Source organism: Aristolochia californica, unplaced genomic scaffold, assembly GCF_029961685.1.
Source record: "Aristolochia californica isolate CCGP_79_NKW_82.1479 unplaced genomic scaffold, dmAriCali1.0.hap1 SCAF_15, whole genome shotgun sequence".
In the NCBI taxonomy this organism is placed as follows: Eukaryota; Viridiplantae; Streptophyta; class Magnoliopsida; order Piperales; family Aristolochiaceae; genus Aristolochia; species Aristolochia californica.
In genome coordinates, this window is record NW_027181826.1 from 4,919,394 (window position 1) to 5,038,289 (window position 118,896).

The window sequence follows — 118,896 nt, forward strand, 5'->3', positions numbered from 1 at the left end:
GATTGTTAATTTGTGAGGCTTAATTAACACCTTAGCCTCTGGTGCAGATCGACCGAGTAGAGTTCCAACTCTTCAAACAACTCGGTTAATAGAGAAGCTTAGCATAGAAGCCAAGTAATAAGATTTCATGAATCCAATGGATAAAAAACCACTCATAATAGGCTCATAGAAGCTAAGTAATAAGATTTTTCTTCATCATAAAGTCTTGTTCCCTCGAAATAATAACTCTTCATGCAAAAAATCTCAACATAAATCGATTTTCAGCCACGAACTTGCAAACCGACAAAAACAACCTTGGCAAACTTCTTCCAATCCAAGATGCATAAATCTCAATACTTTCATGTAATGAAGAGAGTAGAAAAATCATCTCTGACCCATCTTCTAGAGGTAATAAAACCAAGATCAAGAAGTCATGATAACAAGAATGAAAAATAAACTTATCTCAACAAGTTTCAATCTTGCTTCACAAAGAGCCTTCTATAAGTAGCTTTGATTATAACATCTTAGAGAATCCTTTTGACATGGGGATCCAAAATTCAATACTATGATACCATGTTGAATTTAGGACCCATGCTTGAAACCTCGAGCAAGATGAGAGAGGAAGAAGAGAGGGGAGAGAGAAGAGAAGAAAAGAGAAAAGAGCAAAAAGAGAGAGAGAGAGAGAGAGAGAGAGAGAGAGAGAGAGAGAGAGCTCAGGTAGAGAGGAGAGAAGAGAAAAGGGAGAAGTTTATTGAAGGCTTCAACTAAGACACCTATTTATACTATTTTCCATTAAATATTTAGGAAAACTCCTCAATCAATTAGGATCCCTAATTACATCAATCATGATTAACTAAATTACATCAATCGAAGAAAAATCAATCAATTGCATTAATCAAGGAAGATTTCCAAATTTTCCACCTCATGTGATGAGGATTCCACCTTGTGTGATGAATCATCATGCCACCTCGTGTGGGAATGGTGGGTTTGGTCACAACTTCTAACAGTTTACACTGACAATAATGTTAATTTGTGGAGCCTAATTAACACCTTACCCTTTGGCAGATCTACGATATATTGATTGTTGTGTCATTAAGGATAGTTTGTGGATTTCACACTTGTAATTTTGTTGCCCTAATTCTCTCTTTATATTTGGGGGCATCATTATTAGGATTTTATCACCTGGAGAAAGATCATAATCTGAGGAGCATCAGTTGCGGCTGAAAGAGGTTAGAGAAAAATAACACATGTAAGTGTGTGCGATCACTCTTGTAAACTATTTCATTTTCAAAGTGGATTATTGCAGCGGTGGAAAACAAGACGTAGTCTCACCTTGGGGCGAACTTGTATAAATCTTGTTGTGCTATTCGAGTTTGTTTTTTTCCTTCTTCCACTATTAATTTTATTGCTCTCGTTAGTTTGGAATTCGGGCGTCTAACTCCCAACAAATAATTATCACTTAGATATAACAACCATGTGAAAGGAAATTAGAAAAATGAACTTAAGAAATTTGGCCTCTATTATGGTGAACCATCAATTGATGGGCTTGAATTTCATAATTAAGATTAATGGTGAAGCTTGTTGACCTAGGTTACCCCTCACTCGATATTTTGGTGATAATGAAACTTAACCTATTTGACCAATATTTGCAATTCAAGTATTTTAAATGCATTTAATTCAAGAGAAATAAAATCAAGGACTATGAAGAAGATTCAACAAAATCAATACAAGTCCGCATGTGAAAATGAAGTGTAAAGTCATCTTGAAAAGCACCTACAAAGAAGCATAAAGAATTGAAGATCTAGAGTCAAATTACAGAGAAAAAATCTCAAGAACTCTAGCTTTATAAGAGAAAAATCAACAAAAAATTCAATTCTTAAGTATCTATGAGTATTGGAGCTTTAGGGCATGAAATGTTTTAAAAACCATGTTTTATTTGCACAGAAATGACTCAAAGTGGCACACTGGTCGTAGGCATGATTGATCAACTAGAATGTAGTATCATAGAATCTATAAAGCATGCTCGACATCCTACATATGCATGATCAATCATACAAAATATTGCAAGGAAGAATTTGTAAAGTATGACTGATGGTCTAATGTAGCATGATCGAACATACAGAACACTGCTAAGCCAGTACAATGAAGCATGATCGATCAATCAATGAAATATGATTGATCAATGAGTTTTATAAAGGGTTGAAAAATCATTGATTGATTCTTAGATTGATGAAGGCTTAGGGAACTCAAAAAAATATAGCAATTATACATGGTTGATCGATCATACATTTTCATTGATCGATTAACACTTTTTTTAGTTTTTTTTTGTAAATGGTCAAAAAATGGCTATATATTGGCATATCAAAGTATTTTACAAAAGGTTTTCACACTTGAAATTCCAAAGCTATCCTTTTAGAGAGAAAAAGGCTGAATCTGCCCAAATCCTTTCTTTTCTCTCAAATTTATTGATATTCTTAATTGAATCAAAGCTCCATATACTACTCTACTCTTCTGCTGTAAGGATTGAAAGCTTGGATCTCTCTAGGTGAAGGCTCTCTCTTATAAGAAGTGTAAGTTTTTGTTGTTGTTTTTTATTCTTTCTTCTTACTTTGTTGTGAAAGAGGCTTTCTAAAACCATAATCTACAAAGAGACTGTCCACTAGAGTCAGAATCAAGTTGTTGAAGATATCTTGGGAGAGATTCGTTTTATGTACTTAGTATTTCACTAGGATTAAAGAGAGCCAAAATCTATTTGTATGTAAATTTCAGCTAATAAAGTATATTAGTGGAATTTTGCCGACTAAGGATTTTGAGTGGTGATTACCATGAGGGAAACATAAAATAAAATATTAATCTCCTTGTGGTGTGTGTTTTTGTCTTAAATATTTTACATTGACTTTGCACTTTAAACACTTAATTTTTATTCCATATTCTTAGTTCACCCCCTCTTAATAAGCTACCTAGGCCTACAATTGGTATCAAATCATTCCTAAATCCATTGAAATCCAAATTCTATTTGGTTTATTTAAGTTGATATTGATGGCATATCAAGATAAGATGCTCTTTCCCAAAGGGCAATTCACCAACCGTCTCCCAATGTTTCATGGAGTTAAGTATGCATATTAGAAGGTAAGGATGGGATTCTCCCTTCAATCCTCCCAATGTTTCATGGAGTTAAGTATGCATATTAGAAGGTAAGGATGGGATTCTCCCTTCAATCCATGGATACGGATTTGAACCATTAGATAGTTGAAGGGAACTTGGTCTCCAAGGAATATAGAGAAATCACTAGGAAAGATAAGGAGCCACTCTAGACAAACTCTAAGGCCCATTAACCTTCTCCTATGTGCCTTAGGACCAAATGAGTTACATAGGATTGCAACTTTCAAAATGGCAAAAGAAATTTGGGGCAAGTTGGAAATGAGCCATGAAGGAACACAAGGTTAATGACTCTAGGATCAACTTATTGGTTGCCCAATACAATAAATTCAAAAATAAAAAGAGTGAATCTTTAACTCTCAGTTCACACATATCATAAATGAGTTGAACATACTTGGGGAAATTTTTTTCCCTATATAGATGCAATGACAAACTTCTAATGGCACATCCAAAGTCATGTTATATGAGGAAGACTGTCATTCATGAGAATGCTAACTTTAGGTCTATGAGCTTGAAATAACTGTTAGGTATCCTCCTACCATATGAGATAGAATCGAAAGAAAAAAGATGAATAATCTAGAAATAAAAACTTTTCTCTTAAGGAAAAATCAAATGTGAGTAATGGTTCTAGTGACGTGAGCTTCATTAATATACATTTTAAAATAATGCATAGGAAGAACAACAACTTTAGAAAATGACAATACATAGGTATCAAAGAAAATTCTTTTAAAAAGACTGATTTTTGTTTTATGTGTGGAAAGGCAAGACATAAATAAAATAAGTGCCCAAATCTTGAAGAAAGGTCTCCATCCACAAGCAAGGATCGTTAGAAACAAGAAGAAGAAAATGTTGATGTGAGCTTGGGTTGTCGTAGAAGAGAAATCCAATCAATTCGAAAAAAAAAAAAAAGATTGATGTGGGATTCATGGCTATTGAGAATGATGATTCCCACAACTTTGGAAGAGGTAAGTGATTCAGATAACGAAAGTGAACTTCAACAATTGCTTGAGAAATCAGGTTGTAGGTTGAATAAATACAAATAAAAATGCAATGCAAAAAAGAATGAGCTATGCCAACTTAAAATTGAATTGGTAGCTTTAAAAGAAGCAAATGAAAGCCATAGAGTCAATGCATCGAGGCAACAAAGTGTGGTATATCAATTGTCTTGTCATAGATTAGACTTTGAACATAAATGTATAGAATTAGAACAAAAGCACAAAGTCTCATCCTCTTACAAGAACATACCTAGAAGGTACAATAGGAGAAACAAAAAAAAAAACAAAACTTATGCAAATTTTCTCCTATACCTCACATTTTATGCTACTATTGTAACAAATTAGACCACTATGCTTAGAAAAAACTGACTATAGTATAAAACAAAAGTGGGTACCCAAATCAACTAAAAAAGTTGTGGTAACCCAAAAATTTATGGGCAAACATATCAGAAAGCACAAAGAAATTAGTGGAGCTAATGGTTTCCCAAAGGGATACAACTTACTTGGGACATTGACGGGATGATCTTTGTTTTGTAGGTATGTCTCCAAGTCAAGGCACCAAAGAATGTATGGATCTTGCAAAGTGGGTGCTCAAGGCACATTACTAATGCCAAAAAGAGTTTGTAAAATGTACACCAAAAGACAGTGGTCATCTCACTTTTGGAGAATATGAAAAAATAGGTATTGTATAGGAAATTGGTAAAATAAGTACCTCTAACTAATTTACATCCAATGTATAATTTGATGAAAGGTTGATGCATGATTAATTAAGTATTAGTCAATTTGTTGACAAAGGTAGCATTTTTCCTTATGAAAAATAAACCTACATTGTAAAAAATGAAAGTGATGAAATTTTGATAGAGGAGCAAAGTAACATAAATTTATATGTTGTAAATATTATTGATTTACCGACTACTAGTGCTACTTGCTTGGGTTCTAGCATCGATGAATTTTAGTTATGACACAAACAATTAAGACATATAGGAATGAACGCATTGAACAAACTAGCAAAGAAAATTTTAGTGAGGGAACTACCAAACATAAATTCTTAAGGAAAAAACCTCGCAATGCTTGGCAACTTGGAAATCAACGCAAAATATCATTTAAAGAAAAAAAATAAATGTAAAAATTGAAAGTTATGAAATCTTGTTAGAGACCCAAAGGAACATAAGTTTATATGTGGTAAATATTATTGATTTACCGTCTTCTAGTGCTACTTGCTTGGGTTCTAGCATCTTTGAATCTTGGTTGTGACACAAACAATTAAGACTTATAGGAATGAACGCAATGAATAAACTAGCAAAAACAAATAAAATTAGTGAGGGAACTACCAAGCATAAATTCTTAAGGAAAAAGCCTCGCAATGCTTGCTTACTTGGAAATCAACACAAAATATCAATTAAAGAAAAAAATCATTGTAAAGATTGAAAGTGGTGAAATCTTGTTAAAGGGCCAAAGGAACATAAGTTTATTCGTGGTAAATATTATTGATTTACCGTTTACTAGTGCTACTTGCTTGGGTTCTAACATCGTTGAATCTAGGTTATGACACAAACAATTAAGACTTATAGGAATGAACGCATTGAATAAACTAGCAAAAAAAAAAATTAGTGAGGGAACTACCAAACATATATTCTTAAGGAAAAAACCTCACAATGCTTGCCAACTTGGAAATCAACACAAAATATCATTTAAAGAAAAAAATCAACGTAAAAATTGAAAGTTATGAAATCTCGTTAAAGGGCCAAAGGAACATAAGTTTATATGTGGTAAATATTATTGATTTACCGTCTTCTAGTGCTACCTGCTTGGGTTCTAGCATCGTTGAATCTTGGTGGTGACACAAACAATTAAGACTTATATGAACGCAATGAATAAACTAGCAAAAACAAATAAAATTAGTGAGGGAACTACCAAGCATAAATTCTTAAGGAAAAAGCCTCGCAATGCTTGCCATCTTGGAAATCAACACAAAATATCATTTAAAGAAAAAAATCATTGTAAAAAATGAAAATGATGAAATCTTGTTAAAGGGCCAAAGGAACATAAGTTTATACGTGGTAAATATTATTGATTTATCGTTTACTAGTGCTACTTGCTTGGGTTCTAGCATCGTTGAATCTTGGTTATGACACAAACAATTAAGACTTATAGGAATGAACGCATTGAATAAACTAGCAAAAAAAAAAAAATAGCGAAGGAACTACCAAACATAAATTCTTAAGGAAAAAACCTCGCAATGCTTGCCAACTTGGAAATCAACGCAAAATATCATTTAAAGAAAAAAAATCAATGTAAAAATTGAAAGTTATGAAATCTTGTTAATGGGCCAAAAGAACATAAGTTTATATGTGGTAAATATTATTGATTTACCGTCTTCTAGTGCTACTTGCTTGGGTTCTAGCATTGTTGAATCTTGGTTGTGACACAAACAATTAAGACTTATAGGAATGAACGCAATGAATAAACTAGCAAAAACAAATAAAATTAGTGAGGAAACTACCAAGCATAAATTCTTAAGGAAAAAGCCTCGCAATGCTTGCCAACTTGGAAATCAACACAAAATATCATTTAAAGAAAAAAATCATTGTAAAAAATGAAATGATGAAATCTTGTTAAAGGGCCAAAGGAACATAAGTTTATATGTGGTAAATATTAATGATTTACCCTCTACTCGTGCTACTTGCTTGGGTTCTAGCATCTATGAATCTTGGTTATGACACAAACAATTAAGACATAGGAATGAACACATTGAACAAACTAGCAATGAAAATTTTAGTGAGGTGACTATTAAACCAGAAATTCTTGGAAATCAACACAAAATATCGTTTAAAGAAAAAAAATTCATTGCAAAAAGATGAAAGTGATGAAATTTTGTTAGAGGGCCAAAGGAACATAAATTTATATGTTGTTAATATTATTGATTTACCCTCTACTAGTGCTACTTGCTTGGGTTCTAGCATCGATGAATCTTGGTTATGACACAAATAAGTAAAACATATAGGAATGAACACATTGAACAAAATAGCAAAGAAAATTTTAGTGGGGTGACTACCAAGCCAGAAATTCATATGGAAAAAGGCTCGCAATACTTGCCAACTTGGAAATCAACACAAAATATCATTTAAAGAAAAAAATATAGTGTCAACCACAAGAGCACTTCAGCTAATCCACATAGATTGAGTTGAAACTACCCGTACCTTAAGCCTAAATGGTAAGCCCCACATCTTAGTGGTTGTAGATGATTACTCTAGGTTCACATGGGTTGATTTCCTAGTTAACAAAGATGATACATTTCCATCCTTTACTAAAGTATGTGAAAAAATACGAAAAGAACAAGATTGTGGCTTTATCAAAATTCGGAGTGACCATGAAGGGAGAATTTGAATACTCACATTTTGAGGAATATTTCTCTCAATGTGCAATAGACTAGATATTTTTTCAGCTCCTCGAATTTCTCAACAAAATGGTGTTGTTGAGATAAAAAAATAGAACCTAAATTGAAATGGCAAAGGCTACGCTACATACATATGATTTTCCTTACAAATTTTGGACTGAGACTACAAATACATCTTGCTACATTATTAATCGAGTAAGTATTAGACACCTTCTCAGTAGAACTCCTTATGAGTTGTATATAGGTACCTTTCCCAACATAACTTACTTTTTAACATTTTGATGCAAGGTATTCATACTCAAAGAACCAAATGAAAGGTTTGGGAAGTTTGACTCAGGGCTGATGTAAGAATCCTCCTCAGTTAATATCTCATAGCAAAACTTATATTTTACAACAAAACTTCTTTGAGAGTCCAGGAGTTGATTCATGTTGAATTTGATGAGTTGGATTCTTTAAGTGCAACACCAACTCCAATCTCTGATGATGTAGAGAAAACCCCTCTTGAATCATTAAAGGGTTCCCAACATCAAGACTAAAATCGTGATGAAAGCCCATAAAACACATAACTAAGAGGAACCTCCTAAAGAGCCAAAGAACCTTATGTTCATAGCAGATCATCCCTAAGAACAAATAATAAGTGACCCAATGGCTAAAATTGGAACAAGAACAACAACTCAAGAATACATGGCAAATATTGCCTTCATTTCTTAATTAGAGCCCAAAAGCATTTCCAAAGCAGAAAAAACAGTTTTTGGATAATAACAATGCAAAAAGAGCTAATTAAATTTGAAAGAAATCGAGTTTGGATTCTAGTAACTAGACCCAAAATCAACAAGTTATTGGAACAAAATGGGTCTTTAGAAATAAAGTCAATGAAGTAAATAAAATTGTGAGAAAAAAAGCTAGGTTAGTTGTCAAAGGATACAGCCAAGAAGAAGGAATCAACTTTGAGGAAACTTATGAACTCGTAACATGGCTATAGGCAATTAGAATACTATTAGCATATGCCTATCAACAAAACTTTAAGTTATATCAAATTGATGTTAAAAGTCTATTTTAAAAGGGTACATACCAGAGGAAGTTTATGTAGAACAACCTAAAGGATTTGATGATACTAGCAAGGCAAACCACGTATATAAATTGCATAAAGCTTTATATGGTGAAAGAAAGCTTCTAGAGCTTGGTATGAGAAATGTTGATTTCTAGGGACAAGACATAAACTCAAGAGATCTCAAGAGAAGGAGAGAAGAGAGGAATTCTAATTCTTGGGAGAGAGGAGAGAAGAAACCAAGGGAGAGAAGGAAGAGGAAAAGCGAGAGACTTGTATGGATGAATTTGAGCCAAGAGGAAGAAATTTTAATGCTCTACCGCATGCCATGAGGTTATATTTATAGTTGTGTGGAGGTGTTTACAATAACTACAATGCCCTTAGTCCTACATGTTTCAAAAGGAAAAAGACATAAGAGGAAATGCACTAGTTTGCATAATTACAATTCTATGTCATCTCTATGAAAGTTATTATTTACTTACCATGCCACCCCTACACACGTGGGTGTCTTTTAACACTCCCCCACAAGCGAGTGTTTGTAACTCTAATCTTGTGTGGCTTGAAAATAAATTTCACTTGCCTTGCTTTGATTCATCTTCTTCTTGGTCACATCTTGCTTGTAGTCTTCATCTTGTCCACATCTTGTCTTCCCCTTACTTTGATAGTCTAGTCACATAAAATTTGATAACCACAACACTTGGAACTTTCCATCATTGGCTACCTCTTTCTTGTACTTCTTCTTCCACTTCTCCCCCTCAAGTTGGGGAGATCCCTTTATTCTTTACCAAGAGACCCAACTTGCACAACATAATGGTGAGAGGTAAAAAAACACTCCTAGCTATACGACAAAGTTCCATGCACCAGTTAAAACAATCGTAGTCTGAAACATACTCTACTCAATTTCAAAGGCAGAAAAATAGCCCAACTTTAGGGCACAACAAACAACTGGCACTCTCAGACATATAGCTTGATCTGTGAAGTGCAATACAATTATAGACTGGTGAACTTCTATATATCCCAACAAAGCCAATTGCGACAAGTGTTATTTCAATAGACTTTCAGAATTCACCCTTGGGGGGAATTTGCAATTGCCACAAGTGTTATTTCTGTGAGCACATAAAACAATTTGAGATCATTTGCCACATTGTGTAGGAAAAGCTACAAGAAAGCATCATTATGCTCAACTAATATACCATCCAAGAGCAAACTTATTGACATCGTTACAAAGCAATTGCAGCAGGTCCCTTTTGTAGTTCTTGCTTCAAACTAGGTATCTTTGAGGTTTATGCACAAACTTGAAAGGGACTTTGAAGAAGAAAAAAAATATATGTTTATGTAACAATTTCCTTTAATTTCCCTTCTACTTTCATTTTAGTCTTATGTAATTTGTTTGCTCGGATGCAATTTTTGGTAGAGTTAAAAGGACGTTAAGAGTGGCAACAGAGTTGGACAATTTTGCATGCTTTTTTTCACAATTTTTCTGTTGTGTTTCAAATAATTAAATACTGCCTTTCTTGCTTGGTTTTTTCTCCATGATCTTGTGCTCAATGGTTTCGGTGGATTTTTTTTTTTCAATTTTGGTGTTGGCTGGTTTGGAACTTCCAATTTTTCTTCTGTCGTGCAAGAAGTTCAGTCAAGGAAACTCATGCATGTCTACTAAGTTCGCGGGTTTGAGTTATTCTCGTATTTCTTTTTTTTGTCCTTATCACGGCGAATGAAAGTATGCCTAGTGTTATTGGAAAGTCTGACTTTCTAAAATCAAAATGTTTCTCTTAAAGGTTTATCTAATTATTCGTTTTTGCTCCAATCTGTCAATGATCCTCATGAAAAAGAAATTTTTATTTCGGAATTAGCTGGAGGTTAGTGAAGTGAATCCCAAGACCTCTCACCTAATAAAGTTGAATGATTTAGAGGTTTTAATGGCAATTTCAATTGCATGTGGTACTATATATTACAAAAATTATTATTTGTTAAATCCCCATAAGAGGAGGAATTTGATTGTTGGTTAGATAAGGAGGTTATTTCTTGTCAGATTGTCAAAAAAGAGGGGTTTAATTACTAGTTAGATAAGAGTTAGTGATGTCAATCTTGTACCTTCCATCTTCTATGGCCGAATGATGTTAAATTTATGTTAGGAATCTAACTACAGGATATATAATTAATTCTTTGTAAAAAGTCTCTAGGTTTGATCCCTGTAAAAGAAGTTTGACTGAAATTGATAGAGATGGAGGTGTAGGAGTAAATTGTATGTATAATTTCTGATTTCTGAGGAATGAAATTCCTTCAATTTCAATATGGATGTGATGTGCTTTCCATGGGAAGAAGTTTGACTTAATTTGTTAGAGATTGAGGTGTTTGTCTATAATTGAAGTTCAGATGGAAAACTATCGATTTTTTTTAGATTGAAATTCTTTTTATTACAGGCTTGTTTTATGTAGTTTTATGTGGTTTTTTTGCAAAGAAGAAATCTCATTTTTGATTTGATTGAAGTCTCTATAATAATTTGATTTATTCAAATATACTATAAAGATGGAGAAAGAGCATACCGAGACAGGATCAACCGCGGAAGAGTCCTACCCTATCCGTCACCTCCAACTCTCTGACAAGGGCAAGGGTAGTCGACTTACTAAAGCAACTCACCTTATGCGATTCTATTTCTGACGCTGACTTCGGTGCCACGTTTGAAGACATCAGCACTCACGGTGATGATCACATTATCTGTGTCATCGAAGAAAATCACTCTCAAAGGATCATTGCAACTAGGGGTGGCTTCGAACTGAGTCGGCTCGTGCTCGTCTCGGTTCTATTCGTTATACCTGGATCTCAAACCAAGTTCAAGATCTAGATAAAGTTCGTTTGTGTTAACGAGCCGAGTTCGACCAAGTCATGATTCGATTCGAAAGCTCATGATCAAGGGGGGGGGGGGGGGGGGGGGGGGGGGGGGGGGGAGATTCTTCCTCCCCTCCTCACCGTCGAGCCCCTCTGTCCGCTACTATCGCCACCGACAAGTACTCGTCAGCTGCCTTCACCGCTTGGTTCTATTTTTTCCTTCGATTTCTTCCTCCCCTCATCTGCTTTCGCCTCTGTTTTTGTCGCCACTGTCATCCCCAACGATAGGTCTTGCACCGCTAGACCCCTTCCCTCGGCGTCGTCTCGGCGAAGAAAATGAAAAATACCAAAAACCAAAGCCAACCCCTCCCTGTTATTCTTAAAAGGGTAGTAAAATAATATATATATATATATATATATATATATATATATATATATTAAATATATATATATATATTAAATATTTAAATATTTAGAAAATTTAGGCATTTTCGAATATGCAAACACTTAAGGGCATTTTCATTTGAATTATAAATTATTATTAATCAATTTTATAATGTCATTAAAAAGCCTTAAATATTTTTAATAATTTTTACAAATTTTATAAAAATAAGAAATTTTATTCTTAAAAGGGTAGTAAATAATATAATTTATATATTTATTTATAAATTATATTATTTAAATATTTAGAAAATGTAACAAATTTTTGAATATGCTGACACTTAAGGGCATTTTCATTTAAATTACAGATTATTATTTTTAAGATTGTTGAATTTATGAAAAAGAGAAATACTTCATTGACTTCGTTAACTTATTATAATCAGAGTACATGAACCTCTATTTATAATAGAGGGAGGTAGAATCCAATTATAATAAAACTACCTTTGTCCCAATTACACCCAAACTCTAACACTTAAAGATAAGTTCTAACATAACTAAATAATTCAATATAGATGAAAGACAAACATAACTCAAACTATAACTCTTCTAGGTCTTTTTGCTGAATTGATATAGTTTGATCCTCATAAAGAGGGGTTTTTGTTTCGGATTAGATGGAGTTAAGAGTGTTTTAAATTGAGGCTTTTCATCTAATTTAATAGGCTGATTTTCAGCTTTTGTTGGGAATTTCAATATATATGAGTTACAATTCTTCCATATTTTTGAATTCTTCTTGTTTGATCCTCATAAAAAGGGGTTTCCATTTCTAGGTTAGGAAAGCTTAGAAATATTTAAACTCGAGGCCTATCACCTAATAAAGTTGAATGATTTGGGTATGTGATAGAAATTTTATAAGCGTATGCTGTAATATATTTTCAATACTCCTGGTTTGTTAAATCCTCATAAAAGAGGTGTCTGAATTTGGTGATTTGATGGAGGTTAGAGTGGTTTAAAAGTGAGGCTTTTCATCTAATTCAGTAGTATGATTTTCAGCGTATGTTGGGAATATCAATTTGAATGGATTAAAGTTAGTCTTTTTTGTTGAATTGATATAGTTTGATCCTCAGAAAGAGGGTTTTTTTTTCGGATTAGATGGAGTTAAGAGTGTTTTAAATTGAGGCATTTCATCTAATTTAGTAGGCTGATTTTCAGCTTTTAATGGGATTTTCAATTTATATGGGTTATAATTCTTCCTTATTTCTGAATTCTTCTTGTTTGATCCTCGTAAAAAGGGGTTTCCAATTCTGGGTTAGGAAAGCTTACAAATATTTAAACTCGAGGCCTCTCACCTAATAAAGTTGAATGATTGGAGTATATGATAGAAATTTTATAAGCGTATGCTGTATTATATTTTCAATACTCCTGATTTGTTAAATCCTCATAAAAGAGGTGTCTGAATTTGGTTAGATAAGAAATTATTTTGATTAGATCCTCTTAAAAGAAGAACTTTTGATTTCTCCAAGCCTCTCACCTAATCAAGTGGAATGATTTGAAATTATTATAGAAAGTTCATTTGCATGTGTTGTACTATATTCTCAATACTTTTGACTTGTTAAATACTCATAAAAGAGTGGTCTGATTTCTGGTTAGATAAGGAAATTCTTGGATCCTCATGAAAAATAAATTTTGATTTCGTAATTAGGTGGAGGTTATGTGAATCCCAAGACCTCTCAATTGCATGTGGAACTATGTATTACAGAATTTTTTATTTGTTAAATCCCAATAAAAGGAGGAGTTTGATCGTTGGTTAGATTAGGAGGTTATTCCTTGTCAGATTCTCATAAAAGAAGGGTTTAATTGCTAGTTAGATAAGAGTTAGTGATGTCAATCTTGTAGGAATCTAACTGCAGGATATGTAATTAATTCTTTGTAAAAAGTCTTTAGGTTTGATCCCTGTAAAAGAAGTTTGACTGAAATTGATGGAGATGGAGGTGTGGGAGTAAATTGAAGCTTGTATGGATTATTTCTGATTTCTGAGGAGTGAAATTCCTTTAATTTCATTATGGATGTGATGTGCTTTCCATGGGAAGAAGTCTGACTTAATTTGATAGAGATTGAGGTGTTTGTCTATAATTGAAGTTCAGATGGAAAATTTCTGATTATTTTACAAATGAAGTTCTTTTTATTACAGGCTGGTTTTATGTGGTTTTTTTTTTTTTGTAAAGAAGAAATCTCATTTTTGATTAGATAGAGTTTGGGTTGACTTCAAACCCAGACTTGAGAAAGAATGGGGTATTTGTTTTCTGATAGGCTGCTGTTAGGTTGAACTATTCATGCACTACGAACAGAGACTAAATTGTTATGTTCCAGGCTGGATACTATTGCTGAATCACTTGATTTCTTGGTTATGTATATGGCAAGTTGGTTTTACAATTTGGTTTGAATTTGAGAAGATATCTAGAAAATGGCTAGGCCTGGTCTTGGACATATGGGGTTGATCACTTAATATTAATGTCTCAACCATAATGATAGTCTAACCAGGCCCTGTTGTGGTCTTTCTTATTGACAACCAGAAAGTGGGCCATCCTAATCATATTGACTGGGCAAAGGCCAAGCAAATGCTGAAAAATCTTAGGTTGAAGATTTTTCATACAAATACTGAGTGCAGGAGTGTGGGATTGAGTGAACAGCTATGCAGCGAGCAATTATTCACCTTAAAAGTGAGAAGTGAGAATGGGGATGGTGAGTCTATGACTCGTGAGGTGACTGACTGACTGTATATGATTAATTTGTGAGAATAGGGATGATGAGTGTGTAAGTCTTGACATGAGTATTTTGGGAAGAGTGGCAATGGTGAGTCTGTAACTCATGAGGTGGTGGTATATGATTATTTTGTAAGAATGGGGATGGTGAGTCTGTAACTCAAGAGGTGGCAGTATATTATAATTTTAAATTAGCAAGGATATGCAATCACAATAATTATGTTAATTTTCCTTGTACTAGTGTGGAGAAACTTGAGGAGCCAACTTACATTGTAATGGAGCTCTGCTCCCTGATTTTTGTATTATCATACAAGGGTGTTGACAAAACCTCATGATTTTCTTTAACTTACATTGTAATGAAGCTCTGCTCCCTGATTTTTGTATTATCATACAAGGGTGTTGACGAAACCTCACGATTTTCTTTTGTTGAGAAATCTTGGCAAAAACTTCAAGAAAGAATGTATGTTTTGAAAAATTATGAATGAAGTCCAGGAGAATTAGCTTTTATGTTTTCTAAAGTAAATGAGACTTTACCTCGTAGAATAATACTCAGCCTAAAGGGAGAATTATGGTTGTGTGGATGTCAACATGATTATAGCTAAAACCTAAATTTATTAGCTTGTTATGATAGATCATTGAAAATATTGCATATCAGCCTATTGGTTGTTTGTATTAGATTATTGTTCATGTGAGACAACAAAAAGATGGAGCAAGTAATGTTGGTGGATGGAGAAATCTTTGGAGATAGTCTATGCCATACACTATTAGAAGGTCTTGCAATGGAGATGGAAAATAGGTCTAATGCACACTGGTTGTTTGTCACGTAATATATGTGTTTTCAGAGTTGTCATTAGTTTCAAATGCCAGCTATAAAAATGGATAAGATTTAGATGTAGGACTTGTGAATGGTGTTGTTCTACTTTACTTTGTTGAGTTAGAGATTACTTTGAAAATTGATACAATGATTTATTTTTCGTTGTTGAAATTCTCTTATGTACATGCCTTATGGTAGACCACTCCTTCAAAGGGGTTGAATGTGAGATAGTAAAGCTAGTAATCTTACTCTTAAGATTCTTGTATTTATGATAGCCATATAAATGAGTTGGTGCCGTCGATGTGAAAATGTATATGCAATTACATGGCCAGATTGATGAGTTGACGTCATTGAGGTCATTACATGTGTTATAATTACTATTGTGGGTTCCTTCTTTAGTAGGTTTGTTTAAGAATGATTGGATTTTTAATTAAGGTGAGAATGAGTGATTAGACAAAGGCTGATATCTTTCTAATTGGTTGTTGCCGAATCAGTTATTATATATTGCAGTTGTGAATTAAATTAGTAGGTTTATATGCTAAATCTTATTGCAGAAATAAATAAATTACCGATCAGGATATATTGTGTGATTTTAATATTTGGACAGCGTGATGAATATCTTTCGATTTGGTTTCAGTGGCATGGATCATGAATTGTTTTTATGAGTTTCTTTACTATACCTTTATCATGGAAGACTATCGTGCCTTGGTTCTACCGGTTTTATAATCTCCATGTTAAAGTTAGGTTTTTACTCTAATGCTAGATGAGACCTTTGACTATTGTTTTATGAAAAAAAATAAGAGTTATGGATTAGTAGTAAATATTATGTCTTGAAATATATGTCTCAAGTAATTATTATCTAAAATATTGAAAACTATGTGTATATACATAGTGTTCTTTTAGTGTATGTAATACTAGTGAATAAAACATTTGGGACTTGGTGGACTAAGAGTCTTGTAATAGACTCGAGTAGATGGTCATAATTGACCGACCTTAGTTGTAAGAGTGAAATTGTGGGTTTGTTTTTTTTTTTTTAAAAAAAAAAAAAGATCTGGACCCTTGACATATGGGGTTATGTATATGTTTACAAAAAATTGGTTCCCCAATTGCAGTTGGGAGTCTGGGCTTCAGCTAGAAACCAGGAGAGGAAAAATATTGTGCCCTACCTTCATTGAGGAGTTTGAGCCTCAATCGGATGACCAGGAGACAAAAAATAATTGTGCCTCATCTGTAGTGGAGAGTTTGGGCTTCAACTGGTTGTTTAGAGGAGGATTATATGGACCTTGTTAGGATATTGACAAGATAATGTGGACTTCACTAGGGACGCCAAGTGGGGAATCCGGACTTCTTTCTGCTGATTGGGGTTATGAAACTGGCTAGAACTATGAATGTGGACTCATTAAGTCCGACTCTAGAAATATTGTGCCCCATCTGTTGTAAGGGAAATAAGGAGCTTGTTTGGGTGACCAACAAGCGTATGTGTGTGTTTAAGGCTACTATTACATTAATCTGCATCTTATGAAATGAGAATGTGGATTTATTAAATCTAATCTAGAAATGTTATACATCATCTACAATGAGGAATAAGGACCTTGTTGGGTGACCGACTAGGGTATACGTATGTGTAAGGCAACTATAAGGACCTTGTTGGATGACCAACAGGGGTATGTGTGTATATAAGGCAACTATTATAGTGATTTTTGTCTTGTGAAATGAAAATGTGGTATAACAAGTAAATGTAAGTTTGGTTACAAATTGAAATTGAGTATCGAACCTGAGTTCCCTTAATTTTTTTTCGTGTGTTTATTTTGTTTTAATTTCTTAATGACCACGAGTAGGACTTACTGGGTAATAGTTCATCCCTCATGGACATTTTTTAGAGGACTAAGGGAGTTGGGTAGCTTGCTTCACACACAGGTGGCAACACATAAAGGAGTCATAAATAGGAGATTGGGTAGGTGTAAGAGTTTAAGTTTGTTGAGACAAATATATTTTTTCAATTTACAGTTTGACTAGTTGGTACCCCAAGATACTTGGAAACTCGTATAAGTATGTAAGTTACAAAGAAAGGCGTATGATGATAGCTCTTCAACATATGTATATTTTTTTGTAACTTAGGAGTGTTCTTTTGAGAGTATAATTTTATGCTAGGTGTCAAAATGTTGCAATGATGTGTGGTCAGACAAAAAAAAAAATTTCAACACTCAAAAGAGGTTTCGTCATGCTCGATATCCTGCAAGTTAGATATTAGGGTGTGATAGTACAATTATCAACTGATGAACTTTTTTACCTACCAACACTCCTGTTGTATTGGTTTAAATCAACTATTGGCCTCAAGACTTGGAGAACATATTAGCTTGGTCCATAGAGTACAAACTTGGAGAACATGTTAACTTGGTACACAGAGAACAAACATAGAGGTCACTCAAAATACAAACACTTGCTTAGTTTGGCTTTGATTCTATGTTAAATTTGGGCTGATTCTTCCATAATGAATAGCTGAAGTTAGGAGGTCTTTTTCCAATTATTAAACATAAGATTTGAGTAGAAACTATCCTTTCACATACAACAGCTGTCGCTCTCAGACAAATAGGCTGAGTTGTGAAGTGCAATACATTTATAGATTGGTGAACTTCTATATTTTCCAGCAAAACCAATTGCCACAAGTGTTATTTCAATGAACTCTCAGAATTCACCCTTGGGGGGAATCTGCAATTGCGACAAGAGTTATTTTCATGAGCGCATAAAACAATTTGAGATCATTTGCTACATTGTCTAGGAAAAGCTACAAGCAAGCATCATTATGCAATATACTCCATCCAAGAGCCAATTTATTAACATCATTACAAAGCAATTGCAGCTGGTCCCTTTTGTAGTTCTTGCTCCAAACTATGCATCTTTGATGTTTATGCACCAACTTTAAGGGGTATTTGAAGAAGAAAAAATATATGTTTATGTAACATTTTCCTTTAATTTCCCTTCTATTTTTGCCTTTAATTATTCCTTGCTAAAGACAGAGGTGTTTTTTAGTCTTATGAATTTGTTTGCTCGGATGCATTTTTTGGTAGAGTTAAAAGGACGTTTATAGTGGCTACAGAGTTGGTCAGTTTTGCATGCTTTTTTTCTCTATTTTTCTCTCATGTTTCCTTTCTTGCTTGGTTTTTTCTCCATGATCGTGTGCTCAATGGTTTCAGTGTTTTTTTTTCTTCTTAATTTTGGTGTTGGCTGGTTTGGAACTTCCAATTTTTCTTTTGTTGTGCAAGAAATTCAGTCAAGGAAACTCATGCATGTCTACTGAGTTCACTGGTTTGAGTTATTCTCATGTTTCTTGTTTTTGTCCTAATCATGGCGAATGAATGTATGGCTGGTGTTATTGGAAAGTCTGACTTTCTGAAATCAAAATGTTCCTCTTAAAGGTTTATCTAATTATTCGTTTTTGCTTCAATATGTCAATGATCCTCATGAAAAAGAAATTTTGATTTTAGAATTAGGTGGAGGTTAGTGATGTGAATCCCAAGACCTCTCACCTAATAAAGTTGAATGATTTTGAGATTTTAATGTGTACTATGTATTACAGAAATTCTTATTTGTTAAATCCCCATAAAAGGTTATTCCTCATCAGATTCTCATAAAAGAGTCGTTTAATTACTAGTTAGATAAGTGTTAGTGATGTCAATCTTGTACCTTCTATCTTCTATGGCTTAATGATGTTAAATTTATGTTAGGAATCTAACTGCAGAATATATAATTATTTCTTTGTAAAAAGTCTCTAGGTTTGATCCCGGTAAAAGAAGTTTGACTGAAATTGGTGGAGACGGAGGTGTGGGAGGAAATTGAAGCTTGTATGGATAATTTCTGATTTATGAGGAGTGAAATTTCTTTAATTTCATTATGGATGTGATGTGTTTTCCATGGGAAAAAAGTTTTGACTTAATTTGATAGAGATTGAGGTGTTTGTCTATAATTGAAGTTCAAATGGAAAATTTCTGAATTTTTTTAAATGAAATTCTTTTTATTATAGGCTGCTTTTATGTGTTTTTTTTTTTTTTTTTTGCAAAGAAGAAATTTCATTTTTTTATTAGATTGAAGTCTCTATAATAATCTGATTTAATGAGATATTCTGTAGAGATGGAGAAAGAGTATACCGAGACAGGATCAACCACTGAAGAGTCCTACCTTATCTGTCTCCTCCAACTCTCTAACAAGGACAAGGGTTTTGTCGACTTACGAAGCAACTCACCCTCTGCGATTCCATTTTTGACGTTGACTTCGCTGCCAGGTTTGAAGACATTATCTCCCATGGTGATGATTACGTTATCTGTGTCATCGAAGAAAACCACTCTCAGAAGATCATTGCAATTGGTATCCTCTTTATCGAAATGAAATTCATCCGAAACTGTGGAAAGGTGGGCGTCATTGAGGATATCGTTGTAGATTCCAATGTCCGGGGGAAACATCTAGGGCAAAAGATCATACAGTTCTATAAAATCATTTCTGATTGGGATGAGAATAATAGGGGATTTTATGACAAGTGTGGATTCAAGGAGAAAGGTGTTGAAATGGAATTGTATTTTGATTGATAGCTAGGACTTTTTCATTTTTCATTGAAGTTTCTTTGCCATCCCAATCTGAATTTGAACTCATCAAGTTGTGTTGGAGAAGTGGATTTGAGATTTACTAATAAAAATGAATGAATTAATTAATAATAAGAAATAGAAGTTTCACAAAATAGATGCACATTTATTGTTTTGGCAAATTCCAACCCTACCCTTCTCGAATGTGATTGAATTAGATGTTCTAAATTATTAAACAAGCTCATTGAAACAAAGTAAAAAATCTCAAAATTTTCATTTATAAAAATCCAACAATTTTATAATGTCACTAAAAAGCCTTAAATATTTTTATTAATGCTTATAAATGATATAAATATAAGAAATTTTATTCTTAAAAAGGTAGTAAAATAATATAATATATATTTATAAATTAAATATTAAAATATTTAGAAAATTTAAGGCATTTTCGAATATGCACACACTTAAAGGCATTTTAATTTAAATTATATATTATTATTAATCAATTTTATAATGTCGTTAAAAAGCCTTAAATATTTCTAATAATGCTTAAATTATATAAAAATAAGAACTTTTATTCTTAAAAGGCTAGAAAAATAATATAATTTATATATTTATTTATAAATTAAATATTTAAATACTTATAAAATTTAACGATTTTTTGAATATGCAAACACTTAAGGGCATTTTCATTTAAATTGCAGATTATTATTTTTAAGATTATAATTTATATGTATATTCAATGATAAATAAAAATATTTTAAAATATTTGAGTATTTTTAAAGGTGAAAAATTGAATAAAAATTATATTGATGGAGGTTCTTGATATTTTAAAGAATGTTTTAACGAATTCTTGATATTATATCGATTTTTATATGAAAATAAAATTTGGTTAAAAAACCCTTTGCTTTTATAAGGGCTTTTTAGGGATTTTGCCAGTTTACTGTTTTTGGCGGGAATGTCGATGGGTCAAATTATTAATTTCAACAGTTAGAGGGATTAACCCTTTTTAAATATTTCGGGAGCCGAGCAAATAGAGCACTTGCTGGGTACCGGCCACTGGGATTGTTCCGGTCCCTCGAGCCAGCCGTAGTTTTTCCCGACCAAAACTTTTAGACATCTTCAAGGCTCCGCTCGACATTTCGCTCTTCTCCTCCACCCGTTGCCGGTGCTCTTCGGTAGACCACCCTGCATTTCCTCCTTAGTGTCTTCTTGTACGATCTTCTGAACGATTATTTTGTTTTTCTTTGTGTTATTTATTTTATTTATTAGTTTCTTTTTTGTTCGTCTGAGATAGGGTGTTAAAATTCGAAATTATGTTACGGATGAACGAGGCGCCTTATTTGTATGGTTTCTTGTTATAATTTCTTTCACGACCTTGTCATGGGTTTGCTTATAATGCGTATCTGTTGTGTTTTTTTGTTGATCGCGTCTTAATCGTTGATTTTCTGTTTTAGGTCGAATATCTTGCCATGGATCATGTAATCAATAAGATGTTATTGCTCAAATATTTGTTGGCTGAACTCTAGTTTCCTATGACTGATCCTATGCAACTTCATTTTGACAACTAGATTACTTTACATATTGCAAAAAACTCAGATTTCCGTGAGCACATCAAACAATTTGATATCATTTGCCACATTGTGTAGGAAAATCTACAAGCAAGCATCATTATGCAATATATACCATCCAAGAGCCAACTTATTCACATCGTTACAAAGCAATTGCAGCTGGTCCCTTTTGTAGTTCTTGCTCCAAACTAGGTATCTTTGATGTTTATGCACCATCTTGAAGGGGTATTTGAAGAAGAAAAAAAATGTTTATGTAACATTTTCCTTTTATTTCCCTTCAATTTTAGCCTTTAATTATTCCTTGCTACAGACAAGGGTGCTTTAGTCTTATGTAATTTGTTTGCTTGGATGCATTTTTTGGTAGAGTTAAAAGGACGTTGCTACAGAGTTGGTAAATTTTGCATGCTTTTTTTCTCTATTTTTCTCTCACGTTTCAAAGAATTGAATACTGCCTTTCTTGCTTGGTTTTTTCTCCAAGATCGTGTGCTCATAGGTTTCAGTGTTTTTTTTTTTGTCATGCTAGAAATTCAGTGAAGGAAACTCATGCATGTCTACTGAGTTTGCTGGTTTGAGTTGTTCTCGTGTTTCTTTTTTTGTCCTTATCATGGCGAATGAAAGTATGGATGGTGTTATTGCAAAATCTGACTTTCTGAAATCAAAATGTTCCTCTTAAAGGTTTATCTAATTATTCGTTTTTGCTCCAATATGTCAATGATCCTCATGAAAAAGAAATTTTGATTTCGGAATTAGGTGGAGGTTAGTGATGTGAATCCCAAGACCTCTCACCTAATAAAGTGGAATGATTTTGAGATTTTAATGGAAATTTCAATTGCATGTGGAACTATGTATTACAGAAATTCTTATTTGTTAAATCCCCATAAAAGGAGGAGTTTGATTGTTGGTTAGATAAGGAGGTTATTCCTTGTCAGATTCTCATAAAAGAGGGGTTTAATTACTAGTTAGATAAGAGTTAGTGATGTCAATCTTGTACCTTCCATCTTCTATGGCTGAATGATGTTAAATTTATGGTAGGAATCTAACTGCAGGATGTATAATTAATTCTTTCTAAAAAGTCTCTAGGTTTGATCCCTGTAAAAGAAGTTTGACTGAAATTGATGGAGATGGAGGTGTGGGAGTAAATTGAAGCTTGTATGGATTATTTCTGATTTCTGAGGAGTGAAATTCCTTTAATTTCATTATGGATGTGATGTGCTTTCCATGGGAAGAAGTCTGACTTAATTTGATAGAGATTGAGGTGTTTGTCTATAATTGAAATTCAGATGGAAAATTTCTGATTATTTTTACAAATGAAATTCTTTTTATTACAGGTTGGTTTGATGTGGTTTTTTTTTGCAAAGAAGAAATCTCATTTTTTATTAGATAGAGTTTGGGTTGACTTCAAACCCAGACTTGAGTTCAATTCAATTAATGTTTTCAGTATCGATTGAAAATTTCTATTGGGTGGATTTTAGGATCACCCTCTTTGCAGATATTGTAGTTGTTTAACTTTCCACAGGAGGGGTTCTAACACCCAAATTGGTGGGAGTTAAACATATGTAAGATACTTGGGGCACATATTGACTTAATGGAATGAGTAATGACCTAAGAGAATGAATTATGATATGTATTAGGAATGCCATCGCATAGAATTCCAGTTGTAAATTTTCCTTTTGCATTCGGTTGGTAGGTTTTAAATTCAAATTAGATGGACATTAGTAGAGCTAAAAAGGAAACATTTCATCTAGACTTAATAGAATAAATATAATGATGTTGTTTTCTGATAGGCTGCTGTTAGGTTGAACTATTCATGCACAATGAACATAGACTAAATTGTTATGTTCCATGCTGATTATTATTGATGAATCACTTGATTTTTTGGTTATATATACCCTAAGTTGTGAATGATTTATCTTGGTATTTATATGGCTAGTCGGTTTTACAATTTGGTTTGAATTTGAGAAGATATCTAGAAAATGGCTAGGCCTGGTCTTGGACGTAGGGGGTTTATCACTTAATATTAATGTTTCAACCATAAAGATAGTCTAACCAGGCCCTGTTGTGGTCTTTCTTATTGACAACCAGAAATTTATGTGGTTCAACTCCAAAAGCTTAATCCATAGACACAAGAAGAGGGGGAAATTTCATTGAAAATGAGTTTTACATAAAATACGTGCTTATTTGTAGGCTTAGTGACATGTATCCATTTTCGAAACTAGCTTCGACCAGCCATTGTACCCGTTTCTACAAGCCACACTAGCTTGTCGTCTTCCTTCCCCACAAAGAGTGCCCTAACCCAAGAACTCAACAAGTGTGATGTTGTTTTTTGTATATTTTGGTGAAATAAGAGGCAAAATATTCGGAATAGATATATTTTTGTATAAAAAAATTTAATTTTGAATAAAGTGGATAATATTATAGAAACAAAAGATTACAAACTGTTTTCTTCCTATGTAAAAAAAAACTTGAATTAAAAGTAGTTTCTCTATACATTTTGGTAAAATTAAAGGCAAATATTTATTTTTTAATAATTATTAAATGATTAAAAATATTTTATTAAAAACTAAATAATACTATTTTTTCTCAAAGAAGTTCTCTCTCTCGTCATATGGTTCGTCCAACTCTCACTCACCAAATGCTTCGATATTGATCCATTACCTCCTCTGCGCTATGGTCTGTGATTGATATCTATCTCTATTTCAACACCTTGTGAAGAATTCCCGTCCCTCATCAGCCACTCTCACATCCGTGCTCAATCGCCCCTTCTCTACCCTTCCCGAAAACTTTTTTTTTCTACTTATATTCTATTTATTATCGTGCAACTTCATTGGAAATTTTGTATTCACGATGACAACATCGATGCTGCTATCCAGGTCTATATGCAGATGATGGAGAAGCATATGCTCATCCAAATGACAATGGACAAAAAAGAAGAGAAAAACATCGAATTAATGGTTAAGATTGAAGCTTCAGAGGTTCAAAACAAGTGAATGTGTATTTCGTTTACATTGGAGTGATAGAGAATCAAACACGGTCAACTTCCTCACTACCATTTTGTGTAGAATCGTTGATCACTCCAAACCAACATTCTATCCAATTGAACCTTTACTCCCCTTTCCTTCAAGTGCATATGTCTTGAAACAATCTGTTTTGTTAGGCTAAATGCAAAGTATTGAAGAAATGCTTTCAATTCCTCAAGAGTCCACTCCATCTCCATCACCAAATACTCCAACTTGGGCGTCAAATTGTTCTCCACACTGTAACCAAAAATGGCAGGCAGTCGTGCACAAACTGTGGTCGATTCCTGCTCCGTAAACCCCAGACTCTCCAAAAACCATATCTTCTCCTCAAGCTTCTCGACGTGGGTGTTGATGAGATGGGCATTGAGAGTGTTCGCGGAGTTGAGCTTCTTCACCCCCACTTCCTGAAGGAAGTGTCAATATTATTTTCCCTCAATCTTTCTGAGTCGAAGCTCTGATTTTGATAATACAAGAGAGAGGGAAACTCAAACTCCGCAAGAAGACCACGTAGCCATACAATCTCAGAACAAGCAGTAGACATGGCACGATACTAGGCCTCAATAGAGGATTTAGAAACACGATCTTGTTTCTTACATCTCTAAGAAATTAAAGCATCACCTAAAAACATACACCAACCTGTAGTAGATCGACGTGTATCCGGACACCCAGCCCAATCAACATCACTATAAGCAACAAGTTGAAGGGATGAGTCTGTAGGAAAGAATAACCCACGAGTAGGAGAACCTTGAAGATGCGGATGATGCGTCGAACTGCAGCAATATAGAGATGCCAAGGAGAGGACATAAATTGACTGATCTGATGAAGCACATATGAGATATCGGGGCGGGTAGTGGTCAAGTAGATGAGACTCCCAATCAGGCACTGATAGAGAGTAGGGTCATCTAGAAGGTCCCCTTCATCTTTCTTGTATTTAACATTTACCTCCATAGGAGTATAAACCGAAGAAGTGTCCTCCAAACCAACCAAGGTAATAATATCTTGAATATACTTATGCTGGTTTAAGAAAATACCATTGCCCCGATGATGTACTTCCAGTCCTAAGAAGTAGGTGAGTTGGCCAAGATCTTTCATATGAAAAGTGGCATGCAACAACTGCTGAACCTTAGTAATCAAACCACTATTCGTGCCAGTTATTATAATATCATCCGCATAAACCAAGAGAAGTACAATACCCGATACAGACTTGTGGAAGAAGAGAGAAAAATTATACTGACTTTGTGTAAACTTGAAGGTAAGAAGCGTATTGTGAAACTTCTCAAACCAAGCTCGGGGAGTTTGCTTGAGTCTATACAGAGAACACTATAGCTTACAAACATCATGGGGAGAAGAAGTAATCATACCAGAGGGAAGCATCTTGTAAATTTCTTCTTGAAGATCACTGTGAAGAAAGACGTTCTTCACATCCATCTGGTGCAGTTGCCACGACTGGGAAGCAGTAATAGTTAAGATGGTTTGAACCGTGGTCAATTTGGCAACAGGAGCAAAGGTATCCTCATAATCAATTCCATATTCCTGTTTGTTGCCCAAAGCTACTAGGCGAGCTTTATACCGATCCAAAGAGCCATCACAACGAAGTTTTACAGAGAAAACCCATTTACTCCCAAGACTCTTGATTGTAGGGGGACAAGGAACAATATCCTAAGTGTGATTCTCCCCAAGTGCTCGAAGTTCTGTTTGCATTGCATTTTGCCAAAACTCATGGTCCATGACTTGTTTGTAGCTTGAGGGAATGGAAATAGAGGATAAAGTAGTCACAGGAGAGATAATAGAGGAGATACCATACCAATGAGGGGGCAGAAAAAGGCGAGTAGACCGGCAAAGAGTGGTAGAAGCAGAGCAGGAGTAGGAGCAGGCGCCAGCTCAAGATCGTGAGGGGGCACAGAGGAAGTGGAACCAGACTCATGTTGACCACGTCTTCCATACACAAAACCAGGTTTGAACCTTTCCACAATTGTCGGGGAATTAGAAAAACTCGGTAGAAGAGATAAAGATACAGATGGCAGCTCAACATGAGATGGAAAGAAATATTGATTTTCAAAGAAAACCACATTCCTAGCAACACGTATATGATGAGCATGTGGGTCATAACAAACATAACCCTTTTGAGGTATAGCATAATTAAGAAAAGCACACTTAACAGATTGAGCTGTAAGTTTATGTCGTTCATGAGCAGGAAGATGTACAAAACAAACACAACCAAAGGTCCGAAGATCAGAATAAGAAGGAGAATGGCCAAACAACTTAAAAAAAGGAGAAACATGATGTAATGTAGGAGAGGGTAAGCGATTGATCAAATGAACGGAAGTAGAAAGCGATTCACACCAAAAACGAGGAGGAACAGATGATTCAAGTAAAAGAGTTCTTACCACGTCAAGAAGGTGACAATTTTTCCTCTTAGCAACACTGTTTTGTTGTGGTGTCGAAGGACAAGAATATTGAGAGACGATTCCTTTGCTTTGAAGAAAGTCCTGAAACTCATTACACATGTATTCCCCGTTAGAATCAGTGCGCAAGACCTTGATGCTTGCAGAGAATTGAGTCTCAAGAAGCACAAGAAAACACTTAAATACTAAAAAAAGTCAGCCTTAGCCCGTAGGAAGTAAACCCAAGTAAAGCGACTAAAGTCATTAATAAAAGTAACAAAGTACTTGTAATGCGCATGAGAAACAACAGGTGCAATCCCCCAAACTTCACTATGAATAATATCGAAACATTGTAAGGCATGAGATGCATGATGAAGAAAATGTAGAACTTTACTCTTGCCAGGTTTGCATGATGGACATTCATAAGAAGGATCAAGAGAAGAACATGCTTTATGTCCCAATAAACTAGAATTAATCAACTGAACGAGAGAAATGGACATTACATTCATTATCAACCAATTGACCAACAAAAATAAGATTTGTGGAGAGGTCAGGAGACACAAAAATATCAGTTAAGGAAGAGGAAAGATCACCGACAACACTGATAGGTAGAGAATTACCATCAGCGGTGTTGATTTGCAGATTGCTATCATAATTTCTGACATTGGAAAGAGAAACAACAGTATTGGTCATATGAATAGATGCTCCAGAGTCAAAATATCATTGCTTAAAAGAAACTTTATGATTACCTGAGAGCCCAAAAGAAGAAAAAACAGAGATGATCATCTGTTGTACCATTTAAGGAGTGAGTATGTTTTGGTTTGCTTGGGTTGTAGGGGCAGGAATAAAAACAACCGGCGAGGCAGCAGGCAATGCAACAGAACTAGAGGCACCAACGAAGGCATAATAAGTAGTACTCTGCTTCCTTTCAGGTCGAATGGAACTAGCAGAGATGATATAATTTTGTTTCTTGCAGTAGTTACAAAACTTCTTAGGGCAGTCCCTAGCAATATGACAAAAAACTTTACAATTACAACATTGGACAACACGCATGTCTCGACCCTTATTTCTCTCCTGTTCTGCATAAGCCACTGCAATAGGGGCACTAACATTAGCCTGATGTTCCAATGCAGTCGAGTTACTATATACTGCTCCTTACAAAGAAGTTCGCTGAAACAAGCATCTAGAGATGGTACAGGATGACGATTCATCAGATTAGAACGTGCAATTGCAAAATTGGAACAGAGCTTCATCAAGAATTGATCTCTGTTACTTATTTCATGCACTGCTTGAACAACAGAGAGAGCGGTAACAGGAACATTTGCATAAGCAATGTTTGAATAGTCAGCCCAAAGATTTTGAAAATCAAAAAAATATTCCTCAATGGAGAAACTTCCTTGGGTGAAATTAGCCATTTCATACTCCAATTGAAAATGTCGAGCCGTGTTGTCTTGATGGTAAACCTTGTGGAGGTAATTCCACATATCAACCGCATTTTTATAAGGCCTCAAATTGTGAACAAAGTGAGGTTCAATGGAGCCAAGGATCCAGGTCATGACCTTGGCATCCTTGACTTGGACAAAGCCTTGGCCTCTCGAGGTGCGGGATCACTCCCATTGAGATGATCCCATAATTCTTTGCCCATAAAAAATAAGCGAAACTGAAATTCCCAAGTAGTATAATTTTTACTCGTGAAACGAATAGGGAGCAATTCTAGCCTTTCAGATGACATGATAAAATCTAGATGGCAACGACAAAATAATTCTCCTCTGCAAACAAAATTCAACGGAATGGACAACGAGGTTTCAGGACACCACTCCAGTCCAAGAAACAATACACTGAACCTCCACCAATAGACCTACTACCAAACCCCACGATGACTGCCCAACCCGTAAGTCTGCTACACAAATCGTAAAACCTATTGCCAACTTGTAAATTTGCTACAGGAATCGTAAAATTCCGTGAGCCCTTATTGATCTCCACTAAGAGGAACCACACAAGCACAAGCCAAACGAAGTCCAGCCAAGAAAAATGAGGGAAAAAACCTCGTTGGAAAGAATCACCAAACGCTCACGAAAGCTGCTGCAAACTGGAACCTCAATGGAACAAAATCTACCGAAAGCCACAAAGAACTCAGACAAACCGAGAACTTACGAACTGAGAAAGAGGGGAAAGAGAACCTACCTCTGATGTCGAAGTAGTAGTCGTCGAGGATCTCCAAACGCTGATGGCGCCAAGAACTAAGCGAAAAAAATTCAAACCTCCGAACGAAGCTCATTTCCTCAATCTTTCTGAGTTTAAGCTCTGTTTTTTATTATCCGAGAGAGAGGGAGAGGTCCCAATTAGGTAACCCAACCCGTAAGGGTTATAGCCCTCAAAAATTACAATTATGCCCCCCTTATATATATATATATATATATACAGACACACACACGATAACAAGAAGTGGAGCGTAGGCCAAAGGCACAACTCCACATTGTTGAGAAGAATCTTCGGGCACCGGTAGATTAACCCGCATGACTCTTCCGGTGACGCGCCCAACTCCTGAGACGAGAAGGTGAAGACCGACTCTATGCCGTCGGTGTCCGAGTGGAATATACCGGGGCAGAGGAAGGAAAGATGGGGAAAATGGGTCTCAGATAATCCTTTTGTTTTGAGGAAATTCACGACATAGACGAGTCGATTAACAGATTCCGAGGGGGGGGGGGGACTTCTTGGCGGGGTTGGCGGATATAAAGCTCAGATTTATCAGGTAGCAGAGGTTTTGGCCACGAGAGATTTTGAAGCGGAGGAGACAAGGGTGGGAAGAGGAAAGCAAATTATAGTTTGTTTTAGGAATTTGGCTAGAGAAGGAAGAGACGATCAGGGAAGGAAGAGACCGGAGTGACATTTTCCTCTTCGATGAAGAAACCAGAATCGAAAGAATTGAATAATCAATACCTGGTGCAAGGTCTTAAAGTTACGTGTAATAAAAAAATATTATTTTTAAAATAAAATTTTTGTTAGATTTTTTTATTACCATAAAAATATAAAAAACCCAATAAGTACTTAAATATTTTTTAGTAAAATTTTTCCTTTAAATTATTTTATTTTTAATATAAACACAAATACATCGGTAACACCAAGCCAAACCGGCTCTCAAATCGTTAAAGCTTTACCTCTTTAGTTGGTTGATAATTGCTCTAATTTACCTCAAACTCCTTTTGGATCCCTCGTCATGTAATGTTATTGTTTGACAATGGAATAAACATTATTGATGGAAGTGTTTACTCTTTTTTTTAGGTTTACTAAACTAATTGTTATGTATTAATATACCCCATTGTAAAGTCTTTGACTCCTCTATGATAACTTGAAGTTCAATGATACTAAGTTCATCATAATATATATTTTTTATTTTTATTTTTATGATTTTTTTTTATTTTTATTGTTTTAAATGTAAATTGGAACTCGAACCCGACTTAAACTTGATTAAAATTTTTGGGTTCGGACTCGATTCCAATTTTAGGTTGGAGGCTCGAGTTTGAAGTATTGAGAACAATAACATTAAGCTTGGCTCGGATAAGCTGATGCCACCACAATGGATATAAACCCAAACAAAGCATGCATAGAAATCATTGAGCTGTGAGACACAAAATAGGGTTAATGGTAGCATTTATTAACCTGTCATTTCAAGGTATGATAGACAAGATAGAGCCGCAGTTGAGGTCCTCTCATCTTCTTATTTTACAAGTTCTTCAACAAAAATCAGTCCTCAGGATAGACTGATTAACAGTTTCCCAAAACCTGTCATATTTTGGGTAGGATGGTGGATGAATGGGAAGGCACTGGAGACTTTGCCTGCAAAAACATTACAAAAGAAAATAAAAGTAGCACTGATTCAGCAAGGTCGAGTGAAGGAATAATAACTGATTTATCCTCTGAACTCAGATCCTCCACAAAGATCAAATTTTGGGATACAAAACAAGTGCTCTCTCTTTGGCACTCTTCTCCATCTCTTCTCTCTTTTTTCTCTTTTCTTTTATCACATTTTACAAAACTTAAACAAAACGTTCCTGAAACAATGACTCCAATTTTACTTTCTCTAGTTGAAAGTTTTTTCGTTTGTCCCTTCCTCTCTGGGTACCAAGACTTTCAGCAAACTCTAGAAGTCTATAGGGATACTGACATCTATAGGGATATCAAAGGTTTCCCTGTCAGTGCCCTTCTTTAGAAAATTATATCCAAGAAAAAAACTATAAATGTTTTCCCTAGGATATACATTTACAAGTGACCTTCAATATGAAATCCTATTAGTGCCTATTGGGAATCATTTGGATTTTTTTCAAATTTCCTCATAGCCATTAGTGCATTTTCCAAGGAAATAAATGGAAATTATTGATAACTCTGGTACACTTTTTTTTGAAACGGACAACTCTGTTACACTACCATACCTTTATCATTAACTTTTAATAAATATGTCAAATATAAATGTCAAGCACAAAGTTCTAAAACTTTATGTAAAAGACAATTGTTCCTGTTAAATCAACTATTTCACTTGACAAGCTGCCCAACTTTGAGTTTCTATATTGTTACAGAAGTGGTTAGCTATTTCATTTGGTCATTTCTCTTTCTCCTAGATGTTGAGACCATAGGTTGGTTAATTTCTTCCTCCAAATCATTTTCACCTTCTTCTTGATCCTCTTCAAACTCCGCATCATCCCCAATATCTTCTATGGGTTCCTCTCTTTCAATCCCTTCATCACTATGATCTAATATTCTCATATAATTGTGTATAATACAATACACAATGACAGTTTTCTCTTGGACCTTGTATGGGTATAGAAGTGCTTGATCTAAAATTGTAAATTGTTGCTTCCAAATACCAATAATCCCCTCAATTGTGTTTCTTAATGATAAATACCGATGGTTGAATAATTCTTTTGGAGTCTAAAGGACATGATTTTTATCCTATTCATTTCAAATGATATCTAGTTGATAGACATACAGTAAATGGAAATAAAGAGGTTTTTCCACTAAAGTACTTCTTTTGTAACTTTTAAAACATATAAAAACAGATCTTAAATGTTCTGTTAGTGTGCTTTCCAAAAGAGCTCTTTGAATTACAATTATATAGCTCACAGGTTTTCTTATGGCAATCAGTTTTTGTCATTTTCTCCATGGAGAATATGAAGTTTCATGTTGACATAGTTGTGTTATTGATGCTTGTCTAGGACAAATTGTTTACAAAAAAATTGAAGGATACATCAAACCAGTTTATTGCAGGAGCTCTGGCCAGAATAAATGATAGTAAAGAGAAGATTGGAGGGGCAGATGATATTTTTCTATGTGATATAAGGAACTCCGAAATCTTTGCTTCAGCAATCCAGGGCTTTGAATTAGAAGTGTTGTTCCTAAGATGAAACTTGAGTTTGTATCAAGCACACTTTGATGCATTCTTGGACAGGATGAAGGAAAGAACTGCCTGAGTAGTTTTTTTCATTGGTAGAACATGTTGTACAAGTCTGCCCATATCCTACTGCAGATGCCATTGTCATCATCTAATATTGCAGCTTCAATAGTTTATCTATCTATATAACAAATAAAATTAATTCATTTGACTTGCACCACTGAAAACAAAAACACTCTTACCAAGAATCACAAAACACTATTCAATGATTTGACGTCAAGATATTCCAATTCTCATAATTTGAGTCTACAAAATTCAATAATTTGTAATTCTGTTCAGCCTATACATGTATACTACTAGCACAGCTGTTACACCATTTCTTGCAGAATTTTTACTCATAAATTAATACTAGAATTGAAATTGAAGCCTTCCACTGTTCCACTGACTGCCTTCGGAAACTTCAAAAGAACTTTCCAACATATTTAAGATGATCTTTCTGTTTCTAGTAGGGTGCTTTATATCACACTTTTTAATTATTTTTACCATGTGAATACCCAGATAAAGAGTTGTTAAATTGGGTTCAAGGACGTATCTCAAAATGATTAGTCAACTTAGGAAACCTCTTTCCCAACTAATAAACTCAAGATCTTTGTACTCACTAATCCATGTGAGACTATTCTTTAACAAGAGTTAATGACAAAAGAAAGAAAAATTTAAAAGAGATAATAGAGCAAACTTGTCATTCACAATATGACAACAATGGGTTAACGAGGTGGGCTTTACCCATAAATCAAATAATAGTCTACATTAATCGGAATAATTGTTTTGAAACCGTAGTCCATCGTGCTAACAACCTTTAATAGTATATACCAACAATTATCACGTGGATTAAATGGCTTATCCCAATTGGAAAGGCCTCGAGTTAGAAATAGTCTAAAACAACACAACATAGAGCAACAAAAATTCCTTTCAGGATTTGCTGAATTACTCAATCTAAGTAGCAAGAGCAAACATCATTTAAAAATGTCCCCAAAGACAATTGTATACAATGAAAGTAGACTCAATTCAACATAAAAAATATTAAAAAAACTACAGAGAGACAAGAAAATTAAAAAGCAAATAAAACTTCCAGATTCAAAGGAGAATTGGCATACCTGGATTTTTGGGTAACCGAAAACCTAAATGGGATTACTTAAAGAACGCCCAAAGTCCTTCGAGAAATACGAAGGCACAAAAAGCAGAGAGAATTAGGAGATAAAAAATGAGCAGCACAACCGTAACAACAAAAATGAGAGAGTGTAAGTTAATGACTAGATAAGAGAAAAAAAAATAAGTAAATAATAAATGAAGGAAACCGGGAGAGCTCATAGAAAATGGACAACAATTGATCTTTTGGTTTATTTCTACACAGAGAGAACAGGGAGAGGATAGAGGAGAGGGAGGTGAGAGAAAATTATTACCTATTAGCAGCTGCACGAATCAAGGACGACAAGAAGATGAATTCGAGAGGAAGAAAAAGTATTGAGATAAGCAGGCTCGAGATGATGAAAATGACATCGAGAACACAATATTTTTCGGAGGGCGCAAGACTCGATGATTTTTGGTTTTCCCTAGAAAATCATCCAACTTTCCTAGTAAAAAAATTCAGATAGATAGTTTCTCGGAAACAAATTTCTATCTGAAAAATACTTTCCTGGTAAAAAAATCTAATTTGGCATGTTAGGTTTATTTTTTCACATATTAGCAAATTTAAAATTTATTATGTTTTTCTTTTAATTAAAAATTATTTTTTAGTTGTGATATCCTGCTTAAGGGAATGTGTAGGATAAAGAGAGAAGAAGATTGAAGGGAAAGGAGGAAGTTCCATCGGTTTTGGAGAGAAAGGGGGAATAAGAGAGAGAGACGGAGTGGCAAAGGAAGGATATGCGAAGAAGAGGAGAGGAGAAGCTATGTTGGTACAGGAAGAAGAAGTGGAGGAAAAGAGGTAAGCCTAATCATGCGTCATTCCTCCCCTTTCCAAATCATATTTTTTTTCTTCTTTGGATCTCAAAAACGAAAACTCTTGATTTTCTTTTAGTTAGGTAGAACTAGTAACGCCTAGTCTTAGATTTTTCTCTTAAAACAAGAGAAAGACTCTAGCTTGTGTTGTTTATTTTAATCGTAAGGGTATTGTTTCTCCTTTGCATATTTTTCTTCTTGGTTAAGACCTCATTAAGAGTGTTTTATTTATTTATTTCTGGGTTAAATAAAGGTTAGAAGTGTTTAAATTCGAGGTCTTTCATCTAAGTTAGTTTGCATGAGTTATAATTCTTCCATTTTTTGCAGAATTCATTTTGTTTGATCCTTATAAAGAGGGGTTTCTACTTTTGGCACTAGGTAAGTTCTTCAGTCTTCCCGTCTTCCCGTCTTCCCTTCAGTGCCAAGGAACGCAGCACAGAGACGAGAATCAAGATCGATAGCACTTTCTACTCCTTTGCTCTCTTTCGGCCTTTCAAGTAACCTAATCTCATGCTTCTTTCTTTTCTTGTCAACAGTTTCTGATCGCCCGTCATGGACTCGTGTTACCGAAAATCGGCGATCGTGACCGACATCCCCATTAATTTTCTTCCCTCTCCGATTTAACGCCTTACGACTCTTTTTTTTTCAGAAGCTTTGGGTCGGTATTTGTTTTGCTTTTTAAGTTTCTCTATCATCAACTTCATCCTCTATTGGTTTTAGAGAGTTTTCTATTGCGTCCATTTTGTCCTCTTTCAATGCTTCTCTTGTTTGCCCTTTTGAACAAGAAATTTTCTTTTTTTCATTTCATTATTGCTCTTACTCGTTTAGCGCAGCTGTTTGAGGCCTAAAATCTGCCCCTTCGTGTTTTCCGTCGGTAAAGCACAAACTTTCTTTTTGTGTGGCTACGTTGCCATCTTTAGTTGATCTCGGTTGTGTAGCTGTGTTGCTCACTTCTGTTGATCTCAGGCTGTTTCGTCTGAGGCTCTGAGTCGGGCGAGCACCCTTGCCTGGTCCGGTGTTGTCTCCTCTGTTTTGGTGGGAGAGGATCACGGAGAAACCCATCTAGGGTTTTAAGTAGCAATAATAGCATAGTCTAATAGATACTAATTCAAAAAATATTTTGATTGCCAAATCTATTTTTTTCTCTTCTAAATTATCGGCCGCATAAGTTAACTATTTAATTTTCTTTATGCTGATTATTCTTCAACTTTTTGTCTTAGATTGTTGGTGATGTGCTAAGGATTCGTCAAATACTGACCAATTTAATCAGGTAAATACTACTATTTTTTATTCTTATGGGATCTCCTAAGCAAAAACATACATATTTGTGCTTTTTGATTTGTTACATCATATGCTTCTCTTCCGTCAAAACATTCTGTACATTATTAAACCCAGATGAATAATCTTTTTTTTTTTTTTAGTTGAATGGAATTTTGAATGTCAATAATTGTCATGGAGACATATAGGAAATGCAAAACTGCTATTTTTTTAAAGATGAATTATTTTTTTGAATAAAATTTATGCATAATTATGCAGTTTTTATGAATAATTTTATGCATAGTATATAGATAATTTTATATACAATTTATTTGTAATGTATTTTATGCAAAGTTTTAAATATAGGGTGAAGTTCAAACTCGGCTCGAGCTCGAGTTTGAACTAGGTTAAAATTATTGGGTTCGAACTCGATAACAATTTTAGGCTCTAGCTCGAGTTCAAAATATTTAAATCAAGTTCAGCTCAAACATAGGTAGGTTCGTGCTTGGCTCGGCTTGATGCCACCCCTACTATCACCTAATAAAGTTGAATGATTTTGAGATTTTAATGGAAATTTCAATTGCATGTGGAACTATGTATTACATAAATCCCCTAAAAGGAGGAGTTTGATTGTTGGTTAGATAAGGAGGCTATTCCTTGTCAGATTCTCATAAAATAGGGGTTTAATTACTAGTTAGATAAGAGTTAGTGATGTCAATCTTGTACCTTCCATCTTCTATGGCTGAATGATGTTAAATTTATGTTAGGAATCTAACTTCAGGATATATAATTAATTCTTTCTAGAAACTCTCTAGGTTTGATCCATGTAAAAGAAGTTTGACTGAAATTGATGGAGATGGAGGTGTGGGAATAAATTGAAGCTTGTATGGATAATTTCTAATTTCTGAGGAGTGAAATTCATTTAATTTCATTATAGATGTGATGTGCTTTCCATGGGAAGAAGTCTGACTTAATTTGATAGAGATTGAAGTGTTTGTCTATAATTGAAGTTCAGATGGAAATTTTCTGATTATTTTTACAAATGAAATTCTTTTTATTACAGGTTGCTTTTATGTGGTTTTTTTTTTTGCAAAGAAGAAATCTCATTTTTGATTAGATAGAGTTTGGGTTGACTTCAAACCCAGACTTGAGTTCAATTCAATTAATGTTTTCAGTATCGTTTGAAATTTTCTATTTTAGGATCACCCTCTTTGCAGATATTGTAGTTGTTTAACTTTCCACAAGAGGGGTTCTTACACCCAAATTGGTGGGAGTTAAACATATTTAAGATACTTGGGGCACATATTGACTTAATGGAATGAGTAATGACCTATGAATTATGATATGTATTAGGACTGCCATAGAATTCCAGTTGTAAATTTTCCTTTTGCATTCGGTTGGTAGGTTTTAAATTCAAATTAGATGGACATTAGTAGAGCTAAAAATGAAGCATTTCATCTAGACTTAGTAGAATAAATATAGTGATGATGTTTTCTGATAGGCTGCTATTAGGTTGAACTATTCATGTACAATGAACAGAGACTAAATTGTTATGTTCCATGCTGGATATTATTGATAAATCACTTGATTATGTATACCCTAAGTTGTGAATGATTTATCTTGGTATGTATATGGCAAGTTTGGTTTTAAAATTTGGTTTGAATTTGAGAAGATATCTAGAAAATGTCTAGGCCTGGTCTTGGACCTAGGGGGTTTATCACTTAATATTAACGTTTCAACCATAACGATAGTCTAACCAGGCCCTGTTGTGGTCTTTCTTATTGATAACCAGAAAGTGGGCATCCTAATCATATTGACTGGGCAAAGACCAAGCAAATGCCGAAAAATTTTAGGTTGTAGATTTTTCATACAAATACTATGCAACGAGCAATTATTCACCTTAAAAGTGAGAAGTGAGAATGGGGATGGTGAGTCTATGACTCATGAGGTGACTGACTGACTGTATATGATTATTTTGTGAGAATAGGAATGGCGAGCGTGTTAAGTCTTGACATGACTATTTTGGGAAGAGTGGCGATGGTGAGTCTGTAACCCATGAGGTGGCAGTATATGATTATTTTGTGAGAATGGGGATGGTGAGTCTGGAACTTGTGAGGTGGCTTTATATGATAATTTTACATTAGCAAGGATATGCAATCACAATAATTATGTTAATTTGCCTTGTACTAGTGTGGAGAAACTTGAGGAACCAACTTACATTGTGATGGAGCTTTGTTCCCTGATTTTTGTATTATCATACAAGGAAGTTGACGAAACGTCAGAGTTTTCTTTAGTTGATAAATCTCAGCATAAACTTCAAGAAAGAATGTATGTTTTGAAAGGAAATGAGAATTAGCTTTAGGAGAATTAGCTTTTATGCTTTCTAAAGGAAATGAGACTTTACCTCGCAGAATAATACTCAGCCTAAAGGGAGGATTTTTGTTGTGTGGATGTCAACATGATTATAGCTAAAACCTAAATTTATTAGCTTGTTATGATAGATCATTGAAAATGTTGCATATCAGCCTATTGGATGTTTGTATTCAATTATTGTTCATGTGAATCAACAAAAAGATGGAGCAAGTAATGTTGGTGGATGGATAAATTTTTGGAGATAGTCTAAGCCATACACTATTAGAAGGTCTCACAATGGAGATGGAAAAAAGGTCCAACCCACACTGGCTGTTTGTCATGTAATATATGTGTTTTCAGTGGTCATTAGTTTCAAATGCATGCTATAAAAATGGATAAGCATTTAGATGTAGGACTTGTGAATGATGTCGTTCTACTTTACTTTGATTTTTTTTTTTTTTACTTTGTTGAGTTAGAGTTGACTTTGAAAATTGATAAAATGATTTATTTTTTGCTGTTGAAATTCTCTTATGTACATGCCTTATGGTAGACCACTCCTTCAATGAGGTTAAATGTGAGATAGTAAAGCTAGTAATCTTACTCTAAGATTCTTGTATTTATGATAGCCCATATAAATGAGTTGGTGCCATCGATGTGAATATGTATATGCAATTACATGACCAGATTGATGGGTTGACGTCATTGAGGTCATTCCCGGTCTCTCTTTCTCTACTTGAGTCACCCATAACATGGCTTCATCTGTCATATGGAAAGAGGCTAGTTGCACCTTATCCCATTCAGTAGTCCCTTGGTTCAAAATTTTTTTTTCACATCTATGCAACCAAATTACGGGATCCACAGAACCATTGAAAGAGGGAAACTCTAACTTGGTGTACCTTGGGATTGTGCTTCCATGCTGAGGTGCTTGGACAGCAGTGCGCCCAGGCCACTGCTCCCCTCTTCTGTGATATGGTTGTGCAACCTCTCGCACCTCTGGACTCTGATGTCTCTCTGTCCTCAACTCCTGTAGCATGCTAATGATTCGACTCATCTCTTCTTCCAAACCACAAACCTTTCCCAACACTGGTTGTGTTGTTTCAAGGCTATCTTCTATTTTTTGTATCCTGATTTGGATTTTTTCATTGCTAATATGATCCCCCATGTTACCCTGCTTTGATACCAAGTTGTTACGGTCCCGAGTCATGGATCGAGTAACACGGCGTGGGATTTGTGAATCCAGCACTCAGAATTTACTCACTTCACGTCAAGGGTTTGTGTATGAGTATTTCTCCTTAACCAGTGCTTGGCCAAGAGGAAAGATCCTCTTTTGAGGGTCCTACCGAGTTGTTGTGCTAGGTAGAAGACCTCACACCAATGCTGACCTTGCTAGAGCAAGGTGCTCTCTTTTCTTGGTCACAGCAAAGAGGGTTTGGCCCTCTTTGTTGCTGCTCTAGCTAAGAATGCAATCCTTCTTTCTTAAATAACTTGAAACACGAGTTTGGAATAGATTAATACCTCTTCTTTGATGCTATGATCAGCTCCCACATTGCACCAGGATTTGCTCAAGATTTGAGGATAAAAATCTTCACTTTGCTGCTTGGTAAGGGAGGAATTGGGCCTCTCTTGCTGCTGCTGCCGAGAGGGAGGATAGACCTCCTCTTTGGGCTTGGAAAAGGGATAGGAAGCTCCTTTTCTTAGTAGGGATGAGTGTGGATGAATTTGGGTGAAGATGGATGGCAATGGAGGGTGAAGGATAGGTTGGATTTTTGGAGTAAACCCTAAACTCGAGATCAAGAAGTGATCTCAACCTATTTCGACTAGGTTATTCTAAAATCTCAAAGCTTACCTATTTCATTCATACCTATCCCTTAAATAGGGAGTTTTAGGGTTAGGGTTACAATAATCCCCATAATGCCCTTACATATAAAGTAATTAGAAATAACTCTTACTTAAAACAATATAAGAAATAAATCCTACTTAAAAACAATATAAGAAATAAATCCTACTCAAAGAAATATAAGAATTAAATCCTATTGAGTGAGTTGTTGTTGTCTTCTTCGTTGTGTGACTCGGTGTGCTATTGAGTCCACAACATCTGCCTCCCCATAGAGAAAGAGCTTGTCCTCAAGCTCAGAAGTTGGGTAGACTTGTTTGAAGATGTCCACACGTTCCCATGTTGTAGCGTCGGGGTCAGTGTCCGTCCACTGAACGAGAATCTCCCATTGATCATTGGTCAGCCGTGCACGTAACACAGCAGCTGGGTTAAGAATAACCTCGCCATGATCAACTGGTGGTAGGAATGGAGTGGATGTAGGCTGTGCTCCGGAATGCTGCTTCAAAAGAGAGACATGAAACACATCGTGAATTCTGGCTGTGTCCGGTAATTTGAGTTGATAGGCGACTGGTCCCACGTGTCGAAGAATGGGAAACGGCCCAAAAAATCTGGGTGAGAGCTTATGACGTGGAGGTCCCGCTAGAGACTGCTGACGGTAGGGCTGGAGTCGTAGCCACACATACTTTCCAACCTCAAAAGAGACCTCACGGTGGCCTCTATCGTATACATCCTTCATCCGAGATTGGGCACGTCGTAGCCGTTCTATGATATTCTGTAGCAGTAGATCCCTGTCTATGAGTGCCTGATCAATCGTGTCCATGCGGGTGGACCCTGGGTTTACGAGAGGAGGCGAGGTGAATCCCGGCCATATATAACCCGAAAAGGAGTGGACTGCAATGCAGAGTGGAGCGAAGTGTTGTAACAGTATTCGGCCCACGGAAGCCATTGAACCCATTGCCGCGGACGATCCCCCACCAAGCACCGTAGATACATCTCGATGGTGCGGTTCACCACCTCAGTCTGCCCGTCTATCTGTGGATGATAGGCGGAGGAGAACTTCAATTTCGTCCCACTCAAGAGAAACAGTTCCCACCAAAAGGTGCTCGTGAAAATTGCATCTCTGTCACTCACAATGGATTCTGGAATGCCATGTAAGCTGACTATCTGCTCCAGGAAAGTCTGAGCAACCCGTGTTGCTGTATACGAATGAGCCATTGGTATAAAATGCCCGTACTTGGAGAATCAATCAACCACTACGAAAAGTACGGATTTGCCGGCTGACAGGGGTAGGCCTTCCACAAAATCCATTCAAGTGTCGGCCCAAACCTGCGTAGGAAGGGCCAGAGGCTGGAGAAGACCGGCTGGACTCAAGTGCTCGGCTTTGTTGCGCTGGCATACCTGACAGTCGCCCACATAAGTCGCAATAGAGGGTTTCATGGCTTGCCAGTAAAAATCAGCTCGAATTCTATGCAAGGTCTTCTGGATCCCCTCGTGTGTACTGTCGTGGTAGGCCGAGAGAATAGCTGGAATCAACTCGGACTCAGGTGGAAGGAAAATCTGATGCTTGTAATAAATAAGTGAATACTGGATGAACCACTTCACATTCATTGTCCCTTCTGAGATCTGCTGATGCAGTTCCTGCAGTGCAGGGTTAGTAGCATGTGCTTCTCGCACCAAGTCCATAATGAGAAATCTCAGCTGGCTGATAGAATAGACCGACTGCAGATCTTCAAAACACCGTGACAAGGCATCTGCCACCTTATTTAATCTCCTCGCACGATACTCCACCGAGAAGTCAAACCCCAACAACTTACTGATCCAGTGCTGCTGTGGCGACGTTGTCAAACTCTATTCTAGTAAGAATTTAAGGCTGTAGTGATCTGTGCATATGAGAAAAGCCCGGCCCCAGAGATAAGGCCTCCAATGTTGGACCGCTTTGGCCAACCCAATCCATGCGCGCTCATAGGATGCCAGTTTGTGATGGCGAACTGCCAACTGTCTGCTAAAATAAGCAATAGGATAGCCCAGCTGCTGTAAAACGGCCCCCATGCCCACGCCCGAAGCGTCGCACTCTACCACGAACAATTCGTCGAAGTTGGGAAGTTGTAATACTGGCGCGGATGCGAGGGCAGCTTTGAGTGCCACGAATGACGTGGTGGCGCCCTTATTCCAAATAAAGGAATTTTTCTTGAGTAAACTCGTCAATGGTGCTGCCACTGGCCCATAGTTCTGAATAAATTTGCAGTAGTAGCCCGCAAGACCCAGAAAACCCCGTAATGCAGAACACGACTATGGTTGCGGCCACTCATGAATATCTCGGATCTTCTCGGGATCCACCGTAACCCCCTCATGTGAGATAATGTGACCCAGATATCCCACATGTGAAGCCGCAAAAGAACACTTGGAGTGTTTCAAATAGAGCTGATGTGCTCTTAACAAGTCGAAAACAATCCTCAAGTGTGCCAAGTGCTCCTCAACCGACTTGCTATATATCAAAATATCATCGAAAAATACAAGAACAAATTTTCGAAGATAGGGGCTAAATACTTCGTTCATCAAAGCTTGAAAAGTGGAGGGTGCATTGGATAACCCGAACGGCATGACGACGAACTCAAAGTGGCCATGGTGTGTGCGGAACGCCGTCTTCTCGATATCAGAGGGGTGCATCCGGACCTGATGGTATCCCGAACGGAGGTCGAGTTTAGTGAATAACCACAACCCATGTAACTCATCCAGAAGCTCATCCACTACCGGAATCGGGAACTTGTCTTTTACTATCTGCACGTTCAACTCCCGATAATCCACGCAGAACCTCCATGTCCCATCATGTTTCTTCACAAGTAAGACGGGTGAAGAGAACAGGGAGCGGCTAGGACGAATAAGACCCTGTTTCAACATCTCATGGTACTGACGCTCTATCTCGTCCTTCTGAAGGTGTGGGTAACGGTATGGTCGCACGACCACTACCTCAGAACCTGGTTTCAAACAAATCCTGTGGTCACAGTGCCTCATGGGAGGCAACCCTGAAGGCTCTTGGAAGAGGTCATAGAACTCCTCAACCAAACCATTACTAGTACTGTCAGGCTGATCCTGTGTCTGCAAAGTGTGTATGTGGTGGGCCCTGTCCACCTGACAGCCCTGTAAGAGCACCCGACTTCCGGCCAAATCAAAGCTCATGGTTAAAGCCGAAAAGTCCCACAAAATGGGCCCCAATGTTTGTAACCATTTAATGCCTAAAACCATATCAAATCCCGCTAGGGGAATAACAAAAAATTCCGCATTAAATGAAGTAAATCCAATGAAAAAGTTACCGCCTTACTAATCCCATTGCTAGGGACCTTCTCGCCATTGGCCACTGAGACGGTGGCTGTCGGATGAGTGTGTATCTGGAGCTGGAGATGCTGTGCGGCTGTCACAGTTCTCGGTCGATGACATGAGCTCGGACTTGCATTGTAGTAGGCGATTTCTGCCCAGTAATAGCATGCAAGGATATCTCTGGTGGTTCCTCCTCGATAATATCCTCTGGTTCCTCTGGATCCTCTGAATCCTCCATCTCGAGTCAAAATAATCGTTTACATTGGTGTCCGACCCGATATTGCTCATCGCAGTTATAATAGAGATTTTTGGACCGCCTTTCTGCCATCTCCGCACTCGTCAATTTTTTTATAAAGCTCAGTAGGGAATTACCAGGGTGGGGATCGGCTACCCGAGTCGTAGTCGGAGTGTGTCTGGATGGTGCTGTTGTAGATGCTCCCTGAGATGAATTATAGCGACGCCCTTGCCACGTGGAGGAAGTGTTCCTCTCACTCGACCAACCCGGCTTACGTTGCTGCAACTGTTGTCGTTGTTCCATTGCTCGGGCCATATTCATGGCATGAGCTAGATCCGTGGGCATAAGGAGTTCTACCTCTAGCCGTAAATACTCATTGAGACCTGCTGTGAATAAGGAGACCTGTTGGTCAACCAATACCCTCTCTCCAGCACGAGCCAACTTTTCTTGGAAGAGTTTTTTATAGTGTTCCACCGAACCCGTTTGTCTCAATAGGACTAACTCTCCCAAGGGGTTGATGTTGGCGGGAGGCCCAAATCTAACTGTACATAGATTTTTAAATTCGCCCCAAGTCATTCCTCGTCTCTCGTTCTCTACTTGAGTCACCCATAACATGGCTTCATCTGTCATATGGAAAGAGGCTAGTTGCACCTTATCCCATTCAGTAGTCCCTTGGTTCAAATTTTTTTTTTCACATCTATGCAACCAAATTACGGGATCCACAGAACCATTGAAAGAGGGAAACTCTAACTTGGTGTACCTTGGGATTGTGCTTCCATGCTGAGGTGCTTGGACAGCAGTGCGCCCAGGCCACTGCTCCCCTCTTCTGTGATATGGTTGAGCAACCTCTCGCACCTCTGGACTCTGATGTCTCTCTGTCCTCAATTCCTGTAGCATGCTAATGATTCGGCTCATCTCTTCTTCCAAACCACAAACCTTTCCCAACACTGGTTGTGCTGTTTCAATGCTATCTTCTATTTTTTGTATCCTGATTTGGATTTTTTCATTGCTGATATGATCCCCCATGTTACCCTGCTTTGATACCAAGTTGTTACGGTCCCGGGTCATGGATCGAGTAACACGGCGTGGGATTTGTGAATCCAGCACTCAGAATTTACTCACTTCACGTCAAGGGTTTGTGTATGTGTATTTCTCCTTAACCAGTGCTTGGCCAAGAGGAAAGATCCTCTTTTGAGGGTCCTACCGAGTTGTTGTGCTAGGTAGAAGACCTCACACCAATGCTGACCTTGCTAGAGCAAGGTGCTCTCTTTTCTTGGTCACAGCAAAGAGGGTTTGGCCCTCTTTGTTGTTGCTCTAGCTAAGAATGCAATCCTTCTTTCTTAAATAACTTGAAACACGAGTTTGGGATAGATTAATACCTCTTCTTTGATGTTATGATCAGCTCCCACGTTGCACCAGGATTTGCTCAAGATTTGAGGATAAAAATCTTCACTTTGCTGCTTGGTAAGGGAGGAATTGGGCCTCTCTTGCTGCTGCTGCCGAGAGGGAGGATAGACCTCCTCTTTGGGCTTGGAAAAGGGACAGGAAGCTCCTTTTCTTAGTAGGGATGAGGGTGGATGAATTTGGGTGAAGATGGATGGCAATGGAGGGTGAAGGATAGGTTGGATTTTTGGAGTAAACCCTAAACTCGAGATCAAGAGGTGATCTCAACCTATTTAGACTAGGTTATTCTAAAATCTCAAAGCTTACCTATTTCATTCATACCTATCCCTTAAATAGGGAGTTTTAGGGTTAGGGTTACAATAATTCCCCATAATGCCCTTACATATAAAGTAATTAGAAATAACTCCTGCTTAAAACAATATAAGAAATAAATCCTACTTAAAAACAATATAAGAAATAAATCCTACTCAAAGAAATATAAGAATTAAATCCTATTGAGTGAGTTGTTGTTGTCTTCTTCGTTGTGTGACTCGGTGTGCTATTGAGTCCACAACATATTATACCTTTATCAAGAAAGATTATCGCGCTTTGGTTCTACCGGTTTTATAATCTCCATGTTAAGTGCTAATGATAATGTATAAAGGAAATTGGAAATGTGGAATGGTTTGGTTGTTATTCTTGAGTTGGATGAGACCTTTGACCAATATTTTATGAAAAAAATTGAGAGTTATGGATTAGTAGCAACTCTTATGTCTTGAAATATATGTCCAAGGTAATTATTAGCTGAAATATTGAAAACTACGTGTATATACGTAGTGTCTTCTTTTAGTGTATGTAATAATAGTGAATAAAACATTTGGGACTTGGTGGACTAAGAGTCTTGTAATAGACTAGAGTAGATGGTCATAATTGACCGACCTTAGTTGTAAGAGTGTGAAATAGTGGTTTGTTTTTATTTATTTTTTATTTTTTTAAAATAAATTTGGACCCTTGACTTATGGGGTTATGTATATGCTTACAAAAATTGGTTCCCCAACTGTAGTTGGGAGTCTGGGGCTCAGCTAGATAACCAGGAGAGGAAAAATTATTGTGCCTCATCTGTAGTGGAGAGTTTGGGCCTCAACTGGTTGTTTAGAGGAGGATTATATGGACCTTGTTAGGATATTGACTAAATGATGTGAACTTCACTTGGGACGCCAAGTGGGGAATCTGGACTTCTTTCCGCTGATTGAGGGTTATGAAACCGGCTAGTACTATGAACGTGGATTCATTAAGTTCAACTCTAGAAATATTGTGCCCCATCTGCAATAAGGGAAATAAGGGCCTTGTTTGGGTGACCAACAAGGGTATGTGTGTATTTAAGGCTACTATTACATTAATCTTCGTCTTATGAAATGAGAATGTAGATTTATTAAATCTAACTCTAGAAATGGTATGCCTGATCTGCAGTGAGGAATAAGGACCTTGTTGGATGACCGACTAGGGTATATGTATGTTTAAGGAAACTATAAGGACCTTGTTGGATGACCAACAAGGGTATGTGTGTATATAGGGCAACTATTATAGTGATCTTTGTCTTATCAAATTAAAATGTGGTATAATAAGTAAATGTAAGCCTTGATTACAAATTCAAATTGAGTATAGAATCTGAGTTCCCTTGATTGTTTTTCGTTTGTTTATTTTGTTTTAATTTCTTAATGACCACGAGTAGGACTTATTGGGTAATAGTTCATCCTTCGTGGACATTTTTCAGAGGACTAAGGGAGCTGGGTAGCTTGCTTCACACATAAGCGGAAACACATAAGGAGACATAAATAGGAGATTGGATACGAAGTAATCAAGGCGTCTGATAATAGCCCTTCAACATATGTATATTTTTTTGTTACTTAGGAGTGTTCTTTTGAGAGTATAATATTATGCTAGGTGTCAAAATGTTGCAATGAAGTGTGGTCAGACAAAAAAAAAAATTGCAACATTCAAAAGAGGTTTCATCGTTCCCGAGATATCCTGCAAGTTAGATATTAGGGTGTGATAGTACAATTATTTGTTGATGAACTTTTTTACCTACCAACACTCCTGTTGTATTGGTTTAAATCAACTATTGACCTTAGGACTTGGAGAACATATTAGTTTGGTCCATAGAGAACAAACTTGGTCCACATAGAACAAACATAGAGGTCACTCAAAATACAAACACTTGCTTAGTTTGGCTTTGATACTATGTTAAACTTGGGCTGACTCTTCCATAATGAATAGCTGAAGTTAGGAGGTCTTTTTTCAATTATTAAACATAAGATTTGTGTGGAAACTATGCTTCCACATACAACAGCTGGTGCTCTCAGACAAATAGGTTGAGCTGTGAAGTGCAATACAATTATAGACTGGTGAACTTCTATATTTCCCAGCAAAACCAATTGCGACAAGTGTTATTTCACTAGACTCTCAGAATTCACCCTTGGGGGGAATCTGCAATTGCCACAAGTGTTATTTTTGTGAGCACATAAAAAAATTTGAGATCATTTGCCACATTGAGTAGGAAAAGCTACAAGCAAGCATCATTATGCAATATATACCGTCCAAGAGCCGACTTATTGACATCATTACAAAGCAATCGCAGCTGGTCCCTTTTGTAGTTCTTGCTCCAAACTAGGTATCTTTGATGTTTATGCACCAACTTGAAGGGGTATTTGAAGAAGAAGAAAAAATGTTTATGTAACACTTTCCTTTAATTTCCCTTCTATTTTAGCCTTTAATTATTCCTTGCTACAGACAAGGGTGTTTTAGTCTTATGTAATTTGTTTGCTCGGATGCATTTTTTGGTTGGGTTAAAAGGACGTTTAGAGTGGCAACCGAGTTGATCATTTTTGCATGCTTTTTTTTCTCTATTTTTCTCTCAAGTTTCAACAAATTGAATACTGCCTTTCTTGCTTGGTTTTTTCTCCATGTTCGTGTGCTCTATGGTTTTGGTGTTTTTTTTTTTTTTTTCAATTTTGGTGTTGGCTGGTTTGGAACTTCCAGTGTTTCTTATTCAGTCAAGAAACTCATGCATGTCTACTGAGTTCGCTGGTTTGAGTTATTCTCGTACTTCTTTTTTTGTCCTTATCATGGCGAATGAAAGTATGGCTGGTGTTATTGGAAAGTCTGAATTTCTGAAATCAAAATGTTCCTCTTAAATCTTTATCTAATTATTCGTTTTTGCTCCAATCTGTCAATTATCCTCATGAAAAAGAAATTTTGATTTCGGAATTAGGTGGAGGTTAGTGATGTGAATCCCAAGACCTCTCACCTAATAAAGTTGAATGATTTTGAGATTTTAATGGAAATTTCAATTGCATGTGGTACTATGTATTACAGAAATTCTTATTTGTTAAATCCCCATAAAAGAAGAGTTTGATTGTTGGTTAGATAAGGAGGTTATTCCTTGTCAGATTCTCATAAAAGAGGGGTTTAATTTCTAGTTAGATAAGAGTTAGTGATGTCAATCTTGTACCTACCATCTTCTATGGCTGAATGATGTTAAATTTATGTTAGGAATCTAACTACAAGATATATAATTAATTCTTTGTAAAAAGTCTCTAGGTTTGATCCTTGTAAAAGAAGTTTGACTAAAATTGATAGAGATGGATTTGTAGGAGTAAATTGAAGCTTGTATGGATAATTTCTGATTTTCGAGGAGTGAAATTTCTTTAATTTCATTATGGATGTGATGTGCTTTCCATGGGAAGAAGTCTGACTTAATTTGATAGAGATTGAGGTGTTTGTCTATAATTGAAGTTCAGATGGAAAATTTCTGATTCTTTTTAGAAATGAAATTATATTTATTATAGGCTTGTTTGATGTAGTTTTATGTGGTTTTTTTTTCAAAGAAGAATTATCATTTTTTATTAGATGGAAGTCTCTATAGTAATCTGATTTAATGAGATATCCTATAGAGATGTGGATATCTCATTAAATCAAATAATTCTTATCGAACGAGATAATTTTATGTGCTCAAGGTACCTTGCATTCTCAGGTTCGACTATTCTTATCGAACGAGATGAACAATAAAATCTGTATCCCTTTGTCTCATGTGAATTGTAAAGTCGAACTTCAACTGGATAGCCCCAACCATGTTCATGCCTTAAACTAGGTTTCCAACCTTTCCATAACTCGAATGGCGTTTTATGAACCACCTTGGTTGGAACCCTATTGAGTACATAGTTTGCAGTTTTGTGAGCTTCACTCCACAAAGACAATGGGAGATCAAAGTTACTAATCATACTTCTCACCATGTTCATTAATGTTCAGTTTCTTCTTTAAGCCACACCATTTTGAAACGGTGAGCCAGGTATTGTGTATTGTGCCATAATACCTTGTTCCTCAAGAAACCTTACAAAAGGACTAGGCAATTGTCCTCTTTTAGTGTACCTTCCATAATATTCACCACCTCTATCTGACCTCCCGATTTTGATTTGTTTGCTTAATTGTTTCTCTGCTTCTGCTTTATAGACCTTGAAAGCATCTAGTGCTTCACTTCTATCATAAAGCAGATAGAGATACATATATCGTGTATGGTCATTAATAAAGGTAATGAAATATTTCTGACCGTTGAAACATGCATCATAAGAACCTGAAATATCAATGTATATAATTTCTAAGACATCAGAAGTCTTCCTGGCACCTTTCTTGTATTTGTTGGTTTGCTTTCCTTTAATGCAATCCACACATGTACCAAAATCAGTAAAATCAAGAACCTCAAGGACTCCATCATTAACTAATCTTTTAATTCTATCAATGGAGATATGACCTAATCTCCTATGCCACAACTTGGAGGATTTCTCATTTATAACTCTTCTCTTAATGCCAACATTAATACCATGTACTGTTGTAAGATTGCAATCAAATGTAGGGTTTAAAAGAAGTTTGAATAATCCTTCTGCCAAAATGCCATTTCCAATAAGAACATGGTCTTTATACAATAGAGAGGAATTTCCAAGGAAATTAAAACTGAATCCAAAGGGTAAAAGTTTGGAAATTGAGATAAGGTTTCTAGAAAAAAAATGGAACATAAAATGTCCTGTTAAGGTCTAAGACAAAAACAGTATTTAGGACAAGTTTGAAAGTTCCAACCGCCTCTACATGTGAACCCATTTTTTTTTATTATAAAGATGTATTAATAAAACGAGAGAACAAGCTTTTGCAAAATTTGTGGGAGCATATCCCTTACAACCAGTGATTGTAGGTTAGCTCCTTGCCTAGCATGCATCTGCTGCCGAATTAGCGGATCTCGGAATGTGAGTCCAAATACAAGAAATAATTGAGGTAATCTCTAAAATTTCCCGAAAGGTATCCCAATGCAGCCATGGGGGAGGAGAAACATTCTCACACCAATCGATAACCACTTTTGAGTCACCTTCAATATGAAGAGGCCCGCTGCAATTGTCCCTGAAGACGCGGAGACCGGAGAGGAGGCCATGTAACTCAACATATGTAGAGTCAGATATGCCCAAAGGGCCGGCATAAGAGAACAACTGATTGCCGGAATGGTCTGAAATGACTCCTCCGAAACCCGAAATCCCTGGATTACCAAGAGATGAGTCGTCAAAATTTAACTTAAGGTGACCAAGAGCAGGAGGAATCCATTCTTGCAAAACCGGGATCTTTGTCCCAGAATACATCATAGCCATATTTCTCCAATTTTCACGAATAGGGGTTCCCAAAAAGGAAGAGAAGGCTTTCTTAGTCGGAAGCCAAGTAGATATATGCCCCACCACCCGATCCGCTACCCAATCTGCAGATTCACATTTGCATCAAAACGTCTTCTATTGTGCTCATTCCAAATTCCCCACGGAATGAAACTAACACAAGTAGAGAGCATCATTTTACCAAGACCAGGTAGAGGGATACCAATGAGCGACTTACTAAAAGAGAGCAGATTAGCCACCATGCAGAATTGTAGCCCAAACTTACTAAGAATGAGAGTCCACACCCTCCAAGAGAATATGCATTGGAGAATAATGTCATTTGTGGTTTATCTTTAGAATTGCAGAGTGGGCAAATGGGGTCAATTGAGGGATGACCTCTTCTTCTAAGAACAATACCGATAGAATCTTGCCTTGAATGGTACTCCACATGAAGAACTTTATCTTTGGGGGGGGGGGGGGGGGGGGGCTCCATACGAAGTTAATTTCATTCTCCCTCCCAGACAAATTCCAGCCATTTAAAAAGCCATATGCAGATGAAGCAGTGAATTTGTCCCTTTTATCTGGCCACCAAATGAGCTTGTCAGCCTCCAAAGGCCGAATTTTAACTGATGCAATAGAATCCATCAGACGACTAGCCTCCAGGGCCTCGTTATCCGAGAGACCCTTCTAGGATAAAGGTTCATACCACCCTCCTCAAAAGCTTCTGCTATTGATATGTCTCTACGGGATGTGAGGACAAAAAGACTTCTGAAAGCATCCTGTAATGGCACCTGCCCTATCCACAAATCTTCCCAAAACTTGAACGATCTACAGTTGCCAACATAAAATCTACTTGTGGAATAAAATTTTGGAAGCAGGAGGTATAGTGCTCTCCATATTGAAGATAAACCTCTACGATTATCGCCTGACATCTATCAATGAGCATCTCGACCAAGTTTAGTAATAACCATTTCCTTCTAGAGATTTGAAGAATGGGTATTAAACTTCCATAACCATTTGAGAAGCAACGCTTGATTCATATTCTTGGATTTTCGAATTCCTAGGCCACCCATATTCTTTGGCAAGCAAACATCATCCCATCGAACCAAATGATACTTGAAGGCATCACTTGAACCCCTCCATAAGAATCTTCTTTTGAGTCTATCCATAGCCTTACAGATGGAGATAGGACAGGGCATAAAAGATAATGCATAATTAGGAATTCCTGCAATGCAAGACTTGAGAAGAATGAGCCTACCCGCTTTACTAAGCTGTCGTCCCTTCCTGGATGCAAGCCGGGCTTCAATTTTCTCCACCATTGGATTCCAAAGATTCTTACATGTACGCCCATTGAATAGGGGCAGACCAAGGTAGGTTGCTGGAAGGTGACTTGTTGAGCATCCAAAAATACTAGCCATCTCTGTAAGAATCTCAAGATTAACATTGAAACCCATGAGGGAAGTCTTTTCCCAATTAACTTTCTAGCCAGATGCTAATTCAAAGAGCCCCAACACCGTTTTATTCTTTCTTGCACTGTCAGTGTTGCCGATTCCAAATATGATGGTATCGTCTGCAAACAAAAGAATGAGGATATTGAAAGCCTGATTGGTATTAGTAGGCGGGAGCCATCCGAGATTGCCTGGTAAAACATAGCAAAATCTCCATTGATTTCCAAAGCCCATTTTTTCCATAATCTCATCTAGCATAATCCAATTCACTCTGTCAAAAGTTTTTTCAAGACCAAGCTTCAAGGCAATTCTTGGATCATTATTACGCTGGAAATGGTCAATAAGTTCATGAGCTACAATAGTGGAATCCAAATCTCTCTTCCTTTTAGAAAAGCGCCTTGCCATATGTGTATAACTATTGGAAGAATAACTTTGAGACGATGAGCTAAGATTCTGGCAATAATCTTGTAAGCACTTGTGACAAGATTGATAGACCTGAAATCCTCTGGTTCCTCGACATTAACTTTCTTCAGGACCAAGGCAATAAAGGACGCGCCAATACTGTGGAAAATGATATCATTATTGAAGAAGCCATTAATCATTGCGATGATATCCTCCTTGAGGCGAGGCCAGAATCTTTTCAGAAAATCTCCGTTAAAGCCATCAGGGCCTGACACCCTATCACTTTCTATGCCTAAGACAACATGTTCAACTTCTCTGACTAAAAACGACATCTCTAGGAACGAGGCAGCTGTTGGGGAGAGACAGGAGAGCCTAATATTCTGAAGCTTTGGCCTATTAAAGCATTCTTCCGAATATAGATCTGTAAAAAACTTGAGCAACACATTTGTAATCGAAGTCCTACACGATGTTACCTCATTATTTACACATAATGAGGTAATTCGATTGGACCTATGCTTTGTCGAAGTTACAACATGGAAAAACTTTGTGTTGCCATTTCCTTCCTTTTGTCATTTAAATGTGGCTTGTTGCTTCCAACGGACCTTCTCTTGGTGGAGTGTTGCATTAAATTGTCTCATCATGTCCGACAGGGCAACCACTACCAGTCGACTCAGTCGAATCAACTCGTTATTTAAATGAAACGTTCTTTCCTAAGTTTCAAAATTTATTTATTTATTTACATGTGTTAGAGGTCGTCTTCAACCTCCAGCCACACGTAGAGAGGGCGTTCAACGTCCACAAACGGCCCTCTGCCGGACGTTGCCTCCCGTCGGACTTCGGCCGCCGTTGTCCAACAAATACGCCGACCGACGCACAGCGCTGAGCAAGACACCAGATGTCTCCACAGCACCGGCGCTTGCAGCGTAGGCAGAGAGCTCCTCTCCACAAAAATGACTCCTTAACAGAGAGGGGAGCTTTGATACCACATGAAAGATCAGTTTAATGAATTTCGATACAATATATGAATTTCAAAAACAAAAAACGTACATCCTGACATGACGTCAACTTCCGGCGAACAGAGCTTCTCGGCAATCGTCTCCAAGGAACAGGATGTCTCGTCTATCGTAGAGGCTCATCGATGGTAATGTTCAGGCATACCTCTGCTAGATCACTTATAGCCTCCTCTCCATCAAAGGAGACCACCAAACGACGGGAAACCGAAAGGTTGTAACCGGCGTGACCACTCTTCATGGAAAACACCATTCACGAAGATGGGTTAGAGAAGACGACGGGTAACTTACGGTTAGAGAAACCGAACAGTCTAACATTGTCAACTTACTAAAGCAACATGCCCTTTGCGATTCCATTTTTGTCATTGACTTTGTTGCTAGGTTTGAAGACATCTGCTCCCATGGTGATGATCACATTGTCTGTGTCACCCAAAAAAACCACTCTCAGAAGATCATTGCAACTGGTAGCCTCTTTATCGTAAAGAAATTATTTCGAAACTGTAGAAAGGAGGGCCACATTGGGGATATCCTTGTAGATTCCGGTGTCCTGGGGGAAGCATCTGTTGCAGAAGATCATACGGTTCTTATGTGAACATGCCAAATCACTTGGTTGTGATAAAATCATTCCTAATTGGGACGAGAAGAACATGGGATTTTATGAGAAGTATGGATTCAAGAAGGAAGGATTTCGAATGGAATTGTATTTCGATTGATAGCCAAAACCTTTTCATTTTTCATTGAAGTTTCTTTGCCTTTCCAATCTGAATATGAACTCATCTGATTACTCTCTTCCTCTGTGGATCTCTATTACTCATTTATGGACCTATCCATCTAATCAGTTTTCTCGTATTACTGGTGAAATCGCTTCCTGGTTGTTGTTTTTCTTCTGTTAGATTTTGTTCTGTTGCGTTCGTACTGACTTTTTGCTTCATTTATATGGCCTGCATTTAAATTTAGTGTCCATTCTCTATCTAAAACAGAAACAGGAGCTCTGACTTGAAATTCATATTTTCATTAGAGTTTCATTCCTTAGTGATGAATTTGCAGTGGCATTAGTCTCCTTCTAATACAAGAGCAACAGTGGCCTTCATTGGTTTGTATTTATAGGAACTCTTTCTTCTAAAAACAAAATAAAAGAATTTTTTACTGCCACTTAGCTGTCGACAATGTCATGGTCTTAAAAACTTCAATAAACTCGAATGAAAATTGTATTTTTTTTGGCTAGGTGATGGAAACCCCATTGGTGGTTCCCTCGAATTTAACAGAGATTTCAATTTATTAGGTTGTTATGCATTTTTGATAGCTTGAAGTCTCTATAATAATCTGATTTAATGAGATAACCTGTAGAGATGGAGAAAGAGCATACCCAGACAGGATCAACCATGGAAGAGTCCTATCCTATCCGTCGTCTCCAACTCTCTGACAAGGACAAGGGTTTTGTCGACTTACTAAAGCAATTCAGCCTTTGCGATTCCATTTTTGACGCTGAATTCGCTATCAAGTTCGAAGACCTCAGCTCCCATGGTGATGATCACATTATTTGTGTCATTGATGAAAACCACTCTCAGAAGATAATTGCAATTGGTGGCCTCTTTATCGAAAAGAAATTCATCCGAAACTATGGAAATGTGAGTCACATTGAGGATATCGTTGTAGATTCCAGTGTTCGAGGGAAGCATCTAAGGCAAAAGATCATACGGTTCTTAACTGAACATGCCAAATCAGTTGGTTGTTATAAAATCATTCTTGATCGCGATGAGAAGAACATTGGATTTTATGAGAAGTGTGGATTCAAGGAGAAATGTGTTAATTTGGCTTTGTATTTTGATTGATAGCCAGGACCTTTTCATTTTTCATTGAAGTTTCTTTTCCACTTCTCCAACACAACTGGATGTGTTCAAATTCAGATTGGGAAGGAAAAGAAACTTCAATGAAAAATGAAAAGGTCCTGGCTATCAATCAAAATACAAAGCCATTTCAACACCTTTCTTCTTGAATCCACACTTCTCATAAAATCCCTTGTTCTTCTCGTCGCAATCAAGAATGATTTTGTAACAGCCAACTTATTTGGCATGTTCAGATAAGAACCGAATGATCTTCTGCCCTAGATGCTTCCACTGGACTACAACGATATCCTCATTGTGGCCCACTGTTTCGGATGAATTTATTTTCGATAAAGAGGCTACGAATTGCAATTATCTTCTGAGAGTGGTTTTCTTCAATGACACAGATAATGTGATCATCACCATGGGAGTTAAGGTCTTCGAACCTGTCAGCGTCAAAAATGGAATCACAAGGCTGAGTTGCTTTAGTAAGTCGACAAAACCCTTGTCCTTATCAGAGAGTTGGAGGTGACGGATAGGGTAGGACTCTTGCGCGGCTGATTCTGTCTCGGTATGCTCTTTCTGCATTTCTACAAGATATCTCATTAAATCAGATTATTATAGAGACTTCAAGCTATCAGAAATGCATAACAAACCTAATAAATTGAAATGTCTCTGTTAAATTCATGGGAACCACCAATGGGGTTTCCATCACCTAGCCAAAAAAATACAATTTTCATTCGAGTTTATTGAAGTTTTTAAGACCATAACATTGTCAAAAACTAAGTGGCAGAAAAAAATTCTTTTTTTTTTAAGAAGAAAGTGTTCCTATAGATACAAACCGATGAAGGCCATTGTTGCACTTGTATTAGGAGGAGACTAATGCCATTGGAAATTCATCATTAAGGAATGAAACTCTATTGAAAATGTGAATTTCAAGTCAGAACTCCTGTTTCTGTTTTAGAATAGAGAATGGACACTATAATCAAATGTTGGCCACACAAATGAAGCAAAAAGTCAATACGAACGCAACAGAAAAAAATCTAACAAAAGAATAACCACAACCAGGAAGCGGTTTCACCAGCAATACGAGAAAACTGATAAGTTGGACAAGTCCATAAAGAGTAATAGAGATCCACAGAGGAAGAGAGTAATCAGATGAGTTCAAATTCAGATTGGGAAGGCAATGAAAAATGAAAAGGTTTTGGCTACCAATCAAAATACAATTCTATTTGAACACCTTCCTTCTTGAATCCATACTTCTCATAAAATCCCATGTTCTTCTCGTCCCAATCAGGAATGATTTTATCACAACCAACTGATTTAGCATGTTCACATAAGAACCGTATGATTTTCTGCCACAATTGCTTCCCCCCGTACACTGGAATCTACAAGAATATCCCCAATGTGGCCTTCCTTTCCACAGTTTCGGAATAATTTCTTTACAATAAAGAGGCTACCAGTTGCAATGATCTTCTGAGAGTGGTTTTCTTCGATGACATAGACAATGTGATCATCACTATGGGAGTTGATGTCTTCAAACTTGGCAGCAAAGTCAGCGTCAGAAATGGAAATTCAAAGTGCATGTTGCTTTAGTAAGTCGCCCATGTTAGACGGTTCGATTTCTCTAACCCTAAGTGACCCGTCGTCTTCTCTGACCCGTCTTCGCCGAATGGTGTTTTCCATTAAGAGTGGTTGCCGGTTTCAACCTTTCGGTTTCCCATCGTTTGGTGGTCTCCTTTGACGGAGAGGAGGCAATACAAGAGGGTCTGGTCTAGCAGAGGTATGCCAGAACATTGCCATCGACGAGCCTCTGCAATAGACGAGACATTCTATTTGCTAGAAGTTGACGCCAAGTCAAGAGGTATGATTTTGGTTTTTGAATTTCATATATGGTTTCAAAATTCATTAAAGTGATCCTTCATGTGGTATCAAAGCTCCCCTCTCTAATATGGAGTCATTTTTGTGGAGAGGATCTCTATGCCTACGTTGCGAGTGCCGGCGCTGTGTAGCCAACCGGAGTCTCGCTCGGCGCTGTGCGTCAGACGACAGCGGCCGAAGTCTGATGGGAGGCGACGTCCGACAGAGGGCCGGTTGTGGACGTTGAACGTCCTCTCTACTGGAAGTTGAAGACGACCTCCAGCGCACTTAAATAAATATATAAAATTTTGAAACTTAAGAAACCACGTTTCATTTAAATAACAAGTTGACTCGTACCGATTGTGCAAGTTGGGCTAGATGAGATGAGTCGAACGGGTTAGCGCGACTCGGACATGTTGAGTTGACTCGTACGTTCGCTGACCCAACCCACCCATGATGCTGTCTGAGCCGACTTGGTCAACCAAATAAAATTATGTGCTAGTAGGGATTCGAACCCGCACGCAGAAAAGAAATCTTGCGCTGGTAACCAGAAAGTTCGATTGGCTTTATGTGTTATCTTTGGATACACATAAAATATATATTAAAATTTCAGTAATTTGTTTTTATGCAATCTCAATAATTATGCATACTTTAGTGTTTTAGGCATTTTTTATGTTGACCTAAATGTAAGGTTTATTAATGGATATTCATTTTAGACAATTATTTTTATGTCATATTTATGGTATGCATTTGAATAATTGAGTAATTGCCACAACATTCTTAATTATGCAAATGTCTAGTGACATTAAGTTTAGTCACATACAGTTAATGACATAAAAAAAATTGTGATTCATCATAGAGATATAATAATTTAACCCCACAAGGTAAATATTATATTTAAGTGATTAATCAGGAAGGAACAAAAATATTTTTTTAAACAAATTCTAGTTGCCCTCTGGCCAAGAATATTCCTTTACAAACAAATTTCTAGGTCCCATCATAAAGAGACATAAATCGCAAATGTGTTATAATTTAAGCCCACGGGAAAGATTATAATGACACGTTGATTTATTTGTTTGGATTATTTACATGGGTAAATATTTAAAAATTTCATTTTATTACATATTAAGTAAGCTTGTTATCTATTTTTTTGCAGCTCTTCAAACTTTATCTGTCCCAACCTTTGATTCCTCTATTGTTCCCCTAAATGGAGAAAATTATATTGAGTGGAAGGAGAAACTTCTTCTATTATTAGGGTGCATGAACCTCCGAAACCCACGACATCCTGTACTCAAATTGAGAAAACATCATTTGAAATTTGGGATAGATCCAATCGATTAAGTTTGATGTTTATTAAGTCTCATATTGGGGAGTATTCATGGATCTATTTATGAATGTGCCAAAGCCAAGGACTATCTTCAAGCTATTCAGGCACAGTTTGAAGCTTTGGATAATGCATTAGTTACCACCCTAATAACCAAATGTGTTCCATGAAATTTATTGGCTCCAAGGGTGTGCGTGAGCACATCATGCAAATGCGGGATATAGCCACAAGAATGAAATCGAAGGAGATTGAGATGTCCGAGTCATTTTTGGTCCACTTCATCCTTAACTTGCTTCCGTCTGCATATGTACCCTTCAAAATCTCTTTTTTTTTAGAGGATGTGTGAATATATTACTAAAGAAAAATTACATACCAAGAAGCTAAAAAGACATTTCCTCCACAATAAGATGTTGGAGGGTAACGCCTTTTTTCGCTTGAGCATCGGCTAAGTGATTAGCAGATCTAGGAATATGTTTCCAAGTGCATTGTAAATCAGAAATTAAATTACAAATTTCATCAAAAAGCTCCCAATGACGCCAAGGAGGTTTTGATGGCTTCGAGCACCAGTTAATAATGACTTGAGAATCCCCTTCAACCAAGAGAGCACCCTCCTTTTTTTGCTTGAAAAGTTTCAATCTGTTGAAAAACCCATGCAATTCCACACAAGTAGAGTCAGATACTCCTATTGGACCCGCATAAGCGAAGAGAAGATTCGCTTGATCATCGTGAATTACTCCGCCAAACCCATCTGGCCCCGGACACCCGAGAGCACTTCCATCAAAATTGAGTTTAAAATGTCCAGGAAGAGGTTTGGTCCATTCAACCATTATAGGAACCTTCGATGAAAAAGACATTCCCGCAACATTTCGCCAATTTTCCCGCATGTTTGTCGCTCTTAAATTACAGAATTCTCTGCGAAGGAGAACCCAAGAGCTAACTTGACCGATGATTTGTTCACAAAGAATATTCCGAGGGAGAGCTTTCTGATTGAATTTTCGATTGTTTCTTTCATTCCATAAATTCCACGCAATGTGCCCAACACAACAAGAGATCAAAATTTTCCCCAACTTTGAAAGATGAGAGCTAACCAAAGTTAAGATAGTTTTATGCAAATATGGTGAAGGGCAATATAATAAACCGATTTTGTCCATTAATTCGGTCCAAATCTTATGAGCATATTCGCAATGTAGAAGCGTGTGATCTGTTGTTTCAGGGGAAGTGTTGCAAAATGGGCATTCAGGATTAGGAATATTAATGCTTCATCTTTGCAAGGCATCAGAAGTTAAGATTTTCTTACGACATACTGTCCGGATGAAAAACTTAACTCGAGGAGGAATCGGGAGCGACCATGCAAAGGCAGCAGGATGTTCTGCGTGGAGAGGTGGGTATGAAATCATATGATGGTACGTTGAAGCTGTAGAGAACATACCTTGTTTGTTGGGCGTCCAGATGAGTGTATCGGTAGAGCTTTTTGAAGTCACACCAGAAAGCAAATTGACCAGGCAGGTGGCTTCAACAGCTTCAGAGTCATTCAACGCTCGCTTGTGATGAAAATTCCAGCCGCCCGAAGACTGCCAATGGTCAAAAATCATTGAGCTACGAGATCTTGACAGTTGATATAAGCGAGGATGACTTTCTTTTAAACAACTAGACCTTATCCACCAATCCGTCCAGAATAGAGTATCTGTACCGCTCCCAATGTAGCATTTGGTGGCAGATTTGAATGTAGGTAAGAGTTTGGCAATTTTCTTCTAAATAGGGGATAACTTGTAAAATCTTCCCCCGTCCGTCCACCAGCCCTTATCTTTTTCGGATTTAATTGCAACCATTCGGCGCCACAGCAGATTGGGTTGTATGTTGAACTTTCAAATCCATTTTAAGAGCAGAGCCTTGTTTGCGGTAGCAATGTCCCGAATCCCGAGGCCCCCCATTACAAGTGGTTTACAAACATCTACCCATTTTACAAGATTAAACTTTTTCTCCCCATTTGGCCCATCCCATAGGAATCTTCTTTTCAAAAATTCAATTCTATCCCGAATAGATGCTGGACAATGGTACAAAGATAAAAAAATAGGATGGGATACCATGAAGGCAAGATTTGATAAGAACCAACTTTCCAGCTTTGGATAAAAAATTTCCTTTCCAAGAAGCTAGACGCTTCTCAAGCCGCTCAACAATCGGAAGCCAGGAGTTTTTCGTAGGCAGGAGCGGAGTCATAGGTAAGCCCAGATATGTGCTCGGAACGGACGCTACCTTACAACCCATATATCTTTTGACCAGACGTCAATTCAAAGATGTTCAAAATTGCTTTCATGTGTTTGATTTGTCTCATGGACCCTTCTCCAAAAAAGATAGAATCATCAGCAAACTGTGGAATGGGAACGTCTTGGTTTGGATAAAAAAAAACAGGACTTAGCCAACCCGAACGTTTAGCAAACCGGATCATAGAGGTAAGGTATTCACCAATGAGAGTAAAATTAAATGGAGAATGGGGGTCGCCTTGTCATATCCCCCTAGAAGCTTTGAAATAACCTCAAGGTTTCCCATTTACCAAGACAAAATAAGAAGGAGAGGAAATATAACTCCTCATCCAGAATTTCCATCTTGTGCCAAAACCCATACGGTCAAAAAGGTAGTCCACCAGTTTCCAATCAACCCGATCAAAAGCTTTCTCAAAATCAATTTTCAGAACAAACCTTGGAAGGGAAGATTTTTTGAAAGAATCAAGGAGTTCATGAGCTGTTAGAGAAGAGTTCAGGATGTTTCTGTCTCGGATAAAAGCACTTTGACAAGGATTAATCTTTCAGCCGATTAGCCAACAGACGCCCAATAATTTTATATGAACTGGAAGTGAGACTAATAGGGTGAAAATCTTTAGGAACCTCCGAATTAGTTTTTTTAGGAATAAGTGCAATAAAAGATGCGCTGATTCCAAAGTGAGTTATTCCCACTTGGTGAAAATTGTGAACGAGGGCACAAACATCATTTTTTAACAGGTCCCAAAAATAGTGATAAAACTCACCACTAAAGCCATCTGGTCCGGGGGCTTTATCTTTAGGAAGGCCAAGGACAGCCTGTTCAATTTCTTCTGAGGAAAACGGTTGACAACAGCGTCTTTAGCTGAGATGCTCTCGAAATCGAGCTGATAGATTTTTGGTCTTTTGAAGCAGACTTCTGAATATAGCTCTGCAAAGTACTTCACCAAAAAGGTTAGAAATGGAGGCACCCATTACCACTTGGTCTCTGTTACAGAGAGCAGTGATACGGTTAGTCCTCCTCCTGGTCGAGGCGATTGAATGGAAAAACTTTGTATTCCCATCACCCTCAGTCATCCAACGATATCTTGAACGTTGTTTCCAATGGACAGATTCAGAACAAAGAAATGTAAGATATTCAGAATTTAAATTATTTCTAACCAGCAAATCAAAAAGAGAGATTAACCTTTGTTCCTCTAGTAGATCCAACTTAGAAATGCGGCGGCGAATCGACACTTTCTGGGAAGCAGCAGAAACTCGATGATTTTTATCCCACTGTCTGATCTTTGTCTTAAGGGCTTTGAGTTTCTGAGGGAAGGCCCAGCCCGGGTTCGGATGATTTTCCAACTCGAGCCACCATGTCTTCATAGAAGGGATGAAAGCCTCGGTTAATAACCAGGTGTTCTCAAACCGAAAAGGAGATCTTTCCCACGTAACTGGCCGAGAGTTGAGTTGGATAGGCCAATGGTCAGATCCTATTTTGTTTAGGACTTGCCAGAGGCGTTGGGGAAGAGGAGGTTCCATTCTGTATTGACAAAAAATTTGTCCAATTTTGTCAGATTTTGGGTTTGGGGACAGATGTATTGCAGATGTATTGCAGATGCTTTGGGAAAACTGGGGATTGGCACTGTGAGCAAGGGCAATTTCAGAGATGGGATTTTTTCGGCGAAGGCATTTATGTGGATTGAAACTTTTTCGGTGGAGGCATTAAGAGGCTTACTGTGAACTGGTAGTGATTGGACTGTTTCAGGATATGGGGTTTGATTTTGTGTGGTTGGATTTTTTTTTTTTTGGAACCCATGTCCGATTGAGCTCCGAGTGATGTTTCTGAGTCAGCAACTGGTGGGTCGGCTCAGCCTGGGTTATGTTTCATGAGGTTTCTTCCGAGTTGGCTGCCGAAAGGACTTCAAGATCTCCAAATTCCATGGAGACCCAGATCGTGGTTTTTCCGCAGGAGATATGAAAAAATTATAAACCACTTACTGGTGATTTTGGCAGGATGAAATTTTTTTCTTTGTGAAGTTGTGTTGGCTGTCTTTCGGCCCAAATAAGCTCTCTGAAGTCCCTAGTGAGGCATTCCAGAGTATGCCGGCATTGGATTTCCATCGGAAGACCTTTGACGATCACCCATTGCCCCAAGATGGGGGCTGTGAGTTCTGGGCTCCAATTGGTCATGTGGAGGATCATTGAATTAGTCTCTGTCTTCAGTGAATGTAGTCTCCTGCGGTCCTCCTTCGAATGATAATTGATTAGCCAGCTCCTCTCATGAGTTTTGATGATGGCTATGGATATGATATTTCGCTTTTGCATCCATTCTTGGATTTGTTTGCTGGTGAAAAAAAATTCCGGATCTTCAATGAGCGCTGCCAGGGACATTTTGCGCTTGCCCTCAAATTCGATGTGGGCCGGCAGGGATATAGAGAACTGGTTTTTTTGGGGTGAAGCTTGAGGGAGTGATATTGGTGGTGGTGTTGGACAATTGGTTTTAAAGACCTGAGTCTTCTCTGGTGGAGGATCCAATGGAGGCGACAAAATTGACTGGTGTGAAGTGCTGGGTTGTGAGTGGATTTTTTGGGATGTGGCTAGCTGCTGGAGTATTTGATCAAAGCGTTTCCATCCCATTCCATAATTGGAGAGTTGTGGAAGAAAAATCATACCCATTATCATTTGGCCACATCTTTGGTGGATGACGCATTCAAGAAGTCCTCCATGATACTGGTTGTGTACTTGGAATTCCAGATCCCCGGTGAGGAGTGATCTGCTGTATTTTCTTTCCCGTGTTCCCTAATTGGACTTTCCTGAAGATATCTAGGAAATAGCTGACTGCGGAGATCGGGAGGGAGATGTATGATTTTTCCCCCCTCTTGTGCATGAATCTGGATGGCCTCCCCACTCTTCTCCTTCCTCTTTCGAAAAGTCAGCTTTGCTTTTCCATTCCGGAATTCGTATCTGACCGGATCCTCCACTAGGATCCTTCGGCGTGAGGATCTCGAGATTACAGTTTGCCATCTCTCGCCTGAACTATCTTCAGAGTCAATACTTTCTTTTTCCTTCTTGTCTTCTTCTTCCAGTTGTTTGCCTTTTTGTTCCTGCTGCTATCGGTGCTGCTTCCCCAGACTGGTTCGAACTTCACCCCATCCTAGGCGATGTCCTACTAGAGGTGCTGGATCAGAGGGAATGGTCGTTGGGTGAGAGTTACTTCGTTCCCCAGATGGTTGGTGGGAGGAAGTTACTCCTTGATAGACCCCTCCTCCAGCCATCGCCTCTTTGATCTAGAGGACCGAACGATGCTTATCCCCTTCAAAATCTCTTATAACATGCATAAGGATAAATGGTTAAACCCACGGAATCCTGTACCCAAATTGAGAAAACATCATTTGAAATTTGGGATAGATCCAATCGATTATGTTTGATGTTTATTAAGTCTCATAGTGGGGAGTATTCGTGGATCTATTTCTGAATGTGCCAAAGCCAAGGACTATCTTCAAGCTATTCAGGCACAGTTTGAAACTTCGGATAATGCATTAGTTACCACCCTAATAACCGAAATGTGTTCCATGAAATTTACTGGCACCAAGGGTGTGTGTGAGCATATCATGCAAATGCTGGATATAGCCGCAAGACTGAAATCGAAGGAGATTGAGATGTCCGAGTCATTTTTGGTCCACTTCATCCTTAACTTGCTTCCGTCTACATATGCACCCTTCATAATCTCTTATAACTTACATAAGGATAAATGGTTAATTAATGAACTTTTGACCATATGTGTACAAGAAGAAGGGAGGCTTAATCAGGAGAGGATCGAAAGTGTGCATTTGACGACTCGAGACAAGAGACCTTTTCAGAAAGGGAAGGGAAAAACGCCTCTTAATAAAGAATCTAAGGGCGGTGTCAAATGTTCCTTCTGTAAGAAGAAAGGACATATCAAGAAAAACTGTCCCAAGTTCAAGCATTGGCTTGAAAACAAAGGTAATCTCATATCCTTAGTGTGTTTTGAATTTAATATGACTCATGCTTCTTATACCACTTGGTAGCCATATTTCTCTAGTTTTTACAAATAGGGGTTCCCAAAAAGGAAGAGAAGGCTTTCGTAGTCAAAAGCCAAGTAGATATATGCCCCACCACTTGATCCGCTACCCGATCTGTAGATTCACATTTTGCATGAAAACGTCTTCTATTGTGCTCATTCCAAAGTCCCCACAGAATGAAACTAACGCAAGTAGAGAGCATCTTTTTACCAAGACCAGGTAGAGGATACTAATGAGCGACTTACGAAAAAGAGAGCAGATCAGCCACCATGCAGAATTGTAGCCCAAACTTACTAAGAATGGAAGTCCACACCCTCCAAGAGAATATGCATTGGAAAAGAATGTGACTTGTGGTTTCATCTTCAAAATTGCATAGTGAGCAAATGGGGTCAATGGAGGGATGACCTCTTCTTCTAAGAACGTCTGCTGATAGAATCTTGCCTTGACAGGCACTCCACATGAAGAACTTTATCTTAGTGGAGGGGCACATATGCGCTATACGAAGTTTATTTCATTCTCTCTCCCAAACGAATTCCAGCCATTTAAAAAGCCATATCCAAATGAAACAGTGAATTTGTCCCTTTTATCTGGCTACCAAATGAGCTTGTCAGCCTCCAAAGGTCGAATTTTAATCGATGCAACAAAATCCATCAGACGACTAGCCTCTAGGGCCTCGTTACCCGAGAGACCCCTTCTAGGTAAAGGCTCATACCGCCCTCCTCAAAAGCTTCTACTACTGATATGTCGCTACGGGATGTGAGGAGGAAAAGACTTCTGAAAGCATCCTGTAATGGTACCTGCCCACTCTTTAATTTTCTTTTTTAAAACTTTAAGCTTCAGAGGGAAAGCCCTCTCCCGCCTCCTCAGATATGGACCCACCGTCCACCATTCATCAACAAGAGCCTCAAATTTTTTTGGAAATAACCAGGAATTTTCGAACCGAAAATTAGAGAGACCCCATTTCTCAAAAGAGGTGCTCAACATGATAGGCCAATGGTCTGACCCTACCCTGTTCAGAACCCGACCAGAAACATTCCTGAAGAGCTGCAACCAATCTAGACAAGCCAAAAAACAATCCAACTTTGACAAAATTGGTTGTTGTTGGTTATTCGACCATGTGTAATTTTTCCCAGAGAGAGGGATCTCATCCAGCCCACATCTGTCGATAAAGTCAAAGAAACCCCGCATAGAAGCAGAGATGCGGTTGGCCAGTGGCTTCTGCTCGTTGCAATATCGAATAACATTGAAATCCCCGGCAATAAGCCAAGGGAGCCTCCAAGATTGGAAAAGGTTACTCAGCTCTTCCCAAAACAGGCTATGCTCACGATATCTGATCGGCCCATAAACTCCCCCTATGCACCAGATTCTACCAGTAGAGAGATCCTTGAATTGCAAACCCATTGAGAAGCTGCCTTCAGACACTAGAAGGGATTCTAGATATGTCGAGTCCCAAGCAACAAGGATGCCTCCTGAATGACTAGTAGCATTAACAACTACCCACTTTAATGAAGAGTTTGCCCAGAGCTCTCTGACAATATCATCGGACATCGCTTGACATTTTGTTTCTTGGAAGATGATTATAGAGGGCTTGAATTGAGAAAGGAAGCACGAAATCACACCTCGCTTTTGGACGGTACCAATTTCCCTAACGTTCCAAGAGAGCACAATCATTTGTAACTGTACTTTTGGACTTCCGATGCAGATTTGTCTCCTGGTAGTGGACCTCTGAAAGTTGCACCCATAAGACAAGCCAAATTCATCATTTGTTGCTATGTTTCATCGTCGTATTTAAGGCGTTCCACTTGGAGTTCCTCGACTAGACGATCAGGTCTACCTGGGGAGAGGGGGAGTTTGGGTGTTTACTGGTCTTTCAGGAGATGAAACTTCCACTTGGCGTCGGTTTTTGTTGGTTCAAGAAACCCTGCATGGTGTTGGCAACATGGATTGTAGTACCGAATCAATTTACCACATGGTATAAGAACCATGAGTCATATTAAATTTAAAACACACTAAAGATACGAGATTACCTTTGTTTTCAAGCCAATGCTTGAACTTGGGACAGGTTTTCTTGAAATGTCCTTTCTTCTTACAGAAGGAACATTTGACACAACCCTTAGATTCTTTATTAAGAGGCGTTTTCCCCTTCCCTTTCTGAAAAGGTCTCTTGTCTCGAGTCGTCAAATGCGCACTTTCGATCCTCTCCTGATTAAGCCTCCCTACACACATGGTCAAAAGTTCATTAATTGACCATTTATCCTTATGTATGTTATAAGAGATTTTGATGGGTACATATGCAGACGGAAGCAAGTTAAGGATGAAGTGGACCAAAAATGACTCGGACATCTCAATCTCTTTCAATTTCAGTCATGCGGCCATATCCCGCATTTGCATGATGTGCTCACGCACACCCTTGGTGCCAGTAAATTTCATGGAACACATTTGGGTTATTAAGGTGCTAGCTAATGCCTTATTTGAAATTTCAAACTGTGCCTGAATAGCTTAAAGATAATCTTTGGCTTTGGCACATTCAGAAATAGATCCACGAATACTCCCCACTATGAGATTTAATAAACATCAAACTTAATCGATCGGATCTCTCCCAAAGTTCAAATGATGTTTTTTCAATTTGGGTACTGGATTCTGTGGGTTTCGGAGGTTCATCCACTCTAAGTGCTAAGTCAAGATCCATGCACCCTAATAATAGGAGAAGTTTCTCCTTCCACTCAATATAATTTTCTCCATTTAGGGGAACAATAGAGGAATCAAAGGTTGGGACGGATAAAGTTTGAATAACTGCAAAAAAATAGATAACAAGCTTACGTAATATGTAATGAAGCCAAATTTCTTAATATTTACCCATGTAAATAACCCAAACAAATAAATTAGCGTGTCATAATAATCTTTTATGTGGGCTTAGATTATAACACATATGCGATTTATGTCTCTTATTATGGGACCTAGAAATTTGTTTGTAAAGGAATATTTTTGGCCAGTGGGCAAATAGAATTTTTTTTTTTAAATATTTCTGTTCCATCCTGATTAATCACTTAAATATAATATTTACCCTATGGGGTTAAAATATTATATCTCCATGATGAATCACAATTTTGTTTATGTCATTAACTTTATGTGACTAAACTTAATGTCACTAGACATTTGAATAATTAAGAATGATGTGGCAATTACTCAATTATTCAAATGCATACTATAAATATGACATAAAAATAATTGACAAACATGAATGTTAATTAATAATCCTTACATTTAGGTCAATATAAAATATGCATAAAAAACTGAAGTATGCATAAACCTAAATAAATTTTGCACAATTATTGAAATTGCATAAAAACAAATTACTGAAATTTTAATATATATTTTATGTGTATCCAAAGATAACACATAAAACCAGTCGGACTTACTTGTTGCCTGCTCCAGATTTCATTTTTGCGCACGGTTTCAAATCCCCGCTAGCGTAGAATTTTATTTAGTCGACTCGATCAGCATCACAGGCGGGTTTGGTCAACGAGTTGGAACGTATGAGCTGACTCATCATGTCCTAGTGGATCCGAACCTGCCTGATTCGATCATTAAATTCCGAGTCGTGCCAACCCGTTTGACTCGTCAAATCTAGCCCGACATGCACAACCAATACGAGTCGACTCAGCCGAGTCAACTTGTTATTTAAATGAAACGTTCTTTTCTAAGTTTCAATTTTATTTACATGTGTTAGAGGTCGTCTTCAACCTCCAACCACACGTAGAGAGGACGTTCAACATCCACAGGCGGCCCTCTGTCGGACGTAGCCTCCCGTCGGACTTCGGTCGTCGTTGTTAGACAGCGACGCCAGCCGACGCACAACGTCGAGCGAGACACCAGTTGGCTCCACAACACCGACGCTCACAGCGTAGGCAGACAGCTCCTCTCCACGAAATGACTCCATATCAAAGAGGGGAGCTTTGATACCACATGAAGGATCACTTTAATGAATTTCGGAACAATATAAGAAATTAAAAAACCAAAATCGTACCTCCTGAAATGGCATCAACTTTCGGCGAACAGAGCTTCTCGGCTATCGTCTCCGGTGAACAGAATGTCTCGTCTATCACAGAGGCTCGTCGATGGCAACGTTCAGGCATACCTCTGCTAGACCAGACCCCCTTTTATAGCCTTCTCTCCATCAAAGGATACCACCAAACGACGGGAAACCGAAAGGTTGTAACCAGTGACCACTCTTTATGGAAAACACCATTCGACGAAGACGGGTCAGAAAAGACGACGGGTCACTTACGGTTAGAGAAACCTATTGAATTTATGGAAAAGTGAAATACTTCATTGACATCAATAACTTGTTGTAATCAGAGTACATGAACCTCTATTTATAGTAGAGGAGGATATAGAGTCTTTATACAACTTATCATTCAATCCTAATTACATTACAACTCTAACTCTTCAATTTAAGTAAGTCTATCTAAACAACTAGAAGACTAACTCGAGTAGAACTAGGAGTCCTTCTTGATCTTCCAACTGATGTGATAAAGATGTTAGCTCATGGTAATCATTGTGTGTCCTACTTCTTATGGTCTTGGGCCCATCTTGTGGGCCTTCCTTGGTCATGTGGCCTATCTTATAATACTCTTATATATGTGGGTCTTCCTTGGTCTTATGGGCTTCGAACTATCTTCTAATACACCAATATGTGAGTCTTCCTTGGTCGTGTGAGCTTGGACCCTGTCTTCTAACAAAACCGAACCGTCTAACATTGTCGACTTACTAAAGCAACATGCCCTCTACGATTCCATTTCTGACGCTGACTTTGTTGCTAGGTTTGAAGACATTTGCTCCCATGGTGATGATCACATTGTCTGTGTCATCGAAGAAAACCACTCTCAGAAGATCATTGCAACTGGTAGCCTCTTTATCGTAAAGAAATTATTTTGAAACTGTAGAAAGGAGGGCCACATTGGGGATATCCTTGTAGATTCCAGTGTCCAGGGGGAAGCATCTGGGGCAGAAGATCATACGGTTCTTATGTGAACATGCCAAATCAGTTGGTTGTGATATAATCATTCCTGATTGGGACGAGAAGAACATGGGATTTTATGAGAAGTATGGATTCAAGAAGGAAGGAGTTCGAATGGAATTGTATTTTGATTGATAGCCAAAACCTTTTCATTTTTCATTGAAGTTTCTTTGTCTTCCCAATCTGAATATGAACTCATTCGATTACTCTCTTCCTCTGTGGATCTCTATTACTCTTTTATGGCCCTATCCAACTAATCAGTTTGCTCGTATTGCTGGTGAAACCTCTTCCTGGTTGTGGTTATTCTTCTGTTAGATTTTGTTCTGTTGCGTTTGTACTGACTTTTTGCTTCATTTGTGTGGCATGCATTTGATTTTTGTGTCCATTCTCTATTCTAAACAGAAACGGGAGCTCTGACTTGAAATTCACAATTTCATTAGAGTTTCATTCCTTAGTGATGAATTTGCAATAGCATTAGTCTCCTCCTAATACAAGAGCAACAGTGGCTTTCATTGGTTTCTATTTATAGGAACTCTTTCTTCTAAAAATAAAAAATAAAAGATTTTTTTACTGCCACTTAGCTGTCGATAATGTCATGGTCTTATAAACTTCAATAAACTCCAAAACCCATTGGTGGTTCCCTTGAATTTAACAGAGACATTTCAATTGATTAGGTTTGTTATGCATTTCTGATAGCTTGAAGTTTCTATAATATTCTGATTTAATGAGATAACCATTGAGATGGAGAAAGCGCATACCGAGACAGGATCAACCGCGGAAGAGTCCTACCCTATCCGTCATCTCCAACTCTCTGACAAGGACAAGGGTTTTGTCGACTTACTAAAGCAACTCAGCCTTTGCGATTCCATTTTTTATGTTGTCTTCGCTATCAGGTTCAAAGACCTCAGCTCCCATGGCGATGATCACATTATCTGTGTCAATGAAAAAAACCACTCTCAAAAGATAATTGCAATTGGTACCCACTTTATTGAAATGAAATTCATCCGAAACTGTGGAAAGGTGGGCCACATTGAGGATATCGTTTTTGATTCTAGTGGTCGGGGGAAGCATCTATGGCAGAAGATCATACGGTTCTTATTTGAACATGCCAAATCAGTTGGTTGTTATAAAATCATTCTTGATTGCGACGAGAAGAACATGGGATTTTATGAGAAGTGTGAATTCAGGGAGAAAGGTGTTGAAATGACTTTGTATTTTGATTGATAGCCAAGACCTTTTCATTTTTCATTGAAGTTTCTTTTCCTTCCCAATCTGAATTTGAAAACATCCAATTGTGTTGGAGAAGTGGAAAAGAAACTTCAATGAAAACTGAAAAGGTCTTGGCTATCAATCAAAATACAAAGCCATTTCAACACCTTTCTCCTTGAATCCACACTTCTCATAAAATCCCTTGTTCTTCTCGTCGCAATCAAGAATGATTTTGTAACATCCAACTGATTTGGCATGTTCAGATAAGAACCGTATGATCTTCTGCCCAAGATGCTTCCACCGGACACTGGAATCTACAACGATATGCTCAATGTGGCCCACGTTCCCACAGTTTCGGATGAATTTATTTTCGATAAAGGGGCTGCGAATTGCAATTATCTTCTGAGAGTGGTTTTCTTCAATGACACAGATAATGTGATCATCACCATGCAAGTTGAGGTCTTCGAACCTATCAGCGTCAAAAATGGAATCGCAAAGGCTGAGTTGCTTTAGTTAGTCGACAAAACCTTTGTCCTTGTCAGAGAGTTGGAGGCGACGGATAGGGTAGGACTCTTCCGAGGTTAATCCTGTTTCGGTATGCTCTTTCTCCATCTCTACAGGATATATCATTAAATCAGATTATTATAGAGACTTCAAGCTATCGGAAATGCATAACAAACCTAATAAATTGAAATATCTCTGTTAAATTCAAAGAAACCACTAATGGGGTTTCCATCACCTAGCCAAAAAAATAAAATTTTCATTCGAGTTTATTGAAGTTTTTAAGACCAAGACATAGTCAACAGCTACGTGGCAGAAAAAAATTCTTTTTTTTTTTTTTTAGAAGAAAGAGTTCCTATAAATACAAGCCGATGAAGGCCACTGTTGCTCTTGTATTAGGAAGAGACTAATGCCACTACAAATTCATCACTAAGGAATGAAACTCTAATGAAAATGTGAATTTCAAGTCAGAGCTCCTGTTTCAGTTTTAGAATAGAGAATGGACACTAAAATCAAAAGCTGGCCACACAAATGAAGTAAAAAGTCAGTACGAACGCAATAGAACAAAATCTAACAGAAGAATAACCACAACCAGGAAGCGGTTTCACCAGCAATATGAGAAAACTGATTAGTTGGACAAGGCCATAAAAGAGTAATAGAGATCCATAGAGGAAGAGAGTAATCAGATGAGTTCTAATTCAGATTGGGAAGGCAAAGAAACTTCAATGAAAAATGAAAAGGTTTTGGCTATCAATCAAAATACAATACGATTCGAACACCTTCCTTCTTGAATCCATACTTCTCATAAAATCCCATGTTCTTCTCATCCCAATCAGGAATGATTTTATCACAACCAACTGATTTGACATGTTCACATAAGAACCGTATGATCTTCTGCCCCAGATGCTCCCCCCCCCCCCCCCCCCCGGACACTAAAATCTACAAGGATATCCCCAATGTGGCCCTCCTTTTTACAGTTTCGGAATAATTTCTTTCCATTAAAGAGGCTACCAGTTGCAATGATCTTCTGAGAGTGGTTTTCTTCGATGACATAGACAATGTGATCATCACTATGGGAGTTGATGTCTTCAAACCTAGTAGCAAAGTCAGCATAAAAAATGGAATTGCAGAGGGCATGTTGCTTTAGTAAGTCGCCAAAGTTAGAAGGTTCGGTTTCTCTAACCAAAAGTGACCCATCTGCGTTTAATGGTGTTTTCCATTCAGAGTGATCGTCGGTTACAACTTTTCGGTTTTTCGTCGTTTGGTGGTCTCCTTTGATGGAGAGGAGACTATAAAAGGGGGTCTGGTCTAGCAGAGGTATGCCTGAAGGTTGCCATCGACGAGTCTCAGCGACAGACGAGACATTTTGTTCACTAGAGACGATAGCCGAGAAGCTCTATTCGCCGGAAGTTAACGCCATGTTAGGAGGTACAATTTTGGTTTTTGAATTTCATATATGGTTTCAAAATTCATTAAAGTGGTCCTTCATGTGGTATCAGAGCTCCCCTCTCTGATATGGAGTCATTTTCCATTGATGGTGTTCCACTTCCCTTTGAAGCTGGTGAAATAGATTTTGGCGAACCAGGCACAAATGGTCAACATAGCTTTTACCAGATAATTCACCAGGTAAATTGGACTCAGTTACATACCCATATGTTAGTGAACTAATCTGTGTTTTCATTAAACGCTGAGGTGGGGGCTGGGTGGCAGCTGTCTGTTGCAAATTCAGTGGACTGGTGGAATAAAATAATATGGATCTCTGCTACTCAGTTCCCTCTCCAAATATTCCCGATTATTTAAGTATTTTGTGAAGGGGTTTCTTATTGATTCAGTTGTAAAAATGTTTTGATACATGTTCTTCACTTGACCTTGCTGAATCAGTGCTTCTTTTATTTTCTTTTGTAATGTTTTTACAGGCAAAGTCTCCAGTGCCTTCCCATCCATCCACCATCCTACCCAAAATATGACAGGTTTTGGGAAACTGTTAATCAGTCTATCCTGACTGATTTGTGTTGAAGAACTTGTGAAATAAGAAGATGAGAGGACCTCAACTGCGGCTCTATCTTGTCTATCATACCTTGAAATGATAAGTTGATAAATGCTACCATTAACCCTATTGTGTGTCTCACAGCTCAATGATTTCTATGCATGCTTTGTTTGGGTCTATGTCCGTGTTGTGGTGGCAACAGCTTATCCGAGCCAAGCTTGAAGTTATTGTTCTCAATACTTTGAACTCGAGCCTGGAGCCTAAAATTGGAATTGAGTTCGAAACCAAAAATTTTAATCAAGTTTAAGTTTGGTTCGTAAATTTTAATAAAAAATTTGAGCAAGTATTTGCATGATTATGTTTTTGCATCAAGGAAAGAAAAACTTGACTGGTCAGTTTCCGGACTGAGAAATCTCAAAATTGTTGAGAGTCTAAGAAGCTAATATATACTTTTACCCATAGAAACAGCTGACCTTAACTATCTGAATGGTGAGGAATGCTATCCAAACCAGTGCACAAAATATTCGCATAAGATATGCATAATTAAAAATTATAATATTACGCATAACTTTAATTTCATGCATTTAAACATATGCCAAAAAAATGCATAAAAACTGTAACAGGAAATAAATCTAAACATTCTTATATGCATAACAGTCGACGGCCAGTGGCCTAATGGTCACTGGCGCAATTGATTTTGCCCGTGCGCGGGTTCAAATCCCGCTGGTGCAAAATCAATTACAAGTACCGAGTCGGCTCGGTCTAGGAACGGCGAGCCAACTCAACTCGTCCAAGTCGACCTGGTTTTTTTTTTTTTTTTCTTCACCAAGTCACGCCGACTTGAGTCACGGTTGCCGAGTTGGAATGACGAGTCGCAGAAGACTCATCCCGAGCCAAATCGATGGTATTTACAAAAATACCTTATGAATTTAATTTCATATTTGCACGCTGGAGGTCGTCTTCAACCTCCAGTCATCTGCAGAGACAAAGGTTTGTCGGTGTTCCATCGGCTTTCCTTAAAGTCGTCGACGCCGGCAAACCTATCGGAAATATCGTCGGCACCGGATACGACGTGTTACGGCGACGCCAGAGAGTCGCGAACTGTCGCCGCGGTGAGCTCATAGAGAGCATACAGTGACAGGCTCCGTCGGCATTCTATAAGTTGTCGACGCCAGCAAACCGTACAAAATGGTCGTCGGCACCGTCATCATGCTCGACGCTGGTTGTCGCCAATGCCAAAGCCCCGTCTCCCGAAAGCAGTGAGCGCATAATTTGTTTTAAAAAAAAAAATAGAGACCGAAAACAGAGTTTTTAAACTTAAACTCAAATGGAACCGAAATGCTGGATCAGAGGTCTGCTCTGATACCAACTGTAAGCTTAAACATGAATTTCTAACAACATGAAATTCATCATATAATTTAAACGGAAGCAAATCATACCTCATTCCATACGTTTCAGATTCCTTCTCTCTATTCTTATTCGGAGCTTCCGATCTCTGAACACTCACAACAATGGCTCAACTAAAGGGCTTGAGTGACGAGACAGGGGACCGAAACTACAATGTGAAGTCAACCTCCCATCAAGGTTGTTCATGGTTTCGTGTTACCGAGGGAGTTGCAAGTAGTTGCAACTACCAGAAGTTGAGGCCACGATTATGAGAAAACCGTTTCTCATAATAAACGGTTAACAGTTTGAAGAGCAGTGTGTACAAAGAGAGGACCCAAAAAGCCGCCACCAATCCCAACTGCCACGTCCTTCAATGCTTTTTCGGTTGCCCCAACCTGAAAAGATTGCCTATTGCTTGACACTGAGGTCCAACAGGTAAAAAAATAGATGTACAACCATTATGGATCATACTTACCCAAGAACCACGGCGGGCCCTTTTTGAAAACTCGTTGATTTTATCTAAAACCTTCCAAACTTCTGGTATAACATTTTTCCCATCACTGTTGATAACCTCTATCCTCGGTGCTTTTTATCTGCAAACGCATCCATTCAATTGGAAATATCATCTAAAGAGAGAAAGAGCGAGCAGAGAGAGAGAGAGAGAGGAAAAGAAGAAGACAATAAAAATGATGATGATAATGACGGTGCTGGAGGTGGCTTAATAAGTATTTATTCGCCCACATCATTATGTTCTTCTCCAGAACCTTTTCCACACAAACAATGTAGGGTGACTACCTGAATTTCTTTGCATATTTTTTCTATCATTAACAATCTATTGCTAGTTTGGTCCACTTCAATGAAGAAAATCAACACATTCATCAATTCTAAATCATGTTTTACCTGTTGTCGAAAATAAATGAAATGCATCTTAAAAACAAAAATGCAACAGAAAATTAAAAGAGTGAAAACATACATGCTCTCCATTGTACATGCGGTTAATCTTCTCTTTAAGATGTGCAGCCTGCATTGAACCGCTGAATCATTATTAGAGATATTAAATGAATATACAATTTTAGGAACAAATAGTTTCTTGAGTAAAACACTGTCTCGAATAGTCCAATAGTAAACCATCAAATTCACTGTTATAAACATAAAAAACCAACATATATAAATAAAAGTCCAAAATGGAATTGGAAATTTAATTCGATAATCTGTTCATCGTCTGTATTATGATAGTTATAATGTCCTATCCAAAGAAGAGCTTCTAAAACATTGCAGAGTTTTTGCTTACATCACCATCCTCTTGCAGCGGTCTACATCATTCATCAAATCACGCAAATAAGTCTTTTTTATATCCTCCACATGATTCTGCACAAGTTTCATGGACAAAAATATCTTTTCAGAATGTAAATAACATATAAAATGTTATGCTTGATTATACCTTCAAATCCTTCCATGCCTCTTTGTCACTGATGAGAGTTAAAGAAGCCATCTTGATTCTGACAAAAGAACAAAACAGTAAATAGGTCTCATGCACTAATTGGAGTGTATCAAAACAAGAATTGCCAAGAAAAAGCAAGAGATGCAGAAGCAATTATCAGCTGAAGAGGCTATTACTTCGATATAAAAATGACAAAAAAAAAAGAAAAAAGTAAAAGAACAAACTAGATATTATAAATGAATGTGCTTATAAACCCCGACGGTCCTTAGATGAAATGCAAGCAAAGACACTGAGATTTGAGAAGAGGGAAACAAATTGGTCAATAGATGAAATTTGATAAAGAGATGTCAATACTCTCACCAAGTTAGTTTGGCCGTGGTGCGCCCGGTTTTGCTCGTTTAGATTTCATAGTCCAGACTAAATCTATGTATTGATCGATACTTCAGGAATTCAGCCGCTTAAAATTGCTGAGACAGCACCATGTGTTCACTAGACTCGGCACTTTCACTTCAAAGGTTAAAATTTTTTAGCTTCGAGTAGAGATTATTACCTATGACGTGGTAGCCCATGTGGAAGCCTTTTTCACCATATTACATAAGACTTTGTTTTGAAATGGAAAAAAAATTATTTCTTACATAACATGGTGTGAAATAATAAAACAAGTTTTTTTTCTTCTATTTTCTCTCTTCTTTTATTTTCAGATAGTCTAGTATGTATGTATTAGCATTGATCTAGTCTCCTTCACTCATATTGAAAGGTTAAATAGGACCCATTATAAGGAAAAATAGGTCTTTATCATATTTTCCATGCAATTGGAAAGGGACTAGTCCCATTACTAATACCCGGACTAGCAAATGTGAACTCTATCTTCCCTCTAAATGCCTCTTTTCAACATAATGTTTGTCTTTGTTTCCCGGTCTGCTCCCAGAGTTGTCAAGGACTCAAAATGCAGAAATTTAACATTCCCCTTTTCTTTGTATTATAATGGCTTAAATTACATTATAAAAAGAACGAAAAAACATTTGTTGAAGCCTAGAATATTGCTAATCAACATTAGTTAATCAAACATGTATATACCATAGAATATATAGTGTAGATACATCTTTCAGGGAATATTAAGACTTGGTTAGTGCCCTTCCTTAGAAACTTATATCCAAGAAAAAAACTATAAATGTTTTCCCTAGGATATACATTTACAAGAAACCTTCAATATGAAATCCTATTAGTGCCTATTGGGAATCATTTGAATTTTTTTTCAAATTTCCTCATAGCTATTAGTGCATTTTCCGAGGAAATAAATGGAAATTATTGATAACTCTGGTACATTTTTTTAAAAAAAATGGATAACTTTGGTACACTACCATACCTTTATCATTAACTTTTAATAAATATGTCAAATATAAATGTCAAACACAAAGTTTAAAACTTTTTTTATGTAAAAGACAATTGTTCCTATTAAATCAACTATTTCACTTGACAAGCTACCCACCAGAGTTTCTATATTGTTACAAAAGTGGTTAGCTATTTCCATTTGGTCATTTCTCTTTCTCCTAAATGTTGAGACCATAGGTTGGTTAATTTCTTCCTCCACATCAGTTTCACCTTCTTCTTCTTCAAACTCCGCATCATCCCCAATAACTTCTATCGGTTCCTCTCTTTCAATCCCTTCATCACTATGATCTAATATTCTCATATAGTTGTGTATAATACAATACACTGACAATTTTCTATTGGGCCTCGTATGGGTACAGAAGTACTTGATCTAAAATTGTAAATTGTTGCTTCCAAATACCAAAAATCCCCTCAATTGTGTTTCTTAATGATAAATACCGACGGTTGAATAACTTTTTTGGAGTCTAAAGGACATGATTTTTATCCTATTAATTTAAAATGATATCTAGTTGATTGACATACAGTGAATGGAAATAAAGAGGTTTTTCCACTGAAGTACTTCTTTTGTAACTTTTAAAACATAAAAAAATAGTTCTTAAATGTCCTGTTAGTGTGCTTTCCGAAAGAGCTCTTTGAACTACAATTATATAGCTCACAGGTTTTCTTATGGCAATCAGCTTTTGTCATTTTCTCCATGGAGAACATGAAGTTTCATGTTGACATAGTTTTGTTATTGATGCTTGTATATGACAAATTGTTTACAAAAAAATTGAAGGATACGTCAAACCAGTTTATTGCAGGAGCTCTGGCCAGAATAAATGATATTAAAGAGGAGATTGGAGGGGCAAATGATATTTTTTTATGTGATATAAGGAACTCCGAAATCTTTGCTTCAGCAATCCAGGGCTTTGAATTAGAAGTATTGTTCCTAAGATGAAACTTGAGTTTGTATCCAGCATACTTTGACGCATTCTTGGACAGGATGGAGGAAAGACCTGGCTGAGTTGTTTTTTTCATTGGCAGAACATGTTGTACCAGTCTGCCCATATCCTACTGCATATGCCATTGTCATCATCTAATATTGCAGCTTCAATAGCTTATCTATCTATATAACAAAAAAAATTAATTCATTTCACTTGGACCACTGAAAACAAAAATACTCTTACCAAGAATCACAAAATACTATTCAATGATATGAAGTCAAGATATTCCAATTCTCATAATTTGAGGCTACAAAATTCAATAATTTGTAATTCTGTTCAGCCTATACATGTATTCTACTAGCACAGTTGTTACACCATTTCTTTCATAATTTTTACTCATAACTCACATTTGAAATAGAAGCCTTCCACTATTCCACTTACTACCTTTGGAAACTTCAAAAGCCCTTTCCAACTTATTTAAGATGATCTTTCTGTTCTACTAGGGTACTTCATATAACACTTTTTATTAACTTTTACCATGTGAATACCCAGATAAAGAGATAATGACAAAAGAAAGAAAATTTTAAAAGAGATAATAGAGCAAACTTCTCATTCACAATATGACAACAATGGGTTAACGAGGTAGACACTACCCATAAAATCAAATAACAGTCTACATTAGTCGGAATAATTGTTCTGAAACCGTAGTCCATCGTGCTAACAACCTTCAATAGTATATACCAACAATAATCACGTGGATTAAATGGCTTATCCCAATTGGAAAGGCCTCGAGTCTAAAATAGTCTAAAATAGCACAACATAGAGCAACAAAAATTCCTTTCAGAATTTGCAGAATTACTCGATCTAAGTAGCAAGTGCAAACATGATTTAAAAATGTCCCCAAAGACAACTGTATACAATGAAAGTAGAATCAACTCAACATAAAAAATATTACAAAAACTACAGAGAGAGAAAAGAAAATTAAAAAGCAAACAGAACTTCCAAATTCAAAGGAGAATTGGCATACCTGGATTTTTGGGTAATAATAAACCTGGATGGGATTACTCAAAAGAATGCCCAAAGTCCTTCGAGACATACGAAGGCACAAAAAGCAGAGAGAATTAGAAGGAGATAAAAAAAAAAGAGCAACACAACCGTAACAACTAGGGGTGGCATCGAGTCGAGCCTCGTCTTGAGCCTAAAATTGTTATCGAGCTCAAGCCCAACAAGTTCGAGCCGAGCTCGAGCCTCAACATACATTTAAAAATTTTTAAAAAATATATATCGAATAAAATGTATATAAAATTATGCATGCATTTTACATAAAATTGGGCATGACCCCTACTTAAAATTGGGCATAACTTATATAAATATAATATGTGTATAAGATTGGGCATAACTTCTACTTAAAATTGAGCATAATCTATATATATAATACTTGTATAAAATTCGGCATGACCTCTACTTAAAATTGGGCATAATCAATATACATAATACCTGCATAAACACTCCATAAACACTCCATAAAATTGTCTATACATTCCATAAACACTTCATGAAATTATTTATACACTCCATAAAATAATCTAAACACTCCATACATTGCATAACATTATAAATAAACTCCATACAATAATCAAACACAACAAAATTAAATAAAATATCACTATCAATTTACAATCAGCCAAATAAAAACTATAAATCCTTTAAATAAAATCCTATTACTATTACAAACTTACTAGAAAATTACAAGAAATATTTTAAATTTTTCTTAGGAAAGTTAAATGGACCTCTTGTTGCCTTTTCTAAGGAAATAAATAAAAATTAATAATTAATCTAATATATATACTTATCGATAAATTTTTAATCACATAAAATGTCAAACACAAAATTACTATGAAAATTGTCTCATGCTCAAAGTATTATATCATCAACTGTCAAATACTTATTCAAAAATTTTCTATATGGTTTTCTAACCCTTCTTGGCAAGAAAATCTTACTTGGAAAATTATATGATTTTTTTAAAAAGAATTTATAATTAAAAAAATATTTTGAAAAAATATGAGGCATTAATGGTCCCTATATTTCTATTAAAAATGTCTTTTCAACATTTATTGAAAAAACCACTAATAGTCTCTAGAAACGTATTTCTACTAAAATATCTTTTTAATTTATTTAAGAGCCATGAGGAAGGGACAAAGAGTTTTTTTTCCCTTGTTTATGATCTCGCACGTAGGGGTGGCTTTGAATAAATTATATATAAAATTATGCATACATTTTTTAAAAATATAATGATAGGGGAGGTTCAGGATTGAATTTCAATAATAGATTAAAATGCACCAATATTAATATTTTTTACACCAATTATTGTCTAGCTTGTTTTGTAATTTTTGAATTTGGCCATAATTTATTATGGCCTCCTTAGTGCCCCTAGATAAAAATTTATATTATAGGAAAAACTAAAAATATTTTTCCTATGATACATATTCCCCAAAAAACCTTTAAATAAAATCTTATTACTATTAGTGACTTAGTAGAAAATTACAGGAAATATTTTAAAATTTTCTTAGGAAAGTTAAATGGACCTTTTATTGTCTCTTCTAGGGAAATAAATAAAAATTAATAATCAATCTAATATATTATTATACTTATCGATAAATTTTTAATTAAATAAAATATCAAACACAAAATTGCAATGAGAATTGCTTTATGCTAAAAGTATTACAACATCAACTGTTAAATACTTATTCAAAAATTTTCTATACAGTTTTCTACCCCATCTTGGTATGAAAAGTCTTACTTAGAAAACTATATGATTTTTAATAAAAAATTTCAATTAGAAAAATATTTAAAAAAATGAGACACTAATAGTTTATAGAAAATTATTTTTATAAAATTTATTTTTAATTTTTTCCATAGGAAAAAGTTTTTTTATTTTATAATCTCGGACGTGCGTGATCATTTTCTTGCGAGGAAGGGGAGATTATTTCTCCCCTATTATGGTTTTCCGCCGAGACGACGCAGAGGGAAGGGGGTTACGGCGCTGGGGAGGATCTATCGTCGGGGATGACGGCCACAACAAAGTCGGCGGCGATGGAAACAGAGGTGACGGCGAGGAGAGGAAGAAATTGAACAGATGGCCATAGAGGCGGCCGACGAGCAGCTGCGACGACGGTGTAGACGTTGACGAACAGCTACGACGGTAGTAGAGGCGGCTACAACAACCGATGGGAGGGGTCGGCGGTGACGAGGGGGGAGGAAAAATTTTTCCCCCCCTCGCTCTCGCTCCCGCTCCCCTGCTCGCTCGCCATCCCGTTACCGATTTATACCGATCCGACTCATTTCGAGCTGGCTCGTGAGCCGATGAACCGAACCTAGCTTCAGTCGAGCTCGGCTCGTTAAGGTAAACAAGTCGATTTCGGTACTCGAGCTCGATAAATAACGAATCGAACCGAGCCAGCTCGCGAACCGGCTCGGTTTAAAGCCACCCCTAGTAACAACAAAAACGAGACAGAGTAAGTTAATAACCAGATAAAGAAATATAAAAAAATAAGTAAAAAATAAATGAAGGAAACTGGGAGCGCTCACAGAAAACGGACAACAGTTGATCTTACAGTTGATCTTTTGGTTTATTTCTACACCGAGAGAGAACAGGGAGAGGATAGAGGAGAGGGAGGTGAGAGAAAATTATTAGCAGCTGCACGAATCAAGGACGACAGGAAGATGAATTCGAGAGGAAGAAAAAAGCGTTGAGCTAAGCAGGCTTGAGATGACGAAAATGGCGTCAAGAACACATCTTTTCTGGAGGGCTCAAGACCCGATGATTTTTTGTTTTCCCTCGAAAATCATCCAACTTTCTCGGTAAAAAATTTCAGATAGATAGTTTCAGGAAACAAATCTAATTTGGCCTGTTAGGTTTATTTTTCACATATTAGCAAATTTAAAATTTATTATGTTATTATTTAACTAAAAAATATTTTTTAGTCGTGATATCCTGCTTAGGGGAACTTTTAGAATAAAGAGAGAAGAAGATCGATGGGAAAGGAGGAAGTTCCATCGGTTTTGGAGAGAAAGGGGGAATAAGAGAGAGAAACGGAGCGGCAACAGGAAGGAAATACGAAGAAGAGGAGAGGAGAAGCTCTGAAGGGTAGAGGAAGAAGAAGTGGAGGAAAAGAGGTAAGCCTAATCATGCGTCATTCCTCCCCTTTCAAAATCATATTTTTTTTGTTCTTTGGTTCTCAGAAACGAAAACTCTTGATTTTCATTCAGTTAGGTAGAGTTAGTAACGCCTACTCTTAGATTTTTCTACAATAGAAAGACCCTAGCTTGTGTTGTTTATTTTAGTCGTAAGGGTATTGTTTCTCTTCTGCGTATTTTTCTTCTTGGTTAAGACCTCATAAAGAGGGTTTTTTTTTTCTGGGTTAAATAAAGGTTAGATGTGTTTATATACGAGGTCTTTCATCTAAGTTAACAGTATGGTTTTAGATTATGTTGGGAATTTCAGTTTGCATGAGTTATAATTCTTCCATTTTTGCGGAATTCATTTTGTTTGTTCCTCGAAAAGGGGGGATTCTACTTTTGATTTGACGGATGTTAGAGTGGTTTAAAAGTGAGGCTTTTCATCCAATTCAGTAGTATGATTTTCAGCGTATGTTGGGAATATCAATTTGCATGGATTAAAATTAGTCCTTTTTGATGAATTGATGTAGTTTGATCCTCAGAAAGAGGGGTCTTTGTTTCGGATTAGATGGAGTTAAGAGTGTTTTAAATTGAGGCCTTTCATCTAATTTAGAAGGATGATTTTCAGCTTTTGCTGGGAATTTCAATTTATATGAGTTATAATTCTTCCTTATTTCTGAATTCTTCTTCTTGTTTGATCCTCGTAAAAAGGGGTTTCCATTTCTGGGTTAGGAAAGCTTAGAAATATTTAAACTCGAGGCCTATCACCTAATTAAGTTGAATGATTGGGTATATGATAGAAATTTTATAAGCGTATGCTGTATTATATTTTCAATACTCCTGATTTGTTAAATCCTCATAAAAGAGGTGTCTGAATTTGGTGATTTGATGGAGGTTAGAGTGGTTTAAAAGTGAGGCTTTTCATCTAATTCAGTAGTATGATTTTCAGCGTATGTTGGGAATATCAATTTCCATGGATAAAAATTAGTCCTTTTTGCTGAATTGATATAGTTTGATCCTCAGAAAGAGGGTTTTTTGTTTCGGATTAGATGGATTTAAGAGTGTTTTAAATTGTGGCCTTTCATCTAATTTAGTAGGCTGATTTTCAGCTGTTGCTGGGAATTTCAATTTATATGAGTTATAATTCTTCCTTATTTCTGAATTCTTCTTGTTTGATCCTCGTAAAAAGGGGTTTCCATTTCTGGGTTAGGAAAGCTTAGAAATATTTAAACTCGAGGCCTATCACCTAATAAAGTTGAATGATTGGAGTATATGATAGAAATTTTATAAATGTATGCTGTATTATATTTTCAATACTCCTGATTTGTTAAATCCTCATAAAAGAGGTGTCTGAATTTGGTTAGATAAGAAATTATTTTGATTAGATCCTCTTAAAAGAGGAACTTTTGATTTCTGAACTGGGGGAGGCTTGTGATGTGAGTCTCCAAGCCTCTCACCCAATCAAGTGGAATGATTTGAAATTATGATAGAAATTTCATTTGCATGCGTTGTACTATATTCTCAATACTTTTGACTTGTTAAATACTCATAAAAGAGTGGTCTGATTTCTGGTTAGATAAGGAAATTCTTGGATCCTCATGAAAAATAAATTTTGATTTCGGAATTAGGTGGAGGTTATGTGAATCCCAAGACCTCTCACCTAATAAAGTTGAATGATTTTGAGATTTTAATGGAAATTTCAATTGCATGTGGAACTATGTATTACAGAAATTTTTATTTGTTAAATCTCAATAAAAGGAGGAGTTTGATTGTTGGTTAGATTAGGAGGTTATTCCTTGTCAGATTCTCATAAAAGAAGGGTTTAATTGCTAGTTAGATAAGAGTTAGTGATGTCAATCTTGTAGGAATCTAACTGCAGGATATGTAATTAATTCTTTGTAAAAAGTCTTTAGGTTTGATCCTTGTAAAAGAAGTTTGACTGAAATTGATGGAGATGGAGGTGTGGGAGTAAATTGAAGCTTGTATGGATTATTTCTGATTTCTGAGGAGTGAAATTCCTTTAATTTCATTATGGATGTGATGTGCTTTCCATGGGAAGAAGTCTGACTTAATTTGATAGAGATTGAGGTGTTTGTCTATAATTGAAGTTCAGATGGAAAATTTCTGATTATTTTTACAAATGAAGTTCTTTTTATTACAGGCTGGTTTTATGTGGTTTTTTTTTTTTGTAAAGAAGAAATCTCATTTTTGATTAGATAGAGTTTGGGTTGACTTCAAACCCAGACTTGAGAGTTCAATTAAATTAATGTTTTCAGTATCGATTGAAAATTTCTATTGGGTGGATTATAAGATTACCCTCTTTGCAGATATTGTACTTTTTAAACTTTCGACAAGAGGGGTTCTAACTCCCAAATTGGTGGGGGTTAAAGATATTTAAGATACTTGGGGCACATCTTGACTTAATGGAATGAGTAATGACCTAAGAGAATGAATCGTGACATGTATTAGGAATGCCATTGCATAGAATTCCAGTTGTAAATTTTCCTTTTGCATTTTGTTGGTAGGTTTTCAATTCAAATTAGATGGACATTAGTAGAGCTAAAAAGGTAGCATTTCATCTAGACTTAGTAAAATAAATATAGTGATGATGTTTTCTGATAGGCTGCTGTTAGGTTGAACTATTCATGCACTACGAACAGAGACTAAATTGTTATGTTCCAGGCTGGATACTATTGCTGAATCACTTGATTTCTTGGTTATGTATATGGCAAGTTGGTTTTACAATTTGGTTTGAATTTGAGAAGATATCTAGAAAATGGCTAGGCCTGGTCTTGGACATATGGGGTTGATCACTTAATATTAATGTCTCAACCATAACGATAGTCTCACCAGGCCCTGTTGTGGTCTTTCTTATTGACAACCAGAAAGTGGGCCATCCTAATCATATTGACTGGGCAAAGGCCAAGCAAATGCTGAAAAATCTTAGGTTGAAGATTTTTCATACAAATACTGAGTGCAGGAGTGTGGGATTGAGTGAACAGCTATGCAGCGAGCAATTATTCACCTTAAAAGTGAGAAGTGAGAATGTGGATGGTGAGTCTATGACTCGTGAGGTGACTGACTGACTGTATATGATTATTTTGTGAGAATAGGGATGATGAGTGTGTAAGTCTTGACATGACTATTTTGGGAAGAGTGGCGATGGTGAGTCTGTAACTCATGAGCTGGCGGTATATGATTATTTTTGTGAGAATGGGGATGGTGAGTCTATAACTCGTGACGTGGCAGTATATTATAATTTTACATTAGCAAGGATATGCAATCACAATAATTATGTTAATTTGCCTTGTACTAGTGTGGAGAAACTCGAGGAGCCAACTTACTTTGTAATGGAGCTCTGCTCCCCGATTTTTGTATTATCATACAAGGGTGTTGACGAAACCTCAGAGTTTTCTTTTGTTGAGAAATCTTGGCAAAAGCTTCAAGAAAGAATGTATGTTTTGAAAAATTATGAATGAAGTCCAGGATAATTAGCTTTTATGCTTTCTAAAGTAAATGAGACTTTACCTTGTAGTTATACTCAGCCTAAAGGGAGAATTATGGTTGTGTGGATGTCAACATGATTATAGCTAAAACCTAAATTTATTAGCTTGTTATGATAGATCATTGAAAATGTTGTATATCAGCCTATTGGATGTTTGTATTAGATTATTGTTCATGTGAGTCAACAAAAACATGGAGCAAGTAATGTTGGTGGATGGATAAATCTTTGGAGATAGTCTAAGCCATACACTATTAGAAGGTCTCACAATGGAGGTGGAAAATAGATCTAATGCACACTGGCTGTTTGTCACGTAATATATGTGTTTTCAGTGTTGTCATTAGTTTCAAATGTCTGCTATAAAAATGGATAAGATTTTGATGTAGGACTTGTGAATGATGTTGTTCTACTTTACTTTGTTGAGTTAGAGATTACTTTGAAAATTGATAAAATGATTTATTTTTCGCTTTTGAAATTCTCTTTTGTACATGCCTTATGGTAGACCACTCCTTCAAAGGGGTTAAATGTGAGATAGTAAAGCTAGTAATCTTACTCTAAGATTTTTGTATTTATGATAGCCATATAAATGAGTTGGTGCCATCGATGTGAAAATGTATATGCAATGACATGGCCAGATTGATGAGTTGACGTCATTGAGGTCATTACATGTGTTATAATTACTATTGTGGGTTCCTTCTTTAGTAGGTTTGTTTAAGAATGATTGGATTTTTAATTAAGGTGAGAATGAGTGATTAGACAAAGGCTGATACCTTTCTAATTGGTTGTTGCTGAATCAGTTATTATATATTGCAGTTGTGAGTTAAATTAGTAGGTTTATATGCTAAATCTTATTGCTGAAATAAATAAATTACCGATCAGGATATATTGTGTGATTTTAATATTTGGACAACGTGATGAATACCTTTCGATTTGGTTTCGGTGGCATGGATCATGAATTGTTTTTATGAGTTTCTTTATTATACCTTTATCAAGGAAGACTATCGTGCCTTGGTTCTATCGGTTTTATAATCTCCATGTTAAGTGTTAATGATAATGTATAAAGGAAATTGGAAATATGGAATGGTTAGGTTGTTATTCTTATACTGGATGAGACCCTTGACTATTGTTTTATGACAAAAACTGAGAGTTATGGATTAGTAGTAAATATTATGTCTTGAAATATATGTCTCAGGTAATTATTATCTAAAATATTGAAAACTACGTGTATATACATAGTGTCTTCTTTTAGTGTATGTAATACTAGTGAATAAAATATTTGGGACTTGGTGGACTAAGAGTCTTGTAATAGACTCGAGTAGATGGTCATAATTGACCGACCTTATTTGTAAGAGTGAAATTGTGGGTTTGTTTTTATTTAAAAAAAAAAAAGATCTGGACCCTTGACATATGGGGTTATGTATATGCTTACAAAAAGTTGGTTCCCCAATTGCAGTAGGGAGTTTGGGCCTCAGCTAGATAACCAGGAGAGGAAAATATATTGTGCCCTACCTTCATTGAAGAGTCCGGCCTCAATTGGGTGACCAGGAGAGGAAAAATAATTGTGCCTCATCTGTAGTGGAGAGTCTGGGCCTCGACTGGGTTTGTTTAGAGGGCTTCTTTCTGCTGATTGAGGGTTATGAAACTGGCTAGTACTATGAACGTGGACTCATTAAGTCTGACTCTGGAAATATTGTGCCGCATCTGTTGTAAGGGAAATAAGGAGCTTGTTTGGGTGACCAACAAGCGTATGTGTGTGTTTAAGGCTACTATTACATTAATCTTCGTCTTATGAAATGAGAATGTGGATTTATTAACTCTAATCTAGAAATGTTATGCATCATCTGCAATGAGGAATAAGGACCTTGTTGGGTGACCGACTAGGGTATATGTCTGTGTAAGGCAACTATAAGGACCTTGTTGGATGACCAACAAGGGTATGTGTGTATAGAAGGCAACTATTATAGTGATTTTTGTCTTCTGAAATGAAAATGTGGTATAACAAGTAAATGTAAGGTTTGGTTACAAATTGAAATTGAGTATTGAACCTGAGTTCCCTTGATTTTTTTTGTGTGTTTATTTTGTTTTAATTTCTTAATGACCACGAGTAGGACTTACTGGGTAATAGTTAATCCCTCATGGACATTTTTTAGAGGGCTAAGGGAGGTGGGTAGCTTGCTTCACACACAGGCGGAAACACATAAAGGAGTCATAAATAGGAGATTGGGTAGGTGTAAGAGTTTAAGTTTGTTGAGACAAGTATATGTTTTCAATTTACAGTTTGGAGGGTTGGTACCCCAAGATACTTGGAAACGCGTATAAGTATGTAAGTGACAAAGAAAGGCATATGATAATAGCCCTTCAACATATATATATATATATATATATATATATATATATATATATATATATTTTTTTTTTTTTTTTTTGTAACTTAGGAGTGTTCTTTTGAGAGTATAATATTATGCTAGGTGTCAAAATGTTGCAATGAAGTGTGGTTAGACAAAAAAAAAAAATTGCAACACTCAAAAGAGGTTTTGTCATGCTCAATATCCTGCAAGTTAGATATTAGGGTGTGATAGTACAATTATAGGCTGCTGAACTTTTTTTCCTACCAACACACCTGTTGTATTGGTTTAAATCAACTATTGGCCTCAAGACTTGGAGAACATATTAGCTTGGTCCATAGAGTACAAACATCGAGAACATACTAACTTGGTACACAGAGAACAAACATAGACGTCACTCAAAATACAAAGACTTGCTTAGTTTGGCTTTGATTCTATGTTAAATTTGGGCTGATTTTTCCATAATGAATAGCTGAAGTTAGGAGGTCTTTTTCCAATTATTAAACATAAGATTTGAGTGGAAACTATCCTTTCACATACAACAGCTGTCGCTCTCAGACAAATAGGCTGAGTTGTGAAGTGCAATACATTTATAGATTGGTGAACTAAAAAATTTCCCAGCAAAACCAATTGCCACATGTGTTATTTCAATGAACTCTCAGAATTCACCCTTGGGGGGAATCTGCAATTGCCACAAGTGTTATTTTCGTGAGCACATAAAACAATTTGAGATCATTTGCTACATTGTGTAGGAAAAGCTACAAGCAAGCATCATTATGCAATATACACCATCCAAGAGCCAACTTATTCACATCTTTACAAAGCAATTGCAGCTGGTCCCTTTGTAGTTCTTGCTCCAAACTAGGTATCTTTGATGTCTATGCACCAACTTGATGGAGTATTTGAAGAAGAAAAAATATATATGTTTATGTAACATTTTCCTTTAATTTCCCTTCTATTTTTGCCTTTAATTATTCCTTGCTGTAGACAACGGTGTTTTTTAGTCTTATGAATTTGTTTGCTCGGATGCATTTTTTTGGTAGAGTTAAAAGGACGTTTAGAGTGACTACAGAGTTGGTCAGTTTTGCATGTTTTTTTTTCTCAATTTTTCTCTCACGTTTCAAAGAATTGAATACGGCCTTTCTTGCTTGGTTTTTCTCCATGATCGTGTGCTCAATGGTTTCAGTGTGTTTTTTTTTTCTTAATTTTGGTGTTGGCTGGTTTGGAACTGCCAGTTTTTCTTTTGTCGTGCAAGAAATTCAGTCAAGGAAACTCATGCAAGTCTACTGAGTTCGCTGGTTTGTCCTTATCATGGCGAATGAATGTATGGCTGGTGTTATTGGAAAGTCTGACTTTCTGAAATCAAAATGTTCCTCTTAAAGGTTTATCTAATTATTCATTTTTGTTCCAATATGTCAATTATCCTGATGAAAAAGAAATTTTGATTTCTGAATTAGGTGGAGGTTAGTGATGTGAATCGCAAGACCTCTCACCTAATAAAGTTGAATGATTTCGAGATTTTAATGTGGTACTATGTATTACAAAAATTCTTATTTGTTAAATCCCCATAAAAGGAGTTTGGTTGTTGGTTAGATACGGAGGTTATTCCTTTCAGATTCTCATAAACGAGGGGTTTAATTACTAGTTAGATAAGAGTTAGTGATGTCAATCTTGTACCTTCCATCTTCTATGGCTGAATGATGTTAAATTTATGTTAGGAATCTAACTGCAGAATATATAATTAATTCTTTGTAAAAAGTCTCTAGGTTTGATCCCTCTAAAAGAAGTTTGACGTAAATTGATGGAGACGGAGGTGTGGGAGGAAATTGAAGCTTGTATGGATAGTTTCTGATTTCTGAGGAGTGAAATTCCTTTAATTTCATTATGGATGTGATGTGTTTTCCATGGGAAGAAGTTTGACTTAATTTGATAGAGATTGAGGTGTTTGTCTATAATTGAAGTTAAAATGGAAAATTTCTGATTTTTTTTAAATGAAATTCTTTTTATTATAGGTTGGTTTTATGTGTTTTTCTTGCAAAGAAGAAAATCTCATTTTTTATTAGATTGAAGTCTCTATAATAATCTGTTTTAATGAGATATCCTGTAGAGATGGAGAAAGAGCATACCGAGATAGGATCAACCGCAGAAGAGTCCTACCCTATCCGTTGCCTCCAACTCTCTGACAAGGACAAGGGTTTTGTCGACTTACGAAAGCAACTCACCCTCTGCGAATCCATTTCTGATGCTGACTTTGCTGCTAGGTTTGAAGACATCAGTTCCCATGGTGATGATTACATTATTTGTGTCATCGAAGAAAGCCACTCTCTGAAGATCATTGCAATTGGTATCCTCTTTATCGAAAAGAAATTCATCCGAAACTGTGGAAAAGTAGGTGTCATTGAGGATATCGTTGTAGGTTCCAGTGTCCGGGGAAAGCATCTAGGGCAAAAGATCATACGGTTCTTATCTGAACATGCCAAATCAGTTGGCTGTTATAAAATCATTCCTGGTTGGGACGAGAATAACATGGAATTTTATGACAAGTGTGGATTCAAGGATAAAGGTGTTGAAATGGAATTGTATTTTGATTGATAGCTAGGATTTTTTCATTTTTAATTGAAGTTTTTAGCCTTCCTAATCTGAATTTGAACTCATCGAGTTGTGTTGGAGATATGGATTCGAGATTTACTAATGAATGAATGAATTAATAATAATAAATAGAAGTTTCACAAAATAGTTGCACATTTATTTATTTGGGCAAATTCCAACCCTACCCTTTTCGAATGTGATTGAATTAGATGTTCTAAAATCTTAAACAAGCTCATTGAAACAAAGTTAAAAACCGCCAAATTTTCATTTATAAAAATCCATCAATTTTATAATGTCACTAAAAAGCCTTAAATATTTTTATTAATGCGTATAAATGATATAAATGTAAGAAGTTTTATTCTTAAAAGGGTAGTAAAATAATATAATAGATATATTTATAAATTAAATATTAAAATATTAGAAAATTTAAGGCATTTTCGAATATGCAAACACTTAAAGGCATTTTCATTTAAATTATTGATTATTATTAATCAATTTTATAATGTAGTTAAAAAGCTTTAAATATTTTTAATAATGCTGAAATTATATAAAATAAGAACTTTTATTTATTTATAAATTAAATATTTAAATACTTATAAAATTTAACGATTTTTTGAATATGCAAACACTTAAGGACATTTTTAAAGGTGAAAAATTGAATAAAAATTATATTGATGGAGGTTCTTGATATTTTAAAGAATGTTTTAACGAATTCTTGATATTATACCGATTTTTATATGAAAATAAAATTTGGTTAAAAAACCTTTGCTTTTATAAGGGCTTTTTAGGGATTTTGCCAGTTTACTTTTTTGGCGGGAATGTCGATGGGTCAAATTATTAATTTCAACAGTTAGAGGATTAACCCTTTTTAAATATTTCGGGAGCCGAGCAAATAGAGCAATTGCGCGCTTGCAGGGTACTGGCCTCTGGGATTGTTCCCGTCCCTCGAGCCAGCCGTAGTTTTTCCCGACCAAAACTTTTAGACATCGTCAAGGCTCCGCTCGACATTTCGCTCTTCTCCTCCACCCGTTGCCGGTGCTCTTCGGTAGACCACCCTGCATTTCCTCCTTAGTGTCTTCTTGTACGATCTACTGAACGATTATTTTGTTTTTCTTTGTGTTATTTATTTTATTTATTAGTTTCTTTTTTGTTCGTCTGAGATAGGGTGTTAGAATTCGAAATTATGTTACGGATGAACGAGGCGCCTTATTTGTATGGTTTCTTGTTATAATTTCTTTCACGACCTTGTCATGGGTTTGCTTATAATGCGTATCTGTTGTGTTTTTTTGTTGATCGCGTCTTAATCGTTGATTTTCTGTTTTAGGTCGAATATCTTGCCATGGATCATGTAATCAATAAGATGTTATTGCTCAAATATTTGTTGGCTGAACTCTAGTTTCCTATGACTGATCCTATGCAACTTCATTTTGATAACTAGATTACTTTACATATTGCAAAAAACTCAGATTCCCGTGAGCACATCAAACAATTTGATATCATTTGCCACATTGTGTAGGAAAATCTACAAGCAAGCATCATTATGCAATATATACCATCCAAGAGCCAACTTATTCACATCGTTACAAAGCAATTGCAGCTGGTCCCTTTTGTAGTTCTTGCTCCAAACTAGGTATCTTTGATGTTTATGCACCATCTTGAAGGGGTATTTGAAGAAGAAAAAAAATGTTTATGTAACATTTTCCTTTTATTTCCCTTCAATTTTAGCCTTTAATTATTCCTTGCTACAGACAAGGGTGCTTTAGTCTTATGTAATTTGTTTGCTTGGATGCATTTTTTGGTAGAGTTAAAAGGACGTTTAGTATGGCTACAGAGTTGGTAAATTTTGCATGCTTTTTTTCTCTATTTTTCTCTCACGTTTCAAAGAATTGAATACTGCCTTTCTTGCTTGGTTTTTTCTCCAAGATCGTGTGCTCATAGGTTTCAGTGTTTTTTTTTGTCATGCTAGAAATTCAGTCAAGGAAACTCATGCATGTCTACTGAGTTCGCTGGTTTGAGTTATTCTCGTGTTTCTTTTTTTGTCCTTATCATGGCGAATGAAAGTATGGCTGGTGTTATTGCAAAATCTGACTTTCTGAAATCAAAATGTTCCTCTTAAAGGTTTATCTAATTATTCGTTTTTGCTCCAATATGTCAATGATCCTCATGAAAAAGAAATTTTGATTTCGGAATTAGGTGGAGGTTAGTGATGTGAATCCCAAGACCTCTCACCTAATAAAGTGGAATGATTTTGAGATTTTAATGGAAATTTCAATTGCATGTGGAACTATGTATTACAGAAATTCTTATTTGTTAAATCCCCATAAAAGGAGGAGTTTGATTGTTGGTTAGATAAGGAGGTTATTCCTTGTCAGATTCTCATAAAAGAGGGGTTTAATTACTAGTTAGATAAGAGTTAGTGATGTCAATCTTGTACCTTCCATCTTCTATGGCTGAATGATGTTAAATTTATGGTAGGAATCTAACTGCAGGATGTATAATTAATTCTTTCTAAAAAGTCTCTAGGTTTGATCCCTGTAAAAGAAGTTTGACTGAAATTGATGGAGATGGAGGTGTGGGAGTAAATTGAAGCTTGTATGGATTATTTCTGATTTCTGAGGAGTGAAATTCCTTTAATTTCATTATGGATGTGATGTGCTTTCCATGGGAAGAAGTCTGACTTAATTTGATAGAGATTGAGGTGTTTGTCTATAATTGAAGTTCAGATGGAAAATTTCTGATTATTTTTACAAATAAAGTTCTTTTTATTACAGGCTGGTTTTATGTGGTTTTTTTTTTGCAAAGAAGAAATCTCATTTTTGATTAGATAGAGTTTGGGTTGACTTCAAACCCAGACTTGAGTTCAATTAAATTAATGTTTTCAGTATCGATTGAAAATTTCTATTGGGTGGATTTTAGGATTACCCTCTTTGCAGATATTGTACTTGTTTAACTTTCGACAAGAGGGGTTCTAACACCCAAATTGGTGGGAGTTAAACATATTTAAGATACTTGGGGCACATATTGACTTAATGGAATGAGTAATGACCTAAGACAATGAATTATGATATGTATTAGGAATGCCATTGCATAGAATTCCAGTTGTAAATTTTCCTTTTGCATTCGGTTGGTAGGTTTTAAATTCAAATTAGATGGACATTAGTAGAGCTAAAAAGGAAGCATTTCATCTAGACTTAGGAGAATAAAATATAGTGATGATGTTTTCTGATAGGCTGCTGTTAGGTTGAACTATTCATGCACAATGTACATAGACTAAATTGTTATGTTCCATGCTGGTTATTATTGACGAATCACTTGATTTCTTGGTTATGTATACCCTAAGTTGTGAATGATTTATCTTGGTATGTATATGGCCAGTTGGTTTTACAATTTGGTTTGAATTTGAGAAGATATCTAGAAAATCGCTAGGTCTGGTCTTGGACGTAGGGGGTTTATCACTTAATATTAATGTTTCAACCATAACGATAGTCTAACCAGGCCCTGTTGTGGCCTTTCTTATTGACAACCAGAAATTTATGTGGTTCAATTCCATAAGCTTAATCCATAGACACAAGAAGAGGGAGAAATTTCATTGAAAATGAGTTTTACATAAAATATGTGCTTATTTGTAGGCTTAGTGACATTTTCAAAACTAGCTTCGACCAGCCAATGTACCCGTCCCTCATCAGCCACTCTTGAATCCTTGCTCAATCGCCCCTCCTCTGCCCTTCTTGGAAACCTTTTTTTTCTGCTTATATTCTATTTATTATCGTGTAACTTCATTGGAAATTTTGTATTCATGATGACAACATCGATGCTGCTATCCAGGTCTATATGCAGATGATGGAGAAGCATATGCTCATCCAAATGACATTGGACAAAAAAGAAGAGAAAAAACATCAAATTAATGGTAAAGACTGAAGCTTTAGAGGATCAAAACAAGTGAATGTGTATTTCGTTTACATTGGAGTGATAAAGAATCAAACACGGTGAACTTCCTCACTACCATTTTGTGTAGAATCGTTGATCTCTCCAAACCAACATTCTATCCAATTGAACCTTTACTCCCCTTTCCTTCAAGTGCATATGTCTCGAAACAATCTGTTTCGTCAGGCTAAATGCAAAGTACTGAAGAAATACTTTCAATTCCTCAAGAGTCCGCTCCATCTCCATCACCAAATACTCCAACTTGGGCGTCAAATTGTTCTTCACACTGTAACCAAAAATGGTAGGCAGTCGTGCACAAACCGTGGCTGATTCCTGCTCCGTAAACCCTAGACTCTCCAAAAACCATATCTTCTCCACAAGCTTCTCGACACAGGTGTTGAGGAGATGGGCATTGAGAGTGTTCGCGGAGTTGAGCTTCTTCACCCCCACTTCCTGAAGGAAGTGTCAATATTATTTTCCCTCAATCTTTCTAAGTCGAAGCTCTGTTTTTGATAATCCAAGAGAGAGGGAGAGGTCCCGATTAGGTAACCCAACCCGTAAGGGTTATAACCCTCAAAAATTACAATTATGCCCCCACCCTTACATATATATACACACACAATAACATCCCTCCTCAAATGGATGCTGGTAAGTCAACCAGCAAAAATTTGCCAACCAAAAATTGATGTCGCTATCAAGTCATTGCTTTGGTGAAGATATCAGCCACTTGGAGATCCGAAGAGATGTAAGGAAGAGATATCTCAAATATAATGACAATTAACCTCAATGTGCTTGGTGCGTTCATGAAAAACAGGAATGGTGGCAATCTGAATAGCACTAGTGTTATCAACATGAAGAGGGGTAGAAGTAGTTTGAGGAAACTCAAGCTCCGCAAGAAGACCACGTAGCCATACAATCTCAGAACAAGCAATAGACATGGCATGATACTCGGCCTCAATAGAGGATTTAGAAACACGATCTTGTTTCTTACATCTCCAAGAAATTAAAGCATCACCTAAAAACATACACCAACCCGTAGTAGATCGACGTGTATCCGGACACCCAGCCCAATCAATATCACTATAAGCAACAAGTTGAAGGGATGAGCCCGTAGGAAAGAATAACCCACAAGTAGGAGAACCTCGAAGCTAACGGATGATGCGTCGAACTGCAGCAATATGGAGATGTTGAGGAGAGGACATAAATTGACTGAGCTGATGAACCGCATATGAGATATCGGGTCATGTAGTGGTCAAGTAGATGAGACTCCCAACCAGGTGCCGATGGGTCATCTAGAAGGTCCCCTTCATCTTTCCTGTATTTGACATTTACCTCCATAGGAGTATAAACCGAAGAAGTGTCCTCCAAACCAGCCAAGGTAATAATATCTTGAATATACTTATGCTGGTTTAAGAAAATACCATTGCCCCGATGTACTTCTAGTCCTAAGAAGTAGGTGAGCTGGCCAAGATCTTTCATATGAAAAGTGGCATGCAACAGCTGCTGAACCTTAGTAATCAGACCACAGTTAGTGCCAATTTGGCAACATGAGCAAAGGTATCCTCATAATCAACCCATATTCCTGTTTGTTGCCCAGAGCTACTAGGCGAGCTTTATACTGATCCAAAGAGCCATCAGAGCGGTGTTTTACAGAGAAAACCCATTTACTCCCAAGAGGCTTGATTGTAGGGACAAAGAACAATATCCCAAGTGTGATTCTCCCCAAGTGCTCGAAGTTCTGTTTGCATTGCATTTTGCCAACACTCATTGTCCATGGTTTGTTTGTAGCTTGAGGGAATGGAAATAGAGGATAAAGTAGCCACATGAGAGACAGTGGAGGAGAAACCATACCAATGAGGGGGTAGAGAAAGGCGAGTAGACCGGCGAAGAGTGGTAGAAGCAGGAGTAGGAGTAGGAGCAGGCGCCAGGTCAAGATCGTGAGGGGGCACAGAGGAAGTGGAACTAGACTCATGTCGACCACGTCTTCCATACACAAAACCAGGTTTGAACCTTTCCACAATTGTCAAGGAATCAGAAAAACTCGGTAAAAGAGATAAAGATGCAGATGACAACTCAAAATGAGATGGAAAGAAATATTGATTTTCAAAGAAAACTACATTCCTAGAAACACGTATACGATGAGCATGTGGGTCATAACAAACATAACCCTTTTGAGGTATAGTATAACCAAGAAAAACACACTTAACAGATTGAGCTGTAAGTTTATGTCATTCATGAACAGAAAGATGTACAAAACAAACACAACCAAAGGTCCGAAGATCAGAATAAGAAGGAGAATGGTCAAACAACTTAAAAAAAGGAGAAACATGATGTAATGTAGGAGAGGGTAAGCGATTGATCAAATGAACAGAAGTAGAAAGGGCTTCACACAAAAAACGAGGAGGAACAAATGATTCAAGTAAAAGAGTTCTTACAACATCAAGAAGGTGACGATTTTTTGTCTCAGCAACACCGTTTTGTTGTGGTGTCGAAGGACAAGAACGTTGAGAGACGATCCCTTTGCTTTGAAGAAAGTCCTGAAACTCATTAGACATTTATTCCCCGCCAGAATTAGTGCGCAAGACCTTGATGCTTGTAGAGAATTGAGTCTCAAGAAGTACAAGAAAACGTTTAAATACTAAAAAACTTCAGCCTTAGCCCGTAGGAAGTAAACCCAAGTAAAGCGACTAAAGTTATCAATAAAGGTAACAAAGTACTTGTAATGCGCATGAGAAACAATAGGTGCAATCCCTCAAACATCACTATGAATAATATCGAAACATTGTAAGGCATGAGATGCACGATGAGGAAAAGGTAGAATTTTACTTTTGCCAAGTTTGCATGATGGACATTCAAAAGAAGGATCAAGAGAAGAACATGCTTTATGTCCCAATAAACCAGAATTAAACAACTGTCGAAGTACATCAGAGTTTGGGTGGCCTAGACGTCTATGCCACATCTTAGTTCCAGAACCAACAACATTGCATGCAAAGGAAAGGAAAGTAAAGGAAAACTAGGAAAAACGTGAAGAGGAAAGAGTCATCCCACTTTAGGCCCCATCGTGATCATCTTCCTTGACGCTTGATCCTGCACGACACAACCAGAACGAGAGAAATGGACATTACATTCATTATCAACCAATTGACCAACAGAAATAAGTTTGTGGGAAGGTCAGGAGACACAAAAATATCAGTTAAGGAAGAGGAAAGATCACCAACAACACTGATAGGCAGAGAATTGCCATCAGCGGTGTTGATTTGTAGATTGCCATCATAATTTCTGATATTGGAAAGAGAAACAACAGTATTGGTCATATGGTTAGATGCTCCAGAGTCAAAATACCATGGCTTAAAAGAAACTTTATGATTACCTGAGAGCTCAAAAGAAGAAAAAGTAGAGATGATCATCTGTTGTACCATTTCAGAAGTGAGTATGTTCTGGTTTGCTTGGGCTGTAGGGGCAGGAATAGGAACAACCGGCGAGGCTGCAGGCAATACAACAGAACTAGAGGCACCAGCGGAGGCATGATAAGCAGTACTCTGCTTCCTTTCAGGTCGAATGGAACAAGCAGAGATGATATGACTCTGTTTCTTGCAGTAATTACAAAACTTCTTAGGGCAATCCCTAACAATATGACCAAAAGCTTTACAACTAAAACATTGGACAACACGCATGTCTCGACCCTTATTTCTCCCCTGTGCTGCATAAGCCACTGCAATAGGGGCACTAACATTAGCTCGATGCTCCAATGCAGTCGAGTTACTATACGCTGCTCCTCACAAAGAAGTTCGCTGAAACAAACTTCTAGAGATGGTACAGGATGACGATTCATCAGATTAGAACGTGCAATTGCAAAATCGGAATGGAGCTTCATTAAGAATTGATCTCTCTTACTTATTTCATGCACTGCTTAAACAACAGAGAGCGGTAACAGGAACTTTAGCATAAACAATGTCTGAAAAATATTCCTCAATGGAGAGACTTCCTTGGGTGAAATTAGCCATTTTATACTCCAATTGAAAATGTCGAACCGTGTTGTCTTGATGGTAAACCTTGTGGAGGTAATTCCACATATCAACCGCATTTTTATAAGGCCTCAAATTGAGAACAAAGTGAGGTTCAACGGAGCCAAGGATCCAGGTAATGATTTTGGCATCCTTGATTGTCCACTTGGACAAAGCCTCGGCCTCTCGAGGTGCGGGATCACTCCCATTGAGATGACCCCATAACTCTTTGCCCATAACAAATAAGGGAAACTGAAATTCCCAGATAGTATAATTTTTACTCGTGAAATGAATAGGGAACGAGTTTATCCTTTCAGATGACATGATAAAATCTAGATGGCAACGACAAAATAATTCTCCTCTGCAAATGAAATTCAACGGAATGAACAACGAGGTTTCAAGACACCACTCCAGTTCAAGAAAGAATACATTGAACCTCCAATCCAAGAAACAAAACACTGAACATCCACCAACAGACCTACTACCGAACGCCATGATGACTTCCCAACCCGTAAGTCTGCTACACGAATCGTAAAACCTACTACCAACCCGTAAATTAGCTACAGGAATCGTAAAATTTCGTGAGCCCTTACTGATCTCCACTAAGAGGAACCGTACAAGCACAAGCCAAACGACGTCCAGCCAAGAAAAACGAGGGAAAAAACCTCGTTGCAAAGAATCACCGAACGCCCACGAAAGCCGCTGCAAACTGAAACCCCAATGGAACAAAATCTACCGAAAGCCACAAAGAACTCAGACAAACCGAGAACTTACGAACTGAGAAAGAGGGGAAAGAGAACCTACCTCTGATGTCGAAGGAGTAGTCGTTGAGGATCTCCAAACGCTGATGGCGCCGAGAACTAAGCGAAAAAAATTCAAACCTCCGAACGAAGCTCTAATACCATGTCAATATTATTTTCCCTCAATCTTTCTGAGTCGAAGCTCTGTTTTTGATAATCCGAGAGAGAGGGAGAGGTCTCGATTAGGTAACCCAACCCGTAACCCCCCCCCGCCCCCCCCCCCCCCCCCCCACACACACACACACACACACACACACACACACACACACACACACACACATATATATATATATATATATACACACACACGATAACAAGAAGTGGAGCGTAGGCAAAGGCACAACTTCAATATGAAATCCTATTAGTGCCTATTGGGAATCATTTGGGTTTTTTTCAAATTTCCTCATAGCCATTAGTGCATTTTCCAAGGAAATAAATGGAAATTATTGATAACTCTGGTACACTTTTTTTTTTGAAACTGACAACTCTGGTACACTACCATACCTTTATCATTAACTTTTAATAAATATGTCAAATATTAATTTCAAACACAAAGTTCTAAAACTTTATGTAAAAAACAACTGTTCCTGTTAAATCAACTATTTCACTTGACAAGCTGCCCACCTTTGAGTTTCTATATTGTTACAGAAGTGGTTAGCTATTTCCATTTGGTCATTTCTCTTTCTCCTAGATGTTGAGACCATAGATTGGTTAATTTCTTCCTTCAAATCATTTTCACCCTTCTTCTTGATCCTCTTCAAACTCCGCATCATCCCCAATAACTTCTATTGGTTCCTCTCTTTCAATGACAATTTTCTCTTGGGCCTTGTATGGGTATTGAAGTGCTTGATCTAAAATTGTAAATTGTTGCTTCCAAATACCAATAATCCCCTCAATTGTGTTTCTTAATGATAAATACCAATGGTTGAATAACTCTTTTGGAGTCTAAAGGACATGATTTTTATCCTTTTCATTTCAAATGATATCTAGTTGATTGACATACAGTAAATGGAAATAAAGAATTTTTTCCACTGAAGTATTTCTTTTGTAACTTTTAAAACATAAAAAAACAGATCTTAAATGTCCTGTTAGTGTGCTTTTCGAAAGAGCTCTTTGAACTACACTTATATAGCTCACAGGTTTTCTTATGGCAATCAGTTTTTGTCATTTTCTCCATGGAGAATATGAAGTTTCATGTTGACATAGTTTTGTTATTGATGCTTGTCTAGGACAAATTGTTTACAAAAAAATTGAAGGATACATCAAACCAGTTTATTGCAGGAGCTCTGGCCAGAATAAATGATAGTAAAGAGAAGATTGGAGGGGCAGTTGATATTTTTTTATGTGATATAAGGAACTCCGAAATCTTTGCTTCAGCAATCAAGGGCTTTGAATTAGAAGTGCTGTTCCTAAGATGAAACTTGAGTTTGTATCAAGCACACTTCGACGCATTCTTGGACAGGATGGAGGAAAGAATTGGCTGAGTAGTTTTTTTCATTGGCAGAACATGTTGTACAAGTCTGCCCATATCCTACTGCAGATGCCATTGTCATCATCTAATATTGCAGATTCAATAGCTTATCTATCTATATAACAATTAAAATTAATTCATTTCACTTGGACCACTGAAACAAAAACGCTCTTACCAAGAATCACAAAACACTATTCAATGATCTGACGTCAAGATATTCCAATTCTCATAATTTGACTCTACAAAATTCAATAATTTGTAATTCTGTTCAGCCTATACATGTATTCTACTAGCACAACTGTTACACCATTTCTTTCAGAATTTTTACTCATAACTCGTACTAGAATTGAAATTGAAGCCTTCCATTGTTCCACTGACTACCTTTGGAAACTTCAAAAGCACTTTCCAACTTATTTAAGATGGTCTTTCTGTTTCCAATTGGGTACTTTATATCACACTTTTTATTAACTTTTACCATGTGAATACCCGGATAAAGAGTTGTTAAATTGGGTTCAAGGTCCTATCCCAAAATGACTAGTCAACTTAGGAAACCTTTTTCCAAACTAATAAACTCAAGATCTTTGTACTCACTAATCCATGTGGGACTATTCCTTAACACTCTCTCTCACGTGTAGACCATCTTTTGTGGCTTTACAAGTGGATAATTTAGAAGTAGGCAGTTTAGGTGTAGACCCTCTTTTGTCGCTCTACAAGTGGATAATTTTAGGAGTAGGCCCTCTTTGGTGGCTCTACAAGTAGATAATTTTTATGTATAGGCCCACATATGAGTACCTGCTCTGATACCATGTTAAGTTGGGTCCAAGGCCCTATCCCAAAATGACTAGTCAACTTAGGAAACTTCTTTCCCAACTAATAAACTCAAGATCTTTGTACTCACTTATCCATGTGGGACTATTCCTTAACAAGAGTTAATGACAAAAGAAAGAAAAATTTAAAAGAGATAATAGAGCAAACTTCTCATTCACAATATGACAACAATGGGTTAACGAGGTGGGCTTTACCCATAAATCAAATAACAGTCTACATTAGTCGGAATAATTGTTCTGAAACCGTAGTCCATCATGCTAACAACCTTCAGTCGTATATACCAACAATAATCACGTGGATTAAGTGGCTTATCCCAATTGAAAAAGCCTCGAGTTAGAAATAGTCTAAAAAAGCACAACATAGAGCAACAAAAAATCCTTCTAAGGATCTGCAGAATTACTCGATCTAAGTAGCAAGAGCAAACATCATTTAAAAATGTCCCCAAAGACAACTGTATACAATGAAAGTAGAATCAACTCAACATAAAAAATATTACAAAAACTACAGAGAGAAAAAAGAAAATTAAAAAGCAAACAAAACATCCAGATTCAAAGGAGAATTGGCATACCTGGATTTTTGGGTAACCGCAAACCTGAATGGGATTACTTAAAAGAACGCCCAAAGTCTTTCGAGAAATCCGAAGGCACAAAAAGCAGAGAGAATTAGGAGATAAAAAAAATGAGCAGCACTATTGTAACAACAAAAATGAGAGAGAGTAAGTTAATGACCAGATAAGAGAAAAATAAAAAAATAAGTAAATAATAAATGAAGGAACCGGGTGAGCTCATAGAAAATGGACATCAATTGATCTTTTGGTTTATTTCTACACCGAGAGAGAACAGGGAGAGGATAGAGGAGAGGGAGGTGAGAGAAAATTATTACCTATTAGCAGCTGCACGAATCAAGGATGACAAGAAGATGAATTCGAGAGGAAGAAAAAAGTATTGAGATAAGTAGGCTCGAGATGATGAAAATGGTATCGAGAACACAAACTCGATGATTTTTGGTTTTCCCTAGAAAATCATCCAACTTTCCCGGTAAAAAATTTCAGATAGATAGTTTCTCGGAAATGTATTTCTATCTGAAAAATTCTTTCCTGGGAAAAAAATCTAATTTGGTTTGTTAGGTTTATTTTTTCACTTATTAGCAAATTTAAAATTTATTACGTTATCATTTAATTAAAAATTATATTTTAGTTGTGATAACCTGCTTAAGGGAATGTGTAGGATAAAGAGAGAAGAAGATCGAAGGGAAAGGAGGAAGTTCCATCGGTTTTGGAGAGAAAGGGGGAATAAGAGAGAGAGACGGAGTGGCAAAGGAAGGATATGCGAAGAAGAGGAGAGGAGAAGCTATGATGGTATAGGAAGAAGAAGTGGAGGAAAAGAGGTAAGCTTAATCATGCGTCATTCCTCCCCTTTCCAAATCATATTTTTTTTCTTCTTTGGTTCTCAGAAACTCTTGATTTTCATTCAGTTAGGTAGTGTTAGTAACACTTAGTCTTAGATTTTTCTCTTAATACAAGAGTAAGACTCTAGCTTGTGTTGTTTATTTTAATCGTAAGGGTATTGTTTCTCCTTTGCATATTTTTCTTCTTGGTTAAGACCTCATAAAGTGGATTTTTTTATTTTTTATTTCTGGGTTAAATAAAGGTTAGAGGTGTTTAAATTCGAGGTCTTTCATCTAAGTTAGTTTGCATGAGTTATAATTCTTCCATTTTTGTGGAATTCATTTTGTTTGATCCTTGTAAAGAGGGGTTTCTACTTTTGGCACTGGGTAAGTTCTTCAGTCTTCCCGTCTTCCCTACAGTGCCAAGGGAACGCAGCACAGAGACGAGAATTGAGATCAATAGCACCTTCGATTCCTTTGCTCTCTTTCAGCCTTTCAAGTAACCTAATCTCATGCTTCTTTCTTTTCTTGTCTCCGGTTTTTGATCGCCCGTCACGGATTCGTGTCGCCGAAAACTGGCGATCGTGACCGACATCCCCATTAATTTTCTTCCCTCTCCAATTTAACACCTTACGACTCTTTTTTTTTTTCTAATGCTTTGGGTCGGTTTTTGTTCTGCTTTTTAAGTTTCTCTATCATCAACTTCATCCTTCAATTGAACTCTATCAGTTTTAGAGAGTTTTCAATTGCGGTCATTTTTTCCTCTTTCAATGCTTCTCTTGTTTGCCCTTTTGAATAGGAAATTTTCTTTTTTTCATTTCGTTATTGCTCTTTCTAACTCGTTTAGCGCAGCTGTTTGAGGCCTAAAATCTGCTCCTTCGTGTTTTCCATCGGTAAAGCACAAACCTTTTTTTTGTGTGTGGCTACGTTGCCGTCTTCGGTTGATCTCGGTTGTGTAGCTGCTTTGCTGTTTTCGGTTGACCTCAGGCTATTTCGTCTGAGGCTCTGAGTCAGGCTAGCACCCTTGCTTGGTCCAGTGTCGTCTCCTCTGTTTTGGCGGGAGAGGAGCACAGAGAAACCCATCCAGGGTTTTTAGTAGCAATAATAGCATAGTCTAATAGATACTAATTCAAAAAATATTTTGATGCCAAATCTATTTTTTTTCTCTTCTAAATTTTCGCCCACATAAGTTAACTATTTAATTTTCTTTATGCTGATTATTCTTCAACTTTTTGTCTTAGGTTGTTGGTGATGTGCTAAGGATTCGTCAAATACTGATCCATTTAATAAGGTAAATACTACTATTTCGTATTCTTATGGGATCTCCTAAGCAAAAACATACATATTTGTGCTTTTTGATTTGTTACATCATATGCTTCTCTTCCGTCAAAACATTTTGTACATTATTAAACCCAGATGAATAACCTTTTTGTTTTCTTTCTAAATAATGGAATGGAATTTTGAATGTCAATAATTGTCATGGAGACAGATAGGAAATGCAAAACTGCTCTTTTTTTACAGATGAATTATTTTTTTGAATAAAATTTATGCATAATTATGCAGTTTTTATGAATAATTTTATGCAGAGTATATAGATAATTTTATATACAACTTATTTGTAATGTATTTTATGCAAAGTTTTAAATATAGGGTGAAGTTCAAACTCGGCTCGAGTTCGAGTTTGAACTAGGTTAAAATTATTGGGCTCGAGCTCAATAACAATTTTAGGCTCGAGCTTGAGTTCAAAATATTTAAATCAAGCTCAGCTCAAACATAGGTGGGTTCGGGCTCGGCTTGGCTTGATGCCACCCCTACTCTCACCTAATCAAGTTGAATGATTTGAAATTATGATAGAAATTTCATTTGCATGCGTTGTACTATATTCTCAATACTTTTGACTTGTTAAATACTCATAAAAGAGTGGTCTGATTTCTGGTTAGATAAGGAATTTCTTGGATCCTCATGAAAAAGAAATTTTGATTTCAGAATTAGGTGGAGGTTAGTGGTGTGAATCCCAAGACCTCTCACCTAATAAAGTTGAATGGTTTTGAGATTTTAATGGAAATTTTAATTGCATGTGGTACTTTGTATTACAGAAATTCTTATTTGTTAAATCCTCATAAAAGGAATAGTTTGATTGTTGGTTAGATAAGGAGGTTATTCCTTGTCAGATTCTCATAAAAGTGGGGTTTAATTGTTAGTTAGATAAGAGTTAGTGATGTCAATCATGTGCCTTCCATCTTCTATGGCTGAATGATGTTGAATTTATGTTAGGAATCTAACTGCAGGATATGTAATTAATTCTTTGTAAAAAGTCCCTGGTCTGATCCTTGTAAAAGAAGTTTGGCTGAAATTGATGGAGATGGAGGTGTGGGAGTAAATTGAAGCTTGTATGGATAATTTCTGATTTTTGAGGAGTGAAATTCCTTTAATTTCATTATGGATGTGATGTGCTTACCATGGGAAGAAGTCTGACTTAATTTGATAGAGATTGAGGTGTTTGTCTATAATTGAAGTTCAGATGGAAAGTTTCTGATTTTTTTTAAAAATGAAATTCTTTTATTACAGGCTGGTTTTATGTGGTTTTTTATGCAAAAAAAAAAATCTCATTTTTTATTAGATAGAGTTTGGGTTGACTTCAAAGCCAGACTTGAGTTCAATTAAATTAATGTTTTCAGTATCGATTGAAAATTTCTATTGGGTGGATTTTAGGATCACCCTCTTTGCAGATATTGTACTTGTTTAACTTTCCACAAGAGGGGTTCTAACACCCAAATTGGTTGGGGTTAAACATATTTAAGATACTTGGGGCACATATGGAGTTAATGGAATGAGTAATGACCTAAGAGAATGAATTATGATATGTATTAGGAATGCCATTGCATAGAATTCCAGTTGTAAATTTTCCTTTTGCATTCGGTTGGTAGGTTTTAAATTCAAATTAGATGGACATTAGTAGAGCTAAAAAGGATGCATTTCATCTAGACTTAGTAGAATAAATATAGTGATGATGTTTTCTGATAGGCTGCTGTTAGGTTGAACTATTCATGCACAATGAACAGAGACTAAATTGTTATGTTCCATGCTGGATATTATTGATGAATCACTTGATTTCTTGGTTATGTATACCCTAAGTTGTGAATGATTTATCTCGGTATGTATATGGCAAGTTGGTTTTACAATTTGGTTTGAATTTGAGAAGATATCTAGAAAATGGCTAGGCCTGGTCTTGGACGTAGGGGGTTTATCACTTAATATTAATGTTTCAATCATAACGATAGTCTAACCAGGCCCTGTTGTGGTCTTTCTTATTGATAACCAGAAAGTGGGCCATCCTAATCATAATGACTGGGCAAAGGCCAAGCAAATGCTGAAACATCTTAGGTTGTAGATTTTTCATACAAATACTGAGTGCAAGAGAGTGGGATTGAGTGAACAGCTATGCAATGAGCAATTGTTCACCTTAAAAGTGGAAGTGAGAATGGGGATGGTGAGTCTATGACTCGTGAGGTGACTGACTGATTGTATATGATTATTTTGTGAGAATAGGGATGGCGAGTGTGTAAGTCTTGACATGACTATTTTGGGAAGAGTGGCGATGGTGAGTCTGTAACTCATGAGGTGGCAGTATATGATTATTTTGTGAGAATGGGGACGGTGAGTCTGTAACTCGTGAGGTGGCTTTATATGATAATTTTACATTAGCAAGGATATGCAATCACAATAATTCCGTTAATTTTCCTTGTACTAGTGTGGAGAAACTTGAGGAGCCTACTTACATTGTAATGGAGCTTTGTTCCCTGATTTTTGTATTATCATACAAGGATGTTGACGAAACCTCAGAGTTTTCTTTAGTTGATAAATCTCGGCAAAAGCTTCAAGAAAGAATGTATGTTTTGAAAAATTATGAATGAAGTCTAGGAGAATTAGCTTTTATGCTTTCTTAAGTAAATGAGACTTTACCTCGTAGAATAATACTCAGCCTAAAGGGAGGATTTTGGTTGTGTGGATGTCAACATGATTATAACTAAACCCTAAATTTATTAGCTTGTTATGATAGATCATTAAAAATGTTGCATATCAGCCTATTGGATGTTTGTATTAGATTATTGTTCATGTGAATCAACAAAAAGATGGAGCAAGTAATGTTGGTGGATGGATAAATTTTTGGAGATAGTCTAAGCCATACACTTTTAGAAGGTCTCACAATGGAGTTGGAAAATAGATCTAATGCACACTGGCTGTTTGTCTCGTAATATATGTGTTTTCAGTGTTGTCACGCATGATAAAGCACTTTAAAATCATCTATGATAGTTAGGTCAACTTTTTGTAAATTGGCAAAATAATGGCTATTTTGACTCGGGTAAATATTGCACCGCACGTTCACTTAAGATTATAATGAGCGTTTGTTATTCTCTTTAAAAGGTTTGGATCCATAGGTCATTTGCATCTTTAACATGTTTCAAGCATGCATATCCATTTTTTAAACATGTATGGAAAAATCTCTTTCTTATAAAATTCCAAGCTATTAGAGTTGAACTACTTGAATTTCCCAAACGTGGATGACAAAACTTTTGTGTTCATTTGTGGTGTCTGAATAAATTTTCTTTGCATACATTTTTTTATTGTTTTAAATTTTCATTTTCTTGTGATCTATTTGCCAATCCAAAAAGTTAAATATTTCAGCTCAAGGGAACACTCCAACATAAAAAAAAAAAGAGGCAATCATTGAGTTCAAGAGCAGCAAAGTAATAGAGATAAGTAGGTGCTGGAATTTTAACCATATGACGGTCAACCAACAACATAGCAAGATCCCATGAGCAGCGTCAAGATTTACAACAACATGTGCTGGAATTCCACCTCAAAATAAAATTGATCCAAGTTACATAAATGTAACTGAATTACAAATCATCAATTTATCAATCTTGATAAGACACTAACAGCAAATAATCTTGATCAATCTTGTAATTTAGCTACAAGAAGATCAAGATTATAACATCTTCTTAGTCATAAGAGATAAATTTCCACAACTTCTCATATGAAGAGTATCTTGACTTGATGTAATTCATAAATCAAGAATTCAACAATTAAAGAAAGAGTATATAAATAATGGCCAGACTTGACTTATCTCTTCATGGCTAGACTCTGATGAACAAATTCTTAGACAAACTTCATAAATAATTCCATGTATACTTCATCAAGGGGGATCCTAAACTCTAAATGGATAAGCATTTTGATGTAGGACTTGTGAATGATGTTGTTCTACTTTACTTTGTTTTTTTTTTTTTTTTTTTACTTTGTTGAGTTAGAGTTTACTTTGATAATTGATAAAATGATTTATTTTTTGCTGTTGAAATTCTCTTATGTACATGCCTTATGGTAGACCACTCCTTCAATGGGGTTAAATGTGAGATAGTAAAGCTAGTAATCTTACTCTAAGATTCTTGTATTTATGATAGCCCATATAAATGAGTTGGTGCCATCGATGTGAAAATGTATATGCAATTACATGACCAGATTGATGGGTTGACGTCATTGAGGTCATTACATGTGTTATAATTATTATTGTGGGTTCCTTCTTTAGTAGGTTTGTTTATGAATGATTGGATTTTTAATTAAGGTGAGAAAGAGTGATTAGACAAAGGTTGATACCTTTTTAATTGGTTGTGGCTGAACTAGTTATTATATATAGTAGTTATGAGTTAAATTAGTAGGTTTATATGCTAAATATGGAGGTACGATTTTGGATTTTGAATTTGATATATGGTTTCGAAATTCATTATAGTGATCCTTCATGTGGTATTAGAGCTCCCCTCTCTGATAAGGAGTTTCGTGGAGAGGAGTACTCTGCCTACACTGCGAGCGCCGTCGCTGTGGAGCCAATCGGCGTCTCGCTTTGCGCTGTGCGTCGGTCGGCGTCGGAAGACGACAGCCGAAGTCTGATGGGAGGTGACGTTCGGCAAAGGGTCGCTTGCGGACGTTGAACGTCCTCTCTACGTGTGGTTGGAGGTTGAAGAATACCTCTAGCGCACGTAAATAAATAAATAATATTTTGAAACTTAGGAAAGCACGTTTCATTTAAATAACGAGTTGACTCGGCTGAGTTGACTCGTACAGGTTGTGCAAGTCGGGCTAGATGAGACGAGTCGAACGGGTTGGCGCGACTCGGACATATTGAATCGACTCGAATGTTCGCTGACCTGACCCGCCCGTGATGTTGACCGAGCCGACTCGGTCGACCAAATAAAATTATGTGCTAGCAGTAGAAAAGAAATCTAGCGCTGGCAACCAGTAAGTCCGACTGGCTTTATGTGTTATCTTTTGATATACATAAAATATATATTAAAATTTCAGTAATTTGTATTTATGCAATTTCAATAATTATGCAATGCATACTTCAGTTTTTTAGGCATTTTTTATGTTTACCTAAATGTAAAGATTATTAACTGACATTCATTTTAGTCAATTCTTTTTATGTCATATTTATGGTATACATTTGAATAATTGAGTAATTGTCACAACATTCTTAATTATGCAAATGTCGAGTGACATTAAGTTTAGTCACATAAAATTAATGACATAAAAAAATTATGATTCATCATGGAGATATAATAATTTAACCCCATAGGGTAAATATTATATTTAAGTGATTAATCAGGATAGGAACAAAAATATTTTTTTAAAAAATTATACTTGCCTTAGGCCAAAAATATTCCTTTACAAAAAATTTCTAGGTCCCCATCATAAAGAGACATAAATTGCATATGTGTTATATATAATCTAAGCCCAAAGGAAAGATTATAATGACAAGTTGATTTATTTGTTTGGATTATTTACATGGGTAAATATTTAAAAATTTGATTTCATTACATATTAAGTAAGCTTGTTATCTATTTTTTTGCAGCTCTTCAAACTTTATATGTCCCAACCTTTGATTCCTCTATTGTTCTCCTAAATAGAGAAAATTATATTGAGTGGAAGGAGAAACTTCTCCTGTTATTAGGGTGCATTGATCTTGACTTGACACTTAGAGTGGATGAACTTTCGAAACGCACGGAATCTTGTACCCAAATTGAGAAAACATCATTTGAACTTTGAGAGAGAACCAATCGATTAAGTTTGATGTTTATCAAGTCTCATAGTGGGAGAACCCCAAATAATTCACCTCTAAATTGGGGATAGGACGATGAGAGGAGGGGTCGGTCAAGGAGTAACTCCCTCCCACCGACCAACTGGGGAACAAAGTAATTCCTACCGAACGACCATTCCCTCTGATCTAGCGCCTCTAGTAGGACAACACCCAGGATGGGGCGACGATCGAACCAGTCTGGGGAAGCAGCAACGACAATAGCAACAACGACAAGGCAAACAACTGGAAGAAGAAGAAGAAGATAAGGAGGAAGAAGAAGAAGATAAGGGGGAAGAAGAAAGTAGAGGACCTGGCAAGATACAAATTCCGGAACGGAAAAGCGAAACTGACTTTTCGGAAGAGGAAGGAGAAGAGTGGGGAAACAATCCAGATACATGCGCAAGAGGGGAAAAAAAATCATATATCTCCCTCTCGATGTCTGCAGTCAGCTCTTTCCTAGACATCTTCAGGAAAGTCCAATTAGGGAACACGGGAAGAAAATACAGCAGATTACTCCTCATCGAGGATCTGGAATTCCAAGTGCACTTCCAGTATCACGGGGGACTTCTGGAATGCGTTGTCCACCAAAGACGTGGCCAAATGATAATGGGTATGATATACCTACCACAACTCTCCACTTCAGCAATGGGATGGAAACGCTTTGATCAAATACTCCAGCATCTCACCACATAAAAAAAAATCCACTCACAGCCAAGCACCTCACACCAGTCAATTTTTTCGCCTCCAACTGATCCTCCAACAAAAAAACCTCAAATCACCAAAAACAACTGTCCACCACCACCACCAATACCACTCCCTGAAGCCTCACCCCACAAAAACCAGTTTTTCATATCCCTACCACCCCACATCGAAATTGAGGGTACTCGCAGAATGTCCCTAGCAGTGATCATAGAAGCTTCGGAAAATTTTTGCACCATCAAGCAAATCCAAGAATGGCTACAAAAACGTAATATCCATCCCACAACCATCACCAAAGCTCAAGAGAGGAGCTGGATAATTAACTTTAACTCGGAGAAGGACCGCAGAAGAATACATGCACTGAAGACAGAGACTGAATCACTGTTCTTTCACATGACGAATTGGAGCCCAGAACTCACAGCACCCCTCTCGGGTCAATGGGTGATCGTCAAAGGTCTTCCGGTGGAAATCCGATGCAGGCATACTCTGGAATGCCTCACAAAAGGTTTCAGAGAACTTATCTGGGCCGAAAGCCAGCCAACGAATCTTCACAAAGAAAAAATCTTCATCCGGCCAAAATCACCAGTAAGTAGTTTACAATTTGTTCATATTTCCTACGGAAAAACCATGACTTGGGTCTCCATGGAATTTGGAGACCTAGAAGTCCTTCCGGTAGTTTGTCCCAGGTCGGAAGAAACCTCACGAGGCATGACTCAGGTTGAGTCAACTCACCCAACTTTGTCGACTCGAAAACATCACTCGGAGTCCAATCAGACATGGGTTTCGAAAAAAAATCCGGCCCCAAATCTAAATCCAAATCAAAACCCAAATCCCAGAACAGTCCAATCTCTGCCAATCTTCAATAGCCTAATTAATGCCCGCGCCGACAAAATCCCCCAAGTGACAATACCCCTACCCACAGTACCATCCCTTCGTTATCAAACTCCCCAACCAACTGCAGAATACCTATCACCAACCCCAAAAGGAAATCTATTTGACAATATCTCTCGAGCCAATCAGCCGTCACAACCTTCACCTGACAAGACTCCTTCCATAACTCTCGCTACTTCCCCATCCTCATCATCTCATGACAAGACTCCTATCAGCCCCTTTAGTCCTATCATCATAAACCACACCACCCTCTCACCTACATCGCTGTCACACTGTGCCTCACCAAGACACAAAAATCCAAAAAAACGTCCTCCCACTTACCTTCCCCCCCATTTCCCGAAAACCATCATCACCTCTTCAAATCAATGGTACCCTCAATGCCTCCCTGATCTGGCAACCTCGAGCCCCGGGACGTTTTTCAACCATCACATCTACCGCAACCAAAATTTTCCTACAGGCCACCATCGATCACATCAATCACCAAATCCCCTCAACCCACATCATGTCGACCTCCCGTCCCTTCATATTTAAACCACCTCCCCCTCCGCCACCCTACTCGAAATCCCCGCTTCCCGAAGTCCACGATCTTTTAGTACACCTCACCTGTCAAATGCCACCTGTGCACCCTCCATTTCCCGAGTCTTATCCACCTCGACAAACCCACATCTCTCCACTATACCACACACAACCTTGGCTCCTTCACGAGACTTATCCACCTCGACCTCGACCCCCCCTCCCTCAACCCTCCCACATCAAATCACCCAACATCCCATTCCTCTCGCCACCCCATCAGACCCTCCTTTGACACAAATCTCCCTATACACAGATCCTCCTTGAGCCCCGCTAAGCCCTCCCTATTCACCCCGCCTTTGCTCAAATTCCAATGACTCCACCTGGGATTTTGACCCTCCTTTTTACTCCCCACCCACCTTATATATCCACTCCCCACTATCCTCTGCCCCACCCCCTTTCAAATCATCAACCCCCACACGAACACTATGGAGACTTCAACCCCCAAAAAAATCACCCCTCCCCTGCACACCAATGCTAAAAGACAATATGTCCAAACCCCTTACTTGTATACCTACTCCAGAAAAAAGAAGAAGGTAAAGATAAAGCAATATGCACCACCCCCCCACTTTCTAGAAAAAACAAAGGAAAAGACAAAGTCAAAGACACCACTCCCCCACCTTCCCCCCCTCCAAACTACCCCCCTGTCCTTCCAATGGAGCGTCCTCCTTGGCTCGATCTCCCCCCTGCCTTCCCCTTTGGAATCCTCCCAACTTGGTTCGACCTGCCCCCAGCTATAATCTCCAAATCTACTCCAACCATGGCCTTAACTCCCACTCCGCGGGATGATCTCCTCCTATTTCTTCTGGAGCAAGAACAAGATTTCCCACGAGAGGAATTTTCTGAAATGACGGAGCTTGCAAACATCTTCTGTTCGGGCTATCTTGAAGCTGGCTTGGCGATGCGGAATATCAACACCTTCCGATCTCCATGATTGTTCTATCATGGAATGTTAGAGGGCTCGACTCTTTGTCTAAGCGGGCCCTCATCAGAGTGGCGCTTTTTTATGTTAAACAAAAAATTGCTATTCTACTTGAAACTAAACTGCAGTCTTTTGATTATTCACTTATTTGTGATTTGTGGTATGACACCAACCCTGCGTGGGCAAATGTGGATGCAATTGGCCATTCCGATGGCATAATTGTCATCTGGGATCCAACTGCTTTTGATGCAATATCTGTCGTTCTGGGTCATACTCAATCGGTCTCCAATTTCTCGACCACAACCTCGAAACTTCTTGGGCGCTAGTCGGCATCTATGGACCTACTCGTTACTGTGACCGGGCAACTTTCTGGGAAGAAATCCTCTAGCTTGTCCAGTTATGGGACCTCCCTTGGCTCCTTGGAGGAGACTTCAATGCAACTCTTCTTTGCTCTGACAAAAGCCCTCCTGCCTCACAAACCTCATCAACCATGAGAGCTTTTTCTGATTTTATCAATAGTCTTGCTCTATCCAAGGTTCCTCTCTCGGGGAAAAAATTCACCTGGACAAACTGCCAAACCCCCCCTATTTTGTCTAAATTAGACCGTTACTTTGTAAATACAGAATGAAACCTCCTCTTCCCAAATGTCTCTGGCCAAGTCCTAAATAAAATAGGATCTGACCATTGGCCTATCCAACTCAACACTCGGCCAGTTACGTGGGAAAGATCTCCTTTTCGTTTCGAGAATGCTTGGCTGTTAACAGAGGCCTTCATTCCCTTCTTCAAAATGTGGTGGCTTGAGCTGGAAACTCATCCTAACCCGGGCTGGGCCCTCCCTCTGAAACTCAAAGCCCTCAAGCCAAAGATCAGACTGTAGGAAAAAAATCTCCGAATTTCTACTGCTTCCCAGAAAGAATCGATTCACCGCCACATTTCTGAGTTGGATCTACTAGAGGAACAAAGGTTAATCTCTCCTTCTGATTTATTAGTTAGAAATAATTTAAATTTAGAATATCTTTCGTTTCTTCCTTCCGAATCTGTTCGTTGGAAACAACGTTCAAGATTTCGATGGATGGCCGAGGGAGATGGGAATACAAAGTTTTTCCATTCCATCGCCTCGGCTAGGAGGAGGACTAACCGTATCACTGGTCTCTGTAACGGAGAACAAGTGATTACGGATAGTGCCTCCATTTCTAACCTCTTGGTGAAGTACTTCGCAGAACTATATTCAGAAGACCAAAACTCCATCAGCTTGACTTCGAGCGTATCTCATGTAAGACGCTGCAGATCTTGAAAAACCATTTTCACCTGAAGAAATTGAACGGGCTGTCCTTGGCCTTCCTAACGATAAAGCCCCATGACCAGATGGGTTTAATGGTGACTTTTACCATTATTTTTGGGACCTGTTAAAAAATGATGTTTGTGCCTTCATTCACAATTTTCACCAAGTGGGCATAACACACTCTGGGATCGGCGCATCTTTTATTGCTCTTATTCCTAAAAAATCAAATTCGGAGTTACACAAGGATTTTCGTCCCATAAGCCTTACTTCCAGTTCATATAAAATTATTGGGCGTCTCTTGGCCAATCGGTTGAAAGCAGTCCTTTACAAGGTAATTAATCCTTGTCAAAGTGTTTTTATCCGTGACAGAAACATCTTGGACTCTTCTCTAACAGCTCATGAACTCCTTGATTCGTTAAAAAAATCAACCCTTCCCAGGTTTGTCCTGAAAATTGATTTTGAAAAAGCCTTTGACTGGGTTGACTGGAAACTTGTGGATTATCTTTTTGACTGTATGGGTTTTGGCACAAGATGGAAATTTTGGATGAGGAGTTGTATTTCCTCTCCTTCTTATTTTGTCTTGGTAAATGGTAAACCTCGTGGTTATTTCAAAGCCTCTAGGGGGATAAGACAAGGAGACCCTCTATCTCCATTCATTTTTACTCTCGTAGGAGAATACCTTTCCTCTATGATCTGTTTTGCAAAACATTCGGGTTGGCTAAATCCTGTTTTTGTTGATCCGAACCATGATGTTCCCATTTTACAATATGCTGATGATACTATACTTTTCGGAGAAGGGTCCGCGAGACAAGTTAAACACATGAAAGCTGCATTGAACATCTTTGAATTGACCACTGGTCAAAAAATTAGTTGGGAGAAAACCTCAATTTTTGGATTTAACATTGAACCCTCCATTCTCAATTCAATGGCGAATTATCTGGGTTGTAAGTGTGCATCTTTTCCAAGCACATATCTGGGTTTGCCTTTGACTCCACTATTGCCTACAAAGAACTCCTGGTTCCCGTCTCGAGAAGCGTCTCGCTACATGGAAAGGGAAATTTTTATCCAAAGCTGGTAAGTTGGTTCTCATCAAATCTTGCCTACACGGTATTCCTTCCTATTTTTTATCCTTGTATCATTGTCCTACATCTATTCGGGATAGAATAGAGTTTTTAAAAAGAAGATTCTTATGGGATGGGCCAAATGGGGAAAAAAAATTTAATCTTGTAAAATGAGAAGATGTTTGTAAGCCAATTATAATTGGGGGGCTCGGGATTCGGGACATTGCTACCACAAACAAGGCACTGCTCATGAAGTGGATCTGGAAATACAACATGCAACCCAATTTGTTGTGGCGTAGAATGGTTAAAATGAAGTCCGGAACAGTTCATGGCTGGTGGATGGACGGGGGGAGGTTTTATAAGTTATCTCCAGTTTGGAAGGAAATTGCCAAATTTTTACCATCTTTTAAGTCTATTGTCAAATGCTACATCGGGTGCGGAAAAGAAACTCTATTCTGGACGGATTGGTGGATAGGCTCTAGCTGTTTGTAGGATAGTCATCAACGTATTTATCAATTATCAAGATCTCATAGCACATGGTTTCTGACCATTGGCAGCCTTCGGGTGGCTGGAATCTACATCTAAGGCGAGCTTTGAATGATTTTGAAGCTCTGGAAGCCATTGGCCTACTCAAAATGCTCTCAGAAGTGACATTAAAAAGCTTTACTGACAAACTTATCTGGATGCCGAACAAACAAGGTATGTACTCCATTGCTTCTGCGTACCACCATATGATTGCATATCAGACTCCCCAAGAGGCACATCCTGCTGCCTTGGCATGGGCACTCCCTATTCTTCCTCGAGTTAAGTTCTTTATCTGGACAATATGCCGCAAGAAAATCTTAATTGCTGATACTTTACAAAGACGTGGCATTAATGTTCCAAACCCAGAATGCCCGTTTTGTAATTCATCTCCTGAAACAGTAGATCACACGCTTCTACATTGTGCATATGCTCATAAGATCTGGACCGAATTGATGGATAAAATCGGTATTTCATACTGCCCATCTCAAGATTTACATAACACCATCCTAACTTTGGTTAGCTCTCGTCTCCCAAAATTGGGAAAAATTTTAATCTCTTGCTGTGTTGGACACATTGCATGGAATTTATGGAAAGAAAGAAATAATCAAAAATTCAATCAAAAAGGTCTCCCACGGAAAATTCTTTGTGATCAGATTATCGGTCAAGTAACCTCTTGTGTTCTCCAACGCAAAGAATTCTACAACTTGAAAGGGACAAACATGCGAGGAAATTGGCGAAATGTTGTAGGTATATCTAATTAGGCAAGAGCCCCTGAAATGGTTGAATGGTCCAAACCCCCTCCTGGGCACTTTAAGCTAAATTTTGATGGAAGTGCTCTTGGATGTCCGGGACTGGCTGGTTTTGGCGGAGTTATTCACGATGAACAAGCCAATCTTATCTTCACATATGTGGGTCCAATTGGTGTATCTGACTCTACTAGCGCGGAATTACATGGGCTGTACAACGGTCTGAAACTTTTTAAACAAAAAAAGGAAGGTGCTCTCTTTGTTGAAGGAGATTTTCAAGTCATTATCAACTGGTGCACAAAGTCATCCAAACCTCCTTAGCGTCATTGGGAGTTATTCGAGGAAATCTGTAAGTTAATTTCTGTTTTACATTGTACCTGGAAACATGTTCCAAGATCAGCTAATCACTTAGTTGATGCTCAAGCTAAAAAAAACGTTTCCCTCTAACACCTTGTTGTGGGAAATGTCTCTTTAGCTTAGGGTTGTAATCTTTTTTTTCAGTAATACATTCACACTTCTCAAAAAAAAAAGTCTCATAGTGGGGAGTATTCGTGGATCTATTTCTGAATGTGCCAAAGCCAAGGACTATCTTCAAGCTATTTAGGCACAATTTGAAACTTCGGATAAGGCATTAGTTAGCACCATAATAACCCAAATGTGTTCCATGAAATTTACTGGCACCAAGGGTGTGCGTGAGCACATCATGCAAATGCGGGATATAGCCGCAAGACTGAAATCGAAGGAGATTGAGATGTCCGAGTCATTTTTGGTCCACTTCATCCTTAACTTGCTTCCGTCTGCATATGCACCCTTCAAATTCTCTTATAACATACATAAGGATAAATGGTCAATTAATGAACTTTTGAGCATGTGTGAACAAGAAGAAGGGAGGCTTAATCAGGAGAGGATCGAAAGTGCGCATTTGACGACTCGAGACAAGAGACCTTTTCAGAAAGGGAAGGGAAAATGCCTCTTAATAAAGAATATAAGGGCGGTGTAAAATGTTCTTTCTGTAAGAAGAAAGGACATATCAAGAAAACCTGTCCCAAGTCCAGCATTGGCTTGAAAACAAAGGTAATCTCATATCCTTAGTGTGTTTTGAATTTAATATGACTCATGCTTCTTATACCACTTGGTAGTCATATTTCTCCAGTTTTCACATTTAGGGGTTCCCAAAAAGGAAGAGAAGGCTTTCTTAGTCAGAAGCCAAGTAGATATATGCCCCACCACTTGATCCGCTACCCGATCTACAGATTCACATTTTGCATCAAAATGTCTTCTATTGCGCTCATTCCAAAGTCTCCACGGAATGAAACTAACGCAAGTAGAGAGCATCATTTTACCAAGACCAGGTAGAGGGATACCAATGAGCGACTTACTAAAAGAGAGCAGATCAGCCGCCATGCAGAATTGTAGCCCAAACTTACTAAGAATGAGTGTCCACACCCTCCAAGAGAATATGCGTTGGAGAAGAATGTGACTTGTGGTTTCATCTTCAGAATTGCAGAGTGGGCAAATGGGGTCAATTGAGGGATGACCTCTTCTTCTAAGAACGTCTGCCGATAGAATCTTGCCTTGATAGACACTCCACATGAAGAACTTTATCTTTAGGGGGGGGGGGGGGGGGCACATATACGCCATACAGAGTTAATTTCATTCTCCCTCCCAGACGAATTCCAACCATTT

General features: G+C 37.2%; 2 protein-coding genes and 3 long non-coding RNA genes across 10 annotated transcripts; 4 read left to right on the plus strand and 1 right to left on the minus strand.

Moving 5' to 3' along the window:
• Positions 1 to 20,989: 20,989 nt before the first annotated feature.
• LOC137952158 (uncharacterized) lies at positions 20,990 to 32,360 on the plus strand. The gene is made up of 3 exons (XR_011112194.1): positions 20,990 to 21,146; positions 21,582 to 21,695; positions 32,157 to 32,360. It is a non-coding gene; the product is annotated as an uncharacterized lncRNA (long non-coding RNA).
• LOC137952059 (transcription termination factor MTEF1, chloroplastic-like) lies at positions 24,547 to 31,665 on the minus strand. Its single transcript, XM_068799130.1, has 4 exons — positions 31,569 to 31,665; positions 30,675 to 30,741; positions 29,337 to 29,617; positions 24,547 to 24,920 (listed from the first exon to the last, which is right to left on the minus strand). The coding sequence occupies exons 1-4, from the start codon at positions 31,663 to 31,665 to the stop codon at positions 24,547 to 24,549; spliced, it is 819 nt and encodes a 272-aa protein (XP_068655231.1).
• A 1,777-nt stretch (positions 32,361 to 34,137) lies between the features above and the next one.
• Positions 34,138 to 73,567, plus strand: LOC137952157 (uncharacterized). The gene is made up of 3 exons (XR_011112193.1): positions 34,138 to 34,274; positions 35,509 to 35,558; positions 73,145 to 73,567. It is a non-coding gene; the product is annotated as an uncharacterized lncRNA (long non-coding RNA).
• An 8,409-nt stretch (positions 73,568 to 81,976) lies between these two features.
• On the plus strand, positions 81,977 to 91,077 carry LOC137951610 (uncharacterized). The gene is made up of 3 exons (XR_011112145.1): positions 81,977 to 82,218; positions 82,342 to 82,533; positions 90,491 to 91,077. It is a non-coding gene; the product is annotated as an uncharacterized lncRNA (long non-coding RNA).
• An 817-nt stretch (positions 91,078 to 91,894) lies between these two features.
• Positions 91,895 to 109,786, plus strand: LOC137952310 (uncharacterized). 6 transcript variants are annotated; one of them, XR_011112216.1, is made up of 5 exons: positions 91,895 to 92,053; positions 92,489 to 92,602; positions 103,226 to 103,385; positions 104,627 to 104,676; positions 105,674 to 105,754. XR_011112216.1 is itself a non-coding variant. In XM_068799439.1 (5 exons), the coding sequence occupies exons 3-5, from the start codon at positions 103,218 to 103,220 to the stop codon at positions 109,367 to 109,369; spliced, it is 417 nt and encodes a 138-aa protein (XP_068655540.1). In that variant the 5' UTR covers positions 91,895 to 92,053; positions 92,489 to 92,602; positions 103,215 to 103,217; the 3' UTR covers positions 109,370 to 109,786. The 6 variants fall into 6 exon arrangements, 2 of the variants coding, with proteins under 2 accessions (XP_068655540.1, XP_068655541.1); XM_068799439.1 differs by lacking the exon at positions 105,674 to 105,754 and adding an exon at positions 109,171 to 109,786 and having other exon boundaries at positions 103,215 to 103,385; XR_011112218.1 differs by lacking the exons at positions 103,226 to 103,385; positions 105,674 to 105,754 and adding an exon at positions 109,171 to 109,786.
• The last annotated feature ends 9,110 nt before the right edge of the window (positions 109,787 to 118,896 follow it).

Excerpts from the sequence above, each read along its gene's own strand:
- LOC137952310 (XM_068799439.1), top strand. The coding sequence starts at position 103,218 with ATGTGTAGGATAAAGAGAGAAGAAGATCGAAGGGAAAGGAGGAAGTTC. Across the intron at positions 103,386-104,626 it reads GAAGAAGTGGAGGAAAAGAG|GTTGTTGGTGATGTGCTAAG; the intron begins GTAAGCTTAATC and ends TTTTTGTCTTAG. Across the intron at positions 104,677-109,170 it reads ATACTGATCCATTTAATAAG|TGATCCTTCATGTGGTATTA; the intron begins GTAAATACTACT and ends AATTCATTATAG.
- LOC137952059 (XM_068799130.1), bottom strand. The coding sequence starts at position 31,665 with ATGAGAATATTAGATCATAGTGATGAAGGGATTGAAAGAGAGGAACCC. Across the intron at positions 30,742-31,568 it reads TGAAGAGGATCAAGAAGAAG|GCAAAGTCTCCAGTGCCTTC; the intron begins GTGAAAATGATT and ends ATGTTTTTGCAG. Across the intron at positions 29,618-30,674 it reads ATGACAGGTTTTGGGAAACT|AAGTCCCCCCCCCCCCTCGG; the intron begins GTTAATCAGTCT and ends AACCCCGCCAAG.